General features: G+C 34.2%; 1 pseudogene; it reads right to left on the bottom strand.

Moving 5' to 3' along the window:
* Positions 1-52517: 52517 nt before the first annotated feature.
* Positions 52518-138448, bottom strand: LOC101698677 (arginase-2, mitochondrial pseudogene; annotated as a pseudogene).
* Positions 138449-144179: the final 5731 nt, after the last annotated feature.

Raw genomic sequence — 144179 nt, 5'->3', positions numbered from 1 at the left:
TACATAAATTGTTTTCCTAAAGGTTTCTATATATTTTTTGTGTGTCACTGGAAATAAGTGAATGAATTAGAAATAATTCCTGAACTCAAGAAAGCTATAGAGTAAGAAAAGAAGTGGACAAGAGAAAGAAAATGATATATATGGTAATCAGTGGAGTAAGTCCAGGGTTATTACTCTATTGGATGATTATAAAAAATTTATTCTGTTACCCACCCCAATCCTATTTCCCAAGAGTAGACAGGCCAAAGCACTCTTCCCTAGAAAAAATATCTAGGAACAACACACACACACACGCGCGCGCACACACACACACACACACACACACACACACACACCATGGGGTCTTTACAAGAGCAAGAGGCACTGTTGGAAGGCAAGTAGGAAAAGATACAATTATATTAAGTGATCTTCACCTTAAACTGTCAAAGTAGAATTGTAAAGAAATTTACACTATATTAAACTAAAAGACCAAAATGTAAAGTAATGAGTTTTGTACTGTTTTCTTTTCAGAAAAAAAAAGGACATAAAATCACCTGATGTGACATGAGTGGGCTCATGTGTGTCTGAAGCATGCACAACACTGGTTACCAGAGCAGATGTGACTGGATGGGAGAAAATGTCGATGATTAGCATTGTTTTTATGCACCTCTAAACTGCATTATTCCATAGACTGCATTATTCCATAAGCTTCAGTTCCTTTTGTAATCTTCAAATTATAAAAATGGAGAGAAGTGGGAATTATATTTTAAAATGAAATAAACCATAGTGTATCTGATTGTGAGGCTGTGGTTGAGGAATTAAGCATAGGACCACAAGAAATGACAAATGTGACTGGTCATTTATAGGGATAATTTAGAATACAGTTAGAATTTTTTTTTCAGAAAACTTAAGAAATGTTTACTATTATATATGACCCTGTCTTTATTGTTGCCTAAGGGGGAAGAGACCACAAAGGAGAAGGAAGAAGTCATATTTATTGAGTATATTTGACTATCAGGCCCTGTGTTCAGAACTTTGTAAAGCGATATCATATTTTCAGTACCATCAACACCTCTACAAATAGGCATTATTTTTTCCATTTTACAGAAAAGTGAGTGGAAGATCAGAAATGCCTATGCTGTGGCCATAATCAGAGACAGAGCTGAGTCAAATCTAACCCTCTGGGGCATTAAAATTCAGGTTCTTTTTCTTTGTGGCACTATGGTTGGAGCTATACCATATACACTTACTAAATTAAAACATTGAAAATACAAAGTGTTAGGAAAAGATGTAAGCATCTATTTTTCTTTAATGAAATATATACTCAAAATCTAGGCTGCTTCTCTGGTAGTGTATTAACATTGACTAAAAGTGAAATCAGTGCTCATATTGCCACTTCAACTGGAATGTTTGTTTTCTGCAATTTTATTAATTAGGGAATTTATATTAAGGCATGGTTTAATTTCTTAGTCTAGAAGAGAACTATAACAACAGCTGGCATTTATTTAGCATTCACTACTAGCCCAGTAATTATATCTTAGCCACAATTCATCAGGAGAGGCATTATCTCTTATTTGCCAAAAAACAAAGCAACCCTAAGAATGAATACATTTTCCAAAAGTGGTATAGCAGAAACACAAGCGATTTCAAAACTTTGCCTATAGGATTGTGAAAGAAAAAATATGAATGAGCTTTTCCTTTCCTTAATTTTTTTTTCTAGTTAAGTTCAGCAGATTAATTGAAGGACTGTATGCTCCTTAAAAAATATGTACATTTAAATGACCAAAGAATGGTTGTTAGCTCTTATACCAAAATATCAGGTTTCTAAAATGATAGAGAAAGTAAAAGTTCAATTTAGGAGACACTATTAAAATGTTATAATTCTGGTTAAATCAAAACAACAGCACAAGTTTGTGTTCGAAGTATTTCTCATCCTTTAGAAGCTTGTCTTTAACTCCGAATGCAATTATTTCATTCACCAAGCTTAGTTTTATGCTAGTAGTACAAATTTATATTTTGGCTCTACTGTTTCTATTAACTGAGACAACCATTTTCAGAATGACCCTCCTCAAAAGAATGCACTCTTCGAAAATTAAATGGGTTTTCTCAATCAGTTGTCAAACTGACTCCTCTATCATGACAATGTAAGCCTTCATCTCTAATGATATACTTATCCTACGTGACACAGTATGTCATTCAAATATCTATCAGAAGAGGTACATATCTAACTACATCTAGAGACTGATCAGAAAGAAGTGACACAGTTTTGTCACATACTGCTTGAGAGAATATTTAACTAACTGTCTGCCTGTGATCCTTCCAAAAGGATGGAAGGTTCCTGTTTTTCTCTGCTGCCTTCCCAGTCTTCAGAACAGCACCTGGCACTTGCTTGTTGAAGAAATGAATAAGTCTCACTCAACCAGACCAGACTGAAAAGAGTATGGGAGACAAATAGAGGAAACATTTGAATAATAAATGAATAAGGGCTGGACAAGCACATGGGATGGTGGTAACAGGAGGCGGGATGACAATGGCCCAGAAAGAGTGTCTGTCAGGAAAGAACTATGATCTAGGCATTTCTTTCCACTTGGACGCTGAACACCAAATCCCTGACTTGACAGCTTGTGATTTAACTTGAAGTCAACTATGGTCCTTGTGCTTTCTTTTATAACGAGAGTGGACTGAATGAAGAAAAGTAAAGATCCAACACATATTAAGCAAAATATTTCCCAAATGCACTTGGAAAATAACCTGGTAGGGAGAGAGCATTTTACTTTCCAATCCCAGAGCCACCACAATACTACTTTTATCTAAAGATTGGCACAATGATGCCAATTAGAAATAACACGTTTCAAACTTGTTACCCAGTCCTAGTAAAATCATAGTGTGAATTGTCCTATTGCAAACAACCCATGACCTAATTTGACTTGTTGTATTATTTCTTTTTTTTATTATTAAATTCTTTTATTGGTACATTGTAGGTATACAACACAATTACATTTCTCATTGGGAATTGTACCTTTACATAATGCATCTTGGTTCTTATTTTTTCCCCATTCCTAGCCCTCCCTTCACCCCCTCCACCCTTCCCTATTTAAAAATGGAAATAAAGTCTTTATTGTATTATTTCTTCACCTGTATTGTCTTGAAGGTTTGGAAATTATGCCAAATGCTGTATTGTATCTCGCAAGACCTATGTGGTCCTGCACATATGATGTCTTGAATGTATCCATTGCATGTCTAAAACATATTAATTATGGAGAAGTTTGAGTTGTGTATCTGTGTTTTTAGTTTTTCTCCACTTCTATCTACCTTGTGATTGTATTATTAAAATGTTGGTAATGTATTTTCTATCTCCTTTTACTCCTATTTTTAAGTTTTACAAGCAGCAGGATTATCTTGTCCTTATATGGGTTTTAATATGTTCAGATTGCAATGTCTCTTTCTATTCCACCCCTGTCTTTTTTGTATGACTTGTGTTCCTTTCTTCACACTTGGGAGTGTGTGTGTCTCAAGTAGAAAATTTAAGTTTTAATTGCTATTGTTTGTCTCATTTGATATCCCAATTACAGTATTTTGCAGAAACACACTCCTTGCTATCTTTTTTGCATCAGCGCCTTTTTCAATTGTACTGTTCATGGGACTAGTTGAAAAACACAAGGACTTCCTTTTATTACATTCTCTCTAGCTACAAATGTGAGGCATGAAAGTATAAACTTGAACATAAATCTTGCAAGAAGACAACTGTACATTTGTATAGGATTAATTTTAATATTTTATAATCATTTATGGCTGAGTATTTATTGTATAAATATTTTTTTTTAAAAAACCCCATCATGTCGTCTCCCAAGAGACACAGTTTGGGTGTTGTCTGCAAAGCTTTTTAAACATGAATTTTCAATTGCAAGAGTAATTTTATAGCTATCATTTTGTTTAGACATTAGACATACACAATGCTCTATTAATGGCCCAATAACTAGAACATTCCTGGCCTACAGAAGTGAACAGAGGAGTTCACTGTATTCTGACCCACTGAGAAGGGACTATGTCATTTCAAAATTGATGAGAAAATCTTCCCTACAAATGGCAATTCTGTGAACAAGTTGTGTTGTCAGCATGCTTCTAAAGAAAAAAAGTTCTTCCCCAATGAAAATGGTAAAGATTCTTAATGAGATTCCTTAACAAATTTAATGTTACCTTAGTTTAACTACATAATGGTAGATAAGCACAAAATTATTAAAATAATTATTAACTACAAAATAATTCATATTTGTTGAAAAATTGTTTAAACAGATGACAAGAAACCCCAACTACTGTATCCAATAGAGTAATAATTTGGTGACTATATGGCTCAAGAAAATTTTATTTGGCAAAGAGATTAGATAGAGTAAGAGAAAAGCAAAGAACTCAGATCCAAAAATTTGAGTTATTACTACGCTAGCAACTCTTTCATAAAAGGTGCTTATAAAACACCAATATCATTGAACTCATACAAATTTTTCTGCTTCTTCTTGTGGAATGGATTATTTCAAATTATCTAGTCCAAAAATTGTAGAGCCATCTTTCCCTGTTCTTTTCAGACTCTATTCATCCAACTGGCTATGATGTCTTTGCAATTCTGCATGCTTGAACAGTTCTCTTCTTCCTCGAAATTGCTCTCCTAGTTCAGATAATATTCCTTTTACTTGACTGGCTCTATGAGCTTTTTCATAACTCCCTGTGCATCTAGATTTTCCCTATTCCCATCAGTGCTATATATTTACAGTCAGATTAGTTTTCCCAGAAAACATTTCTCTCTGTATTATTGATTTCTGTAATACATTTTAAAAGGGTTTATTTGAGGCATGATTTCCATACTATAATTCACCTGTTTTAAGTATGTAATTCAATAATTTCTAGTCATTTAGGGTTACATAACCATCACTACATCCAGTTTTAGAACACTGTCATCACCCTTAAGAGACTGCTCATGTTATTCATAATCTCCTTCCTGCTCCCTCCCCATTACCCCTGGCAAATGCTAATCTTTATGCTGTCTCTATAGATTTGCCTTCTCCTTGCATTTCATATAAGTGAATTCATACATTATATGGTCATTTCAGACTGACCTCTTTCATTCAACACAACATTTTGAGATGTAATCCTGTTGTAATATGTACCAATACCTTATATTGCTCCATTCTATGGATATATCACATTGTGTTTATCCATTGAAAAGTTGATAGACATGTGAGCTATTTGTAGGTTGATCTATTATGAATCACATTATTGTGAGAAATAAACTTGTAAGTATTTATATAGACTTATGCTTTTATCATTCTTTATTATGTACCTAGAAGTGGAATTGCTGGATCATATGGTAATTTTATATTTAACCATTTGCAGTAATGCCAGACTGTTTTCCAAAGCAGATGCACAATTTTCCATGTACAAGATAATGTATGAGAGTTTCAGTTTCTGCACATCCTCACAAATATACACTACTATCCTCTTGAGATTATTTCTATTCTGGTAAGCATGAAGGTGTGTCTCTTTGTGGTTTTAATCTAATAATTAAAATGACTAAAATAAATATTTTCTTTTGCTTCTTCATCATTTGTATGTGAAATGTCCATTCAAGTCATTTTTGTTCCTTTAAAAAAATTAGGTATTTGTTGTATTATTGAATTGTAAGAGGATATAATTTATTTTACATACAAATTCTTTATTGAATAAATGGCTTGCTAACATTTTACTCAATTTGTATATTGTTTTTTCATTTCCCTCTGGTGTTTTTAATGTCCAACTTTAAATTTTTAATTTTGATCATGTCTAATTCATCAATTTTTTAAAAAATTAGGACTAATGCTTTTTGTGTCCTATGTAAGAATTCTTTGTGAAGCCATTAAAATGTTCTCCGTTTTTCTTCTGGTTGCATTATAGTTTTAGCCTTTACAAATAAATGTATTACCCATATTGAGCTAATCACATTTTTGTGTGTACAGAGAGAGACCAATGTGTAATTCTCTCTCTCTCCCTCCCTCCCTCCCCGCCTTTCTGTCTCTCTCTCTGTATGTGGATATTGAATTGCTCTAGCAGGTTTTGTAGAATAGACAATTCTATCCTCATTTTGTGAAAATTCATGGTTCTATACTGTCTACTGAATCCATTTAAATTCACCAGTCTGATACTAAGTTTTAGCCACTCACAATCTCAGGGATCCATCAAAACATTCATGTGCTGCATTAATTTTCACTATTTTTTATTACTCTCTGTACCAATTAACCTATACTTGATTTCTACTGTATACTTTTCTTTCCAATTAAAGCTAGTTAGTTAATTTAGAACATTATTCTCCCTCATTCCTAGATGTTTAAATCCTACCTATTTATTCAATATCATCTCTTCTGAGAAGCCTTCCTTTATCCTGGATGTGGCCTTTCCTCTCCGTATGTCCCTGGCTCTAAATCTTCTTAGGATATGTGCCATTTTCCATTTTGCATTATAATTATTTCAGGAAATGCCCTATCTCCATTATAGAGTTAAATGTCTTTTGAAAGGAGTGTGTTTATCTGATTCTTAACCCCTATTTTTTGAATGGATGGGTGAATGACTAATATTACATATAACTATACTTCTGGGTTTAATAGTAAGCTATGTCCTGAGAGTTAAACAGATTGAATTATCTGAATTCAAATCCTAGGAACTTTGCTTGTTTAAGTAACCCAAAGATTCATTAATTCTTCAAGAGAACAGTTCAATCACCTTTTATCAAGAGTGAGTTACTGAGTCTGATTAAAATGTGTTTTCTTTTATCAGAAGGGTAAGTAAGACACTTATCTGCTGTTTCCCAAGAGCTTGGTGGCTGTTTTTGAACATAAGGATCAAAGGGTTTTGTTCCTCCATGCCAAGCCATTATTTCAGAAAGTTGAATGTGAGGAATACTGTATTTGAATGCAATTTCTCTAAACGTAAATCTCGAATATTATCCACAGCTACTCATCTGATATTTTCACACAGTGGCAAGAGAAATGTCTTAGATTTATAGGTAATTGTGAATATTTCACTGGCCAGCCAGTCAATATTTTTTCTTTTCATAGCAACATTTGGAAAATAGGGACTCTGAGTCATCCTCTTTCATTAGAATTTGCATTTATAAAATGCTTTCTCTAGAAATATCCTAATAAAGTTTTCAAAGAACCAAGATTTATTTTTCATTGCTCTTGAAAATAGATGCCTATGAGGAGAACCTGATAAGCAAATCTATTACATTCTGACTCCAGGAATTTGCCAGCATGGGAAGGTCTTTTCAAAAGTGAGGTGGAAATACGGGACAAAATAGGGAGATTTAAAGCAGGGTGATCTGGAGAATGGCAAAAAGATCAGAGCAGGGTGGAGAGGATTATGGAAGAAAGAAGAAAGGAAGAGATGAGATGAGGAAGAGGGTAAAGTCTTTCCATAGATTTAAATAAGCTTTAGGCAATTATCTGAACTTTCAAGAGAATTATCGGCACCACACATCTAAATTTGTTGAGGTTCCTTCATTGTAGCTAGTATCCGGTTAAGGTTTGCACAGTAAACTTGCTTTCTTGTGCCCCGAGTGGCTTACAAGTGGAAAAGGTTCAGTGAAATCTTCAAAGTAAATCTGTGTTCAGCAAAGCAATTCGAGGCCTGTTTACAACTTTTCCATCTGTCTCCTCGACTGTCTCCAAGGATGCAAAGTTTGGACATTGCATCTATTGTTTGAATATGGAGTTCATTTTGTCAAAGGGACCAAGAGTGCCCCGTGTCCCACAGTTTTAGTCAATACAGTGGTAAGGATTTCAGAAAATAAAAGTTAACCAAGCAACTAACTCATAGGTACATTTGGCTTTAAAAGTTGAATAACTAAACTGATCTGCAAAAAAATTATTGGCTGCCCAGATAAATCATTCAAAGTGCAGTAAGTAATTTTGTTCTCTGTATTTTAATGTGGCTAAGAAACTGAAAACATTCAGACAAAATTTAAAGTTGAAGCATTCTGATAATCAGATTATAAGTTGAAAGCAGCAACTAGGAAGAAGAACTTGGCAAAGATGGGGGAGGTTCAGGAAAAGTGTTAAATCCATAAGAGTAATCAAGATTCCCGAATGTTTTACTCTTGGCACGGTAGATGCATGTTTAAGTTCAGGTGTTACTACTTGTAGTTTGTTGATGGCTCTGTCAGAACTGAATATAGGGTTTTTAGATATCCTTTATCACACTCAAACAAACCCTTCTCATTTACCAGTCAGGTATTTTAGAATCCACAAAAAAAAGAATAAAAAAGGAATTACTGGGAGGAAACTACTTTGTACTTACCTGATGAAGCAATAGAAATGACACAACTTTCATTGATCTGCTGGGGAGTAAAGTGGATTGCTACCCTTTTATCTTTTATCTCCGAAATTGGACTCCCAGCAGTAGCTTTGTTAAATCTGACACATCTTGAATTTGCCGTTTTTAAAATGCAAATTTAGCAGCTACGAGTTTTATCTTTTCCAGCACCTACGTTTGTTTCCACATTTAGAGGAAACTTTTAATGAGCTTATTGTCAAGTACTTTAAAACATGTGACATTCAGTTTTTAGCAGGTTCAGTTGGATGTCTTCCCTAAATGCAGAATGTGCATTTATAAAAGAAGTATAAGTTGAGAAGAATAAATATGGGGTCTTTGTGTTGTATGGAGGCACATTTTATTACGGAACAACCCTAAGAACCAAGAAGTTTATTGAAAATATTTAAAATAAGCAATAACCTGGGTACAGAAATCTTTTCTATTTAAATGTCAAAATTGGTTTTATTTAATATTAATTTTAATTTACTTGAGCCAGAGAATAAACATTTATAGATACAATATGTATAGTTGTTTTCTAAAGAGGCCCACAAACATTTTGAGTGTCAAATTTTTACATTTGAGATTGACTGAATCATTGTTAAGATTTTATTTTTACATTTTTAGTTACTTCATTTTACATGATAACTTGTCAGGGTCAATCAGTTTTAGAAATTGGTTGTTTCTGCAGAAGCTAATTTAACTTTAATGTACTGGTTGTATTTCCTTCCTCAATTACTAATTACTGAAGATTAATGTGTTCAAACTAGACCTTTTCTGCATGTAATCCATCTCCCCTTCCTCCTTCCATCCAGCAGGAAAGCCTGCTGAAAGAGGTCATAATCCTTTTGTTTGTAACATTATAGTCCAGGACACTGGGAATGTTTCATATGTAATGCAGCAATAAGAGTCCTTGAGAACAGGTAGGAAGCACAGGTCATTCAAGAAATTAAGGAAAGTTTCTTTTGTGAGTAAACGAAGTGTAATGGATTTTCTTCTCACTGTGCCAAAGATCTGTGTTTCAATGAAGTCCTGAAACAGATTTGAAGCTAAACCAAAAAGATTATACAGCAGCAGTGTGCAAAAGCAAGAGATTTTATTATCCACTTCTTATCTCTAAATCATACCAATTGTATTACATCTTACTGAGAGAGACATGATTTTAGAGGTTGCCACAACAGAAAATTTACCTGCGTTGTAGATAGGTAGGTTTTTTTCTTTTCTGTTGTCTTTTTTTGTTTATTTTTTGGACTACTGGGGATGGAACTTAGTGCCTCAGGCATGCTAGGCAAGTGCTCAATCACTGGGCTACTCCTCCAGTCCCATAAGTAGGTCTCAATCAGTTATTCCCTATTTTATTTGTGTTCATGTTTTTTGACATATATACATTTACAACTTTTATAATTTAATGGTAATTTTTGGGGTTTATTAAAAATCCATTATAGTGATTCACTTTAAATTGCTTGCAAATTATTTATCTAAAGCCCTAAATCAATATTTTGGTATTAGTAACAATTAAATATGTTCAAATTTTAAGACAGGCCCATCAATATGCTATTTGAATAGAATATAGTTGAATTTTTCACCAAATAATCAAAATTTCAAAGATAAAAATGGTCCAGATTTCATTATCCATGATATGATCTGAATGATGAATTACACAAAATATATAAAGTAGTTGCTCATATCTGTAATCCTAGAACTTTGAGAGGCTGAGGCAGGAGTTTTGCGAGTTCAAGTCCCTTGTGGGCAACTTAGTAAGGACCTGTCTCAAAATATAAAAATATAAAAGGAGCTGAACTCAATGTGAATGCCCTGGGTTTAATCCTCAGGACAAAAAATACAAAACAAAACAAGCAAAATCCCCCCCAAACAACAACAACAAACACAAAAAACTTGCTGTGTTGGTTGTATTGTTTCTCCTGAATAAAAATATTTTATGTCTTAAAGTTTATATTTATAAGTAAGAATTTGGAGCTATGCTATACATTGCCACAATGGAGAGTTTTACAGAACTATAGCAACTATAAACATCTATATTCAGAAATAGTTTTCTGGCTGTTACAACATTCATGATGTGAAAAAGTTATTTTCTTGGTTCTCTGTCTTATGACTGCTCAAAAGAGATCAGTGCTGAATCTTAATATGTTTCTAATTTGAAGCTAAAACTTACTTGTTTTAAGATGCTTTCATGAATTCATTCCTTTGTCTCACTAAATTTCACATCTTTTGTAGAGGATTACATTAGAAAATTATATGTAAATGCCATGAAAGCCTATAAAGACCAATAAATGTAAGATGTGATTATCATTATTTATTTAAAGCTGAAGAAGAAAGGAATATTTGCCATTGAATAAACAAATATACTTAAGAACATTAAGAAAAACTCATTGGAAATTACTTCGAATTCATGGGTTTATATTGATAATAAACAGGTAGCTAGCAAGGCAAATAGAAAAATAGATTAAGAGGGGAGATTTTAAAAATTTTTTGTGGAATTTTAATCTATATATTTTTGTAAAATATACACTGAATTTTTAAGAAATGAAGCATGATTTTTACAACATTATTTTGAGTCAGAAAATAAACAATCTTATACCTTATATCATCCATATATTGTATATATTATAGTATAATTATATAACTTTATATAAATTATAATTATATAAATTAATGTAACATATCACACACAATAATATATAAATGATGTATAGAATAAAACATGGAATGCATATTTTATACATTATATAGGTATATATTGAGTATGAAAATCATTCTTGGACCTCTGAAAATCTGAAATTGTTTCAAAAATGTTTTTTAAAATATGATACAGTTCTTTTCATTATATTAATATTCAGGATTTAAAACAAATACATACATATATGTGTGTTTATATTTTAATAGATTAATCCTGCTTCAGTTTCAGTCTGGAGAAGTACCTCTTCTTTAATTGTAAAGTAATTTGAGACTTGTCTTTCTTTCTTATAGTAGATTCTCATAAATATTTACTTTATGGATGCATGAGTGAATTAATTTCATACTAGATCTCCTTTATCTGATTCACATTTAATTTTTCTGCTAATTCTTTCAGAATTTATATTCCCTCTTATTTTAGTCACTTTCTTGTCATGGAGATATAATACCTGACACCCCTAATTTAATGGAGGAGAGATTTATTTTGGTTCATGGTTCCAATGAGGTCATTCCATAGTTAATAGGCTCAAACACAGAAATGGCCTGGTGGAAGAGCCTGCCATGGAGGAAAGCAGCTCATGTCAGGGCAGCTAGAAAACAGAGAGAAAAGGTATGAGCCAGGTAGGGAAATATACCCTTTGAGGTCACACTACCAGTGACCCACCTCTAACCAGTCCCCACCTGCTAAGTCAGGTATGACTTTATCAGTGGACTAATCAGTCAATGAGTATAGCACTTCCATGATCCAGTTACCTTCCAAACACAAGAGGCTCTTCAGGAACACCCCAGATCTGAATAATAAAAACTCCTAAGATGTTTTATCTTATGGACACTATACAGTATTCTCATCTGTGAGAGCATTTTAAACTAACTTCATTATTAATTACTTCACCATTTATTATGTCATTCGTTATGTCTCCCAGATCCATGTCATCCACATATTTAAATATTTATTCCACATCCTCCTTTTAATTCACTAGAAAAGTGCAAATTCAAAGTAAGAGTCCAGTGAAAGTTCTTGTATGTTTCTGTACAGATTTATTCTTCTGACAGCTTTAAAAACAATGCGTAGGCTTAGAAAGAGTCCAAGTTTTTTGAGTTTATCCATTAAAAGGATGAGAACAGACATACCAGAATGGAAAGGAGGGAAGAGAATTTATGGAACACTGCTGGTGACAAAAGAACAGGGAAAGGAATATATTCTGGGACTGGGAAGCAAGAATTTATGGCAAAAGAGTCTTATGAAGGAAAGAACAATGACTCAGGTTAGCTAGATACTGTTGTAGAGAGGAGCAGGAATCAGAAACTTGAATGTGTAATACCCATGGTAGAAATCTATCTATCTAGTGCCCCTGGTGCATATCTCTTAACTCTAGACCTCATATAAAAGGAGTTGGCAAATCACCTGCCAAGAGGTGTGATAATGCATAGTTTTCCAAATGTAACCAATGTGAAGAATTGCTGGGAATGTTAGTTTTAAAAAATCAAAAATTTTGGCCCAATTTTGATATATACTGAATTATAAAATCTCTTGAGTTAGATTTTTGAATCTGTGTTTTTACAAAGTGTCCTAGATGATTATTATCAGGGAAGTAATGGAAATACTGCTTTAGTAGTTGAGCTCCAATGTGTAAACTTGGTTAGCCTAGGGGATTGGTGCAGCACACTTCTTGATGTGTCTGGGTAGGCCGCAGAGTCATGACCTTGACATCTGTATCTGGTTACTGGTCTTTTACTCTCTGTTGCTGTCCCCCACTCTTCTTCCTGGCCTCAATAAACTAAGCAGCTTTGCTCTACCACCCCCTTTCACCATGCAGTTCCTGCCTTGCAGACAGTCAAGCTTGGACTAAATCCTCTGAACTCGTGTGTCAAATTTAACCTACTTCTTTAAGTTGTGTGTGCTGGATATCATGTCGCAGTGATATAAAAGTTAATAATACACTGCTGAACACAAAAATTTCAAGAAAGTTGAAAAAGTATTTAAGGGGAAATTAAAGACAGTAGGTATATGTTATCATGGTTCAATTTTGAATAAAAATTTAAATAAATAGACAGCAATATTGATATACAATCTTTTCTCTATATTTAAAAAAAATCCACAAAGCTCATCACTGATCTTATGGTAAAAATTAATAAGCCACAGAACTGTTTGGAGTATTTTGTATATACAGTATATTTATTGTATTGGCCTTCAAAAATATGAAAAATACTGATTTCAGAAATACATCTCCACAATCTAACAAAGGAAGCAATAGAACTATAGCACTTTGAAAAAGGAGATTGAGGAGGATATAAGAAAATGGAAAGACATTGCTTGTTCCTGGATAGGAAGAACCAATATAGTGAAAATGGCCATACTTCCAAAACTATTATATAGGTTTAATGCAATGCCAATTGAAATTCCAACAATATATTTCACAGAACTAGAGAAAACAATCCAAAAATTCATTTGGAACCAGAAGAGACCTAGAATAGCAAAAGAAATTTTAAGCAACTGATATATGGCTGGGGGTATTACAGTCCCCAACTTGAAACTATACTACAAAGCTACTGTGATAAAAACAGCATGGTATTGGCAAAGAAACAGACCCAAGGATCAGTGGAATAGATTAGAAAATGCAGAAACAACTACAGATATGCTTAGCCACCTCATCTTTGACAAAGGAGCCACCCTCCTCATTGGAGGAAAGATAGCCTATTTAATAAATAGTGTTGGAACAACTGGATTTCAACCTGCCAAAGATTAAAACTAGACCCATACCTATCACCATGCACTAAATTAAGATTGAAGTGGATTAAAGATTTAAATATTAGGACAGAAACACTAAATTTGCTGGAAGGTAAGTTAGGTAGAACTCTTGCAGATATTGGTATAGGAAAAGATTTTATGAACAAAACCTCAGTAGCACGGGAACTTGCACAAGCAATCAACAAATGGGATCTTATCTTATTAAAAAAATTTCTGCTCTCCAAGAGAAACTAACAATAGAGCTAAGAGACAACTTACAATGTGGGAAAAAATTTTCAGCAACTGTACCTTAGTCAAAGGACTACTATCTCGAATCTATAAAGAACTTAAAAAGATCAGACCTCCCAAATTTAAAGACCCAATCAAAAAATGGGCATCTGAAATGAACAGACATTTCTCAGACAAAGAAGTAGAAATAGCAAATAAATACATGAAAAAATGTTCAACATCACTGGTCATTCGAGAGATGCAAATGAAAACAACGCTGAGATTCCACTTCACTCCAGAAAGAATGGCTGCTATCATGAAATCAACCAATAACAAATGCTGGCAGGGCTGTGTGGAAAGAGGAACCCTGCTCCACTGCTGGTGGGAGTGTAGACTGGTGCAAGCACTGTGGAAATCAGTATGGAGATACCTCAAAGAACTAGTCTTAGAGATCCCATTTGATCCAGCTATTCCCCTGCTGGGTATCTTCCCAAAAGAATTAAAAGAATCTTACAACAGTGATATATGTGCACCCATTTTTATAGCAGCACAGTTTGTAGTCGCAAAAGCTTGGAAACAGCCCAAGTCCCCATCAACTGGAAACTGGATAAAGAAGATGTGGTTTTTAAATAAAATGGAGTACTACACAGCCATAAAGAATGAGAAACTAGAGACATTTATAGCTAAATGAATGCACATTGAGGCCATCCTCTTAAGTGAAATAAATAGGACACACATGTGTAAATACCGAGTAGTAGTAAATACTGTGAGAAACTGAAACTGTAATTAAGGATACACATGGAAGAAATTGCTAATAACATATTTCTCGAATTGTGTTTCCATTGCGTGTCATATGACTGTATCGAAATTTAAATTATGGAGAAGTTTGGCCTATGTGGAGTCTGCTAACTAACTGGAGTTTTTTTCCAGATCACCATTTGTTCCATGTTGATTTTGGGGATCTTTCTGAAACAAATCACATCCTCTGGTGTCCTGTTGGTCCTTGAGATGCTTTTTAAAATTATATGAAAAAATGTTTAAGTGTTTTTCGGTCTTGCTTTGGTTGAGTTCTACTGTATTTGAATATTATTGTAGTTTTTTTCCCTTGTATTGTTCTTCTTTGAATGGTTTTAATTTTTGTGTGTGTATGTGTTTGATAATAAAGTTATTTTAAAAACTAAAAAAAAAGAAAAGAAATACATCTGACTCCAGAATTTTTAGCTAAGGATTTATGTTCCTATAAGCAGCCTAACAAGTATAGCTAATATGTATTGAAAGTAACTATGATTCTGTGGAAATCTATGATCACATTTAGTACTTCCAACAACTTTGTTGGATTGCTTTTGTAGTATTAACTTTTGTCATTTTATAGTAAAAGAAAAGTGAACCTTCAGGAATTTAAATAATTTAAATGTTCATAGTCACAAAGCTTGTTAAATGACAGTGGAAGAATTCAGATGTAGACCACCTGACATGGAACACATGTTAAACATGCCATTATTCAAAGAAAGACCTTGACAAAATATAAGGCTATTCACTCTCCAGTACACCCAGTGATTTAGAGAGTAATAATCAATATGGCTTGCATTTTGTACTGCACTTGAGAAAGTGGAATGAACCATAGGGATCTTTTGCCTGAATTCCTTCTACATGAGAGAGGACAGGATGTTAGGAGCCAGAACCATCATTATCTGCAGACTGCTTCTCAAGCCATTGTTATGCAGGACAGAAGAGGAAAAATGGCTCAGAAGTGGTGGATCCTAGTTTCTGTGGGCCCCTTAGAGTAAGAAAATACCTCTGTAACCAATTGCAACAAACTCAGTGCTTGGGCTAGATTGTTAATTTCATCCAGAGGGAACAGCTGTGCCTTTTAGAGCCAGCCCATTCCTGAAAATTGAAGGATAACTGAAATATTCTGTCCTGTAGTTTCCCCATTTGGGAAGCACTTGCATATCGACAAATTAGATATTTAAAGAAAAAAATATTTGTTGTAGCTCCTGAATCTTAATTCCATCCATTCATTCTCATGTAGCTGAGCACAGGTGCCTGTACACACAGGCAGATGTTCACACAGGATGGGAAAAAAGTACTGTAGTAGAATTTCTGGTTATGTTTGCTTTTTATCATTCTGTGTTTCTATGTTTAATATTTTATATTGCACATTGCACATAACACATATATCTGTACAGAAGTATAACCCAGCTTATAAATAAATATGCATATGAAAAGGTTAAGACATGAATAAAGTTTAGATTCCACTGACCTAAAGAAGTAAATGAATATTTTCATTTAGTAAATAAAATGAAGAAGTGAGATAAATGTACGATATCTGGCATCAGTCTGTAGACACTTCTGATTGAAATTTCACATAACAGTGAATGTTCATAGTTGTGTACAATAAGCTTTGTACAGCTCCATGGGGCATGATTTATGATATGGTCATCATTGATTTCTACAGTTATTCCATTTTTTACAGAAGACAGTGAAATACCAAAAGAAAAAAGACATCTTTTCTAAGTTTTTAAGTTAAGGGACAGAGCTAGCAAACTTTCTTACCTCTCTCAAAACTGTACTCCTGCCCAGAGTATAAATATGGGACTAGAAGATTGTGCACTCTTATTTCTCAATCATGATATAGCTTTAGTAGCACTCCAGAATAACAATGTTAGAATGTGATTATTGTATTGTTGAAATCAAAGGTCATGCTATTGATACTATTTTCTTAGTTATCGAATGACCAAAATAAATTGTGAAAAACAATAAAATAATGTCTTGAAATGACATATTTTTAGCAAATCCATACCTATTCCTAGTGTATTCCTTTAAACCTCAATTTGATTTGTTGTTTTAGAATGTTTTTCTGGGTATTATGTGAATCTATTACTTTTTAGTTTCAAGAATCCACCATTAAAAATATAATATCATCAGTCTTTTGCACTTTTTATTTTATTTTATTTCTGAATCCTGGAGTTTCATTTAGGTTCATAAAATTAAACCCACTCTATGGGTTTCATCCTTACTTTGTGTCTCAGATTTTAAATCCCTTTTCCAGTTTGATTAGTTGTACCTTGAATGGAGAAGAGACAAAGAGGGAATAAAGAAATTAAGTCTTTTCTACAATGTGTATGCAAGTAAACGGAAGCATTATTAGAATGGCGTTTTAGTTAGATCTTGTGTAAGACATGTTTGCTCACATAGCTATCTGTACTTTAAAGCCAGAACTCAACTCAATATTTTTGTCCATGGGAGAAACATCTTTGGGTTGTGAACATCTGTAACAAACAAATATTGCATCTTTGCTATGCTCTTAAATTGCACATCAAAAGGCCATTGTCATGTAATGCAGAGTAGTGTATAGTATATGGTAGATGTAAAGTTCAGTTAATATTTGATAATTATATAGCTTACAGTAGACATAAAATTCAGTTAATTTTTAACAATCATCAAATGACATGTTTATTTGATAATGAACATAATTGATATTGTACTAAGTTTAAAAATGTACTTAGTTTTAATATATTCAACAAAAAATATTGATTGCACAGCCACAGGAGACTTACTTCAAAGGAAAGCATGTTAAGTATTTCATTATTAAAAATGCCCAAAGAAAGAGTCTTTCATTTGCACATTTTGAGGCTTAGTTTTAATTTATGCTCTTATCCAAGGAGATTCTGTGTGGAAAAAAAATGTATGGAATCCAATCTAGCTCTGTTGTGTATAAACCATATGAACTTGAGTAAATTCCTTGGCTCAGTTTTTTATATCTATAATTTGGGAAACATAATGTATTCCTTAAAAATTTATGTGAGCATTAAAATTTAAAAAGGTGATTAGAATAATTTTGATATCTAACCTATAAATGGAGAGTTTACATGCTTGCTTATATTAATGTTTGGGCCACTTTCTCTGGGCCATCTCAGTAAGGTGATTTTATTGCATACCTTCAAATCACCCTTCATTCTCTGGTTGTGAGAGATTTCAAGGTGATTGTGTGCTTAGGATTCCAAATCTTGTTTCTCCTCAGATGGCAATATAACTCTTGAAGTTCATTTCAGTCCTGTTTTAGAAAAAGTAGATATGGAAAGAAATGCTTGGAAGCCCTTCCTGGATTTCATGTTTTCTGAAATATGGAACCATTCTATGACAATGCTTGCTATTTTTCCAGTCTTATTACCTTGCTTCATTTATAAAGAGTACAATTTTGAAACAATCCTAGCAAAACAGAAACTTCTTAATAAGCTCCTATTAGGGGGTGGTATGTAATGCAAAAGAGCCACTGTTGAAGCATTTATATAGCATTTTGCTTTCAGAAAACAGTTTATAATTATTTTTAAAAGTAAATGAAATTCTTAAAGACCTGAGCTAAATTATTATTATTTCCATTTTATAAATAGGAAACAGTATTTAACTGATGTTTTATAATTTTCCCAGGGCTTCAAAAGGGCAATACCTGCAAGCTCTCACTTTTCCAAAGACATGTAAAATAAAATAGCAATGCCTTACTTATCATAGTCACATTTCAGAGTCACTTCTATGGGTGTAATGGGTATATATTTCTTCAGGTTGATCACCTAATATTAAAAAACTGTTTTGTATAACTGTTTTGTTCAAAGCCTCTGCCTGGCTCATTTGCCCTCATCAGAAATATCTCTCACAAGAACTTAAGCGAAATAGGGAAGTTTCTTTCCAAAAACAAACCTTTTCATCATGTATCCCAACCCTTACCACTCTACAATTAGTAGTATATTCCCTGTAAGCAGTAGTTTAAAGGGCGCGGTAAGGAGAGGGACTTCCTGTGGAAGTCGAAAAGTCCCCAAATTGGTCTAGGAGAAGGATGCCCCCACCTCCATCTCTCACAAATTGGTCTTTCCTGCTTCAAAAAATCTGGTAGGTAAAGGCATTTTCTTTCCTTGAAAGTCAACACTTAAATATCCATGAACAGATTTTCTCCTCTTAATTAGCTTCATTCTCTTTTCCATGTTATCTAAATTGACTTCCCAGCACCTAAAATGCTGTATTCCAAGTTAGGCAGAATTAAGCCTGCAACCTTCTTTCTAATATGAAAATCAAATAATTAAATATATGTCAGATAATGAAAATGTTTACTTAATCCTCAGAAAAGTGGTTTGTATTTTCACTATGTATTTACTAATATATTTGCATAAATAAGTTAATTAAAGTATATTATATATTCATACATTTATTATATAAGTAGACATAAATATAAACATATGTACAAGTATATATTAGTGTACTCTATATAATATGAATATTGGTTTACATATAATAAGCATGTTATGCAGATATTTATTTTAATATGTGATATAGTAACATACTTAGTCATAGCATATAAACATGTATTATTTAATTAATATATAGATACAGATAAGTATAAATATATGGATACATAATAGCTAAACAAATAATAATCATTATTTCTTTAACTATATATTGTTTACATAAATGTACTAGTTTTAGATATAATGAACACATTTATTTGTCATTATTGAAACCATTTTAAATCAAGTTTTGAATATCACGACACCTGAAATATTTCACATTTAAACATGGTATACATCTAAGAATAAAGATGCTTTTCTATATATCTATATTACAATGATTGTGCCTGAAAAACAATACTTGTGATATGATCTAATAACCAGTTTATATTGAAATTTTTCCAGTTGTGGCAAGAATCTCTTTGATAGCTCTCTCTGTTTGGTTTGCTTGAATGTATTTGATCATCAAATTCTCCTCTCCTCCAAAAAACATCTCTCAGGGTGAGTAGCTATTTGAATACACCTAGACATTTATGAATATGGAACATAGAATAGTTTATGAAGAATGCTGATCCAGCACCCAACTGGTAAAGAATTCAAATTAAGTAAAAATTAAGTGAACATTTAGTTGGGAGAGTTGAAGCAAGGACAGCCAATGATGCATGCCAAAGCTATCACTTATCAGGCAGGATGCAGCTTCAGGATGGTAGAGTGAGTAATAGGAGGTGCTATGAGTTGACATGATGGCAACAGAAGCACAGTTTCCTTTTTTATATTTTGTCCCTCTGGATTCAGGCTTGTATTAGACAAAAATACCTGTATACTCAAGTCCATCAAGTGAATGGATATCCACAGAAATATCCACATTCTTATACACATACAGATGGAGAGTGAGGAAAAGAGAGAAAGGAAAAAAATAAAGTGAGAGAAAGGAGGCATCAAGGGAGGAAGGGAGATGCATAATTTTTACCCAATGTTTTTGGTTTCCAGCAGCTTTCTGGGACATCAGTAAAAATAATGAGAAATTGTTAACAAATCTCAAAGTAAGAACATGTCTCTTCAGTGAATGAAGCTCATAAGCATTTTCTCTCCTGCTTGAAGAGCCTAAGGCCAATCACAGAATCAAGGGGTGGGGGTGTCAATGTTGATATATTCGATGAGAATTTTCTCTTTAGCCTAAGTAGAATGAGAAAAAATCTATTCCATACTTCTTAAGGTCAGAATGTTGGCACTGATAAATTGGAGACATGTGTTGAGAACTACAAGGGGTAATAGATTCCCTTTATAATTCTATGGTTCAGTAGTTGTGTATTAAGCACTTCACATATATCTAGAAAATAATCACTCTGAATATTCTTTGGTTTATCTGTAAAATGGAGATTGTTATTCACCATGAGGACCTAGTGAAAGAAGGCCTGGTAGCACACTTTGGGTCTATCACAGCACAATATGCTTAATAAAGTTTAGATCATAACACTCATGTTCTTTTTTCACTTGAGTTATATTTTGGGAGTGAATGAAAAACAGGGCAGGTTTCTATTGATAGGAGGTAGAATATAAAGAAATGATACAGATGGACAGGACTCTTGTGACTTGTGATTTGATCCTCATAAAAATATAATAGGATTGTTTTATGGGAAAAGGGCCCAAAGTTTTCACCTGGTAAATTTCAATTTAATTTTTAAGTTTTGAGATAACTCTTATCAAATTTGAAGAATTCTTCAAAACTGCTTTAATATATTCTTCCATGTCATGATTCTTTCCTATGATTACTAAAATGTACCTCTAGGAAGTCAGAAATATGTAAATGTTGCTACATGCTAAATGGCACTTCAAGATCTTAATCCAGGTAATGTTTAAAATAAGAAAAAATGTATATCTTCACAGTGTTATAAATTGTATAAAAGAATGTACCAATTAAAGTCTTAATAACATTGATGGGTTTGAAAGCATGTCTTTGAGAACTAAAATTCTCAATAAACTTAATCTTAAATTCTAATTAACCCATCAATTTCATGAAAACATTTATACATCAACCCAACTTTTATTCTGAATTAAAGTGTAAGTATAAATATGCAGATAAGGTTACATTTATATATTCAATTTTAATAAGCTTAAACTTTGTTTTTGCCTGTGCTAGGAATCAAACTGAGGGCGTCAAATATGCTGGGGAAGTACATTACCACTGAGTCACACTCTCCACCTCTAACCAATTTAAAATAATATATTTTTTCAGCTGCAGCATCCAATCTCTGTTTTCACCTGTATGTTAAAATTGTGTTCATGATTTCAAAAATATGCCATTCTCTGAAAAAGAAACCTACCAACCACACAGCCAAATTCCTCATTCAAGTATGATTGTAAGGAAAAGAAATAGTAGAATGGCTACAAAGAAAAAAGAAAAAAAAATTGACATTACCTTTTGAGAGACAATTTTGAAATTTTAGCTGTGAGTCTCTTAGTAACACAGAATGTTATTTTTAGTAAGTTTTTTTTCCTTATACAATCAATACATATTTTCACTTTAAAGAAAATTTAAAAATGAATAAAAGCAATGTTTAGAGGAACTTTTTAATTGTGATTTTTTTCCCCCTATGTTAAACATCAGCAAAATTAAAAGTAACTTTTGTGATTTTTTTGAGTTTAGAATGCAGAGCCATGATGTAGAAGGAGGAAAAAAGAAAAAGAATATTACAGAATTTTAGGGTGATAAAATGTCACACCTAAGAATGAGGGCTTTGCCACTGTATGTTGTTCTTTACTCGAAATACTCTTGCTATTCAAGATCTGGGCCTTACTTGGCTAAAATCTGCCATGCTTGCCAAGTATGTGTGGTATTTTGGGGATGTGGACAAATCTCCACAGGAACTTGGCTGAGACCTAGAGATATATTTTTACCTCCAACAGAAAACAACCAGGGCATTAACTTGCTATAGCATTTAGCACTTACCATTGCAACCACGGTGGGCCAGTTTAGTGTGGTCCTTTGTGAAGTGAAATGAGGGTACTGTCTTGTGCCTTTGAGGTTCTGATATTTTCCAAGATTTTTAAAAGACATTTTAAAATTTAAAGCTGGATAGAACTTCAGAGTTATAGCTTCTTTGTTTAATGAAAGAGGAAAACTTGATTCAAGGGAGAGAACATGATGGAAACTATAGGAGTTAATTAATCAGGAAGTTCTGGACAAACCATTTAACCATGCTGAGACTCAGCCTGCTCATCTGAAAATTGATGTAATTGACCACAGTACATTCCAAGTGTTATTTTGGTCTCATATACCAAGTTTCAATAATGCAAGATTTTGTAATTCTTAGTTTCTTTTCTTTTTTTCTTTTTTTGGTAGCAGGGATCGAACTTGGGTCCTTGCGCTTGCACAGCAGGCGGGGAAACCACTGAGCTAAATCCCCGGCCCCCTAGATTTTGTAATTCTATGAACGTGGAAAAATTAAGTAGTTTTTGCTATAATTCTCCAAATGGGATTTGGAGTTTATTTTCCTTTTTCTTTTGGTGAGGCTTAAAGACTTAGGCCACCTTAGAAGTGATTAATGCTGTATATCAGAGGTAAAAGCTCTAGTACCAGCATGTTAGTCTGATCTATGAGGTGTGGATGCAGAGTACTATGGAAAACAATATATCACATAGAATAATTCAAAACTGCTGATTTCTGCTCTCGTTCTCTTTCTTTTAAAGATAATTGGAGGATGAGGATGATGGATAGCAACAGATATGTCACATTCAAACAAGTGTTGATTCTTTACATATTCTTAAAGAGTAGGAGTGGTATAAAATATTGTCATATATCAGAGAACTTCCTTTGACAACTGTCTGGACCATTACTGTTGAAATCTTGAATTCATCAAGAGAAGGATAGAGAGAGAAAGGAAGAAAGGAAGGGCACATTATTTTGTTTAATATGTGCAATTTTTTTTTGGTACCAGGGATCGAACTCAGGACCTTGAGCTTGCGAGGCAGGCGGAGGCACCACTAAGCTAAATCCCCAGCCCTAATATGTGCAATTTTGAGAGGCATATAGTAACAGATTCATTCTTAGACATAATAAAATTGCAGGGGCTAAAAAAATGTTTACTTTGCTATAAGTAATTAGCAATAAAATAAAATGAAAGTCCAAAACTCAAACTAGTACTGCTAAACTGTGTTGATTATTTACCTTCTAGGAGAAGCTGCTTTACCTGATTGGCAGTACCAATCTTTTCTCAACTCCTTAGTTACTTTGCAAACCAAACTGAGGACTTGCTGTTCACGCATTTCTGTCTATAAGACTGTGCACAGTATCCACTCTGTGGCATAAATTTGACTGAAGAAATCTATTTAAGAAGTCTCCTAATTACCCAGCTCTCAAAGATTCTCTGAACTCCAGTGGTACATACTATTTGTTCTCCTACATTATGACTGGGTATTTCATTTTTGTGTTTTTAGTCCATCCTCAGTGGCAGGCTTATTACCTAAGAACACTGCAAGCCCTTGAGAGAAGGAGCTCCTTAGATTTAGATAAGTGACAATAAGCCTGCTGGGGTGCATTTCTCCTTTGTCATTTGAGATTAAAGGGACTTGTGCTTCACTTTGCATGAGTTTGAGATGGGTAAAAATGGTCCTGGTTTTTTCATTTTACCATCTTCTCACTGTCACTTGAAAAATATATATAGCTTTTTAAAGAGGAAAAAATAAGCATCATATTTGTAGTCCCTAAGCTTTCTGTTTAACACCTTTTTTTTTTTTTTTTTTTTTGGTATTGGAGATTGAACACAGGACCTTGAGCTTGCGAGGCAGGTGGCCGCACCATTGAATTAAATCCTCAGCCCACTTAACTCCTCGTTTAATAATAAAAAAAAAAAGAACAGGTTGAAATTTGAAACATAAACACAAAGGAAAAACACAGGTCATATTGAAGACAGACATATTCACGTATTCTAGTCAATGATTTAAATGTAAAGTTTTAACATACAAAGGGCTAAAAGTGAGAGAAAGCGTTGACTGGTCAAGCTTGTATACCCTGTTCAGAGATCAAAGGGATCCATGAGCAGGGATAAAAGTGAGGACAAATAGAGAACATAGCACCCTTGTGAAACAATTTCACTCACATCATGGAGTGACTTCATTGGAACCACTTCATTCAGCAGCTGAAAAGAGTAAAAGAAAAACAACCCTGGAAATTATTAATTAAAGAAAACTATGCTCTCTGTACCTTTAAAGACATGGAACTAATTCAGCAGCTTGTACTGCATTTCAGGGGACAGGCATTTTTGGAGAAGACCAAGCTTTTTCAGTTATTTTTTTTTTAGCAATGGGCACTAAGGCCCTTTGTCACAGCAGCCATACAGTCACACCTAACTGGACTCAAGGTCCAAAAATGCCTTATTGGGTATTGTGGGACTAGCTCAAACCACTGGGAGAAGTTTCCCAGGTATTCTGTCTGTGAACAGCTAAAATACAATCATTTAGAGTAATAGATAGCAAACTCAGAAAATAATAAAGATTGAGGCAGATATGCAAAGTATCTGCAAAATGTTTTACAGTTCTCAGCATGTTTTTATAAATAGTTTTTCATTTACTCAGCAAAACTTACTTTAGGACACAAAGTTTGCCATCAGGACACAAAGTTGGTAATCAGCAGAGTAAGGACATGTAATGTAGGTAGTTGAATGAAATGAAACTTCTACAAATTCTGAATCATACTCATAAAACACAAAAATTCAGAAAAAAATCATGTTGACATGGTCATGAACACAATAAAGAACTTGGAAAGGAATGATCAATGCATGAAGGAGGTAGAATACTTGGATTTGATCTGGAAATTCTTGAGGATGGGATGTATTGAACACCATTTCAAATCCATAAATGTTAGGATTCTTGTTGACCAGCCATCGTCTTCTGCCAGCACATTGTTTCTCCAGGGTGCATAGTAACCCTAACTGTATTCTTGTCTTACTTATAATCACATTCCAGGCATGAATTCAAGGAAGCAGTTGTACTTACAGATTATCAGAATTGTTTTTTTCTTGAAAATGGCTTGTCTCTATATTATTCTTTCTCAAATTTAATTAACTTCAAGTTTGGGGGGAATCTTGCCATCACTCTCACTATCTGTGGCTTTGATGACTTTGTTCTTAAAATCATGAGAATTTTCTAAAATGTATCTGTTTCTATTTTTTTCTCTGTGAACTTTTAAAAATATTTCTCTTATTTCTTCTTTGTACAGAGAATTTAGTATTGCATTATAGAAATTCTAAACTCTACTTAATTATGTTATAATTCAGAATCTCAAGATATAGAGTTGTGCTAATTTTTTCTTCAAAAAATTTCCATCAACTATCTATGTTCATTGTTCCCACTCTTAACATGCTCTCATGACCACTCTTTCTCTTTTAGCTTGAAAACAATTTCCCTGTTATGCAGCAGCTCTATGCTTCCTTATTGATTCATGCGCCTTCCTCAGGAAGGAAGCCTAATAAGAACCTGTGTGACATACTGAATTTAGAGTAGTATCTTGAGCCAGTGCTCTCCATTCTGCTGGATCTTCTTTATGCTAATTCTAGTACGTACATCTACTACAGTACAGTAAGTAGAGCAGCTGTATCCTTCAGCTGGTCATATAGTGTGTTTTACTTTTAGGGTTTCTTTTTATTCAATGATCTCTTGCATGCTTCATCTTCCCTGACCATAAATTTCTGGGTAGTGTATATTAATTTGTCTAAGCATCTGAGAGAACTTCTGAAAACATGATAGATACCACAGTCATGATGACGATGACAATGGTGGTGGTGACTTTCCTGTCCTCTTGTTTAGCACTACAAGCTTAGGAATGAAGAACACACCCTATCCCTCAGCAGTGGTTCCTAGAGTGAAGAAATCACAGGAGATCTAATGGATGTGATTTTAAGCTGAAATACAAAGGTGAAGAACATAAGGAGAACACACGGACCTTTCCTCCTCTGTTTCCTGCCATGTAAGAATGCATGCCAGCTGCCTCCACTGGAAGCTATTAGTCCAGGAAGTTTGACTGTCCCTAGAAATTCCCTGTGGACCCACATGACTTCTCTGTGACTACCAGCTTTCTCATCCTTTGTTAAGTTCATAATTTCAATTAACCTACATTTTAAAATTTATTTTCTTTCTTTTGGATACATTAGTATATCTTAATATTATATGTCTTAACATGTCCATTTTCTCTTTACTCTCCAATTGCATTGACTGTCAATATTTTGTCACTTTTTATCACATTTTTCTCATTTAAAAAATTATTAAACTAATATTTTGAATTTTTATCCATCTATTTTTATATTCTTTTAGTTGGCTTTTCTATTTACTTTTTAAATGATACTTTTGATTGATTTTCAGTCATTTACTTATTTAGGAAATATTTATCACCTACTATTATTAGGCATCATTTGCCTCATATGTTTTAGGAATCAGTTAAGACATATCTTAGACATTTGGGCACCAATCTACCTCTTACTCTGTTCCTTGCCAAATATGTTACTATTCAAAGATACACATTCTATGTTACTTTAAACAAATTTTAATTTTTATCCTAAAGACTTACCAGTCAGTGTTTCTTACCCTGATTATGAATCTCAAATTCACTTTATTTTTTCATGCTCTGTGGGTTGATATATGAGAACATGAGATTATCTGTATTATTTCTGATTTTCTTCCAAATTTATTATTTCTTACGTGTACTACCACATAATTTCAAATATTATTTAGATTTTCTCCTTTATTTCTTCGGAAGGCATTATTGTTTCTCAGCTGAATCCAGAGCAGACAGTGGTCTATTAGTTATGGCATGATGGATATGTGTTTCATAAATATAACACATCTAAGTGTTGGTCATTCATTGACAGTGTCAGTAATTATCAGCATATTTACTTTCCCTAGATGAATATCAGATTCCTTAGAACTAAGGATTTGTTCTTCCTTATTAATCTAACCATTCATTCAAGCATTCAACAGAAGTTCTTTGAGTGTCTTTTGATTGTACCGTCTATAAGAGAGATTTAAGATTTATTTGTTATAGGTATAGGTATATGACAGTAACTCTTTAGTGCATCTACTTCTTTGTTCTCTCCTTTGTACATCTACAGAATTGCTATAGGAAAACTTGATTTTGCTTCCTCTTCTTACTGTATATCACATGCTTCTACTTAGTGTCCTCTTGAAATAGTTTGGTATCTTGCCGGAATAATCAGAGCATGGTTTCCTGACTTCCTTTCAGAATTATCATCACCTCCTTTCTGCTCAGGAACTGATCCTCTCTGATAAACCAAAATGTCAAGAGGCCTGTCTCATCAAGCAATGTGGCCACATAGCTGGTATTTGCTTCAGAAGGAAGACAAATGTAACACATCCTCTTAAATTTGTTGGAAACAGGGCCCTCCTTGGTTCTATTTTTTTTTTCCCTTGGTTAGTGTTGAATCTCAAATGGAATTAGCAAGCTTTGTAACTCCCTTGATAGCTCTCCCATAGACAACCCTCTAAGTGAACATTTCTCACCTGTTTGGTTGAGGCTTTGATCTTCTGGGGTTATAAGTGTTTGCTTTATATATAAGCCACTCCCTTCCCCCACTGACCTGAACTGTTTCCCTCCACATGGCGATGCACAGTTGGTTGGCAACTGCCAGCAAATGACACCAATTGCCACCAAACTTCTAGCTTCTTAGAGAAGCCACCAATTGAAAGAAAATTGCTCACAATTCCATCTCTCTAACTTCTGCTGCATAGACCATCTACACTGGCTCATTGTTAGGTTCATCACTTTAAAAAAAATGTCAGTCCATGGTATAAAGGGAGGTTAATAAGCTATGGTGACTGACTGTAGGTAATCTCAGAATCCTAGAGAGAGAATTTGAGGAAAATAAAGAAAATACTACTTTGTCATTACTCTTTTAAAATTTTATCTAGGGGTTTCTAAAACTACTTCACTTTACAGAACTACTTTGCACCCAGTAAGAACTGAATAACTTGTTGATGCTTTGTTTGAATGAACAAGTAATATAGTTGAGAGATTTTCTGTATGTTAAAAAAGTAAAATATGCTAAACTCTAACAAATTTTGAAATTCAAATGCAAAATGATCACCAACATAACACTGACAACTAGTAAAAGTAGGTAGATCAGTTCAATCAATAATTATTATTGACAATAAGTGAAACAGTAGGGTTTTAGTTATACTTTTCATATTCTTTCTTGTTTATAGTTTTTACTAACATTGATATCAATACCAATATTAATGAGATATCTTTTAATGTTCACCTATGAAACTATCATGGGCATGTCAAAATTAAAATAAAGCAATTTCACTTCTGTTATTATTGTTTTCTTGAGTATTATTTTAGTTTAGGAAAATAATCATTTACTTCTCCAGAGTGAAAAGCCAGCCCAAATTATTTTACATGATCAATGTAAGGGAATTGTAACCATTAGTGATACATCTACACTTGACAGAATGGATGTTGTATTAAAAAGAGTTATGTAATTAAGTTTGGAAATATAGTTGATCCTTGAACAATGTGAGGGTAAGAATGCTGATGCTTATATGGTGCAACATCAGCATATAACTTTTTACTCCCCCAAAACTTAAATATTACCTGCTGCTGACTGGAAGCCTTACTGATGAGCACATATTTAGTATGTTATATTCATTAAATACAATGAAAAATAAAAGGGAATGGTGAGTGATCATTTTTTATTGTGCTAAGGAGTTTCCTGGACAGAGGAACTGCTCATTCAGACTTGATTAGCATCACATAGTGTTTTCAAAAGATACTCCCAACACTTGAGGTACTGAAACTGCAAAAGTAGAGAGGGATGTAAAATTATTACATGAGGACAGAATGTACCACAGTTAATTTTATGCAGTTATGTTTCAATACTGTAGTTTTACCTATCATGCATATGTATATGCTACCTTATGCAATCTGCATTTGTATACATATATTTTGATAAGTATTAACTTTTTATAAGATTTTTGTGTATATTATAGCAGTATATGGTAGAATAGTCTTATCTATGTAAATTTTATGCATTCATGGCATACCTAATTTTAATGATTTTTAAATTATTTCTAGCCTGTAGAGTTTATCTGTGAGTTTTGTGAATTATCACAAATCTCCAGAAACAAAATAAATCTATGTATAAGGAAACATACACAGTTCAAATCTATGTTGTTCAAGGGGCAACTACACATGTATTTTTTGTTTTTTGTTTTTTTGGTACCGGGGATCGAACTCGCATCCTTGCACTTGTGAGGCAGGCAGCTGAACCACTGAGCTAAATCCCTGGCCCCTCACATGTATTTTTTAATCTCAGAGATACACTTACTATATCAATCTCAGAACTAAATTATATATATATATATATATGTATATATGAATGATAGTTTTCATGTATTATGGGCTTTGTTTACTGCTAAGCACTCCATGTTTTAAGCCTTTCCTAATGATAAAATTTTATCAAATTCATCTTTATGTTCTAAGCAAGTCCTAGCAAAAGAAGCAAATAAGAATTCTTAAACATAAATATATGTCTAGAAATTAACCTCTATTGTGTCTTTATGAATATGTCTTCCTGTCATAATTTAATTTTCTATGAAGTATACATTTAATCTAATAAATATTAAATCATTTGCCCCTCACTAGCAAGCTTCACTGAGCCTTAATATCAAATTATTTCAATGTTAATTCATTTAAAAATGATTTAAAAGCCTAACATCAAAATTCAGAACAAATATAATCAGAAAGATGGAAAATACTGCATCAGGAATCAGGAATGGTTTCTTTTCCAAGCTTTACTAACATCATAATCTTAGGTCAGAAACTCAACTTCCTCAAGCATCAATTTTTTCATTCCTGCTTCTAAAAACATGTACTACATTCATCTTTTCTTAACCAATATGGAGTACGAGGGGGCTAACTCTCTATTTCTGTGAGAAAGTACCTGATATAACATATAAGAAGAAAAGTTTTATTTAGGCACATGGTCTCAGAAATTTCAGTCTGGAGCCACGTGGCCTTGCTGGCCTTGGGCCTCAGGCAGCACTGTATGTGATGATAGGAGGACTAGGAAAATTGCTGCTCACTTCTTGGTGGCCAGGAATCAAAGAAAGGGGAAAAGGTGGGGTCAGGATCCCTGTAACACCTTCAAGGACATGTTCTCAATGACCTAACTTCCTTCTACTAGGCCTAGCCTCCTAAGGACTTCAGTTCCCAATAGAACTTTAGGTTGGAGACCAAATTTTGGGACACATGGACCATTAGGGGCCATTCAGTATTCATACTGTAGCAGTAAGGAATACCACATCCTTTTATTTCACTAAATAAAATTTAAGTTGTTCCAATACTGCTTCTCACCAAATAGGCAAGAATAAAGTGAATTAGTCAACATTTTGTAGCTGGGACCAAAAAAGAGACATACACAATTCAAAGAAGAAAAAGTTTATTTCAGCTTATACTTTCAGCAGCAACAGTGTGTGAGTGAGTGTGTGTGTGTGTGTGTGTGTGTGTGTGTGTGTGTCTCCAGAGGCATAAATCAGATTAGCTCTGGGATATTAATGGTTTCCATTAGAGAGTGCAAATTTCAACTTAATAAGCTGAAATCATAACAACTTCTTAAGCTTTTCACTTATTTTGAACATGGGAAAACCATAGAGGCCTAGGATTCTTTGAGTGATTCACTTCTCAGTCAATGCCTTCTATTTTTTCTGATTCTCTTTCTTTTATACAGTATTACTTTACACCCTTTTCCTAGCTGATTTTTTATGTGGATAAAACCAGAAGAAAAAATAGAAAATGTAAGTGTAGTATGATGACTTCTGGATCAGATCTCTCTGTAGACACATAAAGCTGGCTTTGGATGTTACCTAAAATGTATCCTCAAAAGGTTCATTGTGTTGAAGGCTTAGTTGCAAGCCGATGAGCTTTTGGGAAATGATTGGTTATGGAGGTTCTAACTTCATCAGTGGATTAATTCATTGGTGACAGCACAATGGCATTATCAGTAGGTATTTGAAACAGGAGGGGTGACCTAGCTGAGGGGATTGAGTCATGGTGGCATGACTTGGGGAGTATATGTGGTCACTGGCCATCTTCCTCTCTGGTTCTATGCTTCATCTCTGTTTCTTAATTGTCAACAAGTGAGCAGCTTTGTTCCACTATACTCTTCTGGGATGATGTTCTGCCTCAACTCAGACCCACAGAGAAAAGATCAGTTGATTATGGACTGAGAACTCAGAAACTGAACCAAAATAAAGCTTTTACCCTTTGAGTTGTTTATATAAAAGATTTTGTTCTAGTGATAAAAAGCTGACTGAAACACAGTATGAAACCTCTGACCAACTAAAACTACAAGAAAAATAAGTCACAGCTTGTATTTGTAAAAGAGACTAGGCTCTTTTGAAAAAATGTGTCAAATTTTGAATATTCAGTACAATATTTATACATAATGTCTCAGTAATGTCCCCAAGAGTACCCATGGTCCCCCCTACTTCTGCCATATCTTTAGGAGATGGCTCAGGGATACATAGGTTTTAGTTTGGAGAACATCTTTCCTTTTTGCACAAAGCTGGGAGAGAATGCCTCCAGTGAGTTACTGGATATTTGCTGCTGGACTTTCAGGTCTGGACATTAGACTTCTTATATTCACCATTTATTTAAATCCTATTTTTATTTTCTATAAATTTGTACTTACTTCTTACAAATTGTCCAAATTATATTCCTTGTAATTAAAATTTATTTATTAAATATCTTTTAGAAGACATAAATAGGTAACAGGAACACATAATTGCATCTTATGTTTCATAGTTCAAAAATGTGCGTAGTCTTTTATATTAAGATAAAAATTATAAATTTTATAATTTATAAGTCATTGTTTAATATAAAAGGGCACTGTATTACGGTAACTTCTAAAGTGTTCTCTAGATATTTCTGAAAATAGCATGATATTAGTAGCATCATATGCATGAAATTATGACAGGTAATACTTCTGGTATGATCTTGAGTTTATATTCTATGATAATTAGTTAAATCGCATTAAATAAGTACTAAGTGTCAACAACGTCAGAGAAAATTAAATATAAATTAAAGGGGAAACATATATAGGTTCCAAGAAAGAGTTACAAGTAGATTTACTTTGGCTTTTAAAATGGATTTAAAGTTTACTGCAACTGGTGGGAAAATATGCAGTAAGAGTAGAGTGTAATACCATGTGAAGAGTGAATTTAGACCCATGTTTTATACCCTACATTAAAATTAAATCAAAATGACTCAAAGATCTATATATTAAAATAAAAACACTAAATCTGATGGCATATAAAATAGGAAAAACATAGGTATATATCCACTTTCTGAATAGGAACCAATTGCACAAGATATAACAGCAAGAATCAATAAATGGGATTATATCAAATTAAAAAGGTTTTGTGTAGCAAAGAAAACAAACAGAGTGAAGAAATAATCTTTACAAAGGAATAAAATTTTTACCAGCTATCCCTCAAACAAAGAACTAATACCTAGAATATACAAAGAATTGAAAAATTAGGCCACCCAAAATAAAAGATCCCCCAACATGGGCAATTGAAATGATTAAACACTTCTCAAAAGAAGTGCAAGTGGCCAATAAGCACATGAAAAAATGTTCAGCATTTTTAGCCATTAGAGAAATGCAAATAAAAACAACACTGAGTTTCCATTTTATTTCAGAAGGAATGGCAAATGTCAAGAACTTAAAAAACAAGAAATGGAGGTGAGGTTTTGGAGGAAAGGGAACCCTTTTATATTGTTGGTGGAAGTATAAAGAGTGCAACCGCTATGGAAATCAATATACAGATTTCTTTTTTTGTTTGTTTGTTACCAGGGATCAAACTCGGGTCCTTGCACTTGTGCAGCAGGCGGCGAAACCACCGAGCTAAATCCCCAGCCCCTATATACAGATTTCTCATAAAACCAAAATAGAAATTCCATTTGACCCAGCTATACCTCTTCTGAGTATCTTCCTGACAGAATTAGAAACATCATATTACAGTGATTTATGCACACCCATGTTTATAACTGCACATTTCATAATAGCTAAATTTTAGAAGCAGCACTATGTCCATAAACAGATGAATGGATACAGAAAATTTAATATATATAATATTAAGTAAATGTTATTATATATAACAATTATATATATAACAATTATATATATATAACAATTATATATATAACAATTATATATATATAACAATTATATATATATATAATATTAGTATAAAGGACAAATTTGAGTCATTTTTAGAAACATGGATGCAACTTAAGACCCTAGTGCTAAATAAGACAATTCAGTTGCAAAAATTTACATATCACATGGTTCCTCTTATATGGAAAAACTAAAATATAAATACTTTAAAGAGAAATGATAGGAAATGAAGGAATGCTTTGTGGATATGAGAAGGGTCCCTGGAGCTGAGGGAAAACATAAGGGCCAGGAAGGGAGGAGGAGGTAAAAATGATTGAGACTCAATACGTGTGTCACTTCCCCAAGATGAATGCAATTATTATGTATCCAAAACATGTATCAATAACTACAAATTTCATGGTTCAGCAAAACAGCAAGATAACCACCTAATCAAAATATGTAATGCTCTACCACAAACAAGGATGTTAATTACAGAATAAAGTGGGATAGTCTTAAAAAATGAATAGAGTACTACAAAGAAAGCAGAATTATTCAAGAGAGAGAAGATACCAACAAGGAATAAAATATATTAGGGATATGGGGGATCAATTCAGAAGCAGATTTACAATAGTTGCAAATGTCTCTTGGTGGCCAGCATTCCATAGATGCTACACATAAACACATTCATTTTCAATGTTAAACAGTTCCAGAGTTATTTTAAAAAGATATTTTGTCAACACATGAATGAGTTTAAAGTTACAACAGTATGAAAATATCTTTTGGTAGATTCATGTGTTTATCATTTACTTTAGGGATATTTGTGCCTACAGTTTTGTTCTTGTGAGCTGTATTTAGGTGGTCCTGACTGTGCATTCCATTTCTATGAGAAATTTTAATTTACTGAGGAAAATTTTTACAAAAATTCAATTAATTCAAATTTTTCTGGTTTTGCTTTGCCCTTAATTGAGCTGTTTGGGGAATGAATAACTGAGTTTTTTGTTTTCTTTTAAACTACAATATCTGGCATAACACGATTAGAAGTAAGAATGAAAATGTAGCTGGGCATGGTGGTGCAGGTCTGTGGTCCTACCACTTGGGAGGCCGAGGCAGGAAAATTGTTGCATGTTCAAGACCAACCTGAGCTATGTAGCGAGTTAAGGCCAAACTGAACTACATTGCAAGACCTGTCTCAAAATAAGAAAGTAAATAAATAGATAAATGAAAATCTAAATTATAAAATTTTTAACTTTTACTATTTTAAAACATGCAGATTATTCATTCTGTATAATGCCTTCAAGGTGGTGCAACAAACTTTTCTTTACTTTCTCGGCAGGCAAACCCCAGAAATCGTATCTGCTCTTCCTAGTGGATCCCATCAAGAAGTGTCCAGTGCCCTCTTCATGTCTCAAGTGATGCTAACATCGACAGCTGCCGTGTTTTTCCACCCAAAACATCATCATTTGTTTTCTCTGTAAAAGGTATTTTGTGGGGAAATGCTCTGAAGTCATGACAATGTCCAGTATCTACTTTCTACTCTTAGCATCCATTGATAACTGTCTGCATTAAACATAACTATAATGACTGGAAAATGATAATTTTACTGTATTTCTATTAGCATAATTTTTTATGCATTGAATTATTTTGAATTCTTCCAAAAGAAAGAGTTTTCTCTTCTAGTCCTCCTTATTTTTATACTTGTTTATATGAATATGGACTCCTGGGTTTTTCTTTGATTCATTTGATACATTACCATCATTATTCACATTTATGTTCAAATATGGTCAGTGGAAGCACCTCAAGCTGACTCTTGGGTCCTTGTGACATATACCTATTATTCATTTTTAATAGTTGAACATGTTTGAGCATTTAACAAATTTTTGGTACAAGGTTTCCAGGCTTATCTTGTGTTTTCCCTATTCTAGTCATTTTTCTGATATCTAGAAATCAAGATCTGGTCAAAAGATGTGTTCATTTCTACTGAATAATCCTTTCTTTTAAACTTTGAGGGGATAGAGCAAACAATTGGGTGTATATAAGCATAAACACACATATATATACATATATATGCACATAAATAAACACATTAACTTCTATTTATATCCAGTGTATTTCATATACTGAAAAAAAATTATGAAATTACAAGGATATCATGAATTCCAGTGCAGTACCTCAGGGTCATTTTTTACTTTTCCTAATTCCATATTTACAAACTCCCCTTTCTCTAGCAGTGAGAAAGTTGGCTTCTCCCAGATTTAGTTCAGTTTCCTTTGGAATTTGGATGCCAAAGTAGAAAGAATGTATTTTGTTCTTGATAACATGCACAATCTTAAGTAAATATATACAACAATTTCACTAAAGTTAAACTTACAATTGTTCATTGATGTGAATGTGATTACTTTTGTGGGCAGTTGAGAACTGATATACATATACAACAGTATTAAAAGTAGAGGCAAAATCATGACTTTCTCACAGATTAAAAACAATCATATGTTAAATATGTTATTTAACTAATTAATGAGGAAGCTGGTGAGGCGTTACAACTAGTCCAAAAGAAAATCCAAAGAACAGATGAGTTATAGATCAGATATGTCAAGTGGAAACGCCTCAAGCTAGCTCTTTGGTCTCTGGAACATATATCTATTATTCTTTTTTATTAGTAGTACATGTTTGAGATCAGGAGAAATGAATTTCTATGCAAATACAGTAAAAACTGATTTCTCAAAAAAAGGAAGTTAGCACTTTCACTAGACCAAATTTCTTGTATATCTATAGATAAGAGTTATTTTTGCATTACTCTCATTTGTCTACATCTTTGTAGATTTGTAAAATAACTCCTATCGCAATGCATATTTGTCTATTGAAGCACATTTTTTCACTATAATACTTATATTAAAAAACTATTTCCTGCATTTCTTCCCTTTGTTCCTTTGCCTTCTTTCTTGGAATATTCAGAAAATAACATTTTATAATCAATATTCTTTTCAACACTTATTAAAAATGTAACTATTAAAATGACAATAATATGTGTGGAAATGAAGACATTTTGAAAATTTGGCATTTTGCCTGTCTTTGTTTCATGAAATTTTATCTGCAATCAAGATTTTTTTAAAAATTACATTAAATTAGAAATTAAAACAATTTAAATATATGAATATTTACCTGTGAGAGGTGTCTTACTTGTGTCTGGATAATGCCACTGAAGAAAAACATGTATGAAGTATGATAAAAATATGGTTACAATTTAAATTTAAAAATATTACAGTAAAAGACACGTTGCCATGAATTTCCCTCAAAATATACCCATTTGCATTTAGAAAGATGGTTATCTCATCTTTCTAGTCATTTTCTGAAGCAGTTCAGAAAGTCCTTTTTTTATTTTTGTTTTTGTTTTTTTTTTGGTACTGGGGATTGAACTCAGAACTTTGTGCTTTTGAGTCAGGCACGGTGTCACTGAGCTAACTCTCTGGCCCTAGAAAGCCCCTTTTTGTGTCTTCAGTTTTGCTCTTATGGCTGCCTTCTTGATGTCCTGAATCAGTTGAAAACATTTACCTTTTGTGGTCCTTTTGACTTTGGGGAAGAGCTAGATGTTGCGTGGTATCAGATCTGCTGAATAAGTTGGATGATGACCCACCATAATGTTTTTAGGAGCCTTTCTTTCCACTGGATGGCATTTGGCATCAGCATTCACTATATTTTTCATCATAATTTGTAAAGATGTTCAGAATGATGGGATAAGTGTGTTCAAAAGGGGGGGAGTATTTGGAGGAAAATTAATTACAATATATCTTTTACTGTAATAAATATTTAAAAATTTAAACATTGAATACATATTTTGATCACACTTTCTATTTGCTCATTATATATCCTAATATAAATAAACAACTATAACAAGGCTAAAATAATATAGAGATTCTCTTTTGTCCCAAAATATTTGGCTCCTGTAAATGAGGAATACCTACATATTTCATTTAAAATATTTAAATTCCCTTTGGGCTTTGTCTTATAATAAAATTGTATTGTCTGATCATTATGTTCCTCTATAGGATTCTTGGATTTTTCTCTTTCCAAACCCAAAAGGCATGTCTCTAAGATTCTTGCTTGTTCTCCGAATGAATAGCACACCTGTAATAAGACATTCTTTGTTACAGGATGGGGTCATTTCACAATAGAGGCATTGACATTAAGACAGTAATATTTGTGAGCTTTTTCTTTTTTAATGAATAGAGACTTTCAATGATCTTGCAAAAGTGTGGAATTTGACCAGGCCAGTAGGTTTTAAAAAATTATGATACCAGCTGAAATTTCCTTTGAAATTTGCCTCTCCTCCCTTAAAACACTCCTTTCATTTACACCTTCCTTCAAGAGGTAGCCATATTTGAACTCCGGCACCAGAATTTCATGCTCCAGGACTTTAGGTTTCCATATCTCCAAGAGCTCCTCACTGTTTTGACTCTATCCCATTTGACTCCGTAATTTGTCACTTTAAACGTTTTTGTCTTCAGAGACAATATTCTTTATTTCTGGACCTCCAATGCTCTCAACTAAATAAGCCTTCTTTACCCTTGTTTCTGCTGTTACCAACTGTTCTAGTTTAAGTAGGCTACCTGTTACATGAACTTCTTTGTACGCTGCCTAGATCTCCACTCCTCTCTAGTTTGGAAATCACTGAAAGCAAGAGAAACTAAGTGTTGGTCTAACCAAATTACATAAATATACTTTGAAGAGAGGACTATTTTCCTTATTTCACTTTGGGGGGAAGTACGTATTATAGAAATAAATATATCTCTAGGTAAAATATCCCTGTGTCTATCTGTCCCTCTGTCTATCATTTTATGCATCATTTTTCAGGTTATGGCTTTTCTTACTTTATTTTCTTTTTCTAAAAAAATGAGTTTTTTGATATTATATTTCTAGAATTAATATTCCTACAGGTATCGATTCATAAATTCAAGACAGTTTTTTGTTGCAAGTTTTATCTCATGCACTCTGGTTAAATTAAATTTGCAATTCACAGTTGGTGTGAACAGTTAAAAATAAAGTTGTTTTGTCATTTTAATTTATAAGCATCAGACACAATCATAGCCTGTAATCTTTTCCCAGAAATTGGTCAAACACCTATTTTTTCTTTGGTATCATACCAAAGTTGAACTTTCAAATTGTTCCATAAATTGTGGTCTAATCAATCCAAAGGTTCCGAAAAGATGCATACTGTTTTCCACCAAAGGCCTTAAACTTTAGTTGGCCTCCATGAATACTGTTTAACCCAGTGATGACTGGCAGGGCAGAGAGCTAGAGAGGTGGGGGTGGGGAGAGGGAAGGAGAGAGAATGAAATGTGATTTTAAGTTACTTAAACTTTAGCTTAAAGCCTGAGCAACCCCAGAGACAGTGCCATCTTCCTTGCTTGGTCCTCAAATATTTCTGCCTCAAGATTTTTACATTTGCTGGTCTTCCTCATATTTTTCAAACTTGACCTAAATGAAGTAATGTAGCCTTCCCTCAGCCAATTTCTTTAAAATTCTAATGTCTTACCAGCATCTAAGAAATATTTTTATTGCTTGTGTTCTTTTCTATCTTCCTCACTAGAATGTCATCTATGCACTGTCAAAGATCATCTCTGTTCATTTTCGGTCTGCAGTTCAGCCGAGTCCATAGTAAACATTCAGTAACTTCTTGTTAAATACATACTTCTTGATCTTCCTAGCTCTGGATCATTATGAAAAACTATACTTGATTAAAAAACAACAGAACAGTAATTATGATGAATTAGAAAATTTGCCTTCTTTACTTTATCAGTAGTTTGTAACCTTAGGCTATCAGTGGTGGTTAAAAGAGAACTTTTTTTAATTTAAAAAAAATGGAAGGAAATTATACAACTATGCAGATATTAAATATTTTTTGTCCCATTATCAGTACAAGAAGAGGTAAAAGTGTAAAATAAGGTGTTGCAAGAAAGGTTCTGTCAGACAGAAATATCTTTAATAAAAAATGGAAAATAAATGGAAAAATAAAATCTATAATATGGTTTATCTGTTTTGAAATCACATCTTGAAAATATTTGTTCCTTGTAAAACATATTAAAAGGATTTTTAGTGAGTTTTTACATATATGAATTCTCATTTTATCTGTTCAATTCAGAACGTTTATAGTATGTTCCTTGTACAGTATTTAAATGCTATGGAGACACAATTTATTAGTTGCTCCTAAACTTCAAATTGTTTAAAATCTCCTTAAAATAATAGAAAATATATAATGATAAAATATGATAAATGCAAGAAATACGTCTTCTGTTTTATAAAATATGTATGCATTATATATAAATGCATAAGTTACATGCTTAAATTATATAGATAATCAAATAGATCTCTAAAATATTACTGAATTAAAATATCCCCAGGACACAGAGGTAATGGGAAGAAATATTATTTGTTAAATTTAAATTTCTATCTTTAGAATATCCATTGGCCAAAATAAGAACTAGAATATAAATTAATTTCTCTTTGCTGATTCAGAATAGTCTCTGTCACTTTCTATGATTCAGATTTTTATTCAGGAAAATGACTACCTTGTACTATGTGCAAAGATCATTCTGGTGATTCGTACCTTCTGGCTACTTCAATTCTGATAAAGGCCAGAGCATTGTAAAAATGACACTACTGATCCTACAGGTAAGCTACCTTTTTTTCTAAGTCAGTAACAAACAAGTATCCTCCAGATAAGGTCTCAAAAACTTAAACACCCTACCTATTTACTGCTTATATGTTACACTTTTTTCCCGTATAAATCCCCATTTAAGTGCAGTGTGGGATAGTCTTATTTTCCCATAAATTAATGTTCTTTTGTTTCTTCTTAGAACTATATGTACTTTTGTCATTCAGAAATGTTTCTAAAGAAATAGTTCTGAACTTCTAGTATGATCTCAAGAAGTAAAAAACTTATGCAGATAAGTATTGAGTCTTTTCTGGTTTTTGAGCATCTATATCCCTTTGTTCTAATAACAGTGCAGCAGTCTGTGCTAGTTCCTTTCCCAGTCTGTGGATTGATATAATCATGATAGTCCTGTGTGTGACCCACTCAGTATTTTCCACTCTCTTGAATTCAGTGATTTCTTACCGAAAGACAAATGACTTAAATGATTCAGTCTTAGCTTTGTCATCCTCATAAAATCATTCAGTCTTTTGGTTCTTAAACTTTAGTGTTTATCAGAATCACCTAGGTTGTGATTGTTCAAACACATTGCTACATCATATCTTGTAATTTTTTATTCATTAAGTCTGGAGAGATGCTTGACAATTTCACTTCCAACAAATTCCCAGGGCTATTGCTACTTTTTAGAGAAGGAAAAAATAGGCACAGGAAAATAAAAACAGAGGAATAATCATTGATGTTGCAAAACAGAGGTAACTTGTAAGCTTTATGGAGAATTTTAGTAGAAAGATGAAGGTACAAGCTAACTTTCAAGTTTGGTTAAGAATCATATATCAGGAATGACTGGTATAGTTCAATCTTTGTTGTTTTAGTAATAGTATTTCTAACTTCATTTTGCTTAAAAGACTGCAGGAGTAAAGAAAAGCTAAGTATTTCTGTCACATAGCTAGTAACTGGATTTGCTAAATGTGGTAATGTCTGAATTTTCGGGAAGATTATGCTAGCTATATGATTTTGGGAAATTTAACATTGTGACCTCACCAGTGGTGGACAATTGGACTCATCAAATATTATGGTAGCCACTTCCATAAATATTGGGACAATGTGTGTAAAGATCTAGTTTATATGGGAAACTTGAAAGTCAAGCAATAGGATCAAGATGGATTTTAATAGGAAATGGCAGCCTCTGAACAAAGAAGGGCATAAACCTTTGGTGCTTTGGACAAATTCATTTTATGTGTTTTGATTTGAGGAGTAGAAACAAAAAGCAAATTTATCAGGGGCTCAGGTTACTCAGATATAATGTGATGTGTGTATGGATAAGGGCAGTGGCTGTAGAAAAGATGAGGAAGGATAACTGTTGAGAATTTTAGAGCAAGGAAGAGATTAGGTCAGAATAGTACAGAACTATTAAGGGAAGCTCCAAAATATGTAACATGGGAGCTTACAAACAGTACCTTACCAGGAAAGAGAGGCAAATTCAATTTTGGATATTTTGATTATGACATGGGTACAGGAAATTATTGTAACTATGTCCTTTGGCAACTGGAAACATGGAAGTAGGAAGCAGATAAGAGATTAGAATTAAGGATATACCTACACAATTCTGCCTCCATTTCACTGTGGAAAATTGCTATGTGGATTAGAGTAGGAAAGAGAAAAAAACGTAGTGAGCATAGAGCCTTTGGAAACCTGCATGGTTAGACATGGTGGAAGCTTTCAGAGTTAACCACAAAGGAAGCAAAAAAGTCAACTCAGTATAGTCACATGAGTATCATGGGAGAAAGATTTTCCCAAAACTCAGTAGCTAGATGTTACTGCTGAAGGAAAGAAACCTTCTTCAACTGGTGGTGGGAAAACTGGCTAACTATATTCCGAAGGCTGACCCTAGATCCATATGTCTCACCATGAACTAAACTAAAATTGAAATATTAAAAACATTAGAACAGAAACACTTAATCTGTTCGATTAAACAGGTAAAATGATTGAAAACATAGATGTAGGCAAACATGTTATGAACAAAACCTCTGTTGCACAAGAAATAATACCAAGAATCAACAAATGGGATCCCACCAAATTAAAAAGCCTCTGCACAGCAAAGGAAACCACCAACAGAGTGAAGATACAATCTACAGAATGGGAAAAAAATTTTGCCAGTTACTCCTCAGGAAAAGGACTAATATCTAAATTATATAAAGAACTCAAAAAAAATTAGACACTCTCCATATTTAAAGCCCCAAGTGAAAAACAGGCATCTGAAATGAATAGGCATTTCTCAGAGGAAGAAATTCAAATGGCCAATGAATAGATGAAAAAATGTTCAACATCACTGGTCATTTGAGAAATGCAAATTTAAACAACCCTGAGATTCCATCTCCAGAAAGAATGGTTATCATCAAGAAATCAGCAAATACCAAATACCAGTAAGGCTAGGGGTAGAAAGGAACACCTTTCCATTTTTGATAGGGTAGCAAACTGATACAATCACTTTGGAAATCAGTATGGAGATTCCTCAAAAACTAAAAATAGAAATTCATTTTGACCCAGCTATTCCCTTTTTAGTTATCTTCTCCAAATAGTTAAAGACATCATACCACTGTGATGTATCCATACTTATGTTTAGAGTAGTATAATATTTAATAGCTAAATCTTAGAAATAGCCTATATGTCCATCAACAGATGAATGGATAAAAAATGTGATATTTATACACAATGGAGTATTACTCTGCCATAAAAAGTATAAACTTGAGTCATTTGTAGGAAAATGGATGCACTTAAGTATCTCATGCTTTCTCTTATATGACAAACTAAATATATATATATAAAATATAGTATATAATATATAATATTACATTATATAATATTAATATATATATGAATAAAAGACAGATAAGAAAGAAGGGGAGCATTGTAATCCAGCATGGAAAACGAATTGAAAATTGTACCTTGACTTAGTACAATTGTTTTATATATTTTATATGCTTTTTGGCCTATTACTCTGGTTTTCAATAAGGTCTTATAAGACAATTAAATGAATCTGATATTGGAAAACTAAAATGGGGGTGGAGGAAGTGGAGAAAAGAATTGAAATTTGATATGTACATGTACTTGTACCAGTTCCCTACAGTGAATGTAATCATTATGTAGTGAAAACACATACTAATACAGGTAATAATTAAAAACCCTAAAAAATAAAATAAAGTACTTTCATTTATATTTCTGGCTATATATCCTGCCCTGAGGCCTTGACTTTTGATATGGGGAATGACTTTAAGATATGAAACTTCCTCCTAGATTTAGTTTCCACTGGAACTATCCTAATCAGAACTAGTCTAAGACTAATTCATAAATGAGAGGAAAGGTTTCATTTGTAAATCTTAGGTTACCATCTTGGGTTAGAAGAGTGGAGATTTGTAGTTTTGAGTTCTAAGATTAAGTTTATAGGGAAATAAACCACTGATGCAAAATGCAAATAATTTCAACTGTCACTTACCCATTGAGAATCATGCATTTTTTACTGAGAATTTTCTGAATAAACTTACTGGACATTATTGTTTTACATTGTCTTCAAAAATGCTTTCATTTATATACTAAAATCTATGAGTTTCACAAGAATTTATGAGGAAATCAAAGATGAGAGACACTAAGTAATATCCTCCAAATCACAAAATATGAAGTAGTGAGGCAGAAAGGATACCTAGACTTCTGGACTATGTTCTACATAGACAATGGACAGTGTTCTTCAATAGAAATATGACACAAGCTAAATATGTAATTTTAAATTTCTAGGAGCCACATTAAGAAATTAAAATAGACATCTATATTTAATTTAACAATACATCTTATTTTATCCCAACATATTCAAGATATTACATCTACAGTATGAAGCTCAATAGTCACATATTGCTGGTAGGTACAGCATCAAAGAGCACTTCTCTGGATAGTCCCTCTGGGATACTCGGTTTAGAAAGGTTGGTGCCCCACATTATAACTTCTTCTGGTCCCTGGCAGAGGTCTTATTTATAGACACTAATGTATGTATACCAAAAAGTGTACTGAAGTATACCTGAAATTCTTTTGTCAGAGAGCTGATGATTTAGATCTGTGCTACACAACACAGTAGCTACTCTTTACATAGGGTACAAAAATTTAAACTAAAATGAATTAAAATAGAATAAAATTTAAATTTATTTCTGCCATCAGAGTAGTTGTACCTCAGGAGCTTCATATCCCCACATGGCTAGTGACTCCCTATTGGACAGTATTCTTGTCACTGTTTCCTTTAAACATTTCAAAGATACAGACACAACTCCTTTTCTACAATCATTGGTCTCCATTACCCCACCTGGTCTAAACTCCACTTCACTTTCTTGAAGTAAATCATAGAAATAATTTGACATGTTTTTCTATAACATACATCCATACATGAACATACTGTGGACATACATCCATATTACTGTCTGGTTATTTATCCCAATACTATCATTTTTATGTTTGTTTTAACATGCTTTTTGTTCATTCAATAATATTTCCTGGAGAATTTTCATGTTCATATGCATATGTCTACACCATTGATTTTAATGGTTTCATAGCATTATCTATACTTATCAATTTTCAAACTCTTGATATTACTAATAAATAATGTATCATTTTGTATATATAAAATTTCTAAATCCTTACTGCATGAAGCTTTTACTGTTAGTTTTCAAATTGTATACTTTACGACTAAGTTCCTTCCTTTTAATGATCACTAACATGGACTTATATTTCTGTAGTGATTTAGAATGTAACACTTCTAAAATTCTTTAATATGATTAAATATATGTTATAGAAGTTCCTTCCCATAGTAAGGAAAAGTGCATAATTCAACCATCATTTTTCTGCTATGATGTCATTGCTCAGAATTCATGTTAAGTATCACAATTATATTAAAAATTTTAACAATTTAGGCACATTTAAATGTTTTTAAGATCAGTTTGTTATATATTTATTCATTTCAAAAGGTAAAACCTTTCAAACGTTCCGACTGCTTTTCTAATCACACTTTTTACTTTAGACTTCAGAAAATTTTGAGGAAATGTTTTGCTGTCCTAAGAAAAATCTACAGTATACAAGATTTTCAAATGAAAATTTGAAATAAAAATATGAGCTTATTTATTTGTAAATTTTTTATTAGTACAAGTTTTGCAGGACATAATATTTCCATTCCTTGTGGGAAGTTGATGCATGTACATAATACACCTTAATTTCTTTTTTCATCCCCTTTCCTCCCTCCCTCACCTTTCCTTCCACCTTTTGATCCCCTTTCCCATCGAGAAAGATTTATCTCCCCACTTCCTATTATCTATCCTTTATTTTGTGCTTTATGTATAATTCAGGCATATAAGAGAAACCATGTGGTATTTAGGCTTGTCTGTATCATTTATTTTACCTTAACATTATGGTCTCAGGGTGCATCCATTTTCCTACAAATCTCTCAAATTTATCTTTATGCCACAGTAGTACTCTATTGTATGTAAATACCACATTTTCTTTACCCATTCATCTGTTGATGGCCTTATAGGCTGCTTCCAAGATTTAACTCCATTTAACTGTGATGTTTTGTTTGCCCCTTAAACTCTTCTGTTTACCACCAACCCGGGCTATACAAAATTAAGATTGATTGAGGGAGGGGGCCCTATGCATTGATACAGACTACACCATAAACTACACAATGCTGTTACTCAATGTATATGTTCTCAAAATTTCAAAGATGTTACCTAGAAAATTCTGTGAAATGTAAATAAAGAAATGAGAAAAGTCAACGAGGATAAATAAATGCCCAAACTGATGTAACAATATGTATTTCATTTAACTCTTTGTACTTTTAATATGTCTTTGTAGTATTGTGCCAAAGAACATTTTAACACTTCAGTCATCTGTGTGATTAATTAAAAAATGCATATTCTTAGTCTGGAGTGTATTGTAATAGTTTCAGTTTCATGACACTGAAACACAGGATGTCACACTTTTAGAAAAATCTAAATAGCAACAGAAATCAGTGAATGTGAAACTCTGCTATTTCATATTCTGCAGCAATCCAACTGTGATTGATTTTTTTGTTTTCATTCCATACCAAATAATAAAGACTGCAATTTGGTAATTGGAACCATTTCATTTGTGTTTTATGAGTATATTATAAAAATCCTGTCGGTGCTTAATGTTATCTTATGTGTTTCTGCATCAGAAGCAACTGGTCCACAATAGTGGTAGTGTAAATGTATTCAAAGGCCTTACACTGCAATGTAAAGTCCTAGTAAATCATGATTTCCCTCTGTGACTTCATGGCTTTATCAGACATGGAGCCCCATGAATGGGAATGGTAAAGCCTCTCTACAGGTGACTGAAGGGTGATTTAACAAATGAAAATAGTGTATCAAAAGGTAGCGCTTGCAAAATTGTCTGAGTCTGATTTTTCTCATGCCATTAAATTGGTTCAAAGATAATTTTAAATCCTGGTGAAGTGCAGAGATAGAAAAAATAAACTCTGGCTTTTCTATGTCTAAATTAATATAATCTTGTTAGATATTGTAATAGAGGATTAGAGGTTTGATCAAGCTTTTCTTTTCTTTGTAATAAGAATAAGTAAATAAGTCAATAAGTAAATAAGTAGATAACTTCAGTGACAATCTATTCAGACCAGTGTATCTCAGTATTGCTGCTACCAGCATTTGGGCTGAACAACTGGTCATTTAGGGACCATTGTCCTGGGTGTTGTAGGAAGTACAGCAGCAACCCTGGCCTCTATACATGCTGGGTGCCAAGAGTCCTCACCTACCCCACGCCCTGCATCTGTACACAGTTTTCACTGTCCAAAATGTTCCTAGTCCTTGCCCTGTATGCTCTGGAAAGCAAATTAACCTGGACTGTATCTTTGCTTGCTTTCCAAGATGAGGAGATTTATCCACCCAAGGTTACTTTTTTTGGAGGGGGAGTGATAGAGAGAAACCTCAAATGTTTTTCAGTTAGGAAATCAGAATGATTCTATTCTGTTAAAACAAAATCTATCAGAGTCAAACAAAAACTATTGTGTTTTAAAGTTTCAAATGAGGTAGAAGTTACTGAAATGGGAAGTGCTTTGCCTCAACCAGTAAAATATTATCATGATTTAGATGGTTTAGTCAAGTAATACCAGCCTTCTTATAGAAAAACTAAAATTTTATGGAATAATTGCATCTTTTTGATGAAGTTGCACACAGGAGAGAGTAGGGGAGACAAAGATTAACTAATAGCTGATAAAATAGCCAGTAGTTTCTAGAGTTTACTAGTGTCAAGCATTAGACTAAGAATTTAACATGTTACTTCTTAAGGAATGAACTACTATTATTTCCACTATACCCTGAAGAACCTATTTTTTAATGAGGCTAAGTGGTACCCCTTGTTTATCACTCAGAAAATTTCAAACTAGAATAGAATAATGAATAACTACCTCCTAGACTGTAAAAACATCATTGACTGAATGTAGTATTGGTGTGTCATTCAAGGAAAATGTTTATCTGCAAGTCATGTTAAGATGAGCAATGACCCCTCAATTTTAATGTGATATTCAGTAAACAGAAACTTATTTAATTATATATTAATCGAAACATCTTTATTTCAGTTAATAAGATGTAAGCCTGTAACTGTGTGTGGAAAGAAAATAACATAAAGCATTCCAAAGAACAATATAAATAATTGTTTTAATGATCAATTTCAGATATTTTTCTGTCATAGCTCTCATTAATTTAGAAAATTGAGCATAATAAAAAAGGTGCAGGTTGGGAGGAGCTGATGAATTTATGGTACTCCTACAGGCAGTGCTGTTGCCTTACTAGTATCTGTGATATAGTCTCTTACTAGTAGAGAAATGATCAGTTTGGGGAGGGGTGACCAGCATTCCATCAGAAATTGTAGCACAAAGGCACCTACTTCACATCTTTCATCATAGATGTTATAACCTAATTATGAGACTTGTTAAGCAGGGTCTCCAGGCAACCAGCTTTCTTACCCTCTCCTTGCCTCCAGCCTCTCAGATTTGTTTCCTACTGTGAGATACACTTTTATTGCTTGCCCAGGTTCCCTTTTCCTTTCTTTAAATAACAGTCACAGCTTTATTTGGAAAACCACCCTTTCCATTCTTAGTCATGTGGTTTTGGTGGCCATGACCCATTCACTAACCCATTGGCTGAGCCCTGATCAGCTGAAATTGAATTCCTAAAATAATGGTCAAAATATGAGTGTGGGATGGAGCACTCAAGACAATGGTAGTCAGGAAATAAGATAAAATTTTGCTCTCAAGCACATGAAACAGAAGCTTCTTCTTTCCTAGACTGTAGGGTAGGCAAGTATGAGCCATGGAACATTTGCGGCCATTTTGCTACTAGAAAGCAAGATCATGGGGCTCAAAGCAGCTACTGGGAACAGAAATTATATTGTTGGATGAAGCCTAGCCTGCAACTAGTCTGCAAGAGAACTTTATTGTTAAGGATGCCAGTAGATATTGGCTTTTATTTTGTTATGGTTTTTGTTTCTGATTTTGTTTTGGTAATTCAAATAGTTCTTATTTCCAACTGAAGATTTCCTTATTCAGCCACATTTTGTTTTCATTCATTACATATTAATCTTTATTATAGAACTTATATGTTGTCTTCCATTATGGCTATTTATATACATGTCTATATCCTGTGCTAGTTTCAGGAATCTGGAATTGGGTAGGAAGGATTTTCAACATGACTTTCTTTGTTCTCCCCCCCACCCACCACCTAGGACATGGCAATAGTTTTGTATGCAACCAGTCCTCCCTCAGTAGAGACAGTTGTTGAATGAATAAATGAATGAATGAAAATACAGCTGTGTTATTACAGCTGTATTTAGATAAAACTATAAATCTCTTTCAGGATCAGCAAACTAGTATTTGTAAATTTATTCTTTAAATTCCCAAATAACTAGTAAGTTACTTAAAGATTAATTAGCTTATTACAGAGGGGAAGGGGAAAGGAAAGAAGGGAAAGGAAAAATTATGAGAAAAGGAAAAAGTGGAAACAAAGTCTTTGCGAATAGGGAACGGTGGAGGGAGTGGAGGGAGGACAGGGAATGGGGAAAAAATAAGAACCAAGATACATTAAGTACAGGTACAAGTACCCAATGGTAAGTGTAAATGCATTATATACCTAAAATGTACCAATAAAAGAATTTAAGGAAAAAATAGCTTATTCTGATTTTTTTAAAGCCATATAAAATAAAATTAAAGGATTTTGATCTATTGTCTAACCTAGGTAACAGAAATTAGGTGGACTCCTAGTGGAAAGTGGAAACTAACCCATCTTTACTTTCATTCATACTTCTCTTCCTAAGCAAATAGTGTGTGATGAGGCTACAAATGCCAGTGGGTGGTAGCTTCTATAGACACATAGATAACAAATGGCCTGAGATTTGTTTAATTCACTGGGAAAGCCAAGAATAATATTCTAACATCCATGGAATAGCAGAGCATTGTCTCCAACAGCAGGAGAATAGTGAGCTTTGAATGACCCTGCTCAGGATCCTCCACAATTTTTGATCTTTTCAGTTTATTTTTTCTTGAAAATGATTTGATATCTGTGTAAAACTTCAGAGAAAAATGGGTCTCTGAAACAATAAACCCTTTCGTAAAGGGCCAATTTGATTTATAGTATGTTGGAGCTGATAGGCTATCTTGTCATCTCACAATTGGTACAATTATGGATTTGGGCACACAGTAACAGTTTCATATGGTAAGGGCAGTGGGTGACTTCATGAGGAGGGCACGGTCCAAGTGCCATCTTCATGCATTGTACTTAGGATACTCTTGACTTAGAATAATAAGTAGACAAAGCAGCTTTCAGGGGTGTTACATGGAGATCAGGTATTTCTCTTGTAAGTGGAAAAACCTTGGTCATAGCCACTGTGTGTGTGGCTGCTGTACCTGTACTAGAGTTCACATGTTGGTTGGGACAGGCTGCTGTTCTCTGAAGACTGTGCAAATTATTTTGTCACATCACCCCTCAGCTTTCCCTTCATCATAAAGACCTGGACCTTTCCTCCTCTTTTCCTCCCCTGCCTTCTTCATTTTCTTTTTATTATGGCCATTGTTTAATCCCTTCAAACTGACAGGTTAAATTCTCAAAGTAAAAAGATAGAACATCTGTTCTAAAAATAACTAATATCCTAAGAAAGTGTTCACTCCCTCTCAAAATAGATTGCAGTCATGGTTATGGACTGTTGATAATGTCTTTTGTGACCTTACTTTGCTTGGCTGCGAAGTTGGCTTTGCCACTTAATATCTCTAGAAGTTTTTGGAAAGTTATTCATACTCCCTGTGTCTCAAATTTCTTCATCTATACATGGCAAAAGCCTTCTCATAAAGCAGAACAGTTTAGGGGATTTATTTGTGACATAGTACTGTACTTTACTATCATGTAGCAAGCGCACAGAAAATGTTAGATATTATTATGAAAACATTTTGATCACTAATTGAATTTAAAAGGCCATGTTATTGTTAATATCCAAAATGTCCTCTAAAAGGTTCATTGTGTTGAAGGCTTCATTGTTGATGGCCTTGTGGAAAGTGATTGGATCAGAAGGGCTCTAAATTCATTAGTGGATAATCCACTGATGAGATCATATTTTGACGGCATTATTGGGAGGCCATAGAAAAGGAGAGTTTCTATGTTTCCCTTGTTAAAGAGAATAGGTCAGAGTGGAAAGGTTGACCTTGGAGACTATATCTGATCCTTGACACTTTCTGCTCTGTCTCTGACTCATTCCTTTTCTATCTGTTTCCTGGCTGCCATATTTTGAGTAACTTCTCCCAACTATGCCATTGTACCATGTTTTACCTTGGCACAAACCCAAGGCAATGGAGCCAGCCAAGCATGTACTAAAACCTATGAAACTATGAGACAATATAAATATTCCTTAAAGCTGATTTATGTCTAGTATTTTATCACAGTGATTAAAAGATGATTAAAACAAGATAGAAATAAGAAAATAATTAGTTGGTGCTTGTATTTATGAGAAGATGCTTCACAATGAAATTCATCTACAGACCTCATTTATCAGCTACCTAGCACTGCCTCAGCTTCTCCCAAAGCAAAAATCAACCACAAACCCAAATCATCAATGTCTGAACAGGTAGATTTGCTAGTAATTTTTTATCAGGAATAACCATAGCACAAATGGTGAGGTGCCTGTGTGCCCATAGTAGGACCTTAGAGATAGGGCTGCAGAAAAATCCCTTATGTGCTATTATATGATCTAAGGGATACTTTTTGGGACCATTTTATGTTCTCCTCACTTTTCTCATTAAATTGCTTTCCATATAAATAAGTAAAACCTTTTTATGAAAAATAGAAATATCCCAGATCAGTTAGAAATGTCCCTGTTTATGATACGAAAGAGTCTTTCTATGGAAGTGAACCATGTTCATGTCTGCTTCAGCAGCTCATGTTAGGGAAAATACAATATATGTATTAACTGAAGTAGCCTTCCCCACCTCACTAGTCTTCCTTTCATTCTAATCTCCACTCTGCTTCAAAAGCATATCAATTGTTCAGTCTCACCCTTTTGACATTTCCTAAGGTCCAGGAGGGGATGAGCTGTGTCTCTTTGCTTTTCATTTAATTTCAGGATTAGTATGGTGTCTGTGTCATAGTCCTATACTCATTAAATATTTAGTGAATTGATCAATGAATATGAGACTGTTAGCTAAAAATAATAAAAGTATGTTAAATAGGAACATCAATTGTCTTCTAAGTAGTGGGTCAGCTGAGAAACTTAGTGAGACCTTGCCTCAAAATAAAAACAAAAACAAACATAAAAAGAATACTCAATGGTAGACCACTTGCCTTAGCATTCATGAATTCCTAGACTCACTCCACAATACTGAAAAAAAGCTACATAAGTATTCTGAAGAATTTTTTGTGAATATTTATACATTTATGGCTTCTATAAATATGTGTTGAGGTCTGTATGACAGTCAATGAATATTTTTGAGAATCAAATTACATTTTTCACTAGAATTTACATAAAGCTAGACCAGGAATAAGTCAATATATTTCTGTAATAACTTTCAGTGTGAATGGACTCAATTCCCCAAACAAAAGACACAGATTGACAGTATGGATCAAGAAACAAAACTCAACAGCATGCTGTATAAAAGAAATATATTTAATTTATGTATATATGCATTTTTTGATACACCAAGGTAATAAATGTTTATGATTTCTTCAGATTTACATAATACCTTGTGAACTGCAAAAAAACAAAATACATTTATGGTAGTATTGTTGGTCACCAAAATGGGAAGGGGAAACTAAGTTGTGAGAATGCACAGATCTTCTCATTAAGGCAGTACTGACCCAGACAGCCATATATCTGTCCTCCTCAGAATGCCTCGCAATGCTAATGCCCATTGGGAAACTTTCCAGCATACAATATTTCCTAAATTCTCACACGTTCTTCATTTTCTGATTCATCTGGTGAACTGGGAGTAGGAAGTTGGTCATAGACAATGTGCCCTCCTTCCCTTTTCTGACCAAAACTTGAAGCAGTCACATCCACTGCAAAGCTAGAGATAGCCTTTGCTTCTTCTTCTGAAGTGGCCAAGTGAGGATTGACCTCAACAAGATCCAGTGCTGACAGTAACCCTGTATGGTGTATTTCTTCACTAATATACACACCTTCTACATAGGTCAGTCTCCCTACCACAGGGGTTCCTGTGACAGGAGCCAGTGTAGAGTCAAATGCATCAATATCAAAACTCAGGTGGATTGGCCTTTGTCTTTTGCCAATCAGCAGGTCAAATGTCTGTTCCATCACCTTCTTGATACTAAGTTGGTCAATATCTCTCATGAAAAAATACTGAATATCATAGTTCTTTAAAATAAAGTGTTCCGGAGGGTCCACATTTCTTAGGCCAATATACACAATACTTGGGGTAGAGATACAAGGTTTGATCCAGGAAAAGCCTGGAAGTGATGATGTCTTGTCCTGTAGTTCTCTGAGGAGAACTGCAACTGGCTGTCCATGGAGATTTCCTGTTAGAGTGGTGAGGGTTGTATTGATGTCAGCATGGGCACCAACCCAAATGACACAAAGGTCCGGGCAGTGCTGGGCCTGGCCACTAATAGTATTGATTGCAAGGCTGAGGTCTCCTCCCACACTGACACAGCTATAGCCATCTGACACTGCTCTACTAACCACCTCAGTGTTAATCCAAAAATGAATTCACAGACTAAAATTCGAAGGATAGAAAACTCTATTCCATGTAATGGGAGTTTGAAAACACATCTGAGTAGCTATCCTATTTTCACAGAAAGAGGACTTCATGCCAAAACTGATCAGAAGAGACAAAGGTCACTACATATTAGTTCAGGAAACAATTCAACAGGAAGACATAACAATTATGAGTATATATGCACCAAACATTGGTGCACTCAACTTTATAAAACAAACACTACTGGACATAAAATATCAGATTAACAGTACAGTTATTGTGGGTCAAATCAATGCCCTGCTGTCACAAATAGACAGACTAAGTAGACAAAAATAAAATCAATGAAGAAATATCAGAGTTGAAATAAAACTTCAAACAAATGGACTTAATAGACATCTACAGAGTATTCCATATTATTCTTAGCAGCACATGAAACGTTCTCCAGAAGAGACCACATACTAGCTTTTAAAGCATGCTTAAGTAAATGTGACAAAATGGAAATTATCCCAGGCATATTATCAGATTATAGCACCATGAAACTAGAAATCAATGGAAAAAGAAACCACAAAATTATGTAAACACATAGAAATTTAAAAATACATTTTTGAATGATCAATATAGGTCACAGAAGAAATCAAAGAAGAAATTGGTTCCTAGATTCAAACCCTAATGCTTGTGTAACATACCAGAACTTCTGGGACACAATAAAAGCATTCCTAAGAGTGAAGTTTAAAGCTGTGAATGCCTACATCAGAAAAACAGAGTGAGCCCAAATAAATCACATAATGATGCACCTCAAGGTTCTAGAAAAACAAGAAAAATGCAAATCCAAAACTAGTCTAAAGAAGGAAATTATAAAGATCAGAGCAGAAATTAATGAAATGGACACTAAAATATCAATACAAAGAATCCATGAATCAAAGAGGTGAGTTTTTGAAAAAATAAACAAAATAGATAAACACTTAGCCAATCTTACCAAAAAAAAGAAAGGAAAGCCCCAAACCAATGTTAGAAATGAAAAAGGTATAATCACAACAGACACTGCTGAAAGCCAGTTTATTAGTAACTACTTTGAAAATTTGTACTCCAATAAATTGGAGTATCCAGAAGAAAAGAATAGATTCCTAGAAAAACTTACTACTAAAATTGAACTGAGAAGATTTAAAAAAAAACACAACCTAAATGATCCAATAGTAGGTAATGACATTGAAGCAGTAACAAAAAAACTTACTGATTAAGAAAATCCAAGGACCTGACAAATTAATCCATGAATACTACAAGAACTTCAGGGAAGATCTAATGCCAATACCCCTCAGACTTTTTAATAAATTTGAAAGAGGAGTATTTCCAAAATAATTCCTATAAGCTACCATTACCCTGATTCCAAAACCAGACAAAGACCCAACCAAAAAATTGAACTACAGGCTAGTATCTTCAGTGAACTTATATGCAAAAATGTTAACAAAATATTGGCAAATTGAAACAAATAATAAAAAAGATCATACATCATGACCAACCATGCTTCATCGTAGAGATGCAAGGATGGTTTAACATATACAAATCAATAAATGTAATACATTATATAAGTTATATAAGCAAGGAAAAAATTACTTGATCATCTCAATAGACACAGAAACAGCCTTTGACAAAAATCCAACATCCATTCATGATTTTAAAAACCCTGAAGAAGATAGGTATAGAATGACCTTGTCTCAATCTGATAAAAACCATCTATGACAAACCTACTTCCAACATGATATTAAATGGTGAGAAGCTGAGTTTTTAAGCCAAGGATGTCCATTATCACTACACATGATCAATATAGTCTGAAACAGCCAGAGAATCACACAACAGAAAGAAAAATTGGGGATATGTATAGAAAAGGGATAAGTCAAATTATTATTTGCAGATAGCATGAGCCTCTACGTGGAAAACCCAAAATATTTCACCAAAAGATTCCTTGAATAAATGACCAAAATCAGTAGTGCAGCAGGATTAGAAATCAACACAAAAATCAATAGTGTTCCTACACACCAATAATGAACTCAATGAGAAAGAAATTAGGAAAGTAATACTACTCACAATAACACTAAGAAAAATTAAATACTTAGGAATTACCTAACTGAAGAAGTGAAAGACCTCTACAATGAAAACTACCATATTCTGAAAAAGGAGATCAAGGAGGACATTAGAAAATGGAAAAAAAATTGCCCATATTCCCGGATATGTAAAAACAATATTGTCAAAATGGCCATGCTTCCAAAACTGATATTCAGATTGTGTGCAATCTCAATCAAAATCCTAACATTATTCATCACACAACTACTAAAAACAATCCTAAAATTCATATGAAACTAGAAGACACAGAATAGCAAAAATAATCCTGAGCAACAAGAACAAACCAGGAGGCATCACAAGCCCAGACCTCAATTATATTACAAAGCTACAGTAATTTAAAAATATAACATAGCTCTGGCACAAAAACAGACCTATAGATAAATTGAACAGAATAGAAGATACAGAAACAACCTCAGGCACATTCAGCTATTTAATCTTTGACAAAGGGGCAAAAGCATACGGCGCCTCTGTAACAAATATTGCTGGGAAAACTGACTATCCACATTCAAAAGATTGAATCCAGGTCCATATCTCTCACCATGTATTAAACTAAAATCAAAATGGACCAAAGATCTAAATGTTAAAACAGAAACATTTAATTTTCTAGAAGATGAAATAGGTAAAAGTTTTGAAGTCATAGGTGTAGGCAAGGACTTCCTGAATAGAACTAATTGCACAAGAGATCACATTGAGGACCAAGAAATAGGATGCGATAACATTGAAAAGCTTCTGCACTACAAAGGAAACAACTAACAGAATGAAAATATAACCTACAGGACAGGAAATAAACATTTTTCAACTGCACCTCAGACAAAGGACTAATATCTAGAATATACAATGAACTAAAAAAGTTAGACCCCCAAAATCAAAGACTTAGTCAAAAACTGGGCAACTGAAATGAATAGATATTTTTCAGAAGTAAAAATGGCCAATAAATACATGAAATAATGTTCTACATCTCTGAACGTTAGATAAATGCAAATTAAAACAACTCTGAGATTCCAACTTAATCCAGAATAAACGGCTATTATCAAGAAATCAAATAAAAAATGATAGTCAGATTATGCAGGAAAGAGGAACATTTCTACATTCTTGTTGGGAATGTAAATGAGTATAGTCATTATAGTAATCAGTATGGAGATTCCCCAAAAAAGTAAATATGTAAATTTTATTCTATCCAGCTATTCCACTTCTAGGTAATATCTTCCTGAAACCATTAAAGACATTATATAACAGTAATAAAAGCATACACATATTTATAGATGCATATTTCATAATACTAAATGTTGGAGGTGGCCTAGGCGTCCATTGAAAGTTAAATGGATAAAGAATATTTGGTATTTTTACAAAATGGAGTACCACACCATAAAGAAGGATAAACTTGAGTTATTTATAGAAGAATGGATGCACCTTGAGACTATAAAGTTAAGTGTAATAAAACACACACATAAGCTTAAATATCTCTCCATAGGAAGTTTTCGGCAGGGGTAAGATGCACAAGCACATTTCAGACTGAAATATGAATTTAGAACTTATGCCAAGACATTCGAACAGAATTTGGTATGAGTCAGCATTACATCTGAGAATCAAGAGAGTAGCCCCCAAAATTACCATAATTTTACTGCCAAATTTTATAGGTGAGCACACAGATTTATGATGAATGACATGACATGTAAACTGTGTAACTTGAGATTGTATCTACCTGTCAACCTGTGTGTTGAAATTGTTATTTCAGAGTCTGGATTGCTGGTCTCTCCAGCATCCCAGGCCAGCACCCTTTCTTTTAGTCTGCTAAGGAACTGACCATGGCATACATGTTAATTGTAGATATTGCCCCTGGCTTCCCCTCCTGGTAACAGTGGATACTGTTTCCAAAGATAAAAGTCAGAGATTCAGTCAAGGGTAGATCATGCTTAGAGACAATCACAAGTGATCAACTACTACTCTAGTTGGCCAGGCACAATCCATATTAATTCTCAGAAAATTTTGGAGAAGCTTGAACTAAGTCCACATAGCTAAATTGAATAATGAAGGTATAAAAAATTAAGTTGTGAATAATTTCACATTTTCTTTTATTTTATGTGAGTAAATACCCAACTTTTGCCTTGAAGCAAATAGTTGGATCCCAGTTTTACTTATTATAGGCTTATTTTATTTTGTTTTGTACCAGGGATCGAACTCAGGTCCTTGAGCTTGCACAGCAGGTGGCGAAGAGCTAAATCCCCAGCCCAATAGGCTTATTTTACACAAGAAAAAAATCTACCAGTAAAAGGTTGACTTGCATCCTTTTCAGTATTCTCAAAATTTTACCTATATAAAAAATTATCCTTTTTCTCTATTTCCTCCTTATAAAAGAAAATTTTATATCTAATATATATCCTGATAGAAAAACTTGACACATATCTGTGCCAAAAGAGTCAATGATTCATTTTATTTTACACCTGCAATGAGAATTCAAAAGATCACTCATGCAATTTCTTGTCTTCTTTACCATTATTTTCTGTGAGACAATGATTCATAAGGATGAGGCTAAGCCATTTATCTCAATTCAGAGAAGCTTCTTATCAGCCATACTCATATCATGCATTAACCATTTGACATGCTTCACATTAGGTCTGATTACAATAAGATCAGCCATCTGTGATAGAGCATTAATCTCACACTTCAAAAGAAGTGTGAATTTCTGTGGGAAGCGTATACATCAGGTTTCCTATTTCCTGAATTTTGCAATCTAAATTTGATAATTGATTGCCAAATCTCTATCATTACATACAAGACCCAACAAAAGAAAATAAAGTTATTTTTAAAGTTACTTTGTATATATAAGAATATGTAGTGCTGATCTTTTTTTGAAGCAATATATAGCTATTTATATAAAAGGTCAAAATACATATTAACTAAATGAGAATAGTAAGTTACCTATGAGTGTATCATTAGTACTTTTTTCTTTTTAAATTTGTGGTTAGATTTTTCTATAATAACTATTATTGTTTGTTCAATTGAAAGTAAATTTTTAAGAAGTGAAATATTCTTCATAATTTCAGTCATTTAAATAGTAAAAAAAGAATATCAAGATTCTTATCACTTAAAAAATGTGCTTAATAATTTTAAGAACTTGGTTATTACTATAATAGGGAAGGAAGAAAATATACTTGAGATTTATATCAACAAAATGAGGTTAAAAACCTGGTTGTATATCTCTGGTATTGTTACAAGATAAAATACAGTATGCTAGCAAAAATTTGAATTTCTGGTCCAAGAAAATACTTTTTTATTTAAAAAATTGGAACATACTTGTTAAAGATCACTTGCATTTTAGAAAGTCAAATTTAACTGTAAATCCTTTATTATAAATATTAGACAATCACAAAATTTAAATAGGTTAATCTCTGCTGGAAATTTATTTTTGTCATATGTCAAATGACGAGAATATTATTGATGCCACTGCTTGTGAGGACTGCAAAAGAAAATATCAGACAGATTTTCCATGAAGTTAGTGAACTTTACACTTCACCTCATCATCATAAGCTGTGTGGATACCCCGTACCTAAAGTTATATTCATATTTTTAAAGTCATTCCCTACTCCCATTTATATAAACTTCTGGGCTCTCAAAACTTCCCTCTGCCCTGGAAAACATACTAGATTTCGTCCATTAGTGTGCATTTAGCAGGCAATGAATAAATCTCTTTTTTAAACAATAGGTATGCTATAAAATTGAGTGCTTTATTACAAAGAGAACAGGTAATATTCAATTGGCTGCTGAAATCTGTCTTCTGAGTTCCAGAGTGCCATCTTCTGTTATGTAGCACAAGTATTGATTACCATGAACAACCACTGATCAACATGCACTTCATAAGGACCAATGGGGAAAAATCTCTCACGTGTCTTAGAACAGCCGGAAGTGTGTTCACCCTTGATGAGGTATGATTTTGGCCAGAAACATGGCTAGTCTCATGCTTGTTGTGATTTTGAACTATATCTGTCTGAGTTATTGAGAAAATTTGTTTCAAAATTGCCTCTTACAGACAGAAACCTGAGAGAACCCTGGGAGCCCCACTGTGGGCATCAAATTTTGTCTCAATGATTTTTTTCCCAATCTATCTTTCTCTTTGCCTCAGTTTCCACAGATTGTTCTGTATTTCTTCCATTTGGTGGTGTACATATTTCTGAAAACTACTTCAATTTCTCTTTTCAAAAGAGAAATGTGGTATAATAACAAACATTTATTTAACGGCTCTGAGAGAACATTCTGGTAAAATTTTTGGTTAGAACCTCTTTGAATCAAGAGCATTGGTGTTCTCCTTTCCCTAAGTTTTTTTTCTTAGCATTTTGTGGCAATGCAAATGGTAGGTGATATATTCATTGCTAAAATTTTAATATGACAGGAATATTATCTGGAATGATACAAGAGGTAAGCCAGAAGGTTAAATTAGACTTGATTCAGTTTGGCATTTGTGAACATTATGAAATTTGAGTGTTATTCAAAAGGAAAATGTATGATTTATGAGGTACTAAAACAGGTTAAAAAATGTTTTTGTTTCAGTTCTTACCACCCCCATGCTGAAGCCAGTCTAGAAGTGGGATTTGCAGAAGTTTGTGGCTCCTTATAAATACCCACAGGAATATAATTATACGGATTTCAAAAACAAGTAAGCCCTCTCTGTTGCAACCAGAGAAGTCAACAGAGCCCCGAGTGTCTACTCTTGGTGTGGGAAATGACTTAGATCAAGAAATGAGTCACAGAAAAGAAGAGACTGGAGAAAGTGTTGTTTACATTCCCTTAATCAAGAAAAATGGGGAAAAATACCCCCCAAGTTCCTGTGCATTCTTACATCCATCTCCCCTCTCCCTTTCTCTCATGAATAATTCTGGATATCTCTTTCAGGAGAAGAATACTTATACAGCATACTTGCTGCAGACTGTATTTATTTAAAATGATTCATCTGTATTTATGAGAAAAAACATTTATTATTTTTACTATAAAATTCATTTTACTTTTTAAAATTTAAACTTCAAATGTAAAAATTAAAAGGTACTTCTTGAAAGTAAAGAATGTCAAGAATTTTAATGCTATTTCATATTATATTAAAATCTGTAATAGAGAAGGTAATGAATCTTTATTAATCTCAAGGCAAGCAAGCGAGTATGAATCTTACAAAAAAAAAAGTTGTTTTGTAACCTGAGATGCACTCTGAGTATTATAATCTTTTACTCTATTAAAGGGTATATTTTTTAAATTCTAGTTTTCTTGAGATTATGTGGGAAGTAAAAGATTCAAAAGAAAACATTCTTAAAAATAAACCAAGGGACTCTGGATTTGCAAAGGATATTTGTTGTAAAAGGTGCCAAAAATCAACATGTGTTTTGGTTGCAAATAACTTCCTTCAGCTTTTCACAACAAGTGCTTCTTCTTACTCTGACATCCATCTCAGGTTGGCAGCTTTGTGTTTAAGTGCTTGTGTTAGTCCTGCATTCTTGTAAGAGTGTCATGAGTTGCTCATTGATGGAACTGCATCAAAAGTTTTACCTTCTTGCCCCTTTTAGTGTTACAAAGAAAAGAGAAACTAATGTGATCATATACCAGAATGTCATATCAATGTATTCTTACTTGTGGAGACAAAAAACAAATAGGTCTTAATAGGAAAGCACATGAGCTTATGTTTTCTTAGAAATCTGAAGAAAAAAGAGGGTTGCATGTCCATTTTATAGCTTATTAACCTCAGGGATATTATTAACTAGTTTGAAGCTGAAGATTAAGGGTCTGAGTTTATATTGCTTGACATCTCACTGCCTGAAATGTGATTGAAAAGATAACTTTACTCACTGGAACTTTCTGTTTATGTGTTCTTGAACTCCTGTCCCCAGATTTCCAGGCCAGAACTAAGGTTTCAGAATTGCTGGTAGAGCATCAAAATTTCTTCTTCATGGAAAGTAAGGATGAGTGACTATATGAAAGAAGAATCTCTATTGCATACTCAATAACTTTCTTCTTCATATAGATTGAAAACACAGGCTTCCTTTTTCATTATTCACACTAATTACCATGATTTAGTTGCTAAACATAGACCTTCTTTAAGCTGTATTGACAAAACATGAGGCACCTTCTCTGACAAAACTATTGGTGGACATATGCAAATATATTGAATTGTGGTGAATCTTCCCAGTAATTATGTTGTTAATTAGATATGAGAAAATTGAGCCTATTAATTTAAATGACTTACTTCAGTCATCTAGATTAAAAAGAACAAAGTTGAAACTTAAGCATTACTGAATGATCCACCTTCAAATACCATGCTCTTTCATCTACACCACACACCTTTCCCTTTATTGATAGATGGATAACACTGTCAAAATAGTTATTTTCCTGGTTGCTACTGTTGCTACAAATTGATGTTTCTTGATTAACAAAACAAAAGTTTAGGTGCTATTGAATGGTGGTCACTCTGGATATAACTCACCCTGAAAGGTTTATCTAGCATTTAATGGACCTACACCAGCTGACATTTCCTGCCTTTTTCTCATGTTTTACTTTAACATCAGAAGCTGGGGGTAAATGTAATAAAATATTTGAACATATTTCAAGGACTCAGGGTGAAGCCCCCTTGATTTTTGATAATGATCAGAGTTTCACTAAACTTCTCTTAGCGTTGGTAGCTATTGGAGCCTGGAGTTTTCAGCATTCTTGAAACTTGGGAATTACTTGGGAAAAGGATCTTACTCTAGACTTGGGTGGTCCAAAGCTTACTTGAATATTTTTCTACAGAAAATGCCTTTAGGAAAATAAGCAAATTCTATCAAAATTTTCTCTTAGTTCATGCTTACGTTTTATGAACTCCTTTGCATAAGGGGTGTAAAAACCATGATGTGAATAAGTGAAGTGAAACACACCTTTGAAAAAAAGTATGTTCATCTTTGTTACAGTTAATTACATTTCATGTCAATCTCCTTTCTTTAAACCACTCATCTATAGAAGTCAATACTCCTAAAGACAAGATTACTTCTTATATCAATAGAATTGAAAGAAGATTTTCTTTTACCTAAAAGAAGCTTGAGTTTCTTGTAAGTAAGCCAAAATTGTACTAAGCTGTAGTAAGATATGGCTGCTTCATTTCTTTCTTCCAGGTTGTATCATTAATATAATATATAAGATTACTATGTAGTATAAGTCAGTTACATTCAGTCAATTACATCTATCCTCTCATATCAATACCTTTAAATAAAATAATACCATTTTTTATATAAGCCAGGGGAGCTGGAATGTGCTTCATGTCAAAGAACTTCACATAATGAAAAATCAGAGTGATGAAATGATGCTGCCTCATCCTTTAATTTAGAGAGACTAAAGGTAACTTGCAGTCTAAATTTTTATTATTTCAGAAAATACTATTTTTCTCATATTTTCTTTGAGCCTGTAAATATCATAGTACCACTGAGCAAAAAATTTGTTATTTGAGTTTAATTAGATCTCAAAAGACTGGTTGCTAAGGATGACCATGGCTCTTTCTACTGATATTCAATATAAGAATTATAATGGAGCTAGAATAGTGGATTAATAGTGAGCTACAGATTTGCCTTGCTGTTATATAGCAAAATAGAGTAAATCTTTTATTCTCATCTATTCCTTGCTGAAACAGTGTGTAATTCCACCATTTGTTCTCCTCAAAAGAAAGATTTGGACTAAAAAGAGCCAGCTTAAACTAGTCTCATTTGCTTGTTCTGCTCTCCAAGTAGGTAATTGCAGAAAGAAAAGACAATTCTTTGATCTCAGCGAGGTGCTAATTTGTAAGATTTTTGAGCTGTTTGGGCCTTAGGAAGCAGGGATCAGTACATAAACAATGGCATTTATCTGGCAGCCTATTACTGACACATTACTATCTCAGTACTTATTCATTTACACTGGTGTTTGAAGACAAGACTATGTGTCAATAAAGGAATTAGACCAGACACCTCAGTCCATCAGGTTTATCTCAGTTTGCTGACAGGAACAGTAGGTGACATTAAGCAACAGAAAACACTTCAAAGTTTTCTAGCCTTGGTTTTGCAAAGAAGACAAACAGCGTTTACTGCTTTAACAGCAACAAACAATGAGCGTAAGACTGCAAAGGGAAGATGAAAGAGCTCACCAAATTACCAAACGCAAAGCCTGCCCAGACCCTATTTCTAATCATCCCTGAATTTCATCAGAGAGATTTAAGAGACAGAGAGAGAGAGAGAGAGAGAGAGAGAGAGAGAGAGAGAGAGAGAGACCAATGATAAATGGTGTTCATCTGGACCTCTTAAAAGGAAACCTTCTTGAGAAGAATAGTAGGTGAGAAAAATTTACTTGAGTGTTCATCAGCTACTCTTAATTAAAGATTTCAATATTCACTTATTTCAATATATTTTCAATAGACGATCAAAGTGTGTTCACTATCAGCTAGACCATATAATGATTTTGTTACTTTTACAGATACCATAAACTTTAAAAAGTAACACAAGGCTACGATGCAGCATAACTCTTAGGTAAATACAAGGTTATATTTGTAGACATGTGGAAATGAGGTAGATGAACTACATTGCAAATGGGTTAAAGTTTATATTTTTAGCATCGTGTAACTTAGAAAACACTTGAAAAATACTTTCTAGCATCATCAAACGGATATATGACTCAAATTTCTTCCACTGTATATCTTCATTTGAAATTATTTACCTGTGCTTGCTTCCAGGCATGGTTTAAAAACTTTTGCTAGTTTTCTGAGGTATACATTGATAAGCTTATTTAGTAAATATTTATTGAATGCTTCATTGGTCCATCTTCTAGTTTGAGCTAGAGCAGAAAACCAGACTAGAACCTTTCTCTCATGTGGGAAGGCAAACAATAAAACCAGTGATTTTGTGATGTTAAAAATTATATGAGGAAATAGGAAAAAACTGATTAAAATGCATGGAAGGAAACAGAAATAATATTGGTGAAATTAGTATTTTAGAGTGGGCAGTCATGAAAAGAAACAGTAATGGTAGAAAGTAATGGAGAAGAAAAGAATATTCTATGTAGTTGGAAACTTAGGAGGGAAACATTGGAAATGCAAGAAGTTGACAGTGAGGGCATGCTGGATGTGGGAGAGAGTAAAAAAGGAGATGACAGTTGGAGAGACAGAGAGGGACCAAGCCTTATTGAGAAAGGGAAGGACCAATGGGAATTGAAGTCAGGGCCACCAAGGAGATTAGTTTATGTAGGTGATTTCAAATCCTGGCAAGAAGAATCTGAGAACATACTTTGCATAGTTATTCTAATTTTATTCATTCCACATGCAGTGTTTGACCTAATTTCTCCTTCCTCCTGAAAACTCTTACATGACTTTCAGATACCACATTTCCTGGTGTACCTCCACCCTCACAGGCAGCTCCTTCTCGGTCTCCTTTGTTGGCTCTTATTAATATTCAGATATATTAAAAGGACTCAGGGGTCAATCTTTAGTTGTCTTCCCTTTATTTTCCTTTTCACTTCTTAATGAATTCACCCACCTCTCTAGAGTGAATGACCTGAATGACTACCAAAATTGTGTCTCTAAACTTTACTGCTTTGAACTCTATGTTTAAACTCTCAACCAAATACTTGACATATTTGCTTGAATACCTGAAATGCATAAAAAATGCAACCTACCCAAGACCAAGTTTCTAATATTTCCATCAAAATATCTTCTCCCCTCAGACTTCCTCATCTTAGATAATGGCAAGCCTCCAGTCTCCCAGTTTTAATTAGGCTAAAACCCTTGGGATTGTCTTTAGTTCCACTCTGCCTCACCTCGTGGAATCAGAGCATAATTTTGGCTCACTTAGCCCTATCCTCCCACTTAAAATATTGCAATAGAGTTCATGTTGGTCTCTTAACCTTAGCTCTGTTTCACTTCAGACCAGAGTAGCCCATTTTTCCTTTCAACCATGGGAGAACACATCTCATCCTTGCTCAGCAGCACACTCGGTCTACAAGGTCCTGCATAATCCAACTTCTGCCATCTCTAACACCAACTCTGGCTCCCCCTGCTCCAACTCTGCTTCTTGCCGTTCTGCAGTTGCTCTTCTTCTTTGAACACTCTTACACCTAAACTCATTCTGCTTGCTTCATCAGGAGTTTCTGGTATTCACTCAAAAGGAATCTTCACAGTAAGGGCTTTCCTGTATATTCTTTGAGATGATCATTCTTCCTTGCTCTGTAGAGAATGTATCAGAGTTGAAAGTGGAAACAAAAGTATTTGTTTGTAAGCAAGACCAGTAGCCCAGCTGAGATGACAGTAGCTTGGACTGAGATGACATCAGTAGAGATGGAGAAATATTGATGCACCCAATATTTGTTTGGGAAGATGACTTGATAATATTTATAATTACTTTTAACCAGTATATTTCTATATATCTCATCTATAGAGCTTTTCAATTCAGCTTTTCTCTTTCATGTAAAACAAGAAAGAGATATGCTTAACTAGACACTTGTCTTCTTATACAAGAAGCATTGAAACATATGTTGATGGACTAAGTAGTGCTGGAGAGAGTTCAGAGAATGATCTGGGATGGCTCCTAGATTTTTTACTTGAATGACAAGGTGGCGAGAGTAGTCATTTACTGAAAAGAGGAAGGTCAAGGTGGAGGACAATTGCAGGAATTGTTTATTTGAGATATCTCTTAGATATTATGAGGTAAATGAAAAGATAATTAGTTATATAAATATTTCTTTTTTATTCATTAAGTTTGTTGGTACATTTTAGGTATAGAATACGATAGCATTCATCATTGGGAATTCGTACCTTTAGATGATATATCTTGGAAACAGCCCAATTGACCATCAACTGGTGACTGGAAAAAGAAGATTTTTAAAAAATAAAATGGAGTACTCTTCAGCCATAAAGAAAGAGAAACTAGAGACATTTAAAGCTATGAGGCCATACTCTTAAGTGAAATAAAATGGACACACACATGTAAATACTGAATAGTTTCTCTGGTGTGAGAAACTGAAAGTGCAAATAAGGATCAAAATGTAGAATAGATAATGTAAAATAGGAAGATAAGGCCTAAAGGGGAAGGGGAAGTGAGAGGGGTAGGGGAAGGGAAAGGAATAAATATGAGAAAAGGAAGAAAAACAGAAACAAAGTCTTTGTAAATAGGGAGGGGTGGAGGGGTGCAAATGAGGGCAGGGGAATGGGGAAAAAATAAGAAGGAAGATAAGTATGTCTTGTAGTGGAGAGGTCAGCTATAGAGATAAAAATCTGTAAGTCATCATATGGAATTATAATTTAAAACCATGTGGCTAGATAAGCTAACACAATAAGAAAATCTAAATGGAAGGGACATAGGGTCCCTAGGACAAACATTTGAAAACAGAGCAGAAGAGTTAAGTCCAACAAAAGAGGCTGAAAGGGAAATTCTGGAAGCATGGCATGCAGTGAAGGAAAAGACTTTTGAAATTATCTAGATGCTATAGTAGTGTGGACAATTAACACAGCCTATGGAGCACAACTGACCCAATGCTGATTTATTTGTAAAACTCATGAGCTAGAAAAAGTTTTTACCAGCAAATATTTTTCAGTTTATATGATGATAACAACCACTCATTTAAAACAGCAATCAAACTCTCAAAAATATTAATTCCATTATATCTAGCAAACTTACATTGTAAAGAAAAATTTATACTCCGTATCTTTATTACAGCTGAAATATCATCAGTATAATGGGAGATTTATTTTCTCTCTTGTTATATTTTGCCTTTTTATGTAAAACTTTGAGTCTGAAATATTTATTAGGTCCTTACAGAAAAATTTTTCTGATGCTTGAGTTGGATCTAATTCTTTTATATTGCTGAGATGCAGAAATTTTAGGTTTTGCTTCAGTTACCTGGGGTCATAGCTACGACTCAAATCCGGGCCTGAACTTCTGGTTGCATTCCTATTCTAGTGTACCACTCCAGATCTCTGTTGTATATATGACAGGTGACCAAATACCTACATTATAAAATAACAAAGAAATTTATTCATATCTCTGAAATATTTTGTCAATTAAAAATCAAATACACACAACAAAGTACAAATGGTCGTACATGTTCAATTAAAAGGACTTAATTTGGTGTTAATTTCAAGAAAAAATAACACTTATTTACTTAAAATTTAGATAGAGAAAGCTGTATATGTGACCGTTTTTTAAGTTATTACTGAGTTTTGTTCGATGCCAGGGATCAAACTCAGGATCCTGCACTTGCCAGGCTGACGCAGCGCCACTGAGCTACATTCCCGGCCCTCATTTTTTAAGTTATTAAAATAATGTGAAGAGTATGGAAACTATATACATAATTCATATCAAATAATGATGTGAAATCTGAAATATTTAGGTATATACTTTTCTTGGTTGCCCTCAAATTAGAAAATTAAGAATATGTGTCAAGGAAGTTGGGGGGATAGTTTTGAGCTTAGGAATTAGTGGTTGGTATTATTTTTTCTGTTGTAAGACCATGTCCAAATATCTTCATTCTTCATACACTGAAACATCAGAAATTTACCATAACTACATTTTTCATATATTTATCATTGCCTTTTTGTAGTAAAATGTGCATAACACAATGTTCATTATTGAACCATTTTTAAATGTACAATTCTGTAATGTTAAGTATATTCACATTGGTGTAAAGGAGATCACCAGAACTGTTTTTTTGTTTTGTTTTGTTTTATATTTATCTTGCAAAACTGAACTCTGTACTCTTTAAAATCAACTTTGTATTTTCCCTCCTCCTCACCTCTGGCAACCACTATTCTATTTTGTTTCTATGAATTCGACGGTTCTACATACCTAATGTAAGTGGAATCAGACAGCATTGTTTTATTGCAACTGGTTTATTTTGTGAACATAATGTCCTTACATTCAATCCAAAATGTGCTGTGTGTCAGAATTTCCTTCCTTTTAAGCCTGAGTAACATTCCATTTCATGTATTCCAAAATGTACCTTGTGGAAGAATTTCCTTCCTTTTAAGCCTGAGTAACATTCCATTTCATGTATGTACTATGGATTGTTTATCTACTCATCTACTGATAGACACTTGGATTGCTTTCTATTGTGAATAGTACTGCTATGGAAACAGGTGTACAATCATTGTTTTTATAGCCTAAGTTGCACAGATTCGATTCTATCTATGTTTCTCCTTTGGCAGGCATTTAAGAACTATTTTTCTTGGTAACTGTGACTCATAAAGGAAAAAGTTGTGTTTCCATAAAGAATGTGAAGCAAGGACACCCTCCCAGAAAATATATCTTCTCTCCTCTTTAACTGAGATTGGAGTGTCCATAGCTGGACCAATCATTCTGAGATTGTACTATTGAAGAAAGAGAAAGGAGCCCAGAACTTGGAAACATGAGTTTGGGTGAACTGCCAGATTTTTGCTGAAGACTCTTTGAAACTATTGCAGGAGGTCCCTTTTAATAAATATTCTTTGTATAGGACTCTTGCCACAAAGCAGGACACAGTCCTGAGCACCTGGCAGGAGAATCCAATGTTGGACTAAAGTGCTTAAAGAAGAACAAACTTAAATCTTTACAAGTGCAATGAACTTTATAAGCAAAATTTATAAAACTTTATAATCCTAAATTTATGGACAAATCTTAGGTGAAACATCTTTGTAATCAGAAAAATGTGACTTTGAGTCTGAGCTCTGTTCCTCACTAAAAACATGACTTCTGACAAACCATTGGGCTAGTCTGTACCTCCATTCACCTCTCAGGAAAAACTGTACCTAATTTGGAGGCTTATTTTAAGCATCAAAACAATCATGTAGCTGTACATTCAGTAAATTGTAGTTCAGTGCTTTTTCTGCCTAATATTTATGACTGTTAATGATAGAAGGTGAAGGCCAGGCTAAGAAAACTCTTCCTTTTTCACCTGGGAATACACAAATTATAAAAATGAAATAAAAAGCTTCAGTATTTTAAAAATAATTGACATCTTCCTTGTTTAACATATATATGTGAAATCACAGCTGTGACAAAAATGTATTCATTATAAATGTATTTTCTTATGAGGCTAGATGCTAAACGTAGGTTCTCCTAAAAAAAATTCACATATTCCAGGATGAGTAATTCAGTATCTATAAAGTTGGTATTTAGGCACCAGTGCCATATGAGGAAATCATACTTTTCATTCTGTCTGTGCCTCGATTTATATTACACATCAGAGTCTAAGAATCCCCTAAATACCATATGCTTCTGAAAGATGACTTTCTGATTACATAGCCAATTATTTTAATGAATTTTAATGCACAATCCAGAGTTAGTGTCCTATTTCTTTAAAGACATAGAAATGAGTGATGGACAAAGAGGTTTCTCAAAGTCTTGAGCTCAGCTTGGTATACACAGTCCATTCATTCCTAGGTTCTCCTGCCCAGTAGTATATATTTTACTCAAAATATATTTAAGAGAAATATGAATGCAACTGTGAGATGTGATTTTCCTTGTTCCTAGCCTATGCCTTTCTCCTGTTTCTTTATCATTAATATTTCTAAAGCATTAGAGGAACAGAATGAGCAAGGATTGCTCTTTCTACATTTATCTAGAATAGAAGTCATTGTTGTAGAAAATATTTTGTCATACACTTCAAGTGCCATAATCATCCCACATGCATCATAAGAAGGAAGGAGAGAGGTCACTGTGATCATGAATAGATTATGGTTCTTCATAGCAGCCTGATGTTATCTAAGACACGGGAATAACAATGAGAATTCATAAACATGTGTTCAGATGTGTGTGTTAACACTGCCTAGCAGATGTTCTATCTCTATGGTGAGATACAGTAATGAGTAGCCTGGAGGCTTTCACGTATAAGGACAGAGAAGAGATACATAAAAATATCTGACAAAGATTGAGCTCTTACTAATGACATTTACATGTATGAACCCATACTCTTAATAATACCTGTGTGAGATTCATATCATTAATTTTCCCCTTCCCATAATATTGGAGCATGAAGATTTAGTGGTCCTTGCCAGGACCACATAAATTTCAAGAAAGGCCCTTTGATCCTTAAAAATGTAGAAATTTTTCTTGTACACGCACAAAAAAGGTATGAGTCAAAGGATGATGAACATAGGAACATACAGAATATAGGAAGATATATTGAAAGGGAATTCAGGAAAGGCATCTTAGAAGACTGACATTCATGTATTACTTTGAAAATTAGGTAAGATTTGATTGAAGGACAAGCAAGTTGGGGGAACCAAGAAAGGGAACCTTTAAAGTTCAATGCTTGATGTCAGACGTCAGTCCTCTGCTTCATCAAAGCACAGCACAAATGAGAGATTGTTGGTAAAGAGGCATGTTTTACAAGCTTGTGAAATGTAAAGTTCAATCTACTTTATTTGGTAGTCAAAGAACAGCCAATAAAGAATTCTCAATAGAAAAATGACATATTCTTAGTGGCTCATTGGAAGATTAAGCTTTAAATGTTTGCCCATGGGACAAATAGAAAGACAGACTGAAGGTGGAAAGAAATTAGGATCCTATTCCTGTAGTCTCAGTAAAAGATAATAAAAGCTTAGATTAGAATGCTGCTAATGGAGACAGAAAAAAGAGATGGCTGTCAGAAAATGCAGATACAGAACAGGACTGAGCAAAGGAGTAGATGTAAGAAGAAAGCATTTTCTGATGGGGATTGAAATGAGCCTTGAAAGAAGCACTTTCTTTTTATTACATAAAAAGGTGTCGGGGGGGAACCTTCTTGTGGGCAAAATAAACAAATATTTGGGATCTGTTCTTCTGCAACTATACTGAAAATACTCATCCTTCAGAATGCTTTCCTGGCACTGACTAGCATTTTGGCTATGTCAGTCTCAACCTTCCTCCAAAGATAATGGGATATACATAGGTGCCAAATACATTCTTGGTGGTTAGTCAAATAAGAAGTAATGAATTGTTGAAAATTATACATTCATGTTTCCTACATAATGCAATGGTTCCAATGCTGTCAATGTTGTTTTGTTCTAGTTTTATTAAAATCAGAAATATTTCAGAGTGACTACTGATTCAGAAACTTTAAGAGATTAAAAAGTATAAATTTTCCCTCAGATTAACACTGTCTTACTGTTGGAAGTTAAAAAAATCAAGTAAATATAAATAGTATTTATTCTACACAGTCTGCTGTTGTGAAAACATCTTTGTATATATAAAACTGCTTTGTTATAGAAAACTGGGAAAACACTTATATAGTAGCTATGGGCCTGGTTAGTGTCCAGAATATGCATGCGTAAAATACCCATTTATGTCCTTCTCATTTTTTGTCAATGTCTCTCATTTGTGGTTAGTGATATTTCTTTGCCTTTAATTTGTGGACACTTTCTAACCACTACTTGTGGGCCTTCGGGGAGCAAACCTTTTCACAGAAACATTTATTTGACACCGCGAAGATTGCGAGGATAAAGAAACAATTCAATATTTATTCTGTCTTTAAGAGCATTGTTTGAGAGTTAGAGAAGGACTTTCAAAATGCAAAACCAAAGAATACAAAAAAAAAAGTCCCCCAGTCCAGAAACTCCTCTAGAGTTCTTTGGAAAAAGGAACAAGTAAGACCGTCACTAATGCCTAAAGTCCGGGAGGTACCTCCCAGTATGTTTGACAAAATAATAACATAAAAAAATTTAACCCCCCAAAAATAAAACACTAAAATAAATATAAAGACCACTGGGGTGGCTTCTTAGGAGATACAGAATTATTTACCTCATCTTCCTGTGTCTTGGCAGTGCAAAGTTACTGACAGACCAGGCAAAGCCAGTTCTTTCATTTCCTAAGTGCAGATGATATCCCAATTCTCTGAATTGTAGTTTTTCCACAAGTAAACTGAAGAAAATGACACCACATTGACTTAAATGTATTATATGGTGCTGTTCAGATCAGAATCAAATTGAAGTAACACATGTGGATGTGCTTTTTAAACTGTAACAAGTTATATATAGATATAATTACTTTAAAATTAAGACAAAATACACTTCTTTTTCTATTTTGTATGGATACTGTCAAGAGTGATAATGTAACAACTAGAGCTGAGGACTTAGAAAAAAAATCTATAAATAAAAGGCATTAATCTTATAATCTTATCATTAATTATAATTATCTTACAAAAGCAACTCAGAAAATACATCTGTTTAGGCTTTGAATTGGTGAGGAAAAAATTTTTCCAAGAGCTGAAGTGCTGAATTGATATTCTTTTGACTGAAAGAGAAGATTAAATTAGAGGAAAATGATAACTTTTGCAAGTTGAGGGTTAATATTAATTGTTGCTTAGGATATCTCTGTAAAAGGGGTACTTAGTTGTACATTCCGTAAGTACCTCTTTGTTTTGAAAATTTGAAGGTGTCTTTTGCTTTTTAAAATGGAAGTCCAGGACTCAGACTTTCATCCATCCCTGATTTGGTAAAGCCATGCGGTTTCAAACTGTAGTGCTTTGTTGAATCTGAACAATATTCAGATATTTAATAGTAAAGACAAAATTTACTCTTAGGATTTTCCTTTTAAAACTATCTATTCTGTTTACTCTGAACAGAAAAAGTTTCAGCGCAAGTGCTACACTCAGAACAAAAGCAGTTCTAAAATAAAAAAGAAATAATCTTATTTTTCATATTTTATTTGTTCATTCTTCAATTGAAGAAAAATAGCTGGATTATGTACTGTCAAATTTGGCAGCTTGATTAATTTGAGATCAAGACAAAGAATCACATTTCAGTCAAAAGTATAGGATACTTTTCTTTTTTTTCTGAGTTGCATCACCTTAAAAAATATTGCCATCATGTGAGTGTTCAAAAGGTCTTGAGAATTACAAAGGAAAATAAAATGGGCTCAGAATAAAAATAATCCACTGATTCTTACATAAAATGTCCACACAAAGCATTCTATTGATGCAATTTTACAATGACTATAAAAACATCCACAGAGACTTAACTGATCATATGTAACTTAAACATTTGTTGGAAGAAACCATTCTTAATGTATCTTTTATTTGTAATTAAAAGTTCTCTGATTTAATGAAATGTCAAGCAAATAAATAAATATTGGAAAATTGATTGTGATATCAGCTAGTTTGCCTATGGATAATAAATCAGAAGTAGAATAGTATTTAAATCCTGTCATCTGTCAATACAGGTAGCAAGTAGACTGAAACTCAAAGAATTGACAGCAAAGATATCAAATTCCTAACTTTAAATCCAAGGATCTAGCAATGGCCATAAGATAGAAGATTAGGAAGAACAATGAAAGAGTGCAAAGAAGGGCACATCCTCTATCCCTTTGGCTTCCCCATATATAATTATAACTTGTATTTGGGAAGAGGAGAGTTAGAGATAAAGTGACATCCTTCAAAAGTTGCAAGTACTTTGTCTCCATCTCAGAGTTGAAGGCCTAGGGGAGGGGACAACAGAAGGGTTTGGGAGAGCTGAAAGCCAAGAAGCTGTGTTCTCTCTTCTAAGAGAGGCTGACAGTAATACTGTGCAACATCTAGGAAAATGTCCTGAGCAGCCTCACAAAATCCACTGCATTTAGCCTTGAAGTGGGAGTAGTGAAGTTGTCCCATTGCATCTAAGAGCAGCCAAAAATTGATGAAAAAACTTTGAGACAGTCTCAAGATACCTATGGCAACAGAGTGGAAGAGGAATAGCAGGAAATCCCAGCATCAATGAGAGTACCAGTAAATGTGTCCTGAGAGCCAGTAGACTTGAGGAGGTCTTACACTAGAACAGTGCAGGATGCTTCTTGTTCTGCTCAAAACCCTTTGGTGCTATGGTAACACTCCATCTCTGGATACAATCTGGAGAATGGAAGTAAAAATCATTTCAAATCAAGTTTCCATCATTTGGCAGTATGAGAACTTGCAATGTTCACAAAGAAGAAAATAAAGAGAATTCTTATAATGAAATGCAAATGTGCAAGCACTGGCCTTTCTGAACTTAATTTCCTCCTGAAATTCTAACACTTTGTGGGGTTGAGTTCTCTGTATGTCACTGCCAAATGACCTTCTCTATACTGTTACCTAAAAGCTTATCTAGCCCAAGCAAGAACATACTCCATATTGACTGGAGATGAGGTATACTACTTTCTGAAGCTACTAAAATGTACCGTTAACTCACAGTGACCTCTCACTTTTTAAGGAGTCAAATTAAGCCACACTCTTTTTTAAAAAATTAATTTATAGGGATATTTTAGGTATACAATATAATGACATTCATCATTGGAAATTTGCACCTTTACATAATCTCTGTTGGTTCTTATTTTTTCCCCATTCCCCTGCCCTCCCTTCAACCCCTCCATCCTTCCCTATTTACTAAGACTTTGTTTCCATTTTTTCATATTCTCATATTAATTACACTCCCTTCTTTCCTTTCCCCTACCCCTCCTACTTCTCCTTCCCCTTTGCCCCTTTTCTTCTTATTTCACATTATCTATTATACCTTTTAGGCCTTACTTACACTTTCAGTTTCTCACACTAGAGAAACTATTTGGTCTTTACACATGTGTGTCCTATTTATCTCACTTAAGAGTATCGCCTCAATGTGCACGCATTTAGCAATACATGTCTCTAATTTCTTGTTTTTTATGGCTGAGTAGTACTCCATTTTATTTTTTTAAAAAACTCCAAATTTTCTTTATCTAGTCTCCAGTTGATGGGCATTTGGGCTGCTTCCAAGTTTTAGCTATTACAAACTGTGCGGCTCTGAACATGGGTGCACATATATCACTGTGGTATGATTCTTTTAATTCTTTGGGGAAGATACCCAGCAGGGGAATAGCTGGGTCAAATGGGACTATCAGTCCTAGTTCTTTGAGGTATCTCCATATTGATTTTCACAGTGGTTGCACCAATCTGCACTCCCACCAGCAGTGGAGCAGTGTTCCTCTTTCCCCACAGCCATACCAGCATTTGTTATTGGTTCATTTCATAATTGCAGCCATTCTTTCTGGGGTGAGGTAGAATCTCAGTGTTGTTTTCATTTGCATCTCTTGAATGATCGATGATATCAAACAGTTTTTCATATGCTTATTTGCTATTTCTACTTCTTTGTCTGAGAAATGTCTGTTTATTTCAGATGCCCATTTTGGATTGGGTCTTTAAAATTGGGAGGTCTGATTTTTTAAGTTCTTTATAGATTCTAGATAGTATACCATTGTCCGAGGAACAGGAGGTGAAAATTTTTTCCCACATTGTGGGTTGTGTCTTCACACTGTTGGTGGTTTCTCTTGCTGTGCAGAAGCTTTTTAGTAAAAATAGATCCCACTTGTTGATTGTTGGTGCTAGTTCATGAGCAACTGAGGTTTTGTTCAGAAAATCTTTTCCTACACCAATGCCTTTATGAGTTCCACCTAACCTCTTTTCCAGCCGGTTCAGTGTTTCTGTTTTAATATTTTGATCTTTAGTCCATTTCAATTTTAGTTTAGTGCATGGTGAGAGATATAGGTCTAGTTGTAATCTTTGACAAGTAGAAGCCAAGTTTTTCCAGCACCATTTATGAAAGAGGCTATCTTTCCTCCAGTGAGGGCATTTGGCTCCTTTGTCAAAGATGAGGTGGCTGAGTGTGTCTGGAGTTGTTTCTTCATCTTCTAGTCTGTTCCACTGGTCCTCAGGTCTGTTTCTTTACCAGTACCATGCTGTTTTTACCACAGTACTTGTGTAGCATAGTTTCAAGTTGGGAGTTGTTGCCTAGGATTGCTTTTGCTATTCTAGGTCTCTTCTTTTTACAAATGAATTTTTGGATTGTTTTCTTAAGGTCTATGAAGTATGCTGCTCGGATTTAAATTGGGATTGCATTGAATCTTATAGCACTTTTGGAAGTATGGCCATTTTCACTATTTTGATTCTTCCTAACAAGGAGCAAGGGATGTCTTTCCTTTTTCTGATATTATCTTCAATCTCTCTTTTTAGAGTGCTATAGCTTTCAGAGAAGAGGTCTTTGATTTCTTTTGTTAGGTTGATTCCTAGTTTTTTCAGTTTTTTGGATGCTATTGTGAAGGAACTGATTGCCCTATTTCTGTCTCAGTGAGTGTTTTTTGTGTACAGAAAAGCTATTGACTTTTGTGTGTTGACCTTGTATCCAGCTACTTGACTGAATTTGGTTATTAAGTCTAGAAGACTTTTGATGGCATTCTTGGGGTCTTCTATGTCATGCCATCTGCAAATAATGACAATTTGGCTTTTTCATTTCCTGTCTTTATTCCTTTTATTTCTTTCTCTTGTCTAATATCTGTGACTAATGTTTCCAAGGCTATATTGCACAGGAGTGGTGATAGTAGACATCCTTGTACTAGTCCCAATTTTAGTGTGAAGGGTTTTGGTACCATTTAGTATGATATTGGCTATTGGTTTTTCATAGCTGGCTTTTATCAGATTGAGGTAGAGACCATCTATTCCAATTTTCATAGAGATTTTATCATAAGTGCATGTTGGATTTTGTCAAATGCTTTTTCTGCATCTATTGAGATGATCATATGGTTTTTGGCCTTGGCTCTATTGATATAGTATATTACATTGATTGATTGCCTATGTTGAACCATCCCTGCATTGCTGGGATGAATCCCACTTGGTCAAGGTGTATGATCTTCTTGATGATCTTCTGCATTCTATTTGCCAGTATCTTATTAAGGATTTTTGCATCTATGTTCATTAGTGAGATGGGTCTATATTTCTCTTTTTTCGTTGGGTCTTTCTCTGCTTTGGGGATCAAGATGATACTTGCTTCCAGGAATGAATTTGGGAGTATTACTTCCCTTTCAATCTCATTGAAGAGTTTAAACAGTAGTGGGAATAGTTCTTCTCTAAATGTCTTATAGAATTCAACAGTGAAGTCATCAGGACCCGGGCTTTTCTTGGGTGGCAAGTTTTTAATTATGTTTTCAATTTCATTTAATGATATTGTGTTGTTTAGAATTTTTAGGTCTTCTTTGTTCAACTTTGGTAATTCATCTGTATCTAGGAATCTGTCCATTTATTCTGTGCTTTTCATCCTATACTTGTATAGGTTCTCGAAGTAGGTATTGATGACCCTCTGGATTTCTGCTGGGTCCATTGTAATTTCATCCTTTTCACTCCTAATTGCATGGATCTGGACCTTTTCTTTCCTTTTTCTGATAAGGTTGGCTAAGGGTTTTTTCAATTTTGTTTATTCTTTCAAAGAACCAACTCTTGTCTTCATTGATTTTTTGTATCATTCTCTTAGTCTCCATTGCACTGATTTCTGCCCTGGCCTTTATAATTTCCTCCCTTGTATGAGCTTTGTGTTTGTCCTGCTCTTCTTTTTCTAGAAGCTTGAGGTTCGCCATCAGGTTGTTTAATTGGGCTTGCTCTGTTTTCCTAATATGAGTATTCACTGCTATGAATTTTTCTCATAAGACTGCTTTCATTGTATCCCATAGATTCTGATGTGTTATATTGTCATTGTCATTTAATTGTAGGAACTCTCTGATTTCTTCTTTAATTTCCTCTGTGACCCATTGGTTATTCAGAAGTGTGTTGTTGAATTTCCAGGTGTTTATGAAATTCTTGCATTTTCTTTTGCTACTGATCTCCAATTTCATCACACTATGGTCTGATAATATACAGGTGATAACTTCAATTACATTGTACTTACTTAAACATGGTCTATGAGGGAGTATGTGGTTTATTTTGGAAAACGACGTGTGTGAAGCTGAAAAGAATGTGTATTCTGATTTTGTGGGGTGGAACACTCTGTAAACATCTGTTAAGTTCATTTGTTCAAGAGTTTGAGTTCTAGAATTTCATTTCTTGGTTTTTGTCTAGTTGGTCTTTCTGTGACAGTCAGGTATTGAGGTCCCCCGCTACTACTGTATTAGTGCTTCTTGGATTTTTCATGTCAGTTAGTATTTGTTTTATATTGTTGGGCACACTCATGTTTGGTGCATATATGTTTATGTTTGTCATCTCTTCCTCTTGGATTGTTCCCTTTACAAGGATGTAGTGTCCTTCTTTGTCTCTCTTAATCAGTGTTGGTTTGAAATCCACTTGATCTGCAAAGAGGATAGCTACTTCTGCTTTAATTCGGGTTCCTGTCACATGGAGCATTGTTTTTCACCCTTTAACTTTCAGTCTATGAGTTTCCTTTTCAATTAAGTGTGTTTCTTGTATGCAGCATATTTTTCGATCTTGCTTCTTGGCCCATCCTGCCAGTCTATTTCTTTTGATTGGTTAATTGAGACCATTAACATTGATAGTTTTAACTGATATGTATTGACTTATCCTTGTCCTGACATTTCCTTCCTGTTGGATTCTCCCTCTTTGTGTTGAATTTCTTGTCGTGCCTGGTGGATTCATTTTGTTGGGCTCCTTGGGGTTGTGATCCTCATTGTCTTTTCCTAGGATATTTCTAAAAATTTTTGTAGTGCTGGTTTGGTATTCATGAAGTTCCTAAGGTGCTCTTTGTCATGAAAGTATCTTATTTCTCTATCAATTTTGAAAGATAGTTTTGCAGGGTACATCAATCTGGGTTGGAGGCTGTTTTCATTTAGGGCTTGAAATAAGTCACTCCAAGCTCTTGTTGCCTTCAGAGTTTGCATTGAGAAGTCTGCTGTGATTCTGATGGGCTTTCCTTTGTATGTGATTTGTTTCTTTTCTCTCACTGCTTGCAGAACTTTGTTCTGTTGGGTTTCTGGAGTCTTAACTATTATATGCCTATGTGTAGATTTTTTTTTTTTTTGATCAAGGCTAGTTGGAGTTCTATATGCCTCCCCTATCTGTATGTCAAGTTTTTTCCCCTGCTTGGGAAGTTTTCTGCCATCACTTCTGTGAACAGTTTTTTTTTAATCTCATCTGCATTCTCTCCTCTTTCTTCTTTGACTCCAAGCAGTCTTATGTTATTCTTGTTTGCATCGTCTAGCAGCTACTGGATTGATTTCGCATGGTCCCTTACAATTTTGAAGCAATTTTTCTTTTCCTGGTCACTAATTGCAATCTTATCTTCTATATCTGAAATTCTGTCCTCACATTGGTTCATTCTGCTGTGTAAAGTTCCAGTGGAGTTTTTAATCTCCTGGAAATCTGTTTGCATCTGTTTTATGGATTCCATTTGTTCCCTGTGTTGGGATTCCATCATGTACCTTAGCTTCTCTATTTCTTATCTGTATCCTTTCTAGACTTATTAATCATTTCTTGCACTATAGGCACAATCTCTGCTATTATGTGAGAAATTATTTATGATTTTATTTTTTCCAGATCCTCTTTTGTTGTCAGTTCAGGGAGTCCAGGTGGTTGAGTATCAGATTGTTCCATGTGGTTTCCCTTTGGGGTTGATCTGGAAGTCTGGTTTTGAAACTTGTTTAAGTGTCTTCTCATTTCAATGGGAGGAGTGTGGATGTGTGGTGCTGGCTCCCGCAAGGCTCACCTCCTCAGTGCTGGGGGTGGTGGCATGGTGCCCCAGAAAGTTCACCTCCTCTGCCAGAAGCCACATTCTTTAAAAGAGATTATATTGTAGAGCTTCACTGAAGTTTGAGAGCAGTTTCTGTGACTGGGATTTTGTACAGAGATGTTTTTTTCCGGCATGTTGTCTTCTGTGCATACTGAACACATTATCATACATTTATTTTAGTTAATCCTCCCTTGGGGTCCATGGTGGTGGGTCTGAAATTCACTACCATTTTACTTCTTTCCATGATCATTGATCCTCTGTGAGCATAACCACATTGCTGAGCTCTTCTGAGTTACATAAGTGATCTGCCTATGATCATTTCTCTTCTGTGTGTGTTTGTGAGTATGTGCATGTGTAGAGGATCAGGAAGATGGAACTATCAAAAGCATAGTAAGGGCAAAAGACATGTATGGGATGTTTTAAATACTGATGCTGAGTTCCAGGTAGAGACTGACGTCAGTGCAATGTAGTCTACAATCAAGAATGCCTAAACAAGCATGGGAGAGAAAAAAATCCATGTCCTCATTCCTGAAGTTTGTCATCTACTATTGTTTCCTTCCCTTGCACACATTTTCCACTGCTTTAGCACAGTGGCTGAAAAATTGTTTGGAAAGGGCCAGATAGTAAATATTTTTGTATATATTATTTGTAAAAGGCCATGAGGTTTCAGCTGCAATTACTCAGTTGTGCATTTGAAGCTTGTCACCCATCAGTGACAACGCACAATTCCATGGATGTGGCAACGTTCCAATAAAATTTTATTCATGGATATTGAAATTTAAATATATCATTTCCAGGTCCCACAAAATATTCTTTTGATTCTTTTCAACTGTCTAAAAGTGAAGAAGCTATTCTGAGTTTTCAGGGTGAATGCACACAATGGGAACACTGTGTTTGATTTGCAGGCCATAGTTTGCAGATCCCTCCTTTAACACCACCCATATACAAAGAATCATAGTCACTTTCTTGGCTCTGGTTAAAAAACAACTGTTGAATAATTTCAACTTGACTACTCCCTCTGGCCACAGCCAAACATCATGTATGAGGAGGAGTTTTTATTCATTCTTCAAATGTTTCCATATCTTAAGCCAGCAGCTTCTCTGATGCAGCAGGAAAAGTTCTAAGCTACTCATAGCCTGTGCATGTGTTCTTGGGTGTCCCAGACACCAGCTCTGATGATTACCACATGGCTCCAAGCCACTCTCGCAGGCCAGTTTGCTTTGGCCATTTGAATAAAGCTGCCTCCATCTGTCTTTTTGGGTAACCTTGGTAGTCAAAATAGGCAGACCTTTGCTCTCAGGAGATAAGCTCAAAGGGCACTTTGAGCACTGGCCTTTGCAGAGAGTGCCAAACCACAGCTGTGATGGATGTGTGAAAGGAGAAGTCAGCAGCAGACCAGGAAATAGACCAGCTGGAGGGGATGTGAGGAAGTAAGACAGCCATGAGCAAGGAGGGCCTCAGAGGAGCATGAGCAGCTGGCAGCAGTGTCCTTTTTAACTTGCTAGCACCATGTGAAACTTTGTAGCTCTGCAACTGCCACTGCACTTCTTCCTCAGTAATCCGCTGAACTGTTCACTCCTCAAGGCAAAGTCATTGAGGGTAATAATGTGTATAATTGAAGATTACAGCAGGCCTAGTTCTAACTAGAGAAGAGAGGACTCCAAATTCCAGATGATATTCCTTCTCCTTGCTCCAGGAGAAGGAATGTTTATCTTCTGAAATAAAGACTCTTTTCATGCCTTCCATTCCAGTCATCACACTCTGAAACATTTTATACCAGAACTCTTCCTTGGGTGCTTGCCTTCTCTTACTCTTGGCTCCTCTTCTCTACTCACCAAAAGTTACACATATCTATATGTGTTTGACTTTTATATCAGTCCAATTTTAATAAAATTTTGGTTTCCTTTTTTTTCTCTTCTAGATTTTTGAAGACCTTCAAGAGGGAAAAAAGAGTGTTACTTCTTGTGTATTTATTATCCTGCAGCTACAGAATGTTCCTTTAGAATATTTCATTGGTTAAATGTGAGGGGAACTTTTCAGAAGATCGTAGTGTTGGGAAGGTTGCCATTGCTATTACTCATACACTTACCTTTTTTCCAGTAATCCCTTACGTTTGCTTTTCTTTTGTTTCATCCCTGCCACCCCCAGTGGATCCTGACTGTCCTCCTGATCTTTAGCATCGGTTTGATCCATTTATCTAGATGTTAGGATTTGTCATCTTTTGATTTTCTTTTCTTGTACCCATTGCCTCTACCAACAAAACTATTGTGGATGTATATACACATATGCCTATATAAAAATACATAGACGCATTATTGGTATAAACTACTTGTTTCTATTTTAGGATCATACAAGTTAAATTACTCATAATTAAATCACAATAAACCTATCACCGCTAACATTTTAACACCAAACTCTTTATTTTTATGCAGCCTTTGTTTAATTAATTATTTTGTAGTTCTGGGATCAAACCTAGGGCCTCATTCATGTTACCCAAGCACTTTAGCACTGAACTACAGTCCCACAGTCTGCTTTCATTCACATTTCAAGAAATCACTGATGCATAATTTTTAACAAGATTAATAGATTCATATTTATATTAAATAAGCTATTTCAGAATTTCTAGTGGTGTGTGGAATGACTGTAGTTTCTCCATGGATTAACTTGTATTCTTGTAACTGTATTTGTTTTATTTACAGCAAAGGATCCGTATTTTTCCTACTATATTTATGATGTAGACATTCCTTCCAAGACATCATGAGTAAAAAACTGAATTGACTTACATAGCCATGGCAAAAGTCATAGAGAGCAGTAATATGAACAATTCAAGCTTAGAGTACCCTGAGTTTATTACCAATGTCTAAGCCACACAAAGCACCATACCAGGCACTGTGGATGAGTAAGATATGGATTCAGTTAGGAAATCAGTTATAAAATATCATTAGAATGTTGTAAAACAAATGTCATTAGAATGTTGCACAACATGCTTTCTGTTGTAATATTTTCATTTCTGCCATGGAAGAGTAAAATGCAAGCTATACGTTACAGTAATAATCAATGCAATTAAAATGTAGTAACTTGGACAGGTCTCTAAAACCAGTGTTGTTTCTTGATTAATACAGCTCAAAAATGATCTTGGGGTGACTTGATCATGAAAATTTTAGATTATGATTTAGGTAGTGATCCAAACCCCATGATTCTGCAAATTGTGCAGAATTTATAAGACTGTAACTTACCACAATAAACCGAAATACACTGTAAATGAGGTTGGATTTAGGAGACAATACAGTTGGCAATCACATGGTTAAGCATTTACTAGGCACTTGGTCTTTGAAGCAGTAGAATACAGGCAGAGAAAGTGAGTTCATTAATTGGTTTTAAAATCTATTTTTTATAAAATGGTACAGCTACCATAGAAAACAATATGGTAGTCTCTAAAAAAGAAAAGTTACCATATATTCCAGCAATTCTGCTTCACAATATATACCCCTCAAAAGTAAAAGTAGGGTAAATATTTACATACCCGCACTCACGTCGCCATTCTTCACAATAAGTAGAATATGGAAGCAACTCAGGTGTCCACTGACTAATAAATGGAGCAAAAAATTTAGTATGACCATATTGTGGAATATTATTCAGCCTTAAAAGGAGGGCTTTTATGACATATGCTGCACCATAGGTGAATCTAAAGACTTTATGCTGGGTGACATAAACCAGTCACAAAAGATAAACATATATACATTCACTTATATAAGATAACCAGAGTAGTAAAATCCAGAGATAGAAAATAGAATGTTGGTTGTCAGGAGTGGAGGCATGAGAATGGGGATTTACTTTTTTTAAAGTATAGTGTTTCAGTTTGGGATGATGAAAAGTTCTGCTGGTGGATGGTAGTGGTGGTTGCATAACAACAGGGATTATTATTGAAAAGTATTAAGTGTATCTCATTAGAATTTTAAAAAGAAAAATCTATTTTTGTCTACCTTCTTATTATTCTTAGAGTATTTCTCTTCTGTTTTTCATGTGCATGGATTCTCTCAGTGGCCCATACTGCAGCAGCCCAGATGCAATGCACATGTACAAAGAAAGGGTCATGTTCCAGATTGTGTTTTTGTTTTACTCTTTTATAGTAACCCCATGGCAAGCCCTTTGCTTCCAGGCAGCCTTACTCCTGCTGGAATCTACTCCCTTAAAATGGAAAGTTCCACCACAGCACAAGTAGCACAGTTTGTATTTTCTTCTTAAAATGTTGTAAGCCACATTTTAACTAGCAAACAATAGTGAAAGCCAAAGAAATTATCCTTGGTCAAAGGTTCTGCTGAGCAATTTACTCTCACTTCTACCCTCATTTCTGCATTTCCTCTGGGCTTCAGTTTTCACCTCCATGAAAGAGGCCAAGCACTGACAGGCACAGTGTGAAATTAATGTGTCCAATTGAGCTCTAATAATCTGGAAGCAATCCCTTGGAAAAAGTTGGTACTCCCTCCTTTCTTGTAGACTCTTTTTTATAGTTGAGTTTGTGGATTACTTAGTGCTAAAGAAGAATACTCCTTTCCTGTTGACATAAGTGCTAGAGACAAGTCACCAGCCCACTTAATGTGGTGGTCAGTCATATAGACTCAAGCCAGTTTGCCGGTGTCTTGGATTCTTACTCAATTTATGATTTTATGTCGAGTTATGTAATTCAGTTTCCTTATATGAAAAATGGGATGATAATAATGATTTTTGTTCTATAAGGTTATTGTGCAGATAAAATGAATTAATATTTGTAAAGCACTTAGAGCAGGGCTTAGTGCCATTCCAGACTGTATGCTTATTCACTATCTTTATTAGCTTCAGAATAAATGGACTGGTTCTTCCAGTACTTCTTAAAGAGTATGATGGCATTCTCAATAGTGATCCAGGATGAGATAACACAGAGAACACTTGTAAAAATCCAATAACTTGCACACTAGTTCAGGTTCAGTTGTTTGTGCATCATGTGACCTTGTACAAGTAACTTCAATGTTTGAGCCCTACTTTCATTATTATTAGGATTAGCAATAGAGGAAACTGCCTCTTTCATTTTCATAACATGTAATTATATGAATATTATTTGTAGAGGCTGTAATATTTCTGTTAGAATTATTATTATTATTATAGATTCCATATTTGCTTCTTTTACCTCCAAGTAAGGCAGAAAGGACATTTTCCTATTTAAAAAAATAGTGGTGACTTCAAATGTTCTAAATGATATAAGTTTAATGTAGAAAAATACAAAAAATAAAAGTATAATAAAAATCCACCATTTTCCCATTAGTAAAAAACCACTATAAGTATCATGTTCCTTCTTAGTTACTATCAAGTGTTTTAATGCTTAAGGTTTTTGTAATGCTTTTTTCCCCTTACCTGGAGCAACATCTCAGTTGGGAAAACCTATGTATGAAAAGGTTAGGGTTTTATTATTTGTTTTTAATTTTTTATATGAAAATTGAAGATTTTTTAAATTAACACACTTTATTGATATAGGAAGAATAATATATTTTGGCTATGTTGACAATGTCATTTAAAAACTTTCAAATGTGCATAATTTCCAAATATGCCACAAAATTAAAAATGGCTTTAACTTAAAGTATTTTATTTCACTGATGCTATATAAAGAAAATAATAAACTTTAGACTACTGTAGTGTTTTGTTTTGTTTTCTGGTACCGGGGATCAAACTCGGGTTCTTGCGCTTGTGCAGCGGGCAGAAAAACCACTGAGCTAAATCCCTGATCCTTGTGGTGTTTTATGTAGACCTTAACAAGTGTGTACAATGTAGGAGATATTTCAAAGTTATACTGTTTTTCAGACTGGAAGCTTGCAATTAAAATCAACTTTCAGTCTGAGGAACTAATCATCTTATGCTAGGAATAAATTTGCCACAGCCTGTTAGTGATGTTGGCATGGTTGCATTTCATCATTGCTATTTAAAGTGTGACTAAGTAAGAAGACCCTGAGAAAAGCAGGGAGCCTTGGAAGATTCCAGGTGACTTTGTGTTTTCACAGTCACATAGTGCCTTTTCTTGGTAAAAGTGACAACTTGTGCTCCTTATCCGTTGTTGTTCCTCATTCCCCAGCCATGTCTTCTTTCTTTCCTTAGTGTGTATTCCCTATTTTTAAAAAGTCATAGAGGCCTTATGCAAACACAATGAATTTCTACAACAAATAAAGATATTATGCATTTTTACAATAGTCGTTATTTTAGTACGATTTTTTTAATCAAAAATTTAAAACATTCCTGATAAATGAAAATTAAGGTTTGATTCCTAATAAAAGGTAATGCATTCAATCCTCCCTGCAAGAAGGCTTTGCTGGTGGAGGCAAATACAGCAATCCTCTTGGTCTCTCTACTATCTTTAGTAGTAGAATGGTGGCATTTTTCCACTGTGCTGCAGCAGAAGAAAGAGAGGGTAGAGATTGTCAGTGGAAGGAGAACCTACTTAAAACCATAACTGCAATTAATAATAAATATTTTTATCCAAACATCTACCTTTTTTTTTTTTTACCAGCAACAAACAGAGTGAAGGATGTGAAATGTAGTCTCATTCTAACTTGAATACTAAATTTTTTATTGATGTAATGAATAGGTTGATGTATATTTTTGCAAATCTTTCCTACAAGAAACAAATAAATCTGCTTTTCTTGTCCCAAGCCATCTCCTGGAAGCTCCTACTCAGTCCAGTTGGAGCCCTTAGGTCAAACAAACATGAAATTAAGAAAACATTCAAGGAACTGGTGGGTGGCAGAGCAGTTGGAAGGATTGGAAAGGGCTCAGTATTTGCTTTATTTCCTCAGAGCTCATTACTTGCTCTGAGTAGGTCAGCCAGGAAGGGAAGATAAACACTATTTAGTTAATAAGTCCCATAAGAATCCAGTAGTATGTCTTTTCTGATTTACCATTGTATGACTGGAAAAAGAACAATATCCTCTTTGCTTGTACCTTTTTCCCAACCAGCTTTGAAGTTGATGGATAATTTACTGTGTATGAAAATTTACTGTGTGAGTGAATGCATGATGTGAGCTTTCTTTTCAAATCTTTCTCAGGTTAAAAATGTGAAATGTGCATGAGTCATGTTGTGCAAAAAAGGAACATTATTTGGGGCTTCATCTCTCAATGGAGTTTTAGGTCAAACGGAAATGCTTCCTGGCTCAGTATTTGCAGCCTAAGACTGATTTTCTTATTTTCAGTTTGGGGAGTTAAATAGCAAAAAGGAATATGTCTATATTTTTTGGTACTGTGGTTACCCAAATTGACCCTCATGATTCATTCACCAGCTTTGGTTTCTACCAAATAAAGTTACTTTAAGAGCTGGTTAACTATAGTATTTGCATAAACCAATTCTGCTCCCCATGGTTGAGCAGTAGAGCATCCTTGGTTTATGTACCTTAGGACCAAAGGTAAATATTCTGATTAAATGAACTTTAAACCTACATGGGAATGGGATAGCACAGGAAGAACAAAGCAAAAAAGGAGAGGAAATAAATGGAGTTTTCACTTACATTGATAAAATAATTTTAAAATATATACATCATAAAAATAAATAGTAATCCACAAGTGATGAGCCTATAATGAGATTTTTGTTATCATCAAAAAAGAATTACTCTACATATTGTAGTGATTTGCTTTCTATATGAAACTCTCTGGTTCATAGTGTGTTTGTTTCTTTATGAAATAGTAAGTTGAAAATAAGTAAAATTAGAATAATATTAGTTTTACACTAAGTAATGTCTGGATCACTGAGGGCCATTTAATAATTTTAAATAAATTTATGATTTACAAATTTACCATATCCATAATACAACATCAGTACTAATTATATATAAACTTGAAGGAATCTGTTTTTGTCTGTAAAAATTTTTGTATATGTTTTTCCAAGAAGGTAGTTGGTATTAAAAAGTCTGTATCTCTGAAAAATTTTGAAATTTGGAATATTATCAAAAGTGTAGAAAAATTGAAAAAAAAAACATATAATTTTTTTCTATTTCATTAAACTGCTCAGTTGTTAAAAACAAGTAACGTTGTGGCAGATACTATAATGAAGCAAGAAGGCTTCTATAATGGGTATATATGACTGTGGATAATAATAAAATCCTTTTTAAAAAAGGGTTTATTGATGAAGTTAGGAAATATCAGTATGCACACATTTTTGCCTAACAGTAAGTACACTGTCTTTAAGTTGGGTCCTAGTCGAATAGTAATAAGTTAAGCAAAGCTAATTTAACAATATGTTAGACAGCAACCCTACAGGATCCAGCAAAGCAAATGAAAATAATTCTTGGAGCATCAAATAATTAATGCCAGCCACTTCTTAGAAACATTGCTGCCAAAGCTTTGTCATTTAAAAAGAACTTAGAGCTATTGCAAATAAACTGCAAAAATTTGCAAATAATAGTAAGGGCTCTAATAAAATAAGCAGTACAGCAGTGTAACCAGGGTAAAGGAATAATGGCATAGAGTCCACAGAGGAAAAGCAGGACAAAATTCCAGGGAGGACAACAAAGAGGAAGGGGAAGCTACTTCTGAGTGGATACCTTCCATTTGATGATATTGAAGTAGATTTTTTTACTTTCTTAGAAAAGTAGAATTATAACTTTATATTCAAAACCTAATATAGATTATACTTGACTATACAGGCAGATTAGATTACTATGTAGTCAAGTATGCAAGCAGTAGACCATTGATAAGCATGTGGAATCTGTACCTCCAAGAATACCCACATTTTCAAGTAGAGAAATATCTGCACACACTTGTGACTTTTTCCTTACTCCCATTAGCTAGAGAGTCATATACAATTTTACCACATGAAAATTATATTTTAACTTTCATTGTGGTTTTTCTTTTATTTACAGCAATTTATTCCAAGGAGTACTTGTGAGAAGAATAAGTAATAAGTTGCAAAGCCATCTTAAGGAGCAGAGGCAGAGCATTTGACTGAATCTTGTGTACCTGATTTGAACACTTCCCTGTTGAGAATCATTCCCCAGATAATTCATGTGGCCAGGTTGCAGAACTTATGCTGCTTTTGGATAATAGAACATCTCAGTGTTCAAAATGTCAGACCCATGGTTTCCATGTAACAGTACAATATGAGATTATTCTCAAAAAATCATGGTGTTGTTTTTATAAGTTTCTGATTTAAAAGCCTTAGATTTTATTGCCTCTAAATTGCAATTTGACCCAGTTCCTTCAGAGACTTTTCTCAAGCAAAGGTTCTAGTAGCTCTTCTCAGATGAAAGGTTGGCACTTTTGTACCCTGGATCCTGAAGTGGGTAGAGTCTTGCTGATTTCTGAAATGTCTTCAAGGTATACTTCTTCTTGTTCTTGTACAAAGTACTTGGTTTCTTTTTAATGGCACTGTTCTCTAGTAGTCACAACTCATTTGGCCCCAACTTTACACACGATTTCTTCTAAGCCAAAATTTGTTTTTCATTTTTTTTTTCAAATGTTACTGCCTTTTGTTCTTTATTCTGACTATAAATCTGGCTAAAAGCAGCCAGCAGTACTCATGCCACAGCCTGAATGTTGGGCTATCTTGAAATTCAAGATTCATTTGTCAAATGAATTCCAGATTCATTTGTCAACCAGCCTCAATTTTAACCTCTTGCAGTCTCAGAACATGGGCAACATGTGGGCGAAATTTCCACCACAGTGTAATGCAAATGACCTCTAGTCCAAATGCCAATGGAGTTCTTGTACCTAGCTGAAACCTCCTGAACCTGATCTTTACTGTCCACATTCCTATCAGTATTCTAGTCTTCTGATCTCTGATAAGAATTACCCATCAAGCTCTGCTTACTGTATTCTCAGGCTTCTGTACCACCTCCATCTTCAAACCTTACCAACCTTCTCTATCAAATCAGCTTCAAAGGCTTCTAAACCATATGTATATTCACATAGAGTCACAGTAACAGCCCCATTTTTGTTACCAGTTTTCTGTATTATTAGCTTTCCCATTTCTGGACACAGTACCTAATATACACAACTTAAAGGAGAAGAGGTTTAATTTAGCTCACAGTTTTGGGGAATTAAATCTTTAATCTACTGGCTTCCAGTAGAAAGAACATAATGGAACAGTGTAGAGAAGCAAAGCTACTCAGGTTTGGGGGTTCAGGAAGTACAAAATAGAGCTCGAAGTTAGCACCGATAGCAGCAAAGGGGAATGGATTAAAGAACAAACACGCAATCACACCTCCATGCATGATTTACTCATATACACCACCCAGAAGCATGTTTTGCTATTGTTCTAAGAATTTCTTAAAACAATGAAGTTGACATGTCAGAATTAATGGTCACAAACACATACAAATCAGTAAATGACACACTTCATTGACAGAATACAAGAAAAAATATATTTTTTATTTAAAAGCAAATTATTACCTCATTAGATGAAGAAAAGCATTTGAAAAAATTCAACATCCTTTTTCACTCAATAAATTAGGTATAGAAAGAATGCACCACAACACAAAAGAGGCTATATATATCAAAGCCACAACAAACATTATATCCATAGTGAAAAGGTGATTGTTTTTATTTCCCCTATAGATCAAGAACACAAAAAGGGTATCAACGTTTGCCACTTCTTTTCAGTAAAAAACCTAAATAGACATTTTTCAAAAGAAGATATGTAAATGGGGGTCAGTTATATGAAAAGGAGCTCAATATCACTAGTTATCAGAGAAACTAAAATTAAACCACAATTAGTTTTCACTTCATTCCTGTTAGGATAAATATTATCATAAGAATGAAAGATAGCATGTATTAGTGAGGATTGCAGAATATGAACCCTTTTCACATTGTTAATGGGACTATAAATTAAGCATAATTTCACTCATAAAATTTCCACTCATTGTGGAAAACAGTACAAAGATTTCCCCCAAAATTAAGAATTGAATGACATAAGACATAGTAACCTTACCTCTAGTAAGATTCTAAGATCAAGGAACAGGACATACTGAGTATTATCTAAATATCAATGTATGTAATATTTGTTATAAATATATTAGTATGTATAATGATTTTAGGAAGAAAAACATGGTATTTTTTGTAGGCTACAGAGGCAGAGGTGTTAAATAGGTTTTTGTTATGGTTCAGGTATGGATGTCCCCCCAAGCCCTCATGAGGTTAGAGGTAGTTGAATCTGGAATGTGTGATGTGGGATAAGGACATGTGATTACTTAATCACTACATGTGATTGATTGGTTTTGTACCATCCTAATCCTGGTAGCCTGGATGAGATAAAAGAGGCAGAAAGATGTGATGAAGGGCTCTCTTGTTACTTTTGCTACCTTGTGCCTGCCATGTTGTTTTTCCTCTACAAGGCCTGTTTGCCATCCCTGTCTTGAAACCAGCTGACTATGGATTGAAACCTCTATGAACTGGAAGCCAAATAAAACACTTCCCCTCTAACTTTGGGTGTTGGGTGTTTTATCTCAGTGAGCAAAGAGTAACTAACACAGTTTCAAAAGGATTTTTCAAATAAATGAGAGAAATAGGATTTAAGTCTATTCAATCTGGCTTCAGGGTCCATGGTTTAAAGGGATTACTGGCTTTTTACATTATCACACTCAATCTTTTTTCAAAATGAGTTAAAATTGAAGTCACTGAATTCATCAGAGTGGGCTAGAATATTCCATGATAGTTAATGATCACAAAAATGTCAGGGTCTTTCAAACTGAAAACTTTATTTTATATTCCTGCTCCCAACACTGCTGGGGGGCTGCAACTGTGCTTTGTGTTTTCTTCACATTGAGACCTAAGCTAACAAAGCTTAGGAACATTGACAGTCATCATAGCAAAGAAGACATGAAATATCAAATGTTGGTACCTAGAGATCTCCTAGGAAATAATATATGCTACTTTTCCCCACATATGATTGGCCAAAAAAAATGTCACAGGACAATGTCTTCTATTAATGTGACTGTACAATAAAATCTATCCCAGAGGAAGGTTGTCAAACATTTGTGAGCAATGTACAAAAGTCTCAGTTACATATTATTATTTTAATAATTTTTTTTCTTAAATTCTTTTATTGATACATTTTAGGTATACAATACATATACATTTATCTTTGGGTGCTTGTACCTGTACATGATGTATCTTGGTTCTTATTTTTTCCCCATTACCTGTGCGCCCTTCACCCCTAAACCCTTCCCTATTTACATACTTCATTTCCATTTTTTTTCTCATAATTTTTCCTTTCCATTCTTTCCTTTCCCCTTCCCCTCCCACCACCCCTACCCCTTTGGACCTTTTCCAATTTCAAAGTATCATTTATTAGTTATTAATCCTTTTAGTCCTTATTTACCCTCAGTTTCTCACACTAGAGCAACTATTTGGTACTTACACATATGTGTCTTATTTATTTCACTTAAGAGTATGGCCTCAATATGCATTCATTTAGCTATAAATGACTCTAGTTTCTCATTCTTTATGGCTGAGTAGTACTCCACTTTATAAAAAAAAACACATCTTCTTTATCCAGTTTCCAGTTGTTGGGCACTTGGACTGTTTCCAAGCTTTAGCTATTACAAACTGTGATGCTGTAAACATGGGTACACATATATCTCTGTAGTATGATTCTTTTAATTCTTTCGGGAAACTACTCAGCAGGGAAATAGCTGGATCAAATGGGACTTCTAGTCCTAGTTCTTTGAGGTATCTCCAAACTGATTTCCACAGTGGTTGCACCAGTCTGCACTTCCACCAACAATGGAGAAGGGTTCCTTTCTCTCCACACCCTTGCCAGCATTTGTCATTGGATGATTTCTTAATAAAAGCCATTCTTTCTGGGGTAAGGTGGAATCTCAGGGTTGTTTTCATCTGCATCTCTTGAATGACCAGTGATGTTGAACATTTTTTCATATGTTTATTTGCTGCTTTGACTTCTTTGCCTGAGAAATGTCTGTTCATTTCAGATGCCCATTTTTGAATTGGCTCTTTGGATTTTGGGGGTCTGATTTTTTTCAGTTCTTTATATATTCTAGATAGTAGCCCTTTATCTGAGTTACAGCTGCTAAATTTTTTTTCCCACATTGTAGGTTGTCTGTTAGCTCTGTTGGTGGTTTCTCTTTCAGTGCAGAAGCTTTTCAATAAGATAAGATCCCAGTTGTTGATTCTTTCTGCTAGTTCCCATGCTACTGAGGTTTTGTTCATAAAGTCTTTTCCTATACCAATATCTTCAAGAGTTCTACCTAACTTATCTTCCAGCAAGTTTAGTGTTTCTGTCTTAATATTTAGATCTTTAATCCACTTCGATCTTAGTTTAGTGCATGGTGATAGATATGGGTCTAGTTTTAATCTCTGACAGGTTGAAATCCAGTTTTTCCAACATCATTTATTAAATAGGCTATCTTTCCTCCAATGAGGGTGGTTGATTCCTTTGTCAAAGATGAGGTGGCTGAGTATGTCTGAAGTTGTTTTTGCATCTTCTAATCTATTCCACTGATCCTCGGGTCTGTTTCTTTGCCAGTACCATGCTGCTTTTATCACCATAGCTTTGTAGTATCGCTTCAAGTTGGTTATTGTGATAACACCAGCCGTGTCTCTGTTGCCCAGAATTACTTTTGCTATTCTAGGTCTCTTCTGGTTCCAAATGAATTTTTGGATTGTTTTCTCTAGCTCTGTGAAGTATATTGTTGCAATTTCAATTGGCATTCCATTAACTCTATATAGCAGTTTTGGAAGTATGGTCATTTTCACTATATTGATTCTTCCTACCCAGGAACAAGGAATGTCTTTCCATTTTATTATATCCTCCTAGATCTCCTTTCTCAGGGTGCTGTAGTTTTCAGTGCAGAGGTCTTTTGCTTCCTTTGTTAGAGTGATTCCTAGATATTTCATTTTTTTGGATGCTATTGTAAAAGGAATTGTTTCCCTAATTTCTCTCTCCATGAGTCTGCTATTTGTGTATAAGAAGGCAATTGTTTCTGAGTGTTGAACTTATATCCAGCTACTCTACTGAATCTGTCAATTAAGGCCAGAAGTCTTTTGGTAGAGTTTTTTGGGTCTTCTATGTAAAGTATCATATCATCAGCAAATAATGACAGTTTAACTTCTTCCTTTCCTATCTCTATTCCTTTTATTTCTTTCTCTTTTCTAATTGCTACAGCTAGTGTTTCCAGAACAACATTGAACAGGAGTGGTGATAATGGGCATCCTTGTCTTGTTCCTGATTTTAGCATGAAAGTTTTCAGTTTTTGACCATTTAGTATGATGTTGGTTTTTCATAGATAGCCTTAATCAGGTTGAGATAAATACCTTCTGTTCTAATTTCCTGTGGGGTTTTTATCATGAATGGGTGTTGGATTGTGTCAAATGCCTTTTCTGCATCTATTGAGATGATCATATGGTTTTTGTCCTTGACTCTGTTAATATAGTGTATTACATTTATTGATTTATGTATGTTGAACTATCCTTGCATCCCTGGGATAAATCCGACTTGGTCAGGGTGTATGATCTTCTTGATGACCCTCTGTATTCTGTTTGCCAGTATCTTGTTGAGGATTTTTGCATCTATGTTCATTAGGGAGATTGGCCTGTAGTTCTCTTTTTGGGTTGGGTCTTTCCCTGGTTTTGGAATGAAAGTAACACTTGCTTCCAGGAATGAATTTGGAAGCCTTGATTCCCTTTCAATTTCCTTGATGTGTTTAAAGAGTAATGGCATTAGTTCTTCTTTAAATGTCTTGTAGAATTCAGCAGTGAAGCCATCAGGACCTGGGCTTTTCTTTGTTGGTAAATTTTTTATTACATTTTCAATTTCACTCATTGTAATTGAGGTGTTTAGAATTTCTATATCTTCTTCATTTAACTTTGGCAATTCATATGTATCTAAGAATCTGTCCATTTCTTCTGTGTTTTCCATTTTATTAGAGTACAAGTTCTTGAAGTAGGTATTGATGATCCTCTGGATTTCTGCTGGTTCTGTTGTGACTTCCCTTTTTTCATTCTTAATTGCATGAATTTGAGTCTTTTCTTTCCTATTTTTGATAAGGTTGGCTAAAGGTTTATTGATTTTATTTATTCTTTCAAAAAACCAACTCTTTGATTCATTAATTTTTTGTATCATTCTCTTAGTTTCCATTGCATTGATTTCTGCTCTGATCTTTATAATTTCCTCTCTTGTGTGGGCTTTGGGTTTGTTATTCTCCTCTTTTTCTAGGGGTTTGAGGTTCTGCATTAGATTATTTATCTGAGTTTTCTCTGTTTTCCTAATATGGTCATTCACTGCTATGAATTTCCCTCGTAGAACTGCATTCATTGTGTCCCACAGATTCCTAAATGTTGTACTGGCATCATCATTTATTTGTAGAAACTGTCTAATTTCTTCTTAAATTTCCTCTGTGACCCATTGGTTGTTCAGGAGGGTGTTATTCAATTTCCAGGTGTTTGTGGGAGTTTTGCACTTTCTAATGGTATTGATCTCCACTTTTATTGCACTGTGGTCTGATAATATACAGGGGGTAATTTCAATTCTTTTACATTGACTTAGACATGTCCTGTGAGCTAGCATGTGGTCTATTTTGGAGAATGACCCATGTGCAGCTAAAAATAATGTGCATTCTGATTTTGTGGGGTGGAAGACTCTGTAAATATCTATTAAGTCCATTTGTTCAATAGCTTGGTTCAATTCTAGAATTTCATTGTTAATTTTTTGTCTAGAGGATCTGCCTATTTATGATAGTGGGGTATTGAGGTCCCCCACTACAATTGTGTTAGTGTTTATTTGGTTTTTCATGTCTGTTAATATTTGTTTTGTACAGTTGGGGGCATTCATATTTGGTGCAAATATATTTAGGATTGTCATCTCTTCCTCTTGGATTGTTCCCTTTACAAGGATGTAGTGACCATCTTTGTCTCTCTTAATTAGTTTTGGTTTGAAATCTACTTTGTCTATAAATAAGATTGCTACCCCTGCTTTCTTCTGGGTTCCTGTGGAGTGCAGAACTGTTTTCCATCCTTTTACTTTCAGTCTATGAGTTTCTTTTTGAGTTAGGTGTGTTTCTTGTATACAGCATTTTGCTTTTAATCCATTCTGCCAGTCTATTTCTTTTGATTGGTGAATTGAGGCCATTAACATTGATGGTTATAATTGATAGATATTGAATTATCCTTGTCATGATGCTTTACTTTTTTTGGCTCTTTTATTTATTATTTTTCCCCCTTTCCCTTTAGTGTGTTACCTTGCCTGGTGGCTTCCCTCTGTTGGGCCTCATGGAGTTGTGACTTTCATTGCTTTTTTCTAGGATATTGTTTAGAATTGCTTGTAGTGCAGGTTTGGTGTTCATGAAATTTCTCAGGTGTTCTTTGTCATGGAAGTATCTAATTTCCCCATCAATTTTGAAAGATAATTTTGCAGGATACAACAGTCTAGGTTGTAAGTTATTTTCTTTTACTGCTTGAAACACTTCACTCCAGGCTCTCCTTGATTTGAGGGTTTATGTTGAGAAGTCTGCCATGATTCTGATGGGCTTTCCTTTACAGGTGATTTCTTTTCTCTAACTGTGTGTAGGATTTTGTTCTTCTGTTGGGTTTCTGGGATCTTAACTATTATATGTCTAGATGTAGATATTTTTGATCATGGTTGGGTGGAGTTCTATATGCCGCGCTTATCTGTATATCCAATTCTCCTCCTCTGTCTGGGAAGTTTTCTACTATTACTTCTGCGAACAGTTTTTTTTATGTCAATTGTGCTTTCTCCTGTTTTTTCATGGACTCCTATCAGTCTTATGTTATTCTTCTTTGCATCGTCTAGCAGCTGTTGAATTAATTTCTCATGGTCCCTTACTATTTTTAAGAAATCTCTGTTTTCATGGTCCTTTACCACAATCCTTCTTCTATATCTGATATTCTACGTTCAGATTCTCTTAATCTACTCTGCATGCTTTCAATGGAGTTTTTAATCTCCTGAATATCTGTTTGAATCTGTTTCATAGATTCCATTTCTTTCTTATGTTGGGCAATCATGGTTTCCATTTCTTTCTTATGCTGGGCATTCCTGGCTTCCAGCATGGTTCTGAGCTCATCTATTTTTTATCATTTCTGTTCTAGAGCCTCTAGTCATGTCTTTCACTCTGCTCACCATCTCTGCAATTATGTGGGGTATTATTTCTGCTTTGAATTTTTCTAGAGCCTCATTCATCTGTTTTGTTACTTCCTGTGCTATCAGTTCAGGGTGTCCAGGTGGTTGATTATCAGACTTTTGCATCTCATTTCCCCCAGAAATTACCTTTTGTGGGGTGGAAGTCTGGGTTTGTGATTTGCTTAAATGACTTCTCATTTTTGTTTTTGGTACTGTCCCTGGTTTAGTTCCTGGGTTGATATTATGAAGTTGTTTATTGTAAGTATCTTTGTTGATCTATTTAAAACCCTTATGGAATGATTGCCTCTCAGAGGTGTCTACCAGATATAGCTGGTCTTTAGGTTTTGAGTCTCTAATGACTCTGAGGCTATCTCATTTTCATTATACCAGGAAGGAAAACTGTTTAGGTCAATCACGACACCTTAGCCCAAGTCATACAATCAGCAACACCATAGCATCAAATACCTCTTAAAGAATGACAATTTGTTGTAGTTATTAATCTATCACCTTTAAAAAATAAAGGGCCTCCTTCAAGGTGTGTCTCTGCTGTCACAATAGACAACATGGGCAGCAGTGTGCAGTTATAAGTCAACGAGTCTCAGTAAGCTAGTCCCAGACCCATGAGATTCAGGCAGATTTCTGATTGCAAGTCCCAAGTTGAGCTCCCTGTCCTCCTGCAATATTGCACTCTGCAAGTTTCTACTGCACGTTTCAGCTGCTTTTCTCCTGAAGAAAGTCCAGTTTCCGATGGGAGTCGATAATCCCTCCAACTTACCAATCACGGTGGTCTGATGTGCCCTTATTACAGAAATTCCCTTCACTTTTCCAGTGGGCTTGTTTTCATCAGGGAGCTTGAGACAGGCACTCTCTCTGCTGTTGACTTCTGGAGCTCAGGCGAATGGCTTTTGTCCCCCTGTGCCTCTGCAGTGTGTAACCAAGTAGCTGCATAGCCAAGAGGCCAGAGGCTGGGTGGGGGGGCTGTATTGTTGGAGGTGCTCCCACGGCCAAGCCATCAGCTGATGGGCCTGCCCAAGGAGGTCCTCCTCACCCTGTCCTGGTGGCTGGTGGAAAGCTGATGGAGCAAGCTGGAACAAGCAGGTCTTGATCAGCCTGCAACTGCTCAGCCCCACTTGGCCCCCAACAATATATTTTTTCATTTGTCTTCAGTATTCAGCTTTAGCCCTATGTCTCTTTGTAATGAAACCCTACACATTCAGTGCCTCTTATAGTATTTAGCACCTACTAGGCACATCACATATACGTTGAATGGATGAAAAAAATAAACAGATCACTGACACCCAGGGATGAACTTAGTAAAAGCACAAAATTTTGTGTCATATAAATACTGGACCTCAGTCTCAGTTTTGCTTTTACTTTGTAGTTTGGCAAATTACATTTCATGGATCTCTTTTCTCATCTTTTAATATAGCAACAATAACAATGCTCACCTCTTGAGCTATTACAGTGATTAAATAAGATAATGTTTGCCAGTAGTGACCACAGTAACTATTATTTATTTATCGTATTTCTCAAAAAATATGAGATGTACTGTTATGTTATGGGCCACAAAATATGACAGAACCACAAATGAGACAATTATTTAATACCTTTATGATAGAATCAACTTCAGAGATGCTAAAATGTCAAAAATGTTTATTTTGGGAATTGCTGATATTTATGTGTTAGAAAAGCAGAAATGTATACACATGCTTGTTGTAAATTAATGAATGGCCACATCATATTGAAGGTAAAGCTTTATCTCAATCTGTATGAGTTGCTGATGTGGTAGTCATTTCTCCCACCCTAACTCATTTTGGGAACACTATTAATTATGGTTTGGTGTTTATACTTTACACAGAGAAAGAGATTAATTCCATTTTCTAGTACCAGTGAGGAAATCACACTTTTAAGTCAATCATGATCTCAGTTTCTTTCCTACTCATTCATTTAAAAACAGTTGTGTGATCTGATTCTACCAAGTGGAACATGAATAAAAATCTCCTTTCTACCCTCTGGGAAGGTTTTGTTTCCCAATTAAAAGATCCTTCTGTGTGGAAATACATCTGTTCTTTTCTGGGTAGAAATGTATACATTGTGGTGACTAAAACAAATTCATGAGAGCTGCAACAAAGTGTGTAGAAGTGTTGGACTGAAAGGTGAAAGACTCCAACTAAAGAATAAGGATTAGTCATTTTTTTAAATGTGTTAAACATGACTTTATAGCTATGAGGCTGGTTCTCATTGAAAGAAACCAGTGTAATCCTTTGGATTTTTTCTCATTTTTTTCCTTTTTAGTTTACCCTTTTTAGTTCCTCATTTTAAAACAGGAATCTGGATAGATGGAAGAAATGGCTGCTTGAGTTCCCATAACCAACGACACCATAGCTTAGAAATTTGTCACTGATAAATATTCAGGGGGGTGTTAAAATTTTTACAGGGTTAAATATTTAATATTACTTTTTTGTACATATTGTGAGCTAGAATGTAATTGAGATGCAAGCATCTATACCATTGTTTTTGTAGTAAAGCTCTGTGGTGGTGAACCTATGGAACATGTGCCCCAGTGGGCTGTTTGTATTATTCAAAGCTCTAAAAGGATCACCATCACTGGCATAGTCAGTAAACAACAACAAAAAAACATTTTTAATGTGCTCCTTTGTATATTGGCCAGTTTTCCTCTTGCTGGGACAATACTTCTGCAGCTTAAAGGAAAAGAGGTTTACTTGGGTCACAGATTCAGAGGGTTCTGTCTATATATGACTGGCTCCAATGGCATGGCAGAAGGGGCTGGCAGAAGAAAACTACTCAACCTATGGCAGCAAGTAGAGAGAGAGAACAAGAAGATGCAGAAGAAGAGGTATATTCTCCAAAGGCACACCCCAGTGACCCATCTCCTCCAACATGGTCCTACCTCTCAATAGCATGTTCAACTATAAACTCATCAATGGATTAGTCTGTTGATGAGTCATCAAAATATATGGTGAATGTTTACATTTTAAAAAATTTATTATAGGAAAAGACATATCATCATTAGTCCCCTTCTAAAAACTCTCGCCTTACTTCAAAACACTTATTCTTTCATTCTTGCCACTCCCTGAAGCAGTTGTGGAAGTCTTGTTTCCTGAGTGTCCTTATAATGTGAGATCAAAAACATGGCAGATGCTGCTGCTGCTGCAAACCATCCAATAGCAAAATCAGACTCACCAAAACATTATGGTGTGTCCTTATCCACCTTATTGACCAGATCTGGTGCCGTGCAACTTCTGACTCTTCCTCAAAGTCAAAATGACCATAAAAGGTAAATATTTTCAACTGATTCAGGACATCAAGGCAGCTATGACCAGGCATCTAAAGACATTCATGAACTACTTCACAAAGTGGCAGCAAAGATGGGACAAGTGTTCAAAGCAAGAGTGAGAATTTTGAGACGAATTAAAGGAAATGTGTCTTTTACTATAATAAATATTTTTTAAAACTTAAATATTCATTGTACTTTTTATCACACCTTGTATAGTGCTCCATGATTCAATTGTCTTTTGAAAGTCCAGCATCTGAATTCATGAGACTTTGAGGGTATAGTTTAGATTCAAACCATAACACTATGGCAGGCATCTGACATAGTTTCTTTTTCCTATATTTTTTAAATTAACTATTTTAATTTCAATAGGTTTCAAATTTAGAGAAAAGTTGTAAGCAAAGTACATGAAATTCTCTCATGCTCTGTTTTGAGAGGTCTCGGTTAAATTTTGCCTATTATCCCAGTGATATCCTTGAAAAGAATTTAAACTGTAGAGTATTTTTATATTGTACCCCATTGTTTTGTCTTGCCAACCTCTTTTGACATAGAATAGTTCCTAATTCTTTCCTTCATTTTCACAACCTAGATACTCTTGAAGATTATAGGTTGATTGTGCAGAAAGGCCTTCAAATCATGTGTGTGTAATGTTTCCTTATGATTAGATTTAAATGCTAAGATGTTCTCACTGCATTATTTGAGTGGCACATAACCTTACTGGTGATGTTAACTGTGATCACTTGATTAAGATGATATCTGTGAGTCTGTTCTTTTCCCTTTGTAAGTAATAAATACTTTGAGGGCAGATACTTATAGCCATGTAAAATTCCATTTTTTATTCCATGTTCAACTATTAGTCAAAGCATGACTGATACTTTTTCTAAATTATTAGTCTGATGTTTACAAAATAGTGCTTCTGTAGTATCATTATTTCTCTTACATTGTTACTAGTTAGCTTCCTATTATAAGGAAGAAATTCTCATACACTCATTTCTTTATACACTCATTTATTTGCATTCATGTACACTCATGTGTTCCTATTTTATTCTTGAGGCATAATCTACTGTTGCAGTTTATTTTGATTTCATAAAGAGCCCTTTCAAGCTAGCTTTTGTATTCTTTCAGTAATTTTGTGTCATTCTTTAAGTATTTTCTTACTTTTTGGTAAGAAAAGAGATCATCCTGCTCTTTTTTTACTCTGCCCTTAAACAGCCAGTTCTCTTGGGAGTATTGATTTCCTTTTGGTGGAGATTAATATTTGTGAATGAAGATTGGGGTGCTAAATGTGTCCATTACTTTTATGATATCACAGCTGTCGTGTCTTTCAGGGCACAGAGCTAGGAGATATATTTCTCTGTATATAGACATACATTGATACACAGATTTGTATTAAATGTGTTTTTATAGCTCATCAACAAAGTACTGAGGTTTTGATGATCCCTTAAGTTCAAGTACATCAGCATGGAATTATTCTAGCTTCCTCCTTCCACATTTGTACCACCCTTCTCTGACAGCAATGAACTTGTATCTCATTACCTCAGGCTCCTAAGTGGAGCTAATTTCCTGACACCCAAGAGCTGTTGTCCATTTTGTATACTGGGCCCAACTATCAGTTAAGTCTGACAACCTTGCACTACATATTTCATTTACCTTTTCCTAATGCCTTTTTGATAAAGTAAAAAAAAAAAAAAGTAGTAAATATTTAAAGAAGTTAAAGAGAAGAAGAGACCTTTTTACAGTAGCCTTATGAGAAAGGTACAATAATTATCTCCATTTCACTGAGGTTAAGGACTCACTCACAGTTACACAGCTACTAATTAACTGGGTTGACCTCTGGCTCAGACATAATAGCTGAGGCCTTTTATCTGCCTGCCCTCATCACTATCTACCATGCATTTAACACATTCCTTCATTAGTCTATGTGCCTACCAAGTTGAAATTGCTTAGCACCTAACTCAAAAAGAGTCTACTCCAAGTGCTAGAACTAATGTAAACAGGGAATTACATTATTACAACTACATGTGGTGCTATAATCACATCAGAATGCAGCTCAGCCACTGGTGCATCACAGCGCCACACTGTCGCCATATTTGCAGATGTTCAGCCTTATTTTTATTAAGCATGACAATGCCCAGCAGGATCCATTTTGTCTGATTATCCACAAATGGAGAAGAATATTAAAAGGCAGGATAATTAAAAATATATGCCAAAACAAAGGATGTGTCTACAATTCCTTTTCTAGTGCTTTGAAATAGTTCAAATTTCTCAGCTGGCTCTCGTGCACAGAGCACTAAAAGGATGTCTTAAATTTAGACATATGTCTTCATTCTGTTTAATGTGCCAGAACAAAAACATAGCTTGAGACCACCATGAATTGATGTCTAAGTGCTGGAATGCTGAAGAACACTCATATGTCCACAGGGCTAAATGTCATCATAGAGTTTGTGACTGTACTTTCCCCTATGAGACCATCGCTTTCTAATTTTAAGGTTTGCCTCTTATGGGTGGTTCTATGCTGATAGTCTTCCTGAGTCCACATAATAAGTTTCCTCTTATTTGATGCAACTTCAGACAATTCAAATCACATTCCTAGTAGCAGTGAAGCTTTTATTAAGAGAAAGGGAAATAAATCTCATAACTTCCTTGCAAGGCAGCAAGCCTAAAAGCATTTTTAAAAGGTTAAAAAATGTTAGGTAAATGAACTGAGTATTTTCTGTTTTCAGTGTGTTTAAAATGTTCTTAAAGAGAGTAAAGATATAGGTGCATATTAGACTAAGATGAGGCATGGCATGTATGCCTGCTGCATTGGTGTTTAGGATTTTGATGAAAATAGCATGACAGCAAGTTCGGAAAGGAGATCTCATTACTCAGGCTTACCATTGTTGGGTTGTACAACCATCTGATATCTGAATGCTGGGCCCTAAGATTCTCATACCTTAACAAGGTTTCTTTTGGATGGAATCAAATTGAGTTGTCTTCAGGAGACAAAAAACTTGAAATCATGTGGTATGAATAATTGTTGAAGCACTTAAATGAGCACATCTATTCTGAAACAGAAAAAAATCTAAACAGAAGCATGATACATACTTTAACATATTTCAAAGACGTTTGTTTGAAGGAAAAGTGTATTTTTCATATAGACAGATTTATTGATGAAATTTTTTAAAACATAAAATTCAAAAGCAAGAAAGGTCTTTCTTATTATGGAAACTGCCTGCAGATAAAATGTTCTGGTTGATAACATGACGAGTTTGCACACTAACATCTGAGTAGATATTACTATATATCAATCAGATGAAAGACCAGCACTTCTGAAAACTAAATGTGCATATAATATCACCTGAAGTTTATTAAAATACAGATTTTTCAGTCTTGAGGAGCATTCAGGTAATGATATTTTGCCAGACCACAGAGCACTCTCTGAAAAAATTAAAAGACTAAATATTCTATTATGTAATGATATTATAAATGCTTTTGTATGAATAGAGAGAAATTTTTAAAATTGAAGGAAACTGAGAAATCATTTTATTATAGACAAAGTATCGGAGAAAACTGGATACCAGTGGAAAGAACTAAGCACATTACTAAGATCAAATAAAGTTTTTCAGTGGAAATTGTCCCATGAAGAAAATAATTTGGTGAAAACAACAGAGACTGAATGCATTGAAAGGTCACATAATTTAAAGCTATTTGTCATAAAGACAACTTAGATGATATACAATCAACCAGGTGCTAAAACAAGGGACCAAGGTTCAAAAACAATTTTTTTCCAGACAGCTTAAAGATAGGGTGTGAAGTTCTGAAAATTTCCAGCATGAGGATAGAAAGATGCTGATCACAAATAAAGATTCTCATCATCATTGGCTGCTTGGTAGCATTCACTGGTGGTCTGAGGGCAATAGGTAGCTAAGATCCTACATGGAAAGTATTCATCATGAGACTAAGTACAACTTTCTCAAGCTAAGATTTTCCTCTTGAAAGGAAACTTTTTCCCTTATAGTAGTGCTTCAGGACTAAAAACATTTAGGGGCCACATATGCCTTTGATTAGATGAGGAGTTCTCTACATCTCTTTATTACTAAGTCTACTAAAAGTCCAATTGGCCATTTAGATGTAATAATAACTTCACAGATTCTTTTCAAACATTAATGATCTTTTCAGAATTTAGCCCTTTCCAAAATTCAGCTCTTAGTCAAATTGGGAATGCATATATTCATACATGTGCTTTTCTGTGTTTATTATTCTAATTCCAAAGTTTAATATTAGTTTTCATGAAAACAGGTGTCAACTTTAAAGTAATGATAACACCTTAGGTTAGGGGTTTCATAGTTCCCTAGTGTACCACTGAGGTTGAATTCAGCTGTCTGGTCTGTCCGGAGTAGACAGAGCCTGCGGACTCTAACCATGAGGTTCCTGCATTTCTTTTAAAGCAACATTTCTAATTTAAGTGTTTAAATTAAAAATCATTAAACTTTTTTATTAGAAGAATGACAAAATGTCAAGAAAAACTATATAGGTTACTTAAACCCTCATTTCTGCAGAGAAGCAACATATTGGTAGATTTGATGCAATCTTTCCTTTGATGCCTAGATTAAAATTGACAGCAACGTTGGCTATTTGACTTCTTTGATTTAAAACAGTGAAACTGTTACAGAGATGTCAACTAATACTGGATTATATTTCAAAATTATCTTCAGCTGGTGTAGATAGATATGTTTTAAATATGGAGAAAGTTCAGAGAAAAGTTAGTGAAGTTAATACGGGAAAATAAGACAGATGGTTAAAAAAAGAATTAAGGAAAAATTAAATTGGAAAAAAAGATAAGAACATAAAAATATTAAGAAATACTTCTTATATCAATATGAATATATGATTGCTGTAGGAAGTTTGCAAGGTGCTCAAAATTATAAATATAAAAGAAAACAAAAAAACAAGACAACAACAAAAACACTCACACATAATAAAAATAGACAAACTTTTTAAACAAAGATCCCATGTATGTATTTATCATTTATCAGGAATGATACAGATTAGTTATAAGAAACAAAAGTCCTTAGGATAAACACTTCCCTTTTGTTTTTTGATGCAGAAGAATAAATTTTATGATTTTATTATCTAATAAAAAAGAATGAAAAAAGGTAATAAATAGTTCGAATTTCACTAGTCTAAAAATTATAGACTGAAAAATTTGAAAAATTGAATATTTTAGAGTCCTCATTGTTACCAACCTGGCCTTATTTTGATTACCTATATCTGTCTTACTAAATCTATAGAAAAGGCCATACACTTGAGTTACCTTATATTTCTTTCCCTAATCTTGCTATTTTAGTCCAGTTGGGGGGGGGTATAAGTTTACAATTCTTTATCTTTTTTGTGTGTGAGATATGACTCAAAAGTTTCTTAGCTTAGGTGTCAGAAATAGTTTCTGTAATCTTTACTTACAGAGGTTACCCCCAACACTCTCCAACTGTTTTCACTTTAACATGTGACTCTATTAAATATAATAAAGTACTCTGGCCCTCAGCAGATCTGTTGACTCAAAGTAAAGAGGGCAAGAATGTGTTAATAATTAGGCTAGCAAACACATGGATTTTCTATAAATCCCCTTTAGAAAAATATTCACTTTCAAATGTTAAACTTTATATCTAAGTTCAAAGGAGACGATATATAGCCCTTAAAATCTTTACTCCATTTTCTTATAATACTAATTTTGTGAACTGTAATCATTATCCATGATTATAGAACATATAGCAATTTTTGAACTTTTTGTTATCTATGCTATTGGTTTAAAATGTAGGGGTGGTGCAGATCCATACATTAAAGCTAAATCTGGATACCATTTAGATAGTAATACATGCTGGTGACTTCCTTTAGATATGTTGGAACCAACATGTAGAAAGACAAATACAAAATGGTAGGTGGTCTGGTTAAAAGAGTGGGCTAATTATATAGCCCTAATTGGCTGAAAAATGTATATTTTTATTGATAAAAAGTTAAAATACGGATGATCGATCATGAAAAAGATTTCTTGGACATCATTGGTATTTTTGGACAGTGAATATAGTTTAGAGTCCTGTAAGAGATTAGAGTCATAAAGGCTGATCACATCCTTGAGTTTTAGGTGGTTTGTAATCTAATCAGTGAAGTGAGCCAATCAGTGCAAATGAGATTTACAATATTAATTGGTGGTTGGAAGTGCTGGAAGGGAGATAGGACCAATAGGTCCTAAGAATTAAGTGTTGGGGTATAGTACATCCTATTTTAAGAGGGACAATGACCAAGATAAAAGATATATTATTTTGAGCATTGTAAACAAATATTGAAGGAAAATATTTGAGGAAAAATTCTGATTCTATTCAACTCAGAATAAAAGAGAATTTAGAACATATGCAAGACACTTTCTCAAGGACACAGTATTACCGGGAAAATGATTTTGCCACACTCTTCTTCCTTGAAGGATAATCAGAGTGGGATGAATAGATTTCTGTCCAATGACACTCCTGAACCCCAGTTAATGGAGTAATAAATCTGCAGTGTCAATCCGTTCATGTTAGGAGCAAAATATGTTCTCTAGATTTTACTACTGGTAACTAAGTTCCAGTAACTGCTGGTTACTGGTTCTTAGTAACTACTGGTTACTAAGATCACATTTGATTTCTCATTTATGTTGACTTAACTCATGGATAAGGAGATGAAGGAGGTATCTTAATTTGCCTTCAGTAAGTTCTATGCCCCTGCACAGCCGTTGATTTTTAATATTTCCTACTTTCTTCCTATTATTAGTCCAGTTTGTGGGGCAGGGATTCTGTTTGTTTCCATTTTTAAGCATTTACTTTTTTCTAAATGAGTTATTTTCAAATTTCAGTGCACATCAGAAAAACCTGGAAGACTTCTTAAAACTGAATACTGAATACTGAATACTAGGCCCTATTTCAGTTTCTGACTCAGCAGGTGTGGGATGGGGTCATAAAATTAGCATTTCCAATCTAAGTTTCTACTGATGGTAACAGGGAACGACACTTTAAGAATCATTGTGATTAATTAGATTACCTTTTTAAATTCTCACAGAAGCCCTCTGAAATAGGGATAATTATTTTCCTCATTTTACAATTGAGGAAACAGATGCTCAGATGATCAAGAAAACTTATTCCAAAACACACAGGTTGGAGGGAGTAAAGGGAAAGACAATTTCCACTTATTCTGACTCTGGTTCCTAACCCAGCATCAAATTTACCTTGTAAATTTACCTTGTAGCTCTGCTTGTGTTCCAGGTGCCCATCTAGGATGACATAGTGTCTAGACAAAAGGGGTAGCCAGCACCAGTACAGGCAACCTCACTTTTACTAATTTTTTTGCCAACTCATTTCAAAAATCCTCTTGAATTCTGATATTGAAGTCACATTTCATTCTGTTATAATCTCAGAACACTTGCTTGAGTTTAGCTGCTATTATCAAAGCTGCTTAACAGCATGGTTACCTCCCTTCATCACTTAACTTTTCTTCTGGCCCTGCAATTTCTCCTGGTGGTTTGATTGTTGAGCCCTCAAGCTATCCTATAGTATGCTATGTATGGCAGCATGGTTCTGTCACGTTTTGTGTCAAGATTTATGTTGCGTTTGTTGGGGTTTTTTTCCATCCCCTTTAACCCATCATAGGTGAGTCTGATGCTCATGAAAAAAAATAAACCATGGAAGTTTAAAAATATTAGTGTTTCTTTAGCTCTATCTTGGAAAGAGGGGCTTGACCAGTAGAGCAATTTCAGTCTATAAGCCCTTTTAACCATGCAGAAACTTTCAAATTTGTATGATTATGTTGATACCATTGACACTAAAAATCATTTACTATTTTTTGTTGTTACATTTATCTGAATTTACATCTCAATTTCATTTGTCTAGCTTCTAACATTTTGATTGCTTCTAAATTGTGTGTGAATGAATGAATGAGCAAATGTGTATCTATTTTGGAGAAGATTTAATTGTCTAACATAATTAGAGTAGCTCACACAGGAGTTTCTTTCCCCAAAGTAAATTAATATATTGACATTCTAGTTTATAAGTCACAGTCTTAAGATTTCTTTGGCATAAATCAGTTTTCTAGACACTGATTTAAATTACTGGTATAAATCTACTGAGTTGAAGGCCAGACTCCGTTTTTTAGTGCTAATTCCTTCCAGTGGTATGCAACCCTATTAAAAAAAAAAATCACCCATTTGAAAAAAATCTATTTCTCTAGGCCAGTGAACCTCAACCCTAGCCATAAATGATAATTATCCAAAAACTTTTTAGAAAAAAATATGGATGCCTGGGTCTAATTTCAAGAAATTCTGGCTTATTTGGTCTGAACTGAGGCTAGATATTGATAAAGCTGCCCAGGTAATTCTAAAGTGCAATCAGAGTTCAGAAACACACACACACAGACACACACACACACACACACACGTCATATTTGTGTTGGAAAATGGTAGTTATGCCTAGTGTTGGCACTGGTAAAATCTTGGTAAAGATCCAAGCAATTTTTGCACATTGTTTTTTTCCTGAATAGAGGGACTAATTGTTACTTGTTTTTCATAAAGAAAGGACTCAGTTTTCTAATAACAATTAAAAACATTTTTTTTTTTTTTTTTAGTTCTTACCTTAGGGTCCCAAAAAACTGACAAGCTATGGTGACTATCTCCACCTGGTGGCAGAGAGTGCTATCACATACAGAAAATACAACTAAAATAATAGGAAGAAACAATTTTAAATCTGAAAAAACAAACAGTGGTGCTATGGGCCACAGAGATGAAAACTGATTACATGTGTCCTCTTTGACCCAGGTTAACAAAATCCTACATAATAGGTAGAATATTGACTAGTCTCTTTATTCCAACTTTTTAAAGATTGCAAATTGATGACTAGTCCTGTTTCTGATGTTGTTCCAAGACTCCAATCTTACTTTAGGTTTAATTTTAAAGTTATCTAGGTATAATGGGAAATGGCCTTTTATGTTTTAAGCACAATATAAGAGTTTTAAATTGAAATGGCTTTTGGAGTCTGTATGTCACCTCTCCCCATCCTCACACCATTACCTACTGATAAATTGTCTTAACTATAGTGGAGGATGAGCCTGAACCATTCTCAGTGAGACACAGGGGTAGTTAGACCATGAGAAACCCATAATTGTGACTCACTAATCTATTTTTCCTTTTGAAGATTGACATTTAATGTACTGTAGATAATTATCTAGAAAACTATGTAATACTTGTTTAATATACAATATGTAAATTTTATTAAGAGCAACTTCAATACAGTAGTTACTATTAATTGTTGATATACTCCTAGTGTTACAGATAGCTAAGTTAGTTAGAAATTATAAGGCAGTTAGACAAGGGTGTGCCCTCAGCATAGGAAATAGTACAGTCACATTCACTGAAGGTTAACATTAAAAAGAAAGAAACAACTCCACCAATATACTTCCCCTAGGGATGAATAGCAGTGACTGATATTCTAAATAGACCTCAATTACCTTAATCAGGGATCAAACCATCCCTATCTAGCCCATTCCTTCTGAGAAATCCATGTACACCTATAGCTTCCCCACTTGATCTGCATTTTTACCTGGGTGGCTATACTCATAATCTCACTGGTTGATTATGGTTTTGTCTTACCTCATGCCCACCTTGTGATTTTCTATTGGATCTTGTAGTTTTGTCCCACTTTATACCCACCATACCTTGTGACTTTGCCCAATAAAACACCTTTGAGAAGCAGGACGGGCATTTCCCCTTCTATCTCTCTTAGAAGCTTTCTTTCTCCCAATAAATTCTTCCTACTCTTAACCTCCATTGTTCCTAGAATTCATTCTTCAAAGTTGGAGAACATGAACTCATGTTTCAGATATCTAGCAGGTTGGGAGTTATAATATTTCCCTTATTTGGATTACTTGGTGCCCTATATCAATAGGATATTTGCTTGTCGTATGGAATTTATTTCAAACATGTGACTTTTAAATTTTTATATTTATTTAATTGAAACAAAGTATGCATATAATTATCTGTATACTCATTCCAATTTAAAAATCTAGGCAGAATGAATGAAGCAGAGACTGTTAGTACAACATTTTGTAATAGTCTTCACTTGTTCTAGAACACAGAGAAAACATAATCAAAGAATAATTGAGGAGGAAATGCTTTTGGTCAATGCTTGCCATCACCTTTGATCCAAGTATCATTCCCAATTTCCAAAATCAACTTTCACTTTTTACTGAGAATTTTTATGAATCAACATAGGACCTTGAGGGTTCAGCTGTCATTCCAAAAGCTCATTTTTATTAACTACTTTGAGTCTGGGATAAAAACTCCTTTTTTCTTATACATTTCAAGGTAAGCAATTATATAGTTATTTGTGAATGAGAAAAAAACCCAACTTTTTAGAAACCTGTCAGAAAGATATTAAAATTTTAAAAACTATGTACTCCCATCATGAGCTAAAACCTCTAAGCAATATTTTGACGTAACTATACTACAAGATGGAGGGATTGGGGATTATATTTCTAGAGCAGTAACTACTACTGTTCTTAAAGTGCATTTATACCTCTGCCATTTTATCTTCACAAACATATTTGATCAAAAAAGTAAGGGGGGGGCAGGGATTTAGCTCAGTGGTTCCACCGCCTGCCTCGCAAGCTGAGGACCCAAGTTCAATCCCCGGTAACAAAAAAAAAAAAAAAAAAAAAAAAAAAAGTAAGGGGACCCAAGCTGTCTACTTTCTCCCTACAAAGTACTTTAAAAACAATATGACAGAGTTATATGGTAAGAAAGAGCAATATAAGTGTACACTAATTGTATAGTCACTGTTAAGAGATATTTTACAAATTATGGATTTTATGTTTTCACATATCCTAGCAAAGTGATGCTGGGATAAGTTATTTGCTTCTTATGGTTTAACTAATTGTAATATTTTCTTATATTATTACTATACTTTTAATTTTATTCTTATTACCAAATATTTAGAATTAAATATAATGTGTACACTACTTATATTTTCTTAGATTTGTTTCTGGTTTGTCTGAGTGTTTTGAATTTTAATATTTACTTTAAAAATCTTACTCTATACATATCTTTTTTATTAAGTTTATTTATTGGTACATCTTAGGTATATAATACAGTTACATTCATCATTGGGATCTTGTACCTTTACATGATGTATCTTGGTTCTTATTTTGTCCCCATTCCCCTGCCCTCCACCCCCTCACCCTTCCCTATTTTCAAAGACTTTGTTTCCATTTTTTCCCTCTTCTCATATTTTTTTCTTTTCCTTTCTTTCCTTTCCCCTACCCCTAACATTTCTGCTATTCCTTTAGACCTTTCTTCCTATTTCACAATATCAATTATACATTTTTGATCCTTATTTACACTTTTAGTTTTCCACACCAGAGAAACTATTCAGTATTTACACGTGTGTCTTATTTATTTCATTAAAGAATATGGCCTCAATGTGCATTCACTTAGCTGTAAATGTCTCTAGTTTCCCATTCTTTATGACTGAGTAGTACTCCATTTTTGTAGAAAAAACACATCTTCTTTATCCAGTCTCCAGTTGATGGGCCATTGGACTGTTTCCAAGTTTTAGCTGTTACAAGATGTACCACTGTAAACATGGGTGAGCATATATAACTGTGGTATAATTCTTTTAATTCTTTGGGGAAGATACCTAGCTGGGGAATAGCTGGGTCAAATGGGATTTCCAATCCTAGTTGTTTGAGGTATCTCCATATTGATTTCCACAGTGGTTGCACCAGTCTGCACTCCCACCAAAAATGAAGAAGGGTTCCTTTCTCCCCACAACCCTGCTAGCATTTGTTATAGGTTCATTTCTTGATAGCAGCCATTCTTTCTGGGGTGAGGTGGAATCTCAAGGTTGTTTTCATCTGCATCTCTTGAATATGAACATTTTTTCATTTGTTTATTGGCTGCTTTTATACATGTGTGTAAGAAATGTCTGTTCATTTCAGATGCCCATTTTTGGATTAGGTCTTTATATTTGGGGGGTCTGAATTTTTTTGAGTTCTCTATATATTCTCGATAGTAGACCTTTGCCTGAGGAACAGCTGGTAAAATTTTTTTCCCACATTGTAGGTTGTGTTTTAGCTCTGTTGGTGGTTTCTCTTGCAGTGCAGAAGCTTTTTAATAAGATGAGATCCCATTTGTTGATTCTTTGTGCTAGTTCTCATGCTACTGAGGTTTTGTTCATAAAGTTTTTTCCTATGCCAATGTATTTGAGAGTTTTACCTAACTTATCTTCCAGCAAGTTTAGTGTTTCTGTTTTAATATTTAGATCTTTAATCCAATTGTATTTTAGTTTAGTGCATGGTGAAAGATAAGGGTCTAGTTTTAATCTTTGGTAAGTTGAAGTCTAGTTTTTCCAACACCATTTATTAAAGAGGCTATCTTTCCTCCAGTGAGTATGGTTGGCTCCTTTGTCAAAGATGAGGTAGCTGAGTATATCTGGAGTTGTTTCTGCATATTCTAATCTATTCCACTGATCCTCGGGTCTGTTTCTTTGCCAATACCATGCTGTTTTTATCACCATGGCTTTGTAGTATAGTTTCAGGTTAGGGATTGTGATAACCCTGTCATGTCTCTGTTGCCTAGAATTGCTTTTGCTATTCTAGGTGAAGATGAATTTTTTGGATTGTTTTCTCTAGTACTGTGAAATATACTATTGGGATTTCAATCAAGATTGCACTGGGGTCCAGGGATTTAGCTCAGTGGTTCTGGCGCCTGCCTCTCAAGCACAAGGTCCCAAGTTTGATCCCCAGTACCAAAAAAAAAAGAAGATTGCATTGAATCTGTATAGCATTTTTGGAAGTATGTCCATTTTCACTATATTGATTCTTCCTACCCAGGAACAAGGGATGTCTTTCCATTTTCTTATATCCTGTTTGATCTCTTTCTTTAGAGTGTTGTAGTTCTCAATGTAGAGGTCTTTTGCTTCCTTCATTAGATTAATTCCTAGATATTTCATTTTTTTGGGATGCTATTGTGATATACGTACCTTTTTGCAAAAAGACTAAATTCTGGTAGCAGAAATACATCACAAAATTGCAGAATTAATTCTTAGAAATATTACTGTGGTGTTACCTGTAGAAGAGCACACATCTTGAGAAGAAGGTTTATGTGGTGCATATTGATATGTGCAATCATATTTTACAAAAGGACTAATCTGCTTGACAGAAACCTGTGTTTTCAGATGTTTTTCTTACTTCAATCAGAAAAATGGGTTAATTTGTGACTAATCCAAACAAATGAAATACAAATGAATCTCAATTCTTATTATTATATGTGTCTCAGAACTAGAAGATAACCTCAGACCCTAATTCTTTGCTCACTAAAATGACTTGTATTTAATGAATATAAAATCACTATCTTATGAAGAAATATATTAAAACTTGTGTAGAACTTTTATTACACTCAAAAGATTCACTTTTTGACTATTGTAAATTAAATTCTAAAAGCAAATAGTAGATATTCTTTAATTACAGAGTGTTCAAAGATACCTACTCAGTTACTATGAATTTTGGATTCATACTTTTTAGAAATAGAAAATGTTCAAAATTATTTTCATACACTACATTTAGAAGAAAAAGATGAATTGTTTATACTGTTTTAAATTCTTTAAATAGACACCTTTGAAGCTAGGGTTTTGAATTTAGGTGAATGCTCGGATATAGCAAAATATATAAAAGTATGGGATCCTGAAAAAATGAAGTAAAGTGGAAATTTGGTAACTATAGAATAAGGGTTATAATGCATAGTATATGGAAAATGCTTTGTATGGTATCTGATAGTTTAAAAACAATTTTTGGCTGTAAAAAAGAATAAAAAACAATAAACACTGGTGAGGATGTGAAAAAATAACTCTTGTACACTGTTGGTGAGAATGCAAATTAGTACAGTCATTATGGAAAACTGCATAAGGACTTTTCAAAAACTAAAAATAGAACTATCATACAATCCAGGTATTTCACTGCTTAGCATATATTGCAAGGAAACAAAATCAGGAAATCAAAGAAATATATGCACTCCCATGTTCATTGCAGCACTATTCAGATTAGTCAAGATGTGGAATCAATTGAGGTCTCCACCAGTAGTTGAATGGGTTAAGAAAATGGGGTATATACACAATGTAATATTATTAAGTCATAACAAAGAGTAGAATTCTGAAATTGTGGCAACCTGAATGGAACTGGAGGACCTTATGTTAAGTGAAATGAAGCAGGCACAGAAAGACAAAAAATGCCTGTTCTAATAAATGTAGGCTAAAAGGTAATTTCACAGAAGTAGAGAAAATACCAGAGACAAACTATGGGTATTTATGTAGCACATGGAGGCTTACTTTCCTCATGCCCTGGAACACTTATGTTAACATCAGGATACCCCTTTATCTTTATTCCTTTCATTATAAATAATTAGATCTCCTAGAAATAGAAATAGAAAAGGAGTCAATGATGAAAATAAGCAATGACTAAAATAAAGCTACAGGAAACTTAGAGTCAGTGATATGTTATAGGTGCCGGGCAATTTTTACATCTGTCGTATGACCTTGTAAACCCCTTGGCAGAATTTCAAATTTCACCAATGAAGTTACTAAATTCAGAGAAGAGTGAAAGTAACCAGATTTGGAAGTATCTTGAAGAGTTAGCTAAATATACACCACTGGAAGCATAAATATTTATATCTAGAGCTTTTATCCTAAAAAATAATTTAAGGTTACTTTATATAACAAAGTATCTCTATTCTTTAAGCATAGCAATGTGTAAATTTCCTGAGTTTTCCTTTCAAACCTCTTGTTAAAACTCACATTCTAAGAAAATGTTCCCTTAGAAACAACTTTATTGAAGTATAGTTGATGAACACATAATTACACAACCAAGTATCTAATTCAAATTATATTTGTGTATAGTATATCATTTAATATGTTTTGACATATATATGAAAGTATCACTACAATCAAGATAATGAACATATCTATCATTCTCAAAATTTTCTCTTTATTCATTTGTAATTCTTCCTTTCTACCCCCTCTGCTCCTCTTCAACAAAGTAACCACTGATCTGTTTTCTGTCATGATAGATTAATTTGTATTTCAAGAGTTTTATATAATTAGAATCAGAAAAAATGTGTTCTTATCTTTTTCCATCTGGCACAATGATTTTGAGATCCATCTATGTTTCTAGGGATATAGTTCATTCCTTTTTGTTGCTAAATATTATTCCATTATATGGATACACTACATTTTCATATTCATTCACCTGTTGATAAATATTTAGGTTGTAATTTTGGAATACTACAAATAAAGCTTCTATGAACACTCATGTAAAAGTTTTTCTATGGACATACGTTTCATATTTACATTGTGGTTTTGGAGCAATGGGAATACATATACCCTTAATTGGAAGTATGCCCTTAAGATACTCCATGGAGTATAATGCCTTTCATGTAGCTTATGGTCATTCATTAATTTTGAATGGATAAATGAATGAATGATGATTGTGAAAAAAAATGTGTTTTATGTAATGAAAAAGATCTACAATTGAGTCAGAAAATCTCGACTCCAACATTTTACTATATATCATAAAGCAAATTAATTTCTTTTACCTTACTGCCTTTATCTGTAAAAAAGGACATACTATAGGCATATAGATCCTTTCCCCACAACACTGATATTTCAAAATCTCTGAAAACCAAAAGGATTTTGATACTTATTCAATCTTAAAACTTGACCAGAATTGCACTAATTTAATAGCAAATTTGACTTGAACTTAGAAGCTATTTATAAACTTATTTATTTTAATATGTTGCTCAAAAATACTAATGAATTTGATTATGATTTTCAGCTCTGTATTCCATTGATTTGTTGTATAATGTACATTTTATACATTGTATTATCTAAGTGAAAAAACCCAAATTTTAAATTCTCAAACATATCTCCTTGGTAGGTTTTCTGAGCTCCCTCCCACATCTCTACTTACTTATATTAGAATTAAATTTAGTAGTGGATAATAGAAGACACATAAAAATGACTCAGATATGAAGCTTATATATCTCTCATATAAAATTCCAGTGATAAACAGTTTCTAGCTTTTATGATGACTGCATGATGTTAAGGCCAAGCCTTCATGAGTCACATCTTTGTCCTGTGTCATTTTTGGTCCTAAGAGTTGGTCATCGTTTTATGATGGCTACTTGAACATCAGTCATTTCACTTGATTTTCACACTGCAAGAAGGAAAAGAGCTAGATCACATACTTCAAGGACACTTCCCAAATATTGTACTAGAGCAAGACTTAGTCATGTGGACATGCAGGACTCAAAAGAGTAAATATGATCTTTATTTTAGACTGAATTAAGTCCAACTAAAAAGCAGTAAGTCTTGATATTCTAGGAAAAGAAAACAGACATGGAGACACACTGTAGCTTTCCCCACTGCTCTTCCATTTTATTGGTAGCTATAGTTATACAGCGCAATGATAAATACAGAAAAAACTTAAGAGTCAAAGCATCTACCTAACTATAGGTTTAATAGTAAGAAGGCTCTTACATAAGTTTTTTTTTTTTTAACAAACATTCTTCTAGCGTTTTGATGTACCACTTTGGCAGTTTCTCAACATATCATTGGGATTATGTTGTAAATGGTGGGTGAATGCCAATTTCTACAATTCCTCAAAGGCTTTCTTAATTATTTGTCTACCAGGAAATCTGGTGGGGTTTTTTTTTTATAAGAAACTTGAACATTTGGCATGTTTCCAGAAAGCTGTAATACAAAGTTGAAACAGCTTTAGCTTTAAACATTGTTATGCTCACTTTTTCTCTACACATTTTTCTGGATCTTTTCTTAGAACTGTGAACCTGGTAACAGCTCTGTGGCTAGTAAATCTTATTCTCACCTACTGCAAATAGAAATACTATTTTCTAAATATTCTTTATATTTTTCAGGATTCTTTAATAGTTGCCATTTGGATTTAAAATAAAAGACAAAAAAGAAGAATACCCTGGAAAAGAATAAGGGATAGAATTAAAATTGAATTTTATTTAGGGGGATACATTTCTAAAAGGTGTGCATGTTTGTCATAATAGGTAACAAATAGACACAATTTACATCCATCCCCATACAGTGAAGGACTGGAGTTTTGCATCTCTGTCTGTGACTAGACAGGTTAGTTAAGTCTAGGAGACAAAGATTAAGACACCTAAACTTTCTGGGCTCGAGCCACATTTTTTCTGCTCAACCTTGCCACCAATAAAGATAACATCATATTTAACTTCCCATTAACTCTTGTATCTGTTTTTTAAGCTGGCTTAAAATTTGAAGATGGAAAGCAATGATTTGGGCCCACAAGTCCTCAATAATAGCCAAAGGACAATTATGTGATAATGGAAGTTGGGCTGGTTGATGACTGACCTTGCCAAAGTGGTTCCCAATGATAAGGAAGTTAACTTTCTTAGATATGTGCTGTGTGTTTAAAATGTCCCAAAGAATTGTTCTTGGGACAAGTATAGGAAAAAGAAGGGTGTTTCTGTTCTGGTGAGGAAAAGTCAGGCTTTGCATATATGTTGGAAGACTGAATGCAGTGTGCTGATAAGTACCTTTCCAAAGGGTAGGCTAATGGCTGGTACTTGAGGAAAAACTCAATAATTCAATGAGAAAGGAAAATTTCCAGGATCTTGACATCTCTAGACATAGTCTCAGTCTCAAAGTTATCTTGGCTCCACAGTAAATCTTAATTTCATATCATAATAATGCTGATAAATGTTTATTTTGGTATTAAACACATAAGAGATAAGTACAATCTGAGCTTGAGTCCAGACAATAAACATATTGTTACTAGAGCCTAAATGGAGACCAATTCTGATTGGTACTTAGGAAGTGTCATAGGCCAGAGGATTTTGTCTAAAGGCTATCAATGATTGCATGTCTCTGTTTTCAGTCACTCTTCCACTTGTTCCTCTATCACTGAGATTAAAATGAGCATTTTCCTGATGGATTTGGGGAATTCAGTCTTGGTGGCTCCACACTGTCCACACAGATGCTCTACTTAAAAAAGAAGAAAGCCTGTGGGTTGGTGCCTTTATTTTACTCTATGTATTATTAGTTTCCATCCAATGAAAGGGAAATATAACATTTCATTTTTCCCTTTGGTTTTCATCATGAACAGACACATTCGGAACTTTTACCAAGGCCAATCCTTCAGAGCATTGTGCTACAGCTGGTTTTTATTCTTTCTCCTAGGTGGCCCTGCTGTAATAGAGTTTTACTCTTTAGATGCACAGATATTTGCTTGGAAAGTGTAAGTAAATTGAGGGCCTTCAAGTTTGCCTGAGTAAATTTGTATTAGTTTAAAATGTTAGAAATTTACGACTACATTAAACCAAGTGAAGAAAATAGGATCATTGTATTTTAGAGCTGTATTTTGTTTCTTTCAGGGCCTTGAGATAATCACATTGAATGCCTTAATTTTACAGTCAAGAAAACTAGTGTGCAGAATTTTTAAGCTATATTTCTAATATTATATGTTGTTCAGTATCAATACAGGATTAAAATTCAGTTCTTCTAGATTTTGGCCCAATTCTTTTTTCATGTCATGTGGTTCTTTTTTATTTTTTAATGTGAATTAAAAGATTTTGAAAAATGTGATTATTTCATCAGTATTGACAGGTTGATGCAAATGAGAAAGCCTTTATGGCAATGTCAACCCATTTTGTGTTGGAGATGAATCTATGCTTTTCTCCTCTTGGAACTGAGCAGCCATGAAAATCAATCTCTCTCTCTCTCTCTCTCTCTCTCTCTCTCTCTCTCTCTCTCTCTCTCTCTCTCTCTCCCCCACCCCCACTCCATCTCTATCTCTTTCTTTTTCTTTGTGTCTCTCCCTCTCTCATGAAGAAAACTTTTCCTGTCTGCTGGGCTCCAGTTTTTCTCCCAGTCAAACCCCTTTTTTTCTCCCTGGAAGACATGATCATAAAGATGTTAGTAAAAATGAATGTAGTTAAAGTCGCTAAATGCTTGTGAATCTTAACTCTTATCAGCAACAAAGACAATAAAGTTTGCCTTGCAGTAGGGTCTCAAGGACCTAACTCATCTTCTCTGATCTCGGAACTGATACAAGCTCAAGTTGCTTGTGGAAACCTGTGTCCTTTATTCCAAAGATAATAAGTAACAGACCCTCTGAGTGTTTGTTGAAAAGAAGAGAAAAGCGGCTGTCTGCCTTTGTATTCCCCAGGGAGGAAGAGCTATTGTGAGGAAGCAGACAGGCCTTACGCGGCAGCCTGGCTTACAATGGCACATGCTAGTGACAAGAGACATAACATTGAGCTGTGGCTCCTGCATGGCTGCAACTATTGATACAAGTTGTGTTGACTTGTCGTCATTAGGACTTCAATCGGGAAGCTGCATTCCAAATAGTAATCATTACCATACAAGCTTTTCCAATGTGCACTCCTCACCCTAATTAAACAAAATGTAAAGGCAATTAAAATACACATTTGAAAGTAAGTTGTTCTTCTTATGGAACAAATTATTTTCTTTTTTAGCTAGTTTAGTACTTGACTGGAGTCAGCAGAAGGAAAAGCAACATCTACTTTCTAACTGATGGAGGCAAGAATTTTAATATCCACAGATAAATTTAATGGGAACTATGTTTCATGTCTTCAGAGAAGTATATTACACATATGCAATGCTTTTCAATCTGACATGTTTAAATTGTGTGTGTAAGTGTGTGTGTGTTTGCATGTGAACAAAATAAAAACCTACTAAACTGAATTTTAGAATTAGAAAGGGACACAAATGTATCCAACTCTTCCATTTTACAGTTTTAGAAATTGAGACCTATGGATGATTAAAAATGTGTCAGTCAGTTGTAGAATAATTTTAAAAATTCAAATTGTCTTGTGTTTATTCAGGTATGTTGGTTTAGATTTCAAAACTTATGAAATAGAATGAAAACTCAATGATGGAAGAATTTATTAGTGCTCAAAATACATTAAATTATACTCTGAATTATCATTTATTAAATTAAAATACAGTATAGTGTGAAATATAGATTTTAATGAAAAGAAGAAATTTCATATCAGTCTTCAAGTATTACAATTTTATTGCTCAGGGGATCAGAAGTAGATTGCTCAGGGGTGAGCAGAAATAGATTTAATCCTTAGTTCTTAAATCCCCATGTTAAAGTTTAAAGACAAGTTTCTGGACTCTACCTCAGAAATTCTCTGATCTAAGTGATCTTAGACTACACTTAAGAAACTGTTAGGTGTGGCACAAGGAATTTAGGCAATATAACAGAAAATAAAATGAACACTCTGTTCCTATATACAGTCATATGTTTAAGTAATCACAAGCTGCTTCTCATAAAAATGCTTTCATGCCCAAATAATCTAGGAAAACCTGTATCCTATAATCAAGATTTAGAAATACATGGCTTGTGTTAATATACAAAAAGGTGTTGCAGTATAAAAATCTTTCTAGGTCTATTTAAGCCAGTTTTCTAAATTTATTTAATCACAGAATCTGTTTTTATTTAAACAAGATTCTTATTTATGTCTCATTAAACCTATTTCCAGAAAAACCACTTGGAGAAACATTAGACTAATAGAAAATAGAGTAAAAAAAAATTTTAACCTTTTAGTTTTGACTTGCAATTATTTCCACTATCAAATGCTCCAAATGGTTAACATTAAATCCCTTTGCTGTGGGGAAGAAATTTCAACACTTGTATGCTTTATACAACATTCTTTCTTGCTAACCATTGCATAGAATATTTTCCTTTATAAGTTCTTGTTTATATTTTCTTATTTTCTTCATCTATAAATTTAGAAATCTTAGCTGTAGCACCTGGTGATGAGTTGCTATTAACTATTAATTATATTAATTATTTAATGTCTATTTATATATTAAGTCACATCATTGAGTGTCCATTTTTGCACAGTGATACAATGAGCAGAGTGTACTCTTGTAGAAAATAATACAAAACTTCATAGGAAACAGAGTTTTCTAAGTGACTCCAAAATAAGTTTGAAATTTGTTTTTTTTTATTTTGCTCTGTGATCCATCTTCAACCCTAGAATGATCAAATCATTGTCTGTTTCCATGTCTGCTTCCAAAGATCAAGATCTCTTGGAGAAAGTTACTGAAGTAGGAATGATGGATTCATGATCATCTACTTTCACCATGACCAGTTGATTCTACTATCCATCTCTCACACATTCACCAATGATAACTGCATTCTTTCCTTTTGTCTTTTCCCCTTACCTCCATCTGAACTTTGACTTTGCAATCTATTTCTGAATAAAATAAACCTGTGAGTTGAAAGCAGTAAGAAGGCATAAACATCTTCCCAGATCTGCCCCATACTGCCATTTTCCCTTTTTATTGTAATATAAGAGCTTTTCCTCTTCTATAAGGTCATCCTGCCACAGGCATTTGGATTCCTTCCTATCACAGCCTCTAAGAAAGGATTCCTAGGGATTTATGTTTTTCTCTTAATAGTTATTACCTGCTATGAATAAGGCCATATTTTGGGTCCCAGGTATATATCTGTGAACATGAAAAATCCCTGCCATTTAAAAAGTTACACTCCATTGAAATATTATTCTTTACATTACTGGTATCCCATTCATTTTTACAGGCTATCTCTCCTCTGATTTAGATCCTTCCTACTGTTTTTATTTTTTCTCATTCAAAAAAGCAAAACCAAGCAAAATAAAAATCTCTTTCCAGCTAAGGCTCTGTTTCATTCTTTCATATCACAAACACACTTCTTTGAAGAACTTACTTCTTTTGAGAATTGCCTGTAGTATACCTGCTATTTCATCTACTCATCCATTCAATCCTTATTCACCAACTCACTTCTGCCTCCATATTTTCACCCAAATAGCTCCTACTTAGAACACTATTGAGCACCAGTGTTGCTGGACTCCATCATGTATTTTTCAGTCTTCCTCCTCCATACTTCTTAATTGCATTTGGTCATGTCAGTTACCTGCTAAAACATTCATTTTCTGTTGGTCTATATAATACCATTTTCTCTTTCCTTTCAAAGTATTTCTTTTTCATTTTCAGACTCACTTCTACTCAGTCATTATCATGGAGTTCTTCATGCTTTGGTTTAGGCTCACTCTTTTCTCCTTTTAATTTATGTCTTTCATTTAGCTCGTAGTCTTTAAGTATTAATTATATGCTACATATTCAAGAATTGTATCTCTAATTTTCTCTGAAATTGGTAGATAATTATTACATTTCTTATCTTGAAAGGCTCAAAAACACCTCAATCTGAACATATTTAAATGACTCAGGATTATTGAATCTTGTTTTTCCTTCAATATTCTGTATCTTCTGAATGTCAGAATCCTAGTTGCAGGCCAGGGATTTAGCTCAGTGGTTCTGCCGCCTGACCCGCAAGCGCAAGGTCCTCAGTTAAATCCCCGGTACCAAAAAATATATAAATAAATAAAAGAATTGTGCTTGTCTGTTTATTTAAAAGATTAATTTCACTCGTGTTTTTCTTTCACTAAATTGTAAGTTCTATGAAATCAAGAGGCATGGATATTTTGTTCATTTATTATCATCAGCAGCAGTTAGTACGTACTTGATACATGTAATATAAAAAATAATTTCCAGTACTGTGATTAATGTAAGATGCATAAAGCATAATTAATGTAAGATGCATAAAAATGATTCAAAATAAGTGGCCTGAATACAAATTCATGGGAATAAAATTTTATATATGTTAAGGTGATGATTTAGGACAATCTCTCAATTTTCACATATAGTTCTCCATTCTCAATTTGAATACTTCTATTTTCTATTCTTTGAATCAATTTTATAGTCTAGTTTCCTAAAAAGCATTTTCAGAGATCATGGCCAGAACAGGCTTTTTCAATTATAATCAAAAAGAAGTCCATGCTATTTCCCAGGTAAATGTGAACTTGTGGAGAAAGAATGTACAGCACTGAAGGGTCCAGACAAAGAATCATTGCTCTAAGCATTTCTTTTTGTTATATTTCTAATTGTGTTCTTTATACTGTTGAAATTATAAATTCCTCTCAGACTAAAGGTCTATCTTGATAAGACTTACTGCTTTCCAATATGATATATTTATAAATGTGACCTATGTATGTTTATACATTTATAATTATATATTATATACATATATAATTATATATGAAGATGCTGTCTAAATGTGTATTCATAATATAAACATCACATAATAACATGGTGTATAATAGTATAAGAAATAAATATATTCATGTGTTTATATTATATATCAGGACATGATATATACAATCACCCCTTGAAATCCACAGGGAATTGGTTACAGGACTACTGTAGACACCAAAATTTGCAGATGCTCAAGTCTTTTATGTAGAATGGCATGGCATTTTTGTGTAACCTACATACATTCTCCCACATACTTCAAATTATATCTAGATTACTTATAATGCCTAATATAGTGCTATATAATACTTATTTTACTATATTTTTAGAGCACAATGCCAAAAAAGTTTGTAAATGTTTATCATAAACACAATTTTAAAAATATTTTCCATCCACAGTTTTTGTATCTGGAAAAATACCTCACAGGTATGAAGGGCTGTTTTCATAAATATATCGGTATTTATTTATTTAATGATTATTCAAATAAATTGATGAAAAACAGGTGTTAGCAAATGTGCAAGGTTAGCCAGGAACCAGGGAATCTCAAACTGTAATTTTTAGCTGAGTTTCCAGTATTCTATTTGTACTTAAAATAAGAGAATCATGTATAAAGCATTTTTCATTCCTATTATTTTATTGAGTTAAATATATAACATATATTATATGTTATATTATACTTTATCATATATTGAGCTAAATATATAATTATATATTTGAACATATAATATATACTCAATATTATATATTGATTTAAATATATAATTAATCACAAAGCAATTCCAATTGCATACCACATTCATGGCCACAGAACCATGTGTTATAAAAAGGGGTCACAACCACTTGCCCGAGAGTTAATAAAAGCAGTGGAATAGATTTTAATAGTGAAGGTATAATATTTTCTTGCCCTAGAATCAAAAGATTCTGCAGAAAATTAGAAAATTTCAGGCAAAATAACCCCTCACACATGTATAATTCTACTAGATTAAAATAATAAAGGTTAACATTTAAAAATTTTTAACAAAAGGGGTAATATAAAATATATTATTTATACTTGAAAGTATAGTGTGAAACTGTTCCATCCACAAAACACATTCTTCGATAACATACTCTTTAGAGATGATATACCTATCTCTTTTGTAGATGAATCATAATTTATTTAAATAATCATAAAATGATGAGTATTGTTCTATTACAGGCAATTACTGTAATGAGCTAGATGATCAACAATCTAGGGAGAAATTTCAGAGGATGAAGACAGGGATATGCAAAGCATTATGTAGGTTGAGATGTGAGACATAGAAAACTGTATCTTGGAAAACTTTGCAAAGTCAAATGAACTTTCCTGTGTCAGAGCAAAAGCCATGCAGGGTTAATAGTTTCTGTTAACAGAAGTCTATAGGGTAAATAGTTAACAGAAGTCTAAAGTTAAGGAAGGTGGCCCAGGAACATAGTGATTAAGAATAGCAGCTGACAGTCTAGTGATCTAGGAGAAGTCATTTTATTCTTCTGAGCTTCAATGTTCTCAGATACAAAATGTGAGCGAGTGGTTAAGGCATAGTACATGTCTAGTAATTATTATGTATTATTATTATTATATTATTATAATTATAAGAAACTTTGGAAACATAAAGCAAACATTTGAAATAGTACTCTACAAACTTCCAAGAAGAAGGTGACATTTTTGGATACTTAAGATGAGTGATGTGTTTTCCTCATTAATGGCAGTTTCTTTCCTCCAAAAGCTGTTAAAATCAACCTTCATCTTGTTTCTTATCTTCAACTCAGAAACTGAATTTTCAGGCAATGCCTACCCCTGCTCCACAAATATTTAATAAAAATTAAAAAACACACAGCACTGGGCAAGCCATCTTCTATAGCTTTCAAAGACAAACAAACTCAGAGATATTTGGCCAATGGCAATGCTTTTGATGAGAAATACACCTTTAAAAGTGCAAGAAAATTGCCAGGCATGGTGGCACATGCTTGTAATCTTTGCACTCGGGAGGCAGAGTCAGGAGGATTTCCAGAAGTGCAAGGCTAGCCAGGGCTACATAGTGAGTACAGAGCCAGCCTGAGCTACAAAGTGAGACTCTGTCTCAAAAAAACAAGAAAAATAAAAGTGCAAGAAATGTTTAGCCACAGAGGCCTCCACCCAGATTTCAAAGGAAGGCCTGGGAGGCCAGGCAGCATGCTCCTGAGAGAAAAGTGCATGAAGTTGTAGAAATGAAGCTTAGGATGTAGCAAAGACCCCAGGATCTTGGAGATGCCAGGAATGAGGTATCTGCCAAGGAATGCCACAGGTTGTGAGAAGAGCCAGGTCAAGGGAGGAGCTTTGTGTGTTACAAGTAGCAAGTCTATAAGGGCGGGGCTGCTAAAGCCTTTTGGAATATATATCACCATCATGTGCCCTGGATGCCGAACTTGGAACTACAGGACTTAAGGTTTGCCTTGGTGGGTTTTTATTTTGCTTTTGCCTGATTCTTTTCTATTCCTCTATTACTCTCTTTTGGAATGAGAATATTACCTTTTGACATTGTAAGTTGGATAACATAATTTGATATTTGCTTGTTATAGGGGTCCCTAGCTAAGAATTTGCCTTGATGAGACTTAAACTTGGACTTTTTAACAATGTTGGAAATGTTGAGACTTTGAGGAAGGGATTATTGCATTTTTGGTTGTACACAGGATAGCTGTTTTTTATTAGGCAGAATTGATGAACTTGTTATTGTCCTAAGTTGAAGATTAAGTATGGCTTAAGAAAATATGTTTGGGTGTTTTGACAAGGGGTGGGTAAGTTTAATTGTCAACTTGATTAGCTTGGTAATCACCTAGCAGATTTTACTAATGCTTCTGGGTAAGTTATAGAGATGTGACTTTGAGTACTACATATGATCCCTGATCCCTTTCTCTTTGGTTTTGTTCCCCTGCTCTGTTTCCTGACTGCCACCAACTAAGCAGCTATACTTCATCATGCCTTTCCCCTACGATATTTCTGCCTGGAAACCTGTCAATCATAGATTGAATCCTCTGAAACCAAGAGCCAAATTAAACCTATCTGTCTTTAGGTTATGGAAGTTGAGTAGTTTGTCTAGCAACTGGAAAGCTGACCAATACTAACTAAACTGAATTTTGTTTTCTTCAACTACTAGATGAATTACTCTGAGCCAATTACTTGAGCTCTCATTTTTCTCACACGAAATTAGAGGTATACATGCTATTTTACGTGATAGAATTATTAAGTTGAACTGAGCCTTTCGCATAGAACATGATGAACATGGTACATGGAACACGGTACAAGAGAAGTGCTAAAAAATTATCCACACTGTGTCACTTTGAACAATATAAATATGTTCTTTAAAATCATTCTCAGATTATTACATTATTTCTAGTTTCTCACATATGAATTATTTATGCTGAATCTATAGACATTTAAAAAAATATTTTATTGGTACACTTTAAGTATACAATACATTTACATTTCTCATTGGGAACTTGTACCTTTACAGGATGTATCTTGGTTCTTATTTTTCCCCATTCCCAGGACTCCCTTCACTCCCTCCACCCTTCCTTATTTAAAAAGACTTTGTTTCCATTTTTTCCATTTCTCATAATTTTTACTTTCTCTTCTTTCCTTCCCTATATCCCTCCCACTTCCCCTACTCCTTTGGACCTTTTCTTCCTATTTTACATTATCAATTATTCATTTTAATCATTGGTACATTTTAGGTATACAATATAATGACATACATCATTGGAAATTTGCACCTTCACATAATCTCTCTTGGTTCTTATTTTTTCCCCTTCCCCTGCCCTCTCTTCAACCCCTCCATCCCTCCCTATTTACAAAGACTTTGTTTCCATTTTTACATTTTCTCATATTAATTCCATTCCCTTCTTTCATTTCCCCTACCCCTCCCACTTCCCCTTCCCCTTTACCCCTTTTCTTCCTATTTCACATTATCTATTATACATTTTACTCCTTATTTACACTTTCAGTTTCTCACACTAGAGAAACTATTAGGTATTTATATACATGTGTCCTATTTATTTCACTTCAGAGTATCGCCTCAATGTGCATGCATTTAGCTATGAATGTCTTCAATTTCTCATTTTTTATGGCTGAGTACTACTGTATTTTATGAAAAAAACACATTTCTTTAGCCACTCTCCAGTTGACGGGCATTTGGGCTGTTTCCAAGTTTTAGCTATTACAAATTGTGCAGCTATGAACATGGGTGAGCATATATCACTGTGGTATGATTCTTTTAATTCTTTGGGGAAGATACCCAGCAGGGGGATAGTAGGGTCAAATGGGACTTCCAGTCCTAGTTCTTTGAGGTATCTCCATACTGATTTCCATAGTGGTTGCGCCAGTTTACACTCCCACCAGCAGTGGAGGAGGGTTCCTCTTTCCCCACAGTCCCACTAGCATTTTTTATTGGTTGATTTCATGATAGCAGCCATTCTTTCTGGAGTGAGGTGGAATTTCAGCATTGTTTTCATTTGCATCTCTCAAATGACCAGTGATATTGAATATTTTTTCCTATGTTTATTTGCCATTTCTACTTCATTGTCTGAGAAATGTCTGTTCATTTCAAATGCCCATTTTCAGATTGGGTCTTTAAATTTGGGAGGTCTGATCTTTTTAAGTTCTTTATAGATTCAAGATAGTAGACCTTTGTCTGAGGAACAGCAGGTGAAGATTTTTTGCCACATTGTGGTTTGTCTCTACACACTGCTGGTGGTTTCTCTTGCTGTACAGAAGCTTTTGAATAAGAAGAGATCCCACTTGTTGATTGTTTGTACTAGTTCATGGGCAACAGAGGTTTTGTTCATAAAATCTTTTCCTATGCTGATGTCTTCAAGAGTTCTATCTAACTTCTGTTTCAGCTGGTTCAGCATCCCTATTTTAATATTTAGGTCTTTAATCCATTTCAATTTTAGTTTAGTGCATGGTGAGAGATATAGGTCTAGTTTTAATCTTTGGCAAGTTGAAATCCAGTTTTTCCAGCATGATTTGTTAAAAAGGCTATCTTTCCTCCAGTGAGGGTGTTTGGCTCCTTTATCAAAGATGAGATGGCTAAGTGTGTCTGGAGTTATTTTGGCATCTTCTAATCTGTTCCACTGGTCCTCAAGTCTGTTTCTTTGCCAGTACCAGGATGTTTTTATCACAGTAGCTTTGCAGTTTATTTTCCAGTTGGGGATTGTGATGTCCCCCGCCATGTCTCTGTTACCTAGAATTGCTTTTGCTATTCTGGTTCTCTTCTTGTTCCAAATGAATTTTTGGATTGTTTTCTAAAGGTCTGTGAAGTATGCTGCTGAGATTTCAACTGGGATTGCACTGAATCTACATAGCAGTTTTGGAAGTATGGCTATTTTTACTATATTAACCCTTCTAACTCAGGAGCAGGGGATGTCTTTTGATTTTCTGCTATCATCTTCAATTTCTCCTTTTAGAGTGCTATAGTTTTCAGAGAGGAGGTCTTTGATTTCTTTTGTTAGGTTGATTCCTAAGTATTTCAGGTTTTTGGATGTTATTGTGGAAGGAACTGTTTGCTGTATTTCTCTCTCAGTGAGACTGTTGTCCATGTAGAGAAAAGCTATTGACTTTTGTGTGTTGAACTTGTATCCAGCTACTTTACTGAATTTGGTTAATAAGCCTAGAAAACTTTCGGAGGAGTACTTGGGGTCTTTTATATAGAGTATCATGTCATCTACAGATAGTGACAATTTGACTTCTTCATTTCCTATCTTTATTCCTTTTATTTCTTTCTCTTGTCTAATGGCTGTGGCTAATGTTTCCAACATTATATTGAACAAAAGTGGTGTTAGTGGACATCCTTGTATTGTTCCTGATCTTAGTGTGAGGGATTTCAGTTTTTGACCATTTAGTATGATATTGGTTGTTGGTTTTTCATAGATGGCTTTTATCAGATTGAGGTAGAGACCATCTATTCCAATTTTATAGGGTTTTTATCATAAATGCATGTTGGATTTTGTCAAATGCTTTTTCTGCATCTATTGAGATGATCATATGGTTTTTGTCACTGGCTCTATTGATATAGTGTATTACGTTGATTGATTTGTGTATGTTGAACCATCCCTGCATCCCTGGGATGAATCCCACTTGATCAGGGCTTATGATCTGCTTGATGATCTTTTGCATTCTATTTGGCAGTATCTTATTAAGGATTTTTGCATCTATGCTCATTAGTGAGATGGGTCCATAGTTCTGTTTTTCAGTTGGGTCTTTCTCTGCTTTGGGGATCAAGGTGATGCTTGCTTCCAGGTATGAATTTGGAAGTATTCCTCCCCTTTCAATTTCATCGAAGAGTTTAAACAGTAGTGGCAGTAGCTCCTCTGTAAATGTCTTCTAGAATTCGACAGTGAGGCCATTAGGACCTGGGCTTTCCTTAGTTGATAAGTTTTTAATTATGTTTTCAATTTCATTGGTTGATATTGGGCTATTTAGAATTTTTAGGTCCTCTTTGGTCAACTTTCGTAATTCATACTTATCTAGGAATCTGTCCATTTCTTCTGTGTTTTCCATCTTATGGGCAAATAGGTTCTGGAAGTAGGTATTGATGATTCTCTGGCTTTCTGATGGGTCCGTTGTAATTTCACCCTTTTCATTCCTAATTGCAAAGATTTTGGCCTTTTCTTTGATTTTTCTGATAAGGTTAGCTAAGGGTTTGTCAATTTTGTTGATTCTTTCGAAGAACCAACTCTTGGCTTCATTAATTTTTTGTATCATTCTCTTAGTCTCCATTGAATTCATTTCTCCTCTGATCTTTATAATTTCCTCCCTTGTATGAGCTTTGGGTTTGTCCTGCTTTTCTTTTTCTAGAAGCTTGAGGTGCAGCATCAGGTTAATTGGGCTTATTCTGTTTTCCTAATATTAGAATTCAGTGCTATGAATTTCCCTCATAAGACTCCTTTCATTGTGTCCCAGAGATTCCGATATGTTGTATTGTCATTGTCATTTAATTGAAAGAACAGTCTGATTTCTTCTTTAATTTCCTCTGTGACCCATTGGTTATTCAGAAGTATGTTGGTCAATTTCCACATGTTTATGACATTTTTGTTGTTTCTTTTGCTATGGATCTCCAATTTCATCACACTATGGTCTGATAATATACAGGGGATAACTTCAATTCTTTTGTATTTACTTAAACGTGTTCTATGATTGAGGATGTGGTCTATTTTGGAGAACAACTTGTGTGCAACTGAAAAGAATGTGTATTCTGATTTTGTGGGGTAGAACACTCTGTAAACATCTGTTAAGTTCATTTGTTCAAGAGTTCGATTGACTTCTAGTATTTCATTACTTATTTTTTATGTAGTTGATCTATCTATTTGTGACAGTGGGGTATTGAGGTCCCCCTCTACTATTGAATTTGTGCTTATATGACTTTTCGTGTCCATTAGTATTTGTTTTATATAGTTGGATGCACTACTGTTTGGTGCACAAATATTTATGATTGTCATTTCTTCCTTTTGCATTGTTCCCTTTAGAAGGATATAGTGTCCTTCTCTGTCTCTGTTAATCAGTGTTGGTTTGAAATCTACTTGATCTGCAAAGAGGATAGCTACTCCTGGTTTTTTCAGGTTCCCATCACATAGAGTATTGTTTACCACCCTTTAACTTTCAGCCTGTGAGTTTCATTTTGAATTAAGTGTGTTTCCTGTATGCAGCATATTGGATTTTGCTTCTTGACCCATTCTGCCAGTCTATTTCTTTTGATTGGTGATTTGAGACCATTAACATTGATGGTCATAACTGATACATATTGAGTTATCATTGTCATGACTTTTTCTTTTTGTTGGATTCTCCTCCTTTACATTTAATTTCTTGTTGGGCTCGATGGGTTCATTCTGCTTTGCTTCTTGGGGATTCGGTCCTCATTGTCTGTTCCTAGGATATTGTCTAAAATGTTTTGTAGTGCTGGTTTGGTATTCATGAAGTTCCTAAGGTGCTCTTTGTCATGAAAGTATCTTATTTCTCCATCAATTTTGAATGACAGTTTTGCAGGGTACATCAATCTGGGTTGGAGGCTGTTTTCCTTTAGGGCTTGGAATACGTCACACCAAGTTCTTCTTGCCTTGAGGGTTTGCGTTGTGAAGTCTGCTATGATTCTGATGGGCTTTCCTTGGTATGTGATTTGTTTCTTTTCTCTAACTGTTTGTAGAACTTTGTTCTTCTGTTGGGTTTCTGGAATCTTAACTATGATATGCCTATGTGTAGACTTTTTTTGATCAAGGCTATTTGGAGTCCTATATGCCTCACTTATCTGTATGTCAAGCTCTTTTCCTCTGCTTGGGAAGTTTTCTGCCATTACTTCTGTGAACAGTTTTTTTTTTTTTTAATGTCATCTGCACTCTCTCCTGTTTCTTCATTTACTCCAATCAGTCTTATGTTATTCTTCTTTGCATTGTCTAGCAGCTGCTGGATTCGTGGTCCCTTGCAATTTTGAAGCAATTTTTCTTTTCCTGGTCACTAATTGCAATCTCATCTTCTATATTTGAAATTCTGTCTTCACATTGGCTCATTCTGCTGTGTAGACTTTCAATGGAGTTTTTAATCTCCTGGAAATCTGTTTGCATCTGTTGTATGGGTTCCATTTATTTCCTATGTTGGGATTCCATCATGTTCCTTAGCTTCTCTCTAGATTTATTAATCATGTCTTGCACTACAAGTGAAATCTCTGCAGTTATCTGAGAAATTAATTCTGATTTCATTTTTTCCAGATCCTCTTTTGTTGCCAGTTCAGGGAGTCCAGGTTGTTGAGTATCAGAGTGTTCCATCTGATTTTCCTTTGGGGTTGCTGTAGGTGATCCGAAAGTTTGGTTTGGAGACTTGTTTACATGTCTTCTCATTTCAACAGGGGTGGGGTGGGGGCGCTATACGAGTCTCTCCTCCTCTGGTTTGGGAATGGTGGAATGACATCCTGGAAGCCCCTACCACTGGGCTAGGAGTGGTGGAATAGTGGCCTGGAATCCCGCTCCTCTGGGCTGGGAGCGGTGGAACATGAATCTATAGATTTTTTTTATTAGTGATAGAATTCTTCTTGTGTTTTATAAATTTTGTCTTTAGTTCATCTTTTATGAAACTTATTTTTCTTGGCATCTAACCATACCTTGAGCATTGGAATTCCTCCTAGTAGGTAAGTTTGTGATTCTGCTGCTTCCTGGATTCCATGTCAGTGTTCTCATTCAGGGTTTTCTAGAATTTTACTATTCAACAGTGAAGAATGAGATATGTATGCAGTATGTATGTATGTATGTATGTGTTTATGTATGTATTTGGTGGAGTTGAGGGTAAAAGTAAGTGTGGTTCTAATTATAGTACTGTGCAGTCCAATTGCCTTTTGTTTTTCCTTGAGACTGCTGAGGCAGAGAATAACTAGTTTTTATTTATTGGTTTTGTTTTGTTTTTGGTACTGAGGATTGAACTCAGGACCTTGCACCTTCAAGGCAAATGCGGTGTCACTGAGCTAAATCCCCAGCCCTTAGTTTTTATTTATTAATAAGGGAGATTTGCTTCTTTCATTTTATGTAACTTATAGAAATCTAAGCATCGAAAAGTTGATTTATACTTTATTTTACTCTTCTTTAATGAGTAATAATAGTAGTACATACCTGTCTGAGCATTAAACAATTTTATTTATTTATATTGTATAGTATAGTGTCTGTAATATACTAATTTTTGTAATTATTATTTAATATTTCTTATATTTGGACTAAACTTGAACTCCAACCATATCAAAAACATTTGTGTTCTTTTACCTCTTTGGTTCATCATTCTGGCTATGTTTCTTACTTCTTTTCTCATAAATTGAAATTTCTCTTTTTATACTTTGTTCTTGAATTTATATATCAATTTTAAATTTTAAAGGAAATGTACCGAGTATTCATGTTTGAACAGTGTGAATACATATGAAAAACAAGCCACGTAAGTGAACAGAATTTCCATGTCATCTTAGTCTACCACATTGATGAAAACTCATAACTTTTGATGCTTATTATTATGGCAGATTATTGTCTTTTCTTACTTTGTTACTTTCCTCATTGGTGAGACAAAATGCCTAGCACTCAAAGTCAGAGGAGAAAAGGTTTATTGTACCTCACAGTTTATAGAGGTTTCAGTTCATAATTGATTGGCTGGCACCAAGGCAGCGTGGTATGGTAGAGGAGGATTACAGAGGAGAAACAATTCATGACAGGCAGAAGACAGCAAAGCAATGAAATAGCAAGCAGCAAGCAACAACTGACAAGCACCAACAAGCAGTGACAACAGCAGCCCACTTTTTCTCCCTTACATTCCATCCAAGTTACTTGACCTTAGGGCAGGTAACACTCACACTCAGGGTGGGACACCCTTAACCCTAGCATTGCATCATGAATTAATTGCAGTATCATATCCTTAATCACAGCATCACACACTCAGATCCAGCCACCTTGGAACATCACCTATGACAAAATGAGGCTTTGGGGTGACATCTAGATACATGCCATAACAGTTACTGTTCTTGAACTTGTTCCATTTCTAAAGCTGAGTGTGTTGCATGAGCTAAGATTCTTTACACTATAAGTCACACATACACACATCCCCAGAATAGCCTTCATCAATAAGAGAATTTGTAAGTTATAAATTTCAAATGAACTCCAAAAGAAGATTTTAACCTCAACTTGATTTGAACTCAAAATATATAGTAAGATCCATATTTTCTTAATCTCTAAGGTATGTGTGCTTCTGTGTATTAGTTATTTTGCCAACACATACTTCTTGCATACGGTGACAAGATGGTGATAGTAGTCTCAGCCTATGTATAGGCTTGTTGAGTTCAGTGACATTTCAGCAAAATTTTTATCATATTTGTGGAGCTTAATGGGTTGTGGTACCTATTATTCAGGAGGACCACAATCCAAAGTAAGTGAAAGCAATTTATCCAATGATAGAGAAAAATCAATGAATCTGTAAGCTAAATCCTTGTAAAGATAGATATTTGTAAATCTCCAGCCAAGTGATGAAGACAAAAAGAGAAAACTCAAATAATCAACATCAGAAATGAAAGGAGAAACATCTCTCTAGATCTTACAAACATTAAGACGATGGAAAGGAAGTGTTATAAACAAATGTATGCCTATAAGGTTGATAAATTTGATGAAATAAACATTAGAGTTCATAATACATCAATAAGTAGTTTCTCAAAATTAATGGTGTATTATTTTGGGAACTTTAAAAAAAAGGTTTTCACAATATTTTTAGGGTAATATTTATGTTCAATATAAGCCATTTGACAAATGCATGATCCATTTCATATTTCTTGCATTTTCACTCAGCAATCTCTGTGTGTGTTTTATCCAGCAATACCTGTAAATATGTGTATACATACAGAGGTATCTTTGTGAAAGGAAATTTCTCTCATGTTCAGTAACATCTCTTAGTACTTTTAACTCAGAGTCTAACAAAAATCTATATGTTGGTTTTATGGCTTGTCTCTAGATGTTCCCCTAAAGCTTCATGCAGTCATAGAGGAGATTTTTCAAAGGTGACTGGATCTTGAGTGCATGATGTTGGGATTGATTCATGTTGCAGTGCTCAAATCAAGGACGCTAGGATTAAGGGTGTGAATGCTACCTGCTGTAAGTAGCCAGGATGACATATAAGAGACAGAAATAGCTGTGGTCCTCCCTTGCTTGCTTTGTTGCCTTCTGCCCACTATGAATTGTTTCTCCTCTGTGACGCCTGTCTGCCATGCCATCCTACCTTGGAGCCAGCTGATTATGTACTGAAACCTCTACAAACTGTGAGCTAAATAAACCTTTCCTCCTTTTAACTTTGGGTGTCAGGTATTTTGTCTCAGCAATGAGAAAAGTAACTAAAACAGTTGGTGTTATTCAATTGAAAATTTGTGGTAACTAGGGGGATTCTGCATTGGTATCATTGACTGTATACTAAGCATAGTTGTTATAAAGTGGTTATTTTTTGCCTTTTTTCTTCTCATTACTGTGGATTAAACCTAGGGCCTCTTTGAGGAGCTACATTCCCAGGTATTGTTTATTATTTTTTCTTATTTATTATTAAGTTCACCAAATTGTCCACACTGGGCTTGAGCATGAGATTCTTTTGCCTCATTCTCCCAAGTATTTTTTAAAGTTTTGAAAGAACTATTTTCCAGTTTATTATGGAAAATGTAAATGAACTAAAATTTCTTTCTGTACTTGGCTACTACTGTCTTTCTCAGGCTGCTATTTTTGTTTGGTTTTTTTCTTCTGTTTTCTGAAAAGTTTTCTTTATCAGTGGTCAAAGTGTCATGGAATGGGCTTATTGCTTTCTCTTGCAAAATAAGCTAACTTCTTCTTTTTTTTTAGTACATATGGCTCCTGTATAGGCTCTCTATATCAGAAGAAGATCAATATATACATTACTTATTAATGATTTATATGTTATCAAAAAAACTGTTTCTTACCCTAAAAGAAATTTTGCCTTTCTCTTAATACTACTGCCTCAAACTATAGCCTTCTTTCAGGAGGAACAATATTCCTGACTTTGTACATTGTATTCTCATTATTTAGAATTAACTGAAGGTTATTAGTATACTAAATATTTAATTAATCTATGAAGGTTTTTGTTATTATCCTCATTTTAGCATGAGAAAACCAAATAATTTCTCAATAATTTTCTATTGATTTGGGGGTAATTTTCCCATAATCATGAAACTATAAGGGAGAATGGTTAGTGAGAGTAGAATCTGTTATTCTTCACCACTCATTTTTAGGTTCTGCCATGAGAATATGGACAGAAGAAACAAAATGTATCTTTTATATTTCTATCTTCTTTATCTTATATTAAATTTAATTTTGTATAAACATTTATTATTCAATTATGAAAAATTACTAGCTATAGACATTTGCGATTGATTGAAAACAAATGACAAAAAGAAGAAATATTTATACTAATCAATAGGATACTATGCTTTAGTCAGATGATCAATAAACATGTTACACAGATATGTGACATGTATTTCTGGTTCTTTATTTTCCAAGTAATTTTGCTGAATAACTTTGGGAAAGGAACATTCAAATTGAAATGGTCCACTTAGTTTAAATTAAAGAAAGATAATTAGTTAAAATCAACAATTAAGAAATTAGAAAGACCAGTTTTAGTTGGAAAAATATAAGAGACTCTAAATAATTTGTTTTTAAAATCTGAAACTGTTCATTTGGTAATCAGATATGTTTTATACTCCTTTTAATGACATGAAATGCCATAGCATCACTCCTTAAAGTCCATATCTCAAGACATCTTCTGACAAATATGGCAACTACCCCGTTATACTATTCAGTCTATTTGAGTCATTTGTTTGAAAACATCAGACTTATTTTTCTCGGAAAAAAAAGTATTAGATTATAATCCTTAAATGTTCACTCTACATTTAAAAGTAGCAACATTTTTTTAACCTTGCTAATAAGATAAATGTATTTTCCCAAAGTGGATCTTTTAAAAGTAATGATTTATTTTGATAAAAAGTTTGGAAAATTTTCATAAGTGCTTTTTATTGACTTTTCTAATATTTTCATACTTCATGTTTTTAAAAAATTATGGAGTACTGTGTGTATTTGTCCATTACATCAACCAATATTCAATGTTTTCTATGTATCTCATACAGAGTATATGAAATAATAGGAATATAATGTAAGTTTCTCCCTAGGAAAGCTCATATACAATGGGATTAAGCAAGTAATAACAATAAGGAAAAAAATATATACATAAAAGAAGCCCCCCAAAAGATTTGAATTAATTATTCACAGCCTCTTTTAATAGTGGTCTAAAAAGGTCTCTCTTACAAAATGAAACTCAAGCTGAGATCTGAAATATAATATAAAGAACCAACCTTAAAAAGAAGTTGGAGAGGGCCAGGGATTTAGCTCAGTGTTTCTTCTGCCTGCCCTGCAAGCACAAGGACCTGAGTTCTATTGCTGGTATCAAAAAAAAAAAAAAAAAAAAAAAAGTTGGAGAACATTCCAGGCAGAGCAAATAGAAAATGCAAAAGCCTTGAGATGGGAGAGACCTTAGTATAGAGTACGTTGGAGGAAAGGCTGAGACCCCAGTGCTGGTAAGGAGTAATAAAGGAGAAATTCAGAGTGTTGAAGAAGTAGCCAGGAGCTAGATCATGCAGACACTTGTAGCCCATTATAAATTGTTTTGACTTGCTTAAGTAAGCCACTGCAGGGTTTGAGTAGAAGACAAATAAATAAATGTTATATGTTCCTTAAGGCAATCAATCAATCAATAATAGTAGGATTAATTTGTTAGCAGTATATCAAATAGAAGTTTTAGAGGGCAGGAACAGTGATTGAGGGATTGGTTAAGTAGTTGTATCATTGTATACTCCTCGCATGGCAATAGAGTACTACTGTTAGAGAAAGGGAATAGATTCATGAAAGCTTCTGTAGAACTGACAGTATTTACTAATTATGGATTGGATATGGAGGTGAAGGAAAACGCTGGCAATAGGTAAAGAAATTTAGCTTGGACAACCAAGTAGATCATATTTACTAGCCAAGAAAGGCTGGAGGATAAGCCACATATTTTTACATGTTGGAGTAACCTGTACACTTTTATTTTCTACAGAGGACAAGGCAAAAAGCTTTGGTTTTTAGCTCTAGTCTATATCTAAAGTAGCTCATCAATATTAGAAAAACATTTAATTTATTTGATACTCAGTGTTCTTATCCATAAATAATAGTATGATGCCAGATTGATTTTTACAAAGCCTGAATTTACTAATTGTATTTTTCTTGAAAAATCCTTAAGATTTGTGTTTGATCCCACAATAAAGATAGAACTTCTTGGGCTGGGGTGTAGCACAGTGGTAGAGTGTTTGCCTAGTGTGCACAAAGCCCTGGTTCAATCCCTACTGGTGCACTCCCCAACAACAAAAATCTTACTCTGTCTTGCATGACTATTTTCTAGTTCCTCCATGGCTCCATCTTTTACCATTCCGGTCTCCAGCCTCTTTGCCTCAGGCATCACGCCTTCCTATAGCTGGTACTTTGTGTTTACAAAGCTCCTTCCTGCCCAGGTATTTGCATTGCTTTTTCCTTCTCTTTGGGAAGCTAAATTTTCTCTTGTTAGGCTAACTTTTATCCAGCTTCAGACGTGGATTACACTCTCATTTCCTCAGGGAAACATTGATACCTTGATGCATTCAAATGGGCTTTATATATTTTTATAGTTGTGTGTGTTTTTCTATCAATAAACCATTGTAGTTGTTTTCTTGGTCTTTTTTCCTCTACCTCTTTTTTCTCACCCATCCTCTCCCTTTTTTTCCTTTTTTCTTTTTCACAATTCTGAGTGTCAAACCCAGAAATTTATGCATTCTAGTCAAGTCCCAGTGAGCCACACCCCCAACTCCTCTTCTACCACTTGCACTTAGGCAGGTGCCTAACACTTCATCATATTTTTTGACTGTAAAAATTGTTGAATGGCAAGATGAGTAGAGATTGGATCAAATTATCACTAATGACCATGTGAGCTCTGATGATTCTAATTATAGGCAAGTAATTGATTCCTGTAAATGCATGTGATATTCTTACTGTGTTCATTTTCTTTTTTTACAAGAACACTAAAGTGAATCTATTTTAACTGGGCCTTTGCAGTAGTAGCACAAGGGGATCTGTACACAGAAGGAAACTCTCCTACACTAAAAAGTCTGAGAAATGGCTGGGATGTCCTGCTTATATAGCAACTGTTAATTTTCATTCTCGATTTCTTTACTGGCAAAAGTTATCCTGATCAGGTTACAGCTCAAATTTAACTTTTTTGAATAATAGCTCTTCATCACTGCTAACTCATTTTTCTTCTCAGGGCATCTGCAGTAAGTCATTGTTATGCGTTTAATTGTGTCCCCAAAAGACTATATGTTGAAGTCCTAACTCCTAATACCTGTGAGTAGGACCTTATTTGGCAAAGTAGTCTTACAGTTACAACTAAATTAGGATGAGACTATTATGAGCTGGCAGGGTTGACCTGCATCCAATATGACTGGTGGTATTATAAGATGAGGAAATTTTAGATACAGACAACAGACAGAAGAATAACAGCAAAATCAGAGTGATGCATCTACAACCAAGTAATGGCAAAGCTATCTCCAGAAAACCAGGAAAGAGGCACAGAACAAATGTTGAATCAGATCTGTCAGAAGGAACCAAATATGCCAACACTTTAACTTTGGACATCTGGCCTCTAGAACTGAAACAGTAAATTTGTTTTGTTGTAAGCCGATTTGTGGTATTGGTTATGGGATCCTAAGAAATGGATATGATCAAGTCATTGCTTTAGTTCTCCATTTTGATAGCTTTTCTTTCTAACTAAAATATTTACCTGTACCAAATCAACATAAGTAATCACTGAACATCTGATGATTAATAGAGTGAAGGCAGTTTATATTTTTCTAAGGCAAAAAGTCTCTACTTTGAACTTATTTTCTTTCAAACTAGTAAGATTGGACTTATCTAAAAAGTATAACTGAAGTTTTGATTATTTTAGGGTTTAGAGTGGATTTGAGGTAAAGAGCAGATGAACAAAATGACCCAAAGTATGAACCAACCATCAACACTTCTACTGTCCTAAAACATATAAAATAGAGGTTTTACCTAATATATAATTTGGTTCAATGCAACAAATATGATTAATGATGACAGTTGAAATCTGTTAAATTTTAGGCCTTTATGTTCCAGTTATTTCTTAAACATTTTCCAAATGAAAAATAATATATTTCTAGGTTTAGTTTTCATATTACAAAGGAATAGGGATGCAGAACAGTGGTAGAAAATGCAAGTGGCCTTGGGTTCAGTCACCAATACAACAGACACATAGAAAAAAGACAAAAAGATGATAATTTTTATCTAAAATAAACCCTACTTTAATTATTTTCTTCAAGTTTTTTTAAAGTAAAAATCTTACAGATAATAATTTTCCCTTTGTTTCTCATCCTGTAGACTAAGCATTTATTTTAAATATATTTAATGTATTTATTTCTTAAGTATATGTGAGTTAAACAACTTTATCCACTTTTCCTTAATGGCTTATGCCTTTTACACCTCATTTCTGAAATTTTTTCTTGTCTGAAAATCATAAAGTTATATTTTATAATTAACTTCCTGTAGTTATCCTCTTTTCACTGAAGTGTTACCAAATGTAGAAACCTATTTTAATTTTTTCCCTAACAGGTCTTACTCTTTTTTCCTACTTTCTCTTAAAAAAATTTGTTTAGGACTGGGGATTTAGCTCAGTGGATTCGCTGCCTGCTGCGCAAGTGCAAGAATCCGAGTTCTATCCCCTGTACCAAAAAAAAAAAAATTGTTTACATTCTAAATCTATGAAGACATCTAGCTTTTTTCTACAAAAATGAATATTTTCCCCTAACCTTTTGAATCTTTCAAAGTAACTTTTAAGTTCTATTTTTCCTGATATCTTTTGTAATTCCTTCACAAAAAAACCCCTGGAAATTTAGTCTTTAAAATTTTATTTACTATTTTTAATTTTACATGACTTCAAATGGTGCCTTACCTCATGTGGTACCTGGTATCATGTGGTGCCTGGTGCCATAATTCTACCTGGTCATAGCTATAGATGCTATTTATGGAGTTTCCATTGATTGATTGGCCAGATGTTTTCCTTGCTACTGTAACGGAATGAATAGTTAGTTGTTTGATATAATCATATTTAGAATGGCCAATACCAGAATTTACATTAGTTTGTAACCATTGAGAACCAAAAGACATTAGATGGCACCCATTTATCTTGATGAGGAACCCTGTAGACTTTAGGAGTCACAAATTTCTCTTTGCTGAACTTGTCATTTTGACACCCTGAAACAATTACTATTCATACAATAGTTATTTCTGCCTTTTCTCTAATGTTTTATATCCCCACATTTTGTCTGTATTTGTATTTGGAAATTCCAGGGGCTGCTTAGACTCCTGGATACCTGTGAAGGGGAAACAATGGGGAATAAAGAGAAACAGAGACAATATTCAAGATACAAGTCACCAAGGAGAGGGCTGCCTCTAGTGGACAGAGTCAACAATCTCTGGGTTGACCTACTTTTATTATTAGCAAGCAAGAAGCAGGGGTTGGGGGAGTCATGTGTCCTTCATGGAACAATAATGGTTAAGAAGATATTTTGAAAAATAGGGAACATTTTAAACTTTTATGAGGGGAGTGTGTGAAAGGGAACAGGTTCTTCCCTATAACCGGATGCCTGCCCAAGTTAACAAGGAACTAGGATTCTTTACATTGTCCTCAGCAGATGATATCCTGCCATGGAAGTACTGTGATTATGAGCATTCCCACACAGAGCCAGAAAGCACACAGATTTCCGTGTGCTTTTCTATTCCCCAAGACAGGTATTATCAGCCTCAGGACTGTGGAACACAACCTGGCCCCCAATAACCTCTTCCCAACATGCAAAGGCATTTGAAATATTTTTATAACCGTTTTAACTAGGAATCCTCAAACCTGAGTGTAAAAGCAATTTTTAAAATATATATTTATGTATTTTTAAAATTTCAAAACCTTCTTATCCAGAGTATTGGGGATTATTTCTAAATTCCATGACCTTATGTGGTACTAACATATAGTGGCTCATCTGTGAGTCATCTAACCAAGAGTATCCTCAGAGACAGAATCTACTTTTTCTTACTTAGCCCAGTCAGTCAACATACCGAACCACCTTGAGGCAAGTCAAATTCCTGTCCTCAGGGGTCTGTGAATCTATGAGTATCTATGATTTATGCCAGAGCCATGCTTAAGACACAAATATTTTTCTGTAGTTTTTATTTTACAGCAGGGCAATGGAAACTGTCTATCTAGCTGTTCTTAACTTCACTAATGATTGGCTAACTTCCTCATGCCACCCTCTGAGCAACCTATTCCATAATAGCACAGGTACCCTGTCTCAAAGATCTTACAATTAGTATCTCTCTCTCTCTCTCTCTGTCTCTCTCTCTCTCTGTCTCTCTCTCTCTCTTTCTCACTCTCTCTCTCTTTCACACACACACACACACACACACACACACACACACATCTCTTCTCTCCGATCCTCAAGAATTGCTCTTTCTAACCTGATTAAGATTTCATATGATATACATTGTTTCTAACTCCTTACAGTTCCTCCAAAGAAATTTTTACTTTCTGGAGTGCAAATGGCAGAGTTGGTAGGCCCCTTCAGCTTGTATCCTGTTATATATGCTTTCTCTGAAATGATAACTACAGAGCCAAATATTTCCATTTGTGAGGCAAAATCTAGGGAAAAATGCCTTGAAAAAAATATTTTTAAAAAGGAAAAGCATCAGTTAACCCCATTAAAATATTATCCTACCATGCTTACACTTTGTAATTTTAGTCTTAATAGCTTTGATTTCTGTACATTTAAATTGCTGTTATTTTTTGGTACATTCATGATTGTCTCTGATGATTCAGTTTAATAGGAGTAATACTCATATATTAAATGTTTTAATTTATCTTCAATCAGCCCAAGTTCTTGCTGTCTGCTTGCTGCCAGTCCTGTACCTATTAAAATCCACATTTATTAATGCTTATGGTTCGTGGTATGCTTTGAGCCTTCCTAATCACACTGTCCTTCCTGTTTTAGCTTTCTTTTAAATCAGACTTTAAAACATGTCTCCATTTCCTACCATCAATCATCAGTTAAGCCTTGATTTGGTAAAACTTCTGTCTAAAGCATTATGCTTAGTAAAATGATTAGGCTTCAGTTCCATGTCTCTTATCATTAACCAGAGGTTTTGCATCTGATCCCCACCACCATTCAAGGGAAGAATTGTTTTTCCTGAGCTGACATGGAGAAAGAGGTCATTATGGCAAAAGTCTTCTGCCTAATTTATATGGTGAAGCATGTTCACTAATTCTGGCGTCAGGACTCTGACCAGTTACTAAATGATTCCTATCAGTGTGTGTGAGATGATAAGTTTTAATCAGAGCCTTTTGGTCTCTAATAGTCTGGCTTTCTTTTTATAATGGATTTCTCTCATTCATGCTTTCCCTAGTCCGCATTTTTATGACTGTGATGTGCTTTGATTTACTTCATTCAAAGTATGATGCTCTGGCTTCAATTATTCCATTTAACTTTAAATAGACATTGCTACAAGTCTCACTGATACAAAGAACATCTGGTGTCAATAAATTGCAGCAGGAGGTGCCATGTGGGAAGGAACCAAAGAACTAAACACATCTCTGGTCTCATCCATAGGGACACTAGCATATACATCACAGCATTCTGTCACTTGTCTTCTTAAATGATACCTAGGTGGAGCACCAGATACCCAGATCATTATGGCATCATTTTGATTTTCATTGCAGTAAAGTTTTACTCACTGACCTAAAGTCCAAGATGCAAAACATTCTGTTCTGTTGATAACATCTTTAAGAATGGCTTTTGCTAAACAGGAAAGGCACAAAGAGCAAGTGGACACTTTTTTGCTGTGCCATGTATTTAAAGAAGGATGTTGTAAAGAAGTCAGAGTAAAGAATTCTATTCTTAACACTCCCCACCCTACAAACAAACAGAGTTCATAGTGCTAAAGTTTCTTCAGGGAAATATATTTATCCCCTGATGCTTCTGGGTCATTTCCAATCACAGGTTTGAACAATTAGCTGAGACTGCCAAATCCACATACTAGAATGTATAATGATTTAAATGAAGAGAATACCTCACCAGATTTTAAGGATCAAAAATAAA

This window comes from Heterocephalus glaber, unplaced genomic scaffold (genome assembly GCF_053883595.1).
Source record: "Heterocephalus glaber isolate CG9 unplaced genomic scaffold, H.glaber_assembly_v1.0 deba00001497, whole genome shotgun sequence".
In the NCBI taxonomy this organism is placed as follows: Eukaryota; Metazoa; Chordata; class Mammalia; order Rodentia; family Bathyergidae; genus Heterocephalus; species Heterocephalus glaber.
The sequence above is the reverse complement of the archived record's forward strand: the minus strand, read 5'-3'. Positions and strand labels throughout refer to the sequence as shown.